Source organism: Rhipicephalus sanguineus, chromosome 1, assembly GCF_013339695.2.
Source record: "Rhipicephalus sanguineus isolate Rsan-2018 chromosome 1, BIME_Rsan_1.4, whole genome shotgun sequence".
In the NCBI taxonomy this organism is placed as follows: domain Eukaryota; kingdom Metazoa; phylum Arthropoda; class Arachnida; order Ixodida; family Ixodidae; genus Rhipicephalus; species Rhipicephalus sanguineus.
This window is the reverse complement of record NC_051176.1, coordinates 289,133,602-289,241,168: the sequence shown is the minus strand read 5'-3', so window position 1 is coordinate 289,241,168 and position 107,567 is coordinate 289,133,602. Positions and strand designations below refer to the sequence as shown.

Below are 107,567 nucleotides of genomic sequence, written 5' to 3'. Positions count from 1 at the left end.
GCGCGCTGGGAGGGTTTCTTAGAAATAAAATTTTCGGTTCCGTGCGCTTTGAATGTGGCCACATAACATATAAAAAACCCAGGCAAAACAAAAATATCGACCGGACAGGCATGTTCGATCTCTCGTGGAATCACCCTTCAGTATGTGTAGTATCACCCGCGAGACCCACTTTAAAGCAACGCTCCTACGTTTTCCTTCAGTTTGAAAGCTGCCCTTGACGCGCTCACTAAGTGGCCCCTTTCTGTACCCACTGACGATGTGGAATGCCGAGTAAACAATGCGTCGAACGCCACCGCACGGCAGGAGACGCGGAGGGGTCACTCCAAGCGCCACAGTTTTAAACAAACAAAAAAAAAGTCTAAGAACGTTTGGTTGTAGCACGCTGCTCAAACACGAAGTAACAATTAACCAGTCTTGGGCAGTAACTAGTTACTAGTAACGCGTTACCGGTAACTAGTTACTTTTTTCAGTAACTTGTAACTGTAACTATTTACTTTTAAGTTAGAGGAACTTGTAACTGTAACACTGTTACTTTTTTCGCAGTAACTGTAACGGAAAATATCGTTACAGTTACTTCTGTCTTTATGAAAAATTATCCAACAGCAACACTTTTTCGAACTTTCTTCTTTACCATATATCCTCTCCACCCCTCAACTTTCCAGAATAGGGCTCCCCTCGCAGTTTAGGAGAGGAGGTGACTAAGCGTATTATCTTCCCTGCAGAAGACTGAGGTTGGAGGTCTGTCATTAACGCAACATGTAAATCAATCGTGGTTCAACTGAACAGCCTGCTAAGTTCGCGTCCGTTTTTTTTTTTTTTCAGCATATATATCCTTTTCGTCACTTGAGCATCTAGCTATGTTCTTGGTGTACAGGTGGAGGAGCGTTAGGATGCCATGTTTGTAGTCATAGGCTCCGAGCTAATCGTGTTTGACAGGTGGCTAGAAAACAGCAGAACGTGAAACGGCTAAGGTCAGAAATTCCGTGAACTAGCGATGCGATATTTTAAAACTTTGTAATTGGTTGTAAAATGTTTACTGCGACTTAATGCAACAATTATTAACAATATGACAGACGTTTCACCCCCAATGCAGGTGGCATCCTAAAAAAGAAAAAAAAAATGAGCCGAGGTCAACCAGTCCACTAGTCACACATGTCCTTGTAAATGTCCAGTGGGGGGCCGCGGCTGTTTTTGCAAGCCGCGGCGAATGAACCACGATTCCAGGAGTTGCTTTCCCCCCACCTTCGTTCACAAACCGGCGTCGTCGCATTGTTTAGGTCAAAGCTATGACCTGTCATCCAGCAGTGCTCAACAAGCTCGGTCTTAGAACGCGTTGCATGGTTGCTTTAGCGACATTGCGCTTGAGTTCTTTAGGCCTCGTTGATCATTTCCTGCCCGTTTCGCCGATCCGCGCATCGCACATTTAGATACCGCCATGATAATCCGCAGGTGTGCAGTCTTAGGATTTCGTGAACACGCGTTGTCATGTTCCAAGGTATAATAACGGGACTTAAAAACGGTTTGTATGCCCAGCGGACCGGAAGCTCCCCGAACAGAGTCTGACACACCTTAAACATATGGAGCACACACAATGGACGTCGTAACCACTCGTGATGCACTCCCCGCTGCTCTTCGCATGCGCTGTATAGTTAATAAACGTCTTAGGATATACTGCCGTCGTTCCAGTACATCAACCACGTTTTCCACTTCAAGTGAGAGGCGTTCAAAGTGATTGCTGGTGTTGGGCCCCCTTTTATGTTTCCTTCGTCTAGGGTTTTACGACGTGCAACCCTTATTAAATAAATTCTATAATTTGAATTGTGATCTATTATTTTATACAGTAACGGAAAAGTAACGACGTTACTTTTGCACAGTAACTGTAACTGTAACAAGTTACTTTCGGAACCTCTGTAACTGTAACTGTAACAGAGTTACTTTTTTGGCTTCGGTAACTGTAACTGTAACACTGTTACTTTTTACTGGTAACGTGCCCATGACTGCAATTAACCGTAACAGTTGTTAGTTCGCGCTCGTCCTGTGCATACCTGTGCGTTCTTTTTGAATTTCCTTCCTTGTGCGTGAGCGGCGCGCTGAAAGTGTCGAGCTGTGACCGTTGTTAGTTCGCGGTCGTCCTATGTGTGTTCTTTTCGCCAGTCCTTCGCGCTTGAGCGGCGCGTTGCAAGTATCGAGCTGCTTGCCGTTCTTCGTGTGACGTTCTAATTTGTTGCTATCGCATTCATTGCTTCGCGGTTGCGGCGAAACTGTGACTTTTTAGACTACACGGACTAAAAAATAATAATAAAGGCCATAAGCGTAATGAATATAGTGTTTTTGCAGAGAAGTTCCTAGGCGCGAGGCGGACATACTTTTGCCAGAATAACGAGAGTTTCAGAAAACTAATAAGCAAAGATTAGTTAATTATTTTATCAAGCTCTGGAGCAGTTGTTAATACCCACCCGCCATTGGGTATTGTTCTATAGGCTTTAGAGTTATATTATTTTGGGATGTACTTCAATGAGCTATTCAGAAAGACTGATCTAAATCGTCACTCCAGGCGATGTATAGTGCGAACTAGTTGTGACGATGTTTTATTGTGATAGCTATTATATGGACACTCTCTACGCGTTTTTTGCCGTCACCGTCATTTTCTGTATGAAGTCCAAATTGATAACATCACTTCGCGCATCGTATGTTCTATCCGCGAGTAAAAGCCCGCGAGCGCTGGCGACGAACGCGGCTGAGGCGAAGTTGAAACGAGCCAGCCGTCTCCGTCGCACGGAAGGCGCATGCGAAACATTAACCTGCGTGCGAGGCTTGCCGTCGATTGCTCATCAAGCAGAGAGGAAACGCCCCGCCCGTCTTTCGTAAGAAGCATGAGGGGGCGCAAGGGAGGGGTGGGGGGGATGCGTCGCTCGAAGGGCGCGGTCGCTGGCGCGCGCGCTGTCTCGACAGGCACCAGGAGACGGCTCGTAAACTTGCTGTGCTCTCAACGCTTACTTCGCGTTTAGAGAACTGACAGCAAAAAAACCACTTCGGTCCCTGGAGCAGCTGTATTCCTTTAAACCAGCGTTTTGTTGAGTAAAGGGGTATTCAGACGGGGGAGGAATGCTCGGGGGAGACGGGGGGGTTGCGTATCACGTGACCGCGACTTCACGGATTAGCGAGTGGGCGTGACCCCCCCGCGCCTCCTCGGAGGAGACGGGGACGTTTTCCCCGAAAGGACAAACGATCCCCATGCGGTGGGGGATGTGGCGGAATTTCGGGCTCTTGTTTGGCCACATTGTTGCACTTGCTCCTGCAGAGAGCGGCAGTGGGTGTCCAGTCTGCAGCTGGATGGTCGTCTGCAGCTAGTCAAACGGGTGGTGGAAGCCACCAGAGTAGTCTAGTAACACTGGTCTCCCCCTCCGTTTGCCTCGTCCGTGTGAGTGGGGGGCATTTGTGGAGACTTCTCCTCGCGAGCTGACGTCACTAGGCTCCGCCTTTACCCCCCGAGCATTTCTCCCCCGTCTGAATACCCCTTTACGCGAGATCGGATCCAAAAGAGTTAGCTGCTAGCCCAACTTCGTATAACATTACAATTTGCTGCTATCACATTCATATTGCATCTCCCTAAAGCGAAACTGTGATTTTTTTTTTACTTGAATGCATAGCTGGTGGAAAGCACGGATGTTGGACCGAAACGCCGAACCTATAATTCGCTCAGCTACTAACTTCAGTCGAATTGTCCACCTGAAGGATGTATGCGATCAAATTGAATTAAGCCCGGTGCGGTGCTTTATATTCGTAAGGTATACCTATCCCTAAGGTAATGGCACGCAACGTATCGCGTTTTACTTGATTCTAATCTAACAATCTGCCGATTATAGCTGAAAATCGATTTACCGAAAGTGGCAGTAGGTGATGATAAGCACCAATAAATTGGCACATTGATAAATGCCACTTGCGTTAGTACTAGGCACTACAATAAAACCTCGTTAATACGTACTTGCTGGGAACGCTGTATAATTTCGCACTAGCCACCAAGTACACAAGGCTTTTTCTTTCTTTTTACCAAAGCGCAAAACAAAAAACGTCTCTATCGCACCAATGGCACCACCAAGTAGCATTTCGAAACTATGACACGGTACGTGGCGGCAGAACGGACAAGTCGTCCGGCTTTCCCCGATGCGAGTGGGCGCTTTTGTATGGTGATCTGCCCTACTGAGCGGAAACCGGCGCCACTTCAGTGAAACGCTGCACCTGCTGCCGCATGGAGCCGAAGGCCCTCATAACTATTGTGCAGCCCACAGCCTACAATTAACGGTCACGCCCTCACGCTGCCTCTACCGGGGTGCTTGCTCTACTGTAGTACATGCGCATTCGTTGTGGGAGTGTCTATGCATTGCGTATGGTTTCCTTGTGCTTGTGCAGCTTTTGACAGCGAACAGGCGCATCGATACCCTGGGCCAACGCAGCTACCGCAAGCTACTTAGTGCGGTCCCGCCCAAGTAGGCGGCAGCGAACGGCTGCGCGGTGCGCTGGGTTTGTCGTCTATCGTAAGAGGATTTTAATGCTTTGCGTATACCGGAATTAGACATGTGCGCCGGACCCAAAATCACCGGCGGCGGCGGCGCGCCGGTGTTTCCACCTCCGGCGGCGGCGCGGCGCGGCGCGGGGGCGAGGGGGGGGGGGGGGGGCGAAGCAGTGAATGCGATAAGTACACGCCGTAATGTTATGTGAACGAGGGCTAGCAGCTCTTTTTGATCCAATCTCACTTAACTCTACAAAATGCTGGTGTATGGCAATACGGCCGCTCCCGGGAGAGAAGCAGTTTTCGGTCAGTTTGTCGTATCAGTGGTCCGAGTGCGAAGCAGTGAGATCACAGCGCTCACAGCGCGTAGATAATATACGAGCCGTTCGCTGGGGGATGTCCGCCGAAATAGCGCGCGTGCCAGCGCTCTCGACCGCGCCCTTATAGTCAAAGTTCACATGCAGTTGCTGCTCTAGTTACGCAGTCCCTCACCCCAGACATCCCTTCCTGCTCGTTCGCCCAGCAAATGACGGGCGGGGGGTTTCCTTCTGCTTGAGGAGCAACCGACGGCAGGCCTAGCACGCGGGTTGATGTTATTCCGTGTGACGGAGATGGCCAGCTAGTTTCATCTCTGCTTTATCCATGTTCCTTGCCAACGCTCGCGAGCTTTTACTCGCGGGTAGAACATACATACAATGCGCGGAGCGACGTTATGAATTTAGAGTTTATACGGAACATGACAGCGACGGTGAAAACCTGTCCTGAGTGTCCATACAATTGCTAACGCAATAAAAATATACAAAAAACCGTCGAAGCGGGCTCGCCTTTTTCCTGGAAAGCTGCATCGTCTCCGCTGTAAAGAGTTCGTCCGTTGGAAGAATCATATATAATCCGGCGCCTTTTCCATTGGTTTCGTTCTCGCCTTCAATACCCTTCTTACAGGGGAAATCTCCTCGCCACTTATTTCTTCATAAAGCACGGGCACAATGTCAGCACTAAGCGTTGAACCTATTTCGCGCTTGTCGGCTATAATCTGTTATCTCTGCATGCGCGGTCGCAAACGCACAAAATGGAGCGAAATCAGTTAATCGCGCACGATAGTCTTGCGAGAGAAGCCGAGCGGGTGGAAGGCTGCATAGCAAAGCAGTGTGGGAGACAATTCACAACTGTTATTTCTCGTATATGGACCAGTCGAGAGTATGTACCCTGATTATGTCACGTGAATCACTGTTCTGGCATCACGAAGTGCACCAAAAGACAAGAAACGCTAAAACAGAATAACGTCCTCGTTTTTTTTTTGTATTTTGAGAGGCTGTTTAGGAGCCCTTTATAAAAACAGGGCGTGCAAACACGGACACAGGACAGTAGTCAAGACACCAGAAACGCCGCTAACAACTGAAAAATCACACAGCGGCGGAAACGAAGGTAGACACAAATATTTATCTGCGCATTCCCACGTAAGAGGCCATACCTATCAATCAAGTGCGAGTAGTGGTCCACGTGAGAGATAGCTGTTCACTCTCTCGATTTTTCTCTTATGTCCGTGTTTCCACGTCATGTCTTCTTAACATGAATACCTACCAACTAGCTCAGCTATATTCTAAGTTTGCCATTCTCTTTATTTCTGCATTTATTTATCGATTTCCTCGAGTAAGAATGAAAGGAAAAAAGTGTACTAACGCACCGACATATATATTACTTATCTATTTTATTTATTTATGCCCAGTGTACTAGGTCCAAGACTCCAAGAATATGCTATCCAGCGAGTTGGGTGGCCCCCCTTAAAGGCTGGAGGACGCGGCAGCGTTAAGGTCAGGCAATACTCGTGATATTTCTGGAGAAGAAAAGGATACTACAACTTCTGGGGAGATATTCTCGATGCGTTCATCCAAAGGAGGTGTCCACAGTCCATTTCGGCAGAGCGCATTCAGTGATTCGAAAAAAGCGGTGAGCCGTGATGTCACCTCGCTCTTGACCACGTCGCCGCACCGAACCCGCCAGCACATTCCTAGCGCAAGAAGAGAGTCGACGAAATGCACAGAAACAGGAACTTTTCAAGTCTCAATTTCCATATGAATGTGTCCCTGCAGATGTTTGAGAACGATGCAGGGAATGCGTACCGACCTTACAGGTGCGTTAGACGGGCGGCCGCATTAAACCTAAATTGATGGCTAACACGATCAAAAGACATGTGCACCGAAAATCGGATCTCCGAGGGCTGCGTTCGTTGCATTGAAGCGCATTCCGTCCCTATCATTTGTGTCGAGAGTGTTTGAAAGCTTCGTGATGTCATGACGGCGCTGCAGAACAAGAACCGGAAACAGGGGGCGCGCTTCTCGCCGCGCTCCCGCTATTCAGCTATGGTTCAGCGGCCGCTGAAATGGACAGTCCATTACATAGACACATCGAGAAGAGCTCCTCCGACGAAGTGCTGTATTTTATTTCCAGATTCCTCATTCGGATTAAAAGAAAAGACTAACGGCGGCGCGCCGCAATTATTGCGCGGCGGCGGCGGCGTGATCTTTCTTGGGACTTCGGCGGCGGCGCGAGCGGCGTGACCAAAAACAGGCGGCGGCGGCAGCGCGGCACGGCGGCGCACACCGGAATACCGGGTTCGTGAACTGCGCATGCGCACGAACCCGGTATTCCGCCATTTGCCAACCAAAACACTCCCGCTGCCGGTTCAGCGTGGTACAGTCGCACGGTGTTTGGCGCACGTTTTTTTTTTTTGTAGCGTTTTGTAGCGTTAGCTACACTGGCCTAGCCGAGCCAGTTTCGTGTGGCTCCTCAAGAGCCGTGCTGCGCATGCGCGAGGATCAGTGATGTTACACAGCTGGAGCATCGGAGCCGGCACCTACTCGCTGCCGCCGATTTGCGCTATCCAGAGGAGTGACGTCGTAGCCGAGGTAGACGTACTGGCGCCGGCGCGCGCGCAGCTATTCGCCTTCGCTGTGCAGTCGCCGTCTGACACTGCGCTGGAACCGCTTGATAGCGCCTCTGACTGGCGCCAGTGTGGTTTAGCCATGGATCGAGAAGGAGAGCGCAAATGCTGCTCAACGGCGCAGAAGAGCAGAGAAGCTTAACTCATCGGATCCCGAAGTAGTTGCCTGGCAAAATAAATATACATGTGTCACATAATATGTATACCATGTGTGTGTCATTGGAGCAGCAGTAAGCATGATAATCAAGCTAATCCTAGACAATCAGGAAAGCTAAGAACAATCAGCTGAACCTTTGCTAACGCTACGTTATACTGGCATAGCCGAGCTAAGCCGCTGCAACATTTTTTTTTTCTTTTGAACCTTTTTCCTTCATCTTTCGTTCCAAGATTATTTGTGGTATGTGTCAAAGAAGATATAAATGTGTCGTGGACTGCGTGACGAAAAATTTGCCACGCTGCTGGCTGTTTAACTTGGAGAAGTGAACCCAAGCGGTGGTCTGTGCGAGGAACAGCGGCATCGTCTTCGAAAATGTGCCGCGTTTACGGTGGCGTGTAGTGTGCGTTGAAAGGCAGCGACGATATCGGTTCACCTTTGCGGACGTTGAAACTGACAATATTGTGTGTGGTGTGTGCTGTGTGAATAACGATGCATCTTGTTTGCGAAAACATTAGCGCGCGTTGTGTCTAACACGGCCATTTGCAGTGACCGGTTGTCGACAGAACATCAGGATTGGACATTTTATTTGACGCGATGATCTGCGAGTGCGTACATCTCAGTATTTGTGTTGCGTGCACACACACACACACACACACACACACACAAAAAAAAAAAAACGTGGTGAGACTCGCATGAGCTACCAGCGTGTTTGCCGAACGTGCACGTACGGTTTACCACGGCGAATATACCCAGCTGGAACCATACACGTATCGCCTTTTAATGGAGATGTACGTCTGAATGGACGAAGTGGAGATTCTTGTTTGTCATATTCTAGTTATCTTTTACGGCTCGATATTTATGAAGTGACATTCCGAGTTTGTGTACCAAGTCTAAAGGAAAGGAGTAAGTATGGAAACACGCTGTAGGCATCAGATACAGCGAAGTAACCGCGCAAGAGATTATATAATTAAATTATTGTCGAAGACTTAGCGCACGAAAAACACGAGGACGCATGAAGCTGTACCAACTAGCCCACCAGTCTGTTTTACTAAATTACTGCGTTTAACATCTCAAAACTGCTCAGTGGACTATGAGGAACGCCGTAGGGGAAAAACTTCGCTTTAATTTTCACGGGGATTTGTCAACCTCAACCGAACGCACGCCAATGCGTGTTTCCTTCGTTTTTTTTTTTTTTTTTTCATTCATCTCCGATCAGAATTCTGCACCGTGAGAATCTAATCCGTGACCTCGCGCACAGTAGCCGCCAATGCTGTACATCGTTTAAAACTGCAGTGCAGATTTCGCGACGGAAATTGAGTACGTTCACATCCATGCCGTGCTAATATTTCTCCAAACACCAGTCGTCGTGAAAATGTACAACGTTCGCTTTTCGAAGAGCATAAGATCTTTTTACGGCTGTCATCCACGACGAGCAAATCATATGTTGACCTAACAGAATCGTTCATTATAGGCAGTGACTCTTCCTTTTAACAGCTGTGAGTTCAGAAAATAGCAATTTGCAAAAACCTCTGTCGAAGACACACGCAGCGCTGCTATGCAGAGAGATCTTCCTTGCCAACCAGCGCCTGCTCCGAAGGCGGGACACTGCCAATGACGTCACACTTGGCAAACAGGGAGATGCCCAAGGTAGTGACACGCAGTGCCCAGACTTTTGGTCGAGGCCTTGCCAACTAAGCCATCCTTGAAGCTTCCAGTGCGCTCATGGGGATAAAACAAGAAAGTCGCTTGCAGCATGCAATAATTACCAGTAGCTCTGTTTATACTTCAAGGATACAAATTTACCGCAGTAGATTCATAAGGCAATCTAGTCCAACAGTGAGGTCATTCTACGATAGCTAAGAAAGGTGTTGCACCCTCTCTCTAATCCTACATCCTTTAAGGTACTCTTACTATTAGAGGTGTGGATCAAAGGTTAAAACACATGCACACAAGTATAGGCTTTTTATTAAAACAGAGGCACCACATGTATAAATGCGAGTCATAACTTTCTGTTGAGTTCCCATGCTGAATGGCTTCAATGAAGGCACCAAAAGAGCAAACATGAGAATAAAACAGTTTATTCATCCCCATCACGATACTGCAACAACTCTGAGGTACAATAAGGTTTCCTACTTCCATACATTTTATTCGTATCACTAGCATTTTTTTGTTAATCGTGCTTACAGTGACACATTTAACAGAAAGAAAAGCAACAATGCTTGACAAGCCTTTTAATTAAAGCTTGTGCCGTGGATGTAGTTTACCACAACCACACCCCACATGCAACATTTTAAGTATGGCAATATTGAAGTGTGCAAAAGTCATTTGTGTTTACAGACAATATATGCAATATACATCTTAACGCCCACGCACAGTCCAATGCCCATGAAGCAATTTTTTTCGTTTTTTTTTGCAAGTGCTAATCAGAACAGCAATTGCTAACTGGGAAAACACAGCATGTTTAGAGTGAATGAAGGCTGATCAAAATCATATAAAAGAAATCAAGAGACCAGCATTTGTGGAAAAAAAAAAGCTCTCACTCTGACTTTCCAGACTTCCTAGCTTATCAGTATACAGTACAAGCCATTTATTCAGGGCCAACATATTCAGCTTTTCCTTCCCTGTAAGCCTAGAAATACCAGAGCTTCCAAGGAGGTTGTATGGACATGGCCAGCAATAAAAATCAAAAGCAGTAATGCCATGCATCATACTCGGTAAACTTGCGACGCAAGCGTATGAATAGCTGAATAGAATAGTGGTGACTCACTCGGTGAATCCCTTACTTGGCAAACATTTTGCAAAGTGAACACAGCTCTTCTGAGCAAGGTAACCAAGTCAGCATGCAGAAACACCCATGTTCTCCCTGTTCATAAACCACAAATTTTCCTTGTCATGCCAGGTCCTCCTGCCACTTTTGTTTTGTGTTCACAGATGTGTAGGTGACTTTGTATCAGTTTCTACAGACTGGGTTAAAAAAAATGCGATGACAGAGACATGTGGATGTTTTTACAGCAGTGCCTTCCACCTCATATAAGTGCGACTTATGTGGAGATGCTTGGTCAGTGTAAACGGTCACCTTTCCCCCACCTTGTCTTCATCCTTGGGAATGCACCGACAATATTTTAATTTGCTGTAACAACTTCGGGGTTTTTTGCACCATTAACCAAGCTCCGGGAACAAATGGGTTTTACACAGGAAACAATGAAAAGAACGTCTCCCGCAGAATGAACTTTTACCAGAGAACACTCCCCAACAGGAAAACTTAAGTTCGTTCTGCGAGGCACTACTGCATATTATATTTATATGAGGTGCCATGACTCATTCACACCTAGCAAAGCAGAAGCAGCATTGTTTAAACTTGATGTTTGTCACAAAAAATTCTAATTCTGGGACACGATTATATCAAATGATAAACTGCCACGTTCTCTGCACATTGTGCCATGCTACACATGCAGTAGAGTTGGTTCCAGGCAGCAAGTGCCACAAGCACGTGTCAGTTATGATACGAAATTTATCCTACATTTCTCAATTCTTGGGATGCTGTGCCAATGTCGTAAGGCTCCTTCAATACATGTTTAATATGTTTTGCATGTTTGCCATGGTAAAAAGCAGAATTAAAACAGAAGGTGATTGTAGTACGATTCAATTATATGTGCATCACATGTTAGTATATAGAAAATAAGAGAAACGGGTGGGTGAGGAAAATAAAGTGGCACAAAAAATAATGAGCATGATTTATAACCCTCCATCACTACAACACATCACGCTTTACTGGCATTACTGACCAAATATTAACTGAAAGTTTGCCAAACAATCGGTGCTACAAAAAAAAAGCAAATATTACTGCACAAATTATAGGCAAGAAAATGAGCTAGGAAGCAATAAAAATTTCTACCTCAAAACCTGTATGCTAAAGCAGAAGAGCAATAAACCCCACATGCTATGACAGGCCCGACAGCCACAAAAAGCCACAGATGGTTTGTAAGTGTACAAGCTGGTTAGCCGAGCACACACAAATATGAAATCCCGAGGATAAACCAAGACAAAATATTGCCTCCACAATAATCTTTCACCCTGGAAAAACTGCAACAGCACCACATTGCAAGAAATCATGGCAGCAAAATTAAGGCTAAAACATGACAAGGAATGATGTGCCAGAAAACTGCGGTATACTCCAAACTTTACCACTAAAGGAGAGTACACAAGAGCAAGCCATACCCCAGTGAAGTGAATGACTACAGTAACAAAGCTAAAAGATGCCGCCTTTTTGATGCAGTACTATATTACAGGGTAACAGCCAACATATACTACTGCCAAAGAAAAATCAAAAGAACATAGCAGCACAGGACATCGCAGTAACTTCCCCTGAAAACTTGTATAATGAAACAAACACCAACATGACTAGCACCTAACTTCCTATACAACTAGATTCCATTAACAACTAACATTCCATACAAAAGCAATGCCTCACAAAAATGGGGCCATAATAAGCAGCACACACTGTTGTAACTCATTTCAGAAATCAGAGATGAATCTCCACATCATGGATTGTACTGGTGGGTTTATGTTTTTGATTAAATAACTAGCCAAGATCATGCCAGGACTAAAACTTTAGGTACTCACTACTGTGAAGGGACCCACAACTACACTTTTGTAATAGGCAATGCGACCCATTAATTGATACAGAGCACATAATGTCGAAGCGACAGTCTTGCCATAGGTAGGCTCATGTCACTGCACCACACATAACGTATGATTTATCACATTAAAGTGCACCTTTTGTGCTCTCATTATTTTGCCAACGCCAGGGTGCTCACAGTAGTGGTTCTATTATGCATTTTAAGAGGGAATTACGGGGCTTTTGACCTAAAAGGTGGGAAGAGACAAAATTTTAATAACATTGCTTTCAAAGAAAAAATTTACTGAACACATGGTTAGAACAAGAACCTTTCACTTCTGAACATGATGGTTTGGCGCAACACTAAATGACACAAGCAACTGTTGACCCGTTGCTGTGGTGCAGTTGCTAAAAGTTACTGGACCCCCTCACTGTCCTTCCGAAACATGAAATCCATGGTGGAACAAGACGAGCTAGGCCACAACCAACACAATACATATTCCAAACATAATTGAAAATCTTAAGAAGGGGTCTGTCTGTTCTGGTTGATATGACTGAACTGAGTGGTAGGAGCAATTGATAAGCTTACTTACAATTTAACATTTTCTGCATTTGCACTAAAACTGCAATGTTCACTAATATAATCAACAGGCTATTGGCACTAGTTCAGGCTTATGGTTATGTTTCAGCATAGCCAATATGCTCTTATATGTTTAAACAGCATCGATGTAAGACATACTTATGTCCAATATACACAAGTCAATGATAAGAAAAAAAATATTTTCTGATTGCTGCCTGCAGAAACTGACAGCATACACCTATGCTGCTGCTCTTCAGAGAACAGGATTTCCAAATAAACAATGTATGAACAAAAGCTAATGAGACACAACACACTATCCTTAAACAAGCCCTATGATGAACTGAGTAGTTTGAAGACTTTTGTTCTACTATGCGATGGATCTAGTGCGCTTATATTCAAAACATTAAATACAGCGAACAGACTTCTTCAGTCCCTTCATGTTCGTTTTGCATCAACTACAGAGGAAGTAAAAGGTCCCTTAATCTTCTCGGGAAAAGTTTCAGCTAACGTTCTAGACCCATTCGGTCTCCCTCACTGTCCTTATCTCCTTAAGTTGGTTGGGGTAACTATCTACAAAATGGCAAGAAATATTTGTTCCCCACCGACAACTAATGCACAGTTTGTGTGTCATAGTGCCTTGCTAATTCTAGCTGACTTCCGTGGCTTGTAATGGCTATTCATGAACACATCTATATGAGCTTAAGTCAAATGCAGAACATGAAGTTTTCACAAAACAGCTTTTAGTACTGCAGGCATTTTAGATACCGTGGTACTGGTGCTGTTTATATGCAACTACACAATGAAAGGGGTGAAGAGAGAAAAACACAGTTTGGGGAAAACAAAGTAGAACAACCCCCTGCATGAAGCAAACCTTCAAGTGTGCGAAACATCTACAAAATGTGAAGGCTATACTCCTTTTCCATTAGTGGAACAACTGCTGCAATTGTAAAATTATTGCGCATTGCTAAGTTGAGGACAGCTTTCACAGAGGTGCCTCATCACCAAATGGCTATGGTTATGCGGCAGTATGTCTTGGCTGGTTCACAGGTCCATGACGAAGTCGCATCTTAACTAGATGAAAAAAAAAAAAAAAATTCTGCTGGCCCAGAAAGCTCAGCCACGAATATACTGCCTATTGGTAGTCTAAAATTCATTCCTGAACCAGCATATTAGTTCCTAAGGTATCACATCACGTCTAATTTAGTTCACAGGTCTACGCCGTCGAAGTCACATCATACCTAGATGAGAACCAGTCTTTTGCAGACCAAGAACCACAGCAAGAAGAAACTGTCTATGGTAGCTTAAATCTGGCTCCTGCACCAATGCTAAATGTTCATACAATATCACACTGTAACGACTAATTCAGTTTCTTCTCAGCAAAGCATACTTTCAAACAGCCAATGAAATCCACATGTACACTTTTCAAATCACACCGGCCTACTAATGTACATTACTGGCTAAAAAACACAAAACGAACTGCATTATTATAACAGCTGAGCCAGCCAAATCCACTGTGTGTTTCACAAAATTTTGGCTGTGCCCATGCCCTAACAGCAAGAATATTACTTGCAATTTCATACTGCTCAGCCCACCAGTGAAGATATGGATATCTCAAATTGACAAACTGCAAGCAGCACTGAATGAAGTGCACGCCACCGAGACGAGAGGCCAGCCTCTGATGGAGACGGCCTCCTCAAGCATAGGCACACTGAACTGATGAGTTCTGGCCACTCAGGTTTGGCTGTGGTGTCTTTGTGCTCTTGAGGTGCAAGTCCTTGGCTGCGCAGTGCAGCTTCTCAATGAAGTCTGGCACACCCGAGGCTGCCATCCAGCTGTAGATCGGCCCCGGAAACGAGGACCGTGGGTCATCGTAGTACGACAGCAAAAAGTCAAAACCATCCTGAAAAGCACAGAATTCACAGATAAGATTAGCAGAGCGCTGGAAGATCAAGTACCCTACATACTGCCCTACATGTCTAGAACATCCAGAAATTGAGACTTTGCATACCTGATGGTACACAATACAAAGTTTATTCAGTTCAAAGTTGAAGACAAAAGATATTATATATATATCCAAAATTGCTTACACAGCTCAAGTGCCATTTGAATAGCATGACAAGAGTCCACAGGAAGAAACAAGCGTCAATTCATTTCCTTCACAGTGAAATGTCTACGTGCACAGGAAGGACTTATTACAGTTTCTGCTATATTATGGCTCTGTCCATCATTTATTGTACTGTATTCAACAATGGACTGTGCATGCTGAGTAATGTTGACACACATTCTAAACTCTGGCCAGGACTTCAGTGATCTCTTGCTGACTGATCCTTTTTGACAGTACAGGGCCTGAGGGCATGCCTCTGTCCTGAAGGATGTGACATCAAGACAACACAATGGTGGCAGAAAGCAGAAAATAAACTGACACAATGAATCTTCCAAGGCCCGGCCACACATTAAAGTGCAATGGCATGCACCAGCAAATCATCTGACAAAGGTCGCATAGTAGTAGTAGTAGTAGTAGTAGTAGTAGTAGTAGTAGCGGCGGCGGCGGCGGCAGCAGCAGCAGCAGCAGCAGTGGTAGTGGTAGTGGTAGTAGTTTACAACATTCGACGACTGCATCCAGATCCAGTGGGTGGCTCCTTAAGTTTAGTGTCCCACTAGTGATCATGGCATGCCTGGCTTGGTCGAGAAGGGCCGAGTGGTCCTCCCGCACCACATTTGCGGGCCACATCTCCCACTGCCTACTACTGAGGTTTTGCACTGAAAGGGGGCATTCGATTTCCTGCAGCTGACTCTGACAAGACCGTATGATATGGTCAAAAGATGGCTGCCCCTCTTAACACAGGCAAGTGTTGAGGTACAGGGTGGGGTGTACTATGCGGTGCAGTGGTAGATGTGGGTATGCACGGGTTTGTAGTCTTGTAGTCAGCACCAGGTGTGCATTTGTGCCGAGTCCAAGAAAGGGTCTGGAAAGCTATGCCACCACCTTCCTTGTCTCTGCATCTCCATGATATCTTTTGGTGTGACCATGACAAAGAATGCTACGAGTACATGGCATCGCTTAGATGCTACGTTCTCCAGCGAGGAGATCTACTTCCTCATTCTTCCCCCACTCAAGCGTGTGCTGAACACTATGTAATAGTGCGGTGCTGTGAGATTTCTTCCTGGGATTTTCATGACAAGTTTGGGCAGGGTGCCTGTCATAACAAGGTGACCTGATGACTGTGAGTCTGTTAGTATTAAAGCCGAACGTCCTCTGCATTCAGTGTCCCATATGGCCAGAGCCACCACTGTAGCCTCTGCTGTTCCCACTGACAGTTTTGACTGTTATGGAAATAGTTTGTGTTTGCAGCTACCACAGTAAAAGTTTTATTACACTGTTTGGATCTATCCGTGAAACCTCCAGATTTCTACCAAATCTGCATTCGAATGTCCTGGCACATGCAAAATGCTGTTGCCTGTGGAATTTCTCACTCATGTTCTTCGAGACTGAGGACACACAGATCTCAACTTGTATATCCAGTGGGATGAGTTCCATTTTTTTCATTACAATGTGTCGCATGCTTTTGTTTACTTGTTCACACAGAGCAAAGCCCAGGCATTTTGCATATGGGTGTTGATGATGACAAATACACCATAATAGACTTTTTCCAGACGGCTTTCATGGCACAGTGCTCTAAAGCACTGCGCTCATGACTGCAAGGTTCCCTGTTAAAACAGTTCCTTTTTGAAATACTGCATTACAAAAACTCTGCCACTGTTTGCACCTATCAGGCCGAAAATTCGATTTTAGAGGCATAGCTGTTGGCGACGGGTCTGGCACAGGCAGCTGCCGAAATAGTTGAGTGCCAAAAGGTGCACTACGAAGTTGCAAGCCTTACATTACATGTGCACCACTGGAAAATAAAGCTACTTCGCCATTACCGGCCACTTCCTCGTAACAAGTACACTCAAATCTCAATATAACGAACACGGATATAACGAATTATCGGTTATAACAAAGTAAATGAAGAACAGTCTTGTAATAGGAACAGTGTTATGAATATATGTTTATAACAACTTTTTGGATATAACGAAGTTATTTTCGTGTCAGATGCGAATTTGTAAAAATGAGGTTTTAGTGTAAATGTAAATGACAATGCCTTCCTAATCCTTCCCATTTCTGCTAGCCTTCATATAATGCAAAGGTTTCAAAGCTGGGTGACAAAAGCTGCCACATCTGCAGCATACCTTTAGTTTGCTTTATGTGTTGAGTATCTGTACCCTTTAGAAAGTACTTAGATATAGTATTTATCTTCTTATATGTAGGCCTTGCCTGTACAAAGCATTGTTCATGTATACTCTGCTGTTTTCCATGCCAAGAAAATGAGGTAGAAGCCTTATCAAGCTTCTAGCGCAGCAGCCTTTTTGCTCTTAACCTAGCACATTCTGCCACTCCTATAAAGAAGCAAAAATGCTGAATAATAGAACTTAAATTAGAAATAATGGATTCTTGTCTTTAGCATTCTAATGAAACCACTGACAACCATTCTCTAGTGCAACTGGCTTGCGACATTTGTATAAAAAGAAATTTTAGACGACCTTAATGTTCACTTAAGGGGGGACATGGGTCCTGAAATTTTTTTTTTAATTCTTTGTCGATTGAGATGAAACTTGCAGAGTTTATGCATATTTGTGTGCAGATTTCAAATATGCAATTATTTTTCTAGTATAACATGTAGTTTTTAAAATATCAAACATTTCATATGCTTTTTGGGAGCCCCAGTTTGCCTAAGCTGAGAGAGTTACAAAGTAATTAAGCACATCAGAATGACCTGCAATGAGTACAGAGTGCAAGAAAACAAGAATGGATGTTCTAAACCCATTTGAACAAAAGTTATGGCACGATGAACATTCCAAATTAGTCTACTCCAAGCTGGGATTTCAGCCACAAATATTCAACATGCCACAACTTTTGTTCAAATGGGCTTAGAACATCCATTCTTGTTTTCTTGCACTCTGTACTCATTCCAGGTCATTCTAATGTGCCTAATTACTTTGTAACTCTCTCAGTTTAGGCAAACTGGGGCTCCCAAAATGGCACATGGAATTCAAAAACTACACATTGTACTAGTAAACAAATTGCATATTTGAAATCAGCACACAAATATACATAGACTCAGCGAGTTTGATTTAAATTGGTAAAGAATTGTAAAAAAAGTTTTCAGGCGCAGTGTCCCCCCTTAAGTGCCTTGAATGGCGCTGGCCCCTAGCGTGTGGTACGTGAAAGAGTGTGAGGAAGGCACGAAGCGAGCATTGTCACATGGAAGAGACTGGTGTGCCACCAAGCGAGCTATGCGCGTAGCACACATTACATATTGCCTGGTGCTGACATTACACCCTGCGTGGCAAAGCATAAAGATTGAGCGCGCAATGCAAGTGCAATAGAGGGAGGTGCACACTATGAGAGCGACATCAGCCCTTTCCTCACCATGTACACTATGAGTAAACTGCTGGAGACATGCCAACACACCCAAACGCCGCCCTACTAACTCTATTGGGAACCTAGCTATGGGCTTTGTGAAGTCTAATTAGGTCACAATAAATGTTAATTAACTATTCGACAGGTGTTGCTACATAGCCCTACGCTTAGGTACACAAATACCCACTGAACGTCAATATCCAATGTTCACCTAGGGCTAGCCAATGTGTTTGTTTCTGTAGTTTCAATGTGCACCTATCATCATTCAGTTAATTTTTATTAATTTCCTGGGTGGTTAATTGGCCCTCTTCTGTAGTAAGCTGATGCTCTCACATTGTACTACCGTATACGACCCCAAACACCTTGTTTTTTTATGTCATTTTATTTTTGTGTAGGGGTTTTATGGAATTTATGGACAACAGCACTTGGTGGTGAATCAGGGGTGCTCCAGAGGGAACTTAATGTTGCTAGGCGCTAGCACCATAGAAAGACTTGTGCACTCATTACTTAGTATGATGCCACTCGCGGTGCACATTGCCTAGCACACAGTATGCACCCTATTACACTGTATGAAAGAGTGTGGAGGGATTTCATCTGATTAGGCTAATGTCTTGTTCTGTAAAAAGCAATTCTGCAAGCAAGCAAACAATGAACCCAGTAGCCACCAACACTGCAGCGGGGATCAAATCGTGAAAATCGCCAAAAAAATCAATTTTTGGAAAACACTCGTTTTGGCATCTGTGGTCTCTTATTTACGCAGTATCTAAACGATTACGCTGCAAATGCACTCTAAGTGCCCGAAAAAAAAATTCTGTAAGTGAGGTCGGTGAAAAAGAAGCCCGAAATCGCGCTAAAACGGCGCAATTCACGACGTCGTATCTCGTCTTTTCTGCCCCCGAGCGCCGCCATTTTGGTGTTGTTTCAAAGCTCAAAGTTAAAGGGACACTAAAGGCAAATATTAAGTCGACATTGATTGTTGAAATAGCGGTCCAGAAACCTCGTAGTGCTGCTTTTGTGCCAAGGAAGTGCTTATTTTGAAATAAAATCACGTTTTTAGTGGTCCGCATCGCGTTAGCGCGCGTCAAATCTCCCGCCTGAAAATACGACTTTCGTACGTCACTGCTGCCGTGCCCAACGTTGCCCGCTTTTACTGCGCGGCCGCCGACACTAGTAGCAGCCGAGCGGAAGTAGCGGGACCCACAGTAGCAACAACCGCTCTGCGGCAAAGACTTGCTCGGATGGGCACATTCAAAGCCTTCACCAAGTTACTGTTGGTCTCGTAATCCTCAGTACGAAAGTGCAGCGAGCACACACGCAGAGGTTTCGACTGTTTAGCACACTGGCGCAATGGCATGACACTAAGCCACTTCGAGCGTAAGGGTTCCTTCCGCGGCACCCAGTGAAAAGACACACCGGTTTCCTTGCTGCAGCACTGGCGTTGTGCACCATTCGGGCATCCGGCAATATCACACGCATGCGGCATTTTGTCGAACTTTCTGTCAGAGCGACTTTCACGAGCGCGCAAAACACGCACGGCAGTACGTGATCCCGAAACTACCACTGAGACGGGTGAGGCGCAGTTCGGCGAAAACGGAACCTTTGAACCACGCGCGCCGTTCCCCATGGCAACGCCACGGAGGTTTTGTTTTCCATGAATCAAGCGGAAACGAACAAACAGCATTTTATTAAGTATTTGATGCTCGGAATGTTCTTTTTTTACTGCTGCTAGTTTGATTACTAGTGATTTATTGTAGGCCGACTTCCTTACGTCATCGGGATCACTTCGAAAATGTCCCACTCGTGGCGCTCATCATGTGATACATTTAGCTTAATTTCTCGGTAAGTAGGGCACTGCTGCTGATAATATTGCCGTTTTAGAAGTTGTCATACATTGGGCTTTCACTCTGACATAAATTGTTATTTGCCTTTAGTGTCCCTTTAAGCCTTTCCGTCTCCGCCTTCTCGCTTGCGATCATCGCATAGAAAATGCGCAAACAGAAAAATCGGAGGGCGTTCTTACGAACCTTGCAATGTATGCAGTGCTCGGACTGCCGAGAAGGCGTCGGCTCTGCGGCGCGGGTGCAGTTTATTGTGCAAGAAAATGAATTTTTAGGCGTTACTAGTTGATAGGGGTGATCGCAAAGCTTCATCAAACTAATACAGCACTATTTAGACCACCCGACGACACGTTCCACGGCTGCAAAAGTAGCGATACAGTCCAACATGCCCAACGTTTACATGCAGCCTTTTGCACTTGCGTTCCAGAGGGCTGCACAAAAGTGTCTGCGGTAAATGATGGAGGGTAATAAACTTCCTGAATCAGGCCAAATTAAGAAGTAGATGCCCAAAAGATTGTATCCTGGCAAAGACACCAATTATTACTGTCCTGGCACACTTCAGTATAGGGTCAACTGCAACCAAAACTTTGTTGTCCATTTTCTCAAAAGAGTGTTTTGTGCCTGCCACTTCGCTTGTGGAAAGGATTGCACGACTATGGCCTGGCCGATTTTTATGTTTGTTTTACTGTAATCCATAGACCGTGCTGTACTTCAACATAGTCTTGGAATTTCTGTTTAGACTTTCATTAATTTCTTGTTTTATAATTACTGCATGGCACGATTAGCTGAGACACAGGCATTTGCACGTAATGTTCAGCAGAAAATTATTAGGGCTGTAAAAAAAAAATCTAGAAGTGTCATTAAGTACAAACAGTGTGTGAGAAAAGATACAAAGTTGTTTCAGCCTCCTAGCATGTTTCATCACTGTGCCAGGCTTTCCACAAGAAAGGAACTTGTGAATTTTTATAAAATAAATTCTAGTAAAGATATCTTTATGAAAATTTAAATTTATCTTTTTAAGGTGATTTTTATTACAGGTACCAAATTGCATCAACCTAGGCCAAGAAGCTAAAAAGTTACAAACGATCCCGCGTCCCCCATAAAGGGCTCGTAAAGCACCCCCTGGGCTTGTTGAAAAAACACGTCCTGCAGAAAGCTGACACGGCTATGAACTGCTCAGCCAAATATTGCAGTTGTGCGCGCCGCGTAAAGGCTACAAGCAGAACGCGAAGTTGTTGCTTCTCGAGCGCTCTCTTTTCAAACAGAGGCCGGTTCTCACTCTCGTCGGTGGGCGGGGCGGGGCGTCGGCCGGTTGACGTCACTTATCTGCTTCACCGCGTCGCAAAAGACGTAGCATCCTCATTGGCCGATGGCCGACATAAATCGAGAGCGGCGTTCGGATCAGATGCGCTTCTTGCCATGGGGTGCAGCCACTTGTCCGCGCCGCACTCACGCATGCGAATCACAGCTGGAGAGCGATCACGTTTCATGACGCGCGCTGATGTAACTTCTTTCCCCCGTGCCATCCCTCCCCGTGTAGCTTCCAGTGCTCTCGTCGGCACGAGAAAAGAGAGAAAGCACTGAGAGCATGCGCCAAACCCCCCTATCTCCGCTCATTCTTGATGGATTCGAGAAATTTTTCCGGCAATCGATTCGGGAGGCAGTAAACTCCGATACTGAGGTCATTAGATCATTACTTGGAAAAGTGGTTTATGGCCCCTTTAAGGGGAGATGCGGGTCGAAAAACGAGAGTTTTTTCAAAAATTACCGATGTTTTGTTTTCACCTGCTTTGTTAAGATTAGTATCTCTACTGTTCAGAAAATAAAAATAGAAGTCGAGACTCAACTGGAAATGTGTTAAAGGAGTGGTGACAGAAAATTTGTGAACCTCTGTTTTTTGCTCTTAATCAATGGCTACTGACTCGATAATAGCGGCAACGAAACTCATTTGCCCCAGCGCGAGACGAACGTTTAATTATATGCTCGTATGTTACGACCGGAGGCAGTTTCGATTTCGAAGAGCACTTGGTAGCCCCGTGACGTAGATGGTCTACTTGGTAAACAAGACCGCAAGAACCAGTGACGTCACTGGCCAGCTTCTGCTATGTTGTCAGTGCTGCTGTTTCGTTTGCTGTGTTGAGCAGGTGTTGAGCGTTGCGAGTGCTTGTTTCCTCGATTGTCAAACTACGTTGCTTATCTAGTGCGGCGATGGACGAAAGAGCTGGCAGGAGTGTAAAAATCAGTAAGAAAAGCTCGATTCACTTTGCGAATCTCGCCAGTAGCCGCGATTTTGTTCTTGTCGTTGTCCAACTGAGGCGACGTTTTCCGCCAGGCTTGGAGTAGCCGAAGCATTAGACGTGCTGAAACATTTTCGCTCCGATCATTCGTAAAGTAGCAGGATGAGAAGTGACGAAGGAAGCATTGAAATCACGACATTGGCGCTCTGTAACTGTGTTTATGCGTAACATGCAAATGACGTGATGTACGCTTTACTGACTCGTATTTACATCGGGGAACGCCGCGTTCTCAAGGCATACCAATCCCACGTACGCACGTCGGAGGGTCGAAGCAGTTATCTGTCCACTACGCAATATGATCCCGGCAGCAGAGAGCTTTAGTTCGTCTGTAGACTTCCTATCGTTTGCGGGTACCTGGTTACCGGAGCTGTTGACGGCTGCAGCAGCAACTGCAACTGCGGAGCCCGTAGCGACATCTTGTGGCGTTTTGTCCAACTACAATAATTTTTTCTTTCGATGTTTTCCGTCGCGTTGTAGTTCTTGTCGGGAAAAAAAGCATTGAGAATACTGTGAGTTGCTAATTATCTCACTGCAAATGCTTTACATAGAATCAGTAAGCGGGTAAGTCGCTGCGATGTTATATTGTAGGTCTCTGGTTAGGCTACGCATCATCAGGTGTCGCTACCAGCTTTGTCGGTCTCGTACACGCCTCCGGTAACCCGGCCAGAACTCGTGACGTACGTGGTATCCACTCGGTGACCTCATCCTCTTTTGCTTATATTTCCGATCCGGCACTTTCACGAACTTCAAAACTCAATTAAAATACCTTTTAGGCTGTATATGTGGCTGATATTGTACAGATAGCACCTATATGCACCCATTAGTGTGATTCAACAGTCAAATTGTGTCCGAATTTTTGTGTCACCACTCCTTTAAAATAGTGTCTAATGAGCACAAGGTGGCCGTTAATTTTGACCGAAAGTGAGACGTCTTCTAGCGCCTCGTGGCCAATAACGCGCGGCTGCTCGCCATTGGGGATCGCATGAGGAGATCTCCAAATAACCACGGTTTCCCGTGCTGCAGAAGCGCAAGAAATAATAAAGAAAGCATGCTTTTGCCGCGCCTTTCGAGCGCTGCGACTGGCTTTCAAATCACGTGGACCGCCACGTGATTCGACGACCGCTATTGGCAGCTGCGCGCCTTGCGTGTTGCGAAGCCTGCTTGCAGGGTCAGTGTTTCATCGAGCTACGCAGCTGAACAATGTTTCTCTCGCGTATTTATTTTCATCATGCATGAACAGAACCGTAGCAAGCGCAGTCACCGGCCAGTGAAGTATCGCTCGGTGAACAAATTTCGAGGACGCCGGCGCAAATCGAAGCCAAACACTCGCTGAACGGCAAGGGCGTCTGCTGCCGCGAGGCCTAGCGACAGTGACGGCGATGCTTCCGACGAGTTTGTCGCGGCGTTCGAGTATGTCAGTGCCTCTCAAAGAGAAGATCGGACTCTTCGATGACGAAGAAAGATCACGGTAGAAAGGGTCTTCCTTGATCACTGACATAACAGCATTGAACATCCTCGTGATCGGTGCAGTTTGTCCAACGTGTCACCATTCGGGAATACGCGTCCGGGAACCAGCTTACAAACGCAAAGGCATCGTTTCTGGAACTACAATGCGAGAACAGCGAGTGTCCTGAAAGTATGCTTTCAATGACGTATATGTTGCGGCGAGTTGCTTCGAGCAAGGAGGCCAGCGTAGGAGCGGCGAGTGACTGACTGATCGCAAGCAGAACCTACGGCAGCGGGAGCTCGTGCAATAGCTACTCTGCTCGAAAGAGCTGTGAAGGAGAAACTTACGGCGCTGGCTCATTTTAGTGGCAGTGGCTACTAGAAGAACAATTTACCTCTTTTGTGTGCAATTTTGATCGGATTTCGTTACCTCTTTCATAAATAAACATCCAATTTTAACTTTAAACTTCGTTTTTTTTTTTTTCAAAACACACTTTTTGGCAACTTTTTCAGTATGCCTCTCTTGTTTTTGGTACTTCTGGTGCTCAGATCTGCATGAAATTTAGCCCAAATTTTCTCTAAGGTGTGAGGAGTGTAGTTATCTCCTCCAAATCTCAATATTATTCATGCATATAAGAAAATTTGCAAGTAAACTAGGGGTGTGCAGATATCAAATTTTTCGAATACAAATCGAATACGAATATCCACCTTCGAATATCGAATATCAAAGAAAAGATGCCTCCACAGTAACAATATTTTATTTAACGTGTAGCTATTTAAAAAAAACATTAACAGCCTGACTGGCAACACAACATACACTGCTATTTCCAGAACACAATGTCCAGGCTAGCACAATGCACATCACAACACAAGCAAATATCACGGCACAATGAAAGTAATGACTAGATGTTATCATGAAGAAATATGAGTTGCTCCACATGATCAGGCAGCAGGCGCTCCCTTCTAACAGAGACACCCCCCCCCCCTGCCACTGAAAAGGCACGCTCGCTTAGAACAGAAGTGGCTGGTATAGGGAGGTACATGGGGCAAAGCTTTGCCAGGCTGGGGTATCTGAAGGTGCCTACAGTCCGCCACCAGTCACATGGGTCACTGTCTTTCTTCAGAAGTGGTCCCGCATAGTGAACCAGTGGTAGTGCGGCACGTTACGGGCGCATAATATTGAAGATGTACGGTTACGTGATCGCCAACAGCGCTGCACGTCGGAGATGCACCAGCAATAAATCATACGTATTGGGGCACTCGTCGCAGGCAGATATCGTGCCTCCGTGTACTTATGATGTGTATCGCTCCTCTCGGCAACGTTTTTAGCTATACGAACGCAGCAGAAATGTGGAAGACGAGTTATTTTATGCATGATAATCGAATCGCATATTCGAATTTTTCGAATATTTGAAGTTATCGAATATTCGAAACTTTTCGAATACACGATTTTCGAATCGAATACGAATATTTTGAATGTAATATTCGACGAATATTCGAAACTTTCGAATAGTCGCACACCCCTAAAGTAAACATTTACTGGGGTCTGGGTAATACACTGAAACCTCGTTAATACGTACCTGCCGGGAACGCGGCAAAACTACGCACTAAACAGTAGTACGCATTAACCACCAAGTACAAATTTGCCTCTGCTGGCGTACGCCATTGCCGCCAGCAAAGAAATAAATAGAGTGCCACAGCAAATATTGACCCACCGCGAAGCCTTTTCTTTCTTTTTGTCAAAGTGGAAAAAAGATCCTGGCACTCTCGCACAACCGCCGGATAGCGTGCGGTGGCCACGCCAAAGAGCATTTCGAAACTTTTAATGGGTCCGGGATACGCAGTGACCGACATAGCGACAGGACGGACAGTCTGCATTCCGCGATATATATATGTATGCGTCTGTACCGCGATCTGCCACTAAACGAAAACCGACACGCGGTACGGCCGCGTGGAGCCGATCGTCTCCTGGGTAGTTGCGTGCAGCGCGTCGCCTACTCGGCTCACGCCGTCACTACCGGGCCGCTTGCTGTACCGCACGCGCGCATTTGTCGTGGGAGTGTTTTTCGTGCCCACTTCGTTCCAGACCACGCACAGATGCTGCGAGTAGCTTGTTCGGTTAACGCAGCGATGTCGAGGTTCATCCGCGACGCTGTAGCGGTCCTGGCAGCGGACGGAGGCGCGTTGGGTGGTCGCCTAATAAAAGCGTGCAATATGGTTACAACAGGGCTACGCTTGCTGTACCGTACGCGTGCGTTTAGCGTGATAGCGTCAATGCAGCGAGGTTTCGCGGCGTCCGCGACCCGCGACGCTGAACTCCGCAGTAGCGATCTGCTTTCGTTTCTACAATGCAGTGCGCGCTTGAACACGGCCCCGCACGAGGTGGCAGCGATCGGCGGCCCAGCGCGTTGAGATTGTTGCCAAGTAAAAGCGTGCAGTAGGCTTAAAGTAGCGCTGCGTTGCACGCGTGCCCGGGCAGGTAGCTGAAGATACTTATTGTGATAAGGTTGTCGGCGATAAGTCATGCTGGCGCGTTCGTCGGTGTACGCCGCCTCGCCTTCTTTCCTGATGCTTACCTGCAAAGGCGTCGCCGCAATCGCGCGGAAGTCGGAATCGGTGATCGAACGATCTCCGCATTTCTCGAAAAGACGGAAAACCTTTGGCGGCACATTCTGGCGTTGAAAATTTCAGCGGTGCAGTAAAATTTTATGGCTCAAAAAGTTATCGCGGTACGCGGGGTACGCACTAACCAGTAGGCATAGGGCGAACCACTACGGCTTAAGCGGTCAGCGAATGCATTGGGCTCTATGGGACTCGGTCGGGGATTCGTCGCAACTACGTTTTAACCGTTAGTACGTTTAAAGCGGGTACGTATTAACGAGGTTTGACTTAATGGATTTCCCATGTTTGAATTTTTCACGTCTAGTAAATATTTTCTATGCACTTTCTGGATAGTTTTTGGCACTCTACAGTTCAAACGGAACAATATGAGCTATTAATTGTCAAAATGTATAGAAGTTTAAGGATCGAAAAAGGGGGCTAAAAGGCCTCTGTTTTACACTTTTGTCATGATGCAGAACAAAAAGTCTGCAACTTGCAAGAAAACCAATTATATATTTGAAATCAGCATAAAAATCTCTACAAATAGCCTAAGTTTCATTGCTCTAGGATGATTAAAAAAAAAAAAAAAAGGTGTCTTCGAGTAGCATCTCCCCTTAAGCTCTCGTAGTGGTAGCAGTGATCGCTTTGTTTATTTTGTCTTGTGCATATGGCGACACCAATTCAGTCTAGACATTACGCAACTGCTATCTTAATTCTGGCAAAATCTCACTACACAACATAGTATCCAGCGTAAGAGTTACGAGACTCATTAGCACTGTAAAAAGCGCTACATAGCAAATTTTTCACTTATTGCTGTTTTCAACTGCAAGTAAGTTTTGATTGAGACAATGCACAACAGAGTGACGTCATTCTTTTGAAATATTTCAAAATATGTGCACTGTCTTTGTTCTCATTTTTATAAAGTACACTGCATGTCGCCATTCAGCTGATTCATGGTGACATTTATGCGGAGGCTGTGCATAAGTGTGTCTGTGGAAAGAGAGACAAGGTTTGCCAACAAGCTGGTGGGGTTCAACAGAGACAAGAAGGAAAAATACTGTTAAAGTTATTCCTAAGGCCAATATAAGTGCACTCACTTCATCTATGCTTCTGTGAGGCCTGATGACCATGTGTGACGTGTACTTGGTCACTCGGACGCACTCATTGATAGGGGGGCAAGCTGGGTGATCCGTTGACCGCGACATGAGCACCATAACGTTGCGCTGATCATCAACGAATGCTCTTCTTATGTACACGTAGTCCCGCTTGTACATGGGAAACTGAAAAGTAATGAAACCAGATGGATATAAAAGCCGAGACGAACAGGCAAATAACTTTTAAAGGAAGATAATAGTTGAAAAATGCAAGTTTCTTTTTCTAAAAAATTTCTAATTTTTAATTTTTGCTTATTTTAGTATCGCATATAGTAAAAAGGCATAATACATTAGAAATTCTCTGCCATCTGCCAAAATTAGCAGTTACCATCTGCTGCTCCTTCAGCTGAACACCTGACAAAGCAAGTAGACAGAAAATTTGCTTGATGAGAGGAACCACATGCAAATTCAATGCCTAGTTCATCTTTCAGAATTTTATTTCCAACACCCTTGCTGGGGGTCGCAAAGGCAAAAAGCTTGACTGGACCTGGGGGCCTACAGAGGGCAACATATGCAGTGGATTTTACACAGTTGTACTAACTGTAAAGCCTCACTGTAAAGTCATTGTAAAGTATCCTTATGAGTTGTACACATTGTAAAGTCAGTTTTCTCCGACTCCTCTGGCTAACTCCGTTGCACAATGAACAGACTACTATTCATGCTTCAAGCTTACAGAAGCCAAGATGCCAACTTTTAAGCTTCGGTTACGCACTATATGATCCAAGAGAAAAATGGAAGAAGTTGAGTTCATTCAATGCAATAGGATATTTGCAGTCTACATTTCTGAAATCGCAGGTGAATTGTACAGCAGTATGGGAACACTAGCTGATGTAAAAACGGAAATGCACCACCAGCAATGGCTTGCTTGCAACAGTAGTCTATCTCAAAAGCAGATCTCAAAGGCTCTTTTGTGGACTTCAAGCACTGGATGCAATTACAGGAGCCAGAAATGCATTGTGGTTTCCACATGTTTTGATTTTGCATAAGTGTCTCCGGTCAGCTCAGTCAGTTTTGTGTCATTTAGTATTACGAGAGTTCAATGGTGATGCCTTTAGTGCATAAATAGACACCACAGCATGTGGATAAGATGTCTCTGGACATCTTATTAGGTGCTTTTGGACTGTTTCAGAGTGAACAGAGCAGTGGCCTGCATTTCCTCACATTCAAGGAATTCGAAGAGCACACTCATTTACAGAAGTTTGAAGGGCTCTCGAAGACAAGTGCCAAGTTTCCCGAAAATGAACAGACTAGCACAACAATGAGTGAAAATGCACTCTCCACATGCATTGCAGTGCGTGTAAATGATATATGTAGCTACAGAAAAGGCTCTGTACAAAATTTTGTATGAATGAGTGCATCTTACACAATTTGCAAAAATTGATTTCTATGCTGAAGGTGGATAAAGAAGTGTCATTACAACTCAATGGAAACAACGCGGGACCCAGATTTTACCCTACCTGAACTTGCTCACTGCTTCGCACATGGTATATTGCAAGTGGCTGTAATTTTAAATGTTTTTTTTTTGTCTTTCAAAAGCAAAAAAAAAAAAAACCCATTGAGACAGCTCTCAACACTGCATGCAAATTTGGCACTAACACCTATCCTTACAACATAGCTGCGAAGCATATTAGGGGTGCTTTTTACGTTTTATTATTAATTTAAAATAAGTGCAGTTGTTATGTTTCAGAAAGCTGCAATAATTCTGTTAAAAAAAAAAAACTGGCCTCATGTAAAATTTTGTTGCAAGTTGGCTTTTAATAGAATGAAAGCAGCACGCTTTCTGTGTGCTTTGTAAAACTCTGCAATGCATGCTTCAATGCACAAATCCACCAAACTACTTTCTGGCTGATGCATCACCTGCTGAGCAAATTATAATTGAAATGGTTTGTCATGGAAAGTGATTTGTTTCCAAGAGATTGGCCTACATTATTTCATCCAGTTACCTTTAAAATTTGCAGATCTTGGTTCAAAGCAACAAGTCATGAAAAATCAATCTGACACGACAATATATCCACACATATGCTTACAAGGTGTAAATGAGCAAATGCCATAAACTTGGCACATCTTTTTATTCAATGTAATGCTTTTCAGAAATGCAAATTAGCACATTTTTTGATGCCAGCCATTATATTTACTGCAGTTTCAAGGTTTATGTCCAATAGAGTTCAAAATGGCTAAAGTCAGCGAATCTTGCCTTGGCAATGATGACATAAACTTCATGTTCAATAACTTCAAGCAACTTACAGGGTACTGCATGACCCAGTGAACTACTTCGCAACCACCTCTTGATTCTCGGTCGATGATGTCCAGCTTGATTACAAGTTTATCCCATCGCTTGCGGTACTCGGTGTCTGTCTACAAAGAAATGGATATATAATTAGATGTCAGTCACAAAATTACACACTGTCAAGCCAAAAAATATTATTTTTAAAAAGGGTGTTGTTATAAATGAGAAATTAAGGATAAAGCTGTATGCTCTGCTGCTTTGGGTGTTGAAACATACTGCGAGCTGTGTTAAAAAAGAAGCAGTACTATATGCGATAAAGTCGATGGTCAAATACACTACCACCTAAACTGCAAATTAGTTGCTAGTGTGGTTCTAAAGATCACCAATAACATGGCAGGAATCTATAAAAGCCTATTCGGCACGAGATCGGGCTACAGGTGGCAGCACCGTCCCGTGCTAGTGCGCTAGTGTTGGCGTGTATACAAACGCACTCAACAGCGCTTCGTTGTGAGCGATTTGACCCGATTTTCGGCAAACAAAATGCGTTGACAGTGCAGCTTTCTGCTAATGTGTGCGCTCTTCATTCCAGAATTAATGCACGAAGCGCGCCGAACGTTACTATTACTTCTGAGAGAAGCGCATTCTGCCAACGAACGGGTTGTTCGCCTTTGGCAACAGTCGGCTTTTTCGCAATGGATGACATTTTCTTGTTGTTTTATTTGTACATGTTTAACTTGTGTTCCACTTACTACGCACTGCTGTAGTGCGACTGATTATTTACTTCTTATTCATCTGGATAACCCCCAACAAAAAGAAAGCCCGTATTCCTGCACGATGAGCTCAAATAGCACGATGTGCACTGCGTGCTAAAATATTCATCCGAATTTCTTATTCAGTTCTCCATGAAATGTAGGACAGTTGATAGGTTTACTGAGGAAAGCTACGTGGCTGACAGCGCTTTAGCGCTACTGAGACGTTTAACACGCACACGCTTGTTTTTATTCCAGTAACAGTACACAAAGGTAACTGTACAGCACGATTTCTTCGATTGATTACTTGCACGACAGTAATGGAATAAAGGCACGGTTATTTCATGGGACCAAAGTACGTTTTTTCATGCGAATAATGCCCGCTGCCTTCCGTCAATCTACTATAACAACGCAACACAAACACTCAAGATAATGCAAAGAAAAAAAGATGTGGTTTCGCGTGAAATTACTATGACATAATTGTAAAGTACGCCGTTTGGGTTAATTTTGACCATCAGGGCTTTTTGATGCGTACCTTAATCTAAGTACACGGGTGTCTTTTTATACATTTCGCCACAAGTTTTAATAGCGCAAGGAAGCTCAGTTTTGCGATTTCCGTGTCGTTCCATTTTCTGTTCTGTTTAGGGGACAATTTAAGTACCGAAGTGTCAGACATGACAGAAATATTTCTCTGTAGTGAGACCAGGACCGTACACAGCTAAAGCTCGTCACGTAACCTATAAACGACAGTCCCGGAGTTTATATATATATATATATATATATATATATATATATATATATATATATATATATACACACACACACACACACACACGCACACACACACCTAACCACAACGCGCAAGTCCATGAGAGCCTTCTGTTTTTACCACCAAGCCGCTAAAAGGCTATATTCACATAAGACTTAATACTTCTCATCTTTAGGACAACGCCAAGTGCACTTTGCAATGCGCTTGAGCCACAGAGCGGCACCTACACTGATATGGCTCTCATTAACGGAGGGTATGACAACCACACACAGCACCCTCGACAAGTGCACTCACTGATCTTATAACAGTACATATACAGCCGATCAAGGCCAAATGCTTCTTTACATCGTGTTAGGCATACGTACGAGCGGTTAAAGTTGCACTAACGCGACGGAACAAACCGCCTTTTGAGGACCTGCATGACGTACGCGCACATGCAAACGCAACGAGGCTAGCAGACGACGCATGGAGCAATCCACACAAGGCGCGGTTCAGCCGGAAGCCGCCAGGCGGCGACTCCGCTCGATCTCGTGGCCAATACCAATTGTGGTGCAGCCAGTTTAGGATATTGAGTGACTTTTCCGTCTGAACAAAAAAAAATACCGTTTGGGATCACCTTTAGGTGTGTTAGCACACTTAAAGGTGCACTATATGGCGCAGATTCTTATTACTGTGAGAACAAGAAGCTGTTCTAATGTAAAGAAAGATGCAAAGCCAACAGTCAGACAACACTCAGCCGTCAATCAGGCTTTTCTTCAAATGTAACAATGCAACATGTTTGCTTCACTGCAACACACGTGATGTATAATGCGGTGAAGAATTTATCAGTGACAAGGACAAACACGACGTGTAAAATTTCTCTGAGTGGCAGGTGTCAAAATCTCATTCCAGCCAGAAAAATCACCCTGACCAGCTAGCCTCACCATACAAAAATTTTTTGCTAATGGGAACATTTTTTTCACAACTGCTTTTGTGCACAGGTGTACTGCACCCTACTATCGGCTTAATTCCCCATCATTTTCACTAATCATTAACTATTACTAAGTGTGAATAATTGTATAATGCATATATCACGTTTGGCAGCAAGTGTCCATGCTTAAATAATGAGTGCCTACCAGACCATGCATTACGTAATTGCAAGCTTTCAGTCTTTAGTGCTTAACTGTGTCGCTATTTGCTTGTATGGTTTTCGTTATAGGGGCCAATTAAGATGCTGTGGCGTGTTGTTATCCATTATTGTTGTGGGAGTGAAATGAGGTGTTCATAGGTGATGATGAGGTTTTCTTATGTTTTCCAAGTGATAAATAGGCATGGATTCTGAGAATAAACATAAGTTTGAAGTTATGGCTCGTCTCGTGTCCCTGTTCCTCGCTTGTGTCTTCGTTTTTTGCACTACCTGCTCAATATGTCCCTGCTAACGAGTAAGGCGTTGTTTTAATACCATATGTGTTGCAAACTTCTGCATTGGTCAAGTATACATATCATGTTAGGATCCTAATGTAGCTCCACCGCTTTTACCAAAATAGTGTTATAACGAAGCCAATTTCTTGTACAAATGACAGTGTTATGAGAGTTTAGTGCACATACATACATTACCGCAGTGACAGTTCCTTTGACAATGTGTAGTGTTTGAAGCTCAGTAGAAGCCAAATGCTCAGTTTCTAGCGGTAGAGTATGCATTTATAAAATAGGAGGCAAATTACGAATTTCCCAAGATATGCCCAGAGATTGGAGTGGTCAATGAAGTTAATAGACTTGCCATAATTGATGCAACAAAAATATAAAGGCCTTTGGTACCAAACTTTCGAAATATTAACTTTATGGTCATATTATAAACACACGACTTGTAAAGAACATTTGAAAACATCAATTGTTTTAATGCATTACTGTTTGCATGATGACGTCATACTCTGATTTTCCATGCAAGTAATGTCTGCAACTTTCGGTAAAATCCAGCTGATGAGACAAAATAGTCTTATATGCCACAGGTGATTTTTAAGAATGTTCCTACTGGATTACATGTTATATGCATGTAATCTAGTCTCAAGTCAAGTAATATAATAATAATGTCAAGGATTAATGTCTCCGCACGCGAGGTGAACTGGGCAGGACCACTGCGGTTGATCCTTTGTTTCAGGCGCTCCATAGCGAAAGGAAGGCGCACACATATGGATGACGTTGGGAGAACCACGGCACAAATAACGAAACGCAGCCTCTTAGGCGGGAGTGAAAAGTCGTATAGAGTCTGGCGCCAACATCGGCATATGTGATACACACGTGGTAAATAGAGGTTGATGCGAAAGAGCGATACATAAAGTTTCAAAGAGCTCTGCTTGGTTTAGTTTGTTGTGCTGAGAGAAGCGATGATGTTAGGGAACCATAACAATGTTCTGGCTAGTATACATGTGTGTGCATGTGGTGCCTCCTGAAGTTGTAATGCTGCTACTAAGTGTTATTGAAGGGACACTAAAGGCAAATATTAAGTCGACATTGATTGTTTAAATAGCGGTCCAGAAACCTCGTAGTGCTACTTTTATGCCAAGAAAGTGCTTATTTTGAAATAAAATCCCGTTTTAGTGGTCTGTATCACGTTAGCGCACTTCAAATCACCCGCCTGAAATCAGTCTTTCACACGTCACTGCTGCCGTGCCCAACGCTGCCTGCCTTTACTGCGCGGCAGCGTGCACCATTCGGGCATCCGGCAACATCACATGCATGCGGCATTTTGTCGAACTTTCTGTCAGAGCGACTTTCACGAGCGCGCAAAACACACGCGGCAGTACGTGATACCGAAACTACCACTGAGACGTGACCGCGTGAGCGAAGCCGGGCGAAGCGCAGTTCGGCGAAAACGGAACCTTTGAACCACGTGCGCCGTTCCCCATGGCAACGCCAAAGAGTTTCTTTTTCCATAAATCCAACAGAAACGAACAAGCAGCATTTTATTATGTCTCTTGATGCACGGAAGGTTCTTTTTTCATTGCTGCTATTTTGATTACTAGTGATTAATTGTAGGCAGACTCTCATACGTCATCGGGATCATTTTGAAAATGTGCCGCTCGTGGCACTCATGGTGTGATACATTTAGCTTAATTTCTCAGTAAGTAGGGCACTGCTGTTGATAATATTGCCGTTTTAGACGTTGTCATACACTGAGCTTTCACTCTGACATAAATTGTTATTTGCCTTTAGTGTCCCTTTAAGGCAAAAGCCTTAGATGCCTCATCAAACACGAAAATTGACCGTCGGCGTCTACACGAGTGATGCAAGAAAATCATCACGTGATGACGTCACCATATGATGTCATCATGACATCACAAATCGCCAAATTTGTGATGTCCCTATGACATCACATGAAATTGTCGCTTGATCGAAGGTGGGCTGATCACGGAAGCAGTGCAGAAAGCTTTCGAAGGGAGCAGAGGGGGGGTTCAGTACACCAACTGAGAAGAAAAAGAAGACGACTTTTGCCTTCGAGTCGTCTTAGGTGAATTCATATAGGGAACCCTCCAAGTTTTTTTTTTATGTTTCTGTTGAATTTGTTATAAGTTCTTCCCTGAGTGGAGAACACACGTGGTTTTATGAGCGCAAACAGTATATCAGCGGTAGACTCAATGGATGAGATTGCTGTAAGACGGCCCGGATTAGATGTCGAGTCAGCTAAAAGAAGCTGCAAGCCCAGCCTGGTGCACTGCATACCTTAAGACATACGATTCTTCCCTCAAAAGCACCATTTTATAAAACTGAAGAAGACATGTACGATATTGTGTGCGCCTTTGGAGTGCCCGGAGAAAGAAACATACTACACGTAAATCAAGAAAAACAAGGTGTTATTGTGCACTTTATTTGCAATCACGTGATATGGCGCACAGTTTCAACAATGCATCTTGACGTGCGTAGTAGTACAGAGAAAGAAGAAGGAATAATAACTGCTGGGGTTTAACGCCCCAAACCATGATACGATTATGCGAGACGCCGTAGTGGAGGGCTCCGGAAATTTTGGCCACCTGGGATTCTTTAACGTGCACATAAACCTAAGTACACGGGCCTCAAGCATTTTTGCCTCCATCGAAAATGCGGCCGGGAGTTTCGAGTCAAGCATGCAGCGTAACATGTTCAACTATACAAATGCTAAATGTAAAAGCTGAACGCACCTGAACACTGAAGAATGCCCGGGCCGGGATGTCATTGAACGTCCCAAACACTGCAAGGGGAAACGTGTAAGAAAAGCCAAATTGGGCGATGCATATAACAGACATCATATGCAGCACTGTTGTACCTTTATACTCATAGCCGGACGTTTCTGGCATCCAACGTCTCCAGAGGAACATCTTGCTATTTTCAACAACAGGTTCCCAGCCTTCTTCAGCCAAATGTGCTTTAAATATGTCCGGTTGCAAGCTTGGCTCGCTGCAGTTGCCATTTGTATTGCCACACTTCTGAGAAAGGATCTCAAACTCGTCTATGCACCTGGAAATATCAGGCCACAGGTCAGATGAGCGAGTCAGGTTAGCTACTCATATTATGCAACATACGAGTTCGATCGCCCTCCACACGTCACCTCAAAAACCTGTGTGTGTGTGTGTTTCTTTTCGGACATTGCCACCTGAAAAATAACATTCTCCTAAGTGCACGGACGGAAAATTGCTGTCTGTAACTCTGCTCTGCCGTCTAGGCATGCAGGTGGGATAGTCGTTCTTCTGCCGTCCACGATTCTAAAATCCTCGTCCATAGTTGATAGAATGCGAAACCAAAATGATGGCCCTCGCACTCGGTAAAGCATGTGAACGAGCATCACAACAACAGCAAACTACAGTTGTAACTTCGCCAGAAATGAGTTATAAAACTAAGCTTGCCAAGAAATTTTAGATAAGTATCTGCGCTTACCCCTTCACCTCGTTGTCTGTGATCCGCTCGTGTTCCCACTTGAACAAAGCTGCACTTAGAAGGAAGGCAATGGGCTTCTGCGACCTGCTTCGAAGCCTGTCGAGGAACTTGGATACTAGCGTTTTAATTGTCTTCTCCGTGTACAGCCGGCTGTATAGGTTCCATATCTGATTAGCTCGCCGCATGCGGTGAGCGACGTAGAAGTTGCACTGCTTCGCTAAAATTTCGCCAAGCAGCACAAGCCGTTCATTCACTTCAGCAGCTAAGCGCTTCCAGAACTCACCGACTATATTGCACTCAAACCTCTCACCAGCGAAATCGCGAACACAGAGTCTACTTTCTTTGAAAAGCTGACGGGTAGCGATGTTGGCGGCAAGGGTCTTCATCGTGACTATATCAGATCGCTTGCGATTGCTGGGCCTTAGTGGCCTTCTCAGCACGGACACTAGTTGATGTAGGATCATCCTGTCTAATAGGTGTTGCGTGCGGTAAGTAAAAGCATGCAACTGTTCTAAGCAGCGCAATAAATGCAATTTACCGCATCACATGTTCAGGTGCGTGCCTTTCTACAACGGAAAGCGCACTTAGAAACTCTCGAAGAAGTGCTCTCAAACAAAACCACGCCGGTAAACGGGGCATGTCCGCTAGAGCATGCTCTGGGATTCCGGCGCGAGCTCTCTGGGTGTGAGAATATGCATGCTAGCCAAGGCGCCAAGGCGAGCCATACATAGCCGTACCAGGTACGAAACGACATTTCCATTTCCTTGCTACAGTGGCTACAGCGCGAAGTTTTAAATAAGTGCGTGTTGAATTCAACCTGAACTTATTCACCTTATGCTGCATATAAAACAGTCTTAAGATTATGGAAGATCAGCTTAAAATGCTATCTAGAAACCGCGAATTTATGTCGCTGGTATTGAACTTGGCTGAGTCGGTAAGTTACCAATCACACATGTGATAAACACGTAACGCAACGGTCGTAATCGATGAACACATTACTCTGATTGCTGTCCCTAAACAGATCTGTGTACTTTCACTTTCTTTTTTGCAGGTTAACAAGCTGGCAGTAAGTGTAGACAGCACTGCGAAGCGCTGTAGTGAAGGAGTGGTAGACTCTATCCTTTCGATATTAGACACAGCTGATAAATACGGAGATGAAGCCGTAAGTATTCTCCTCCTTGATTCTTTTTTATTGTATTTTAAATGTACTCGACGTTGTTCTCCATAGCGAGAACACATAATTACGAGCGAGCGCTGCCGTGATGCACACTCACCGCTGTTTTTATTTCAGTTGCAGGCTAGCCTGGATCCATTGAAGCATAAGCTTAAAGTAGGAATCGCGGAACTAAGGACTTGCGCTCAGAAAAGACAGCACTTACCTTTTATAAGACAGTGTGCTGTGCCTCTGAGCCTTGAGGTAATCCTTCGGATATATGGAAGAACTAAGCGTTTCGTAACAGATCAGCTGTGTGCGCTAAGAAAAACGAAGAGACTGATAATTCTTTGTTTCCAGCTTCTTACGTCTCTGGAAGAATATGAGCTGGCAGCTCTGGAAAAGGCTCACGACACTGCCATCGAAAGTGTACAAGAGTTGGAATCATTGCATGGAAGTCAAGATGTGGATGTGTTTGCAAGGATCATAGTAAGTTATCTTTTATTTTGGATGATAAAATCAGGGTAATTTATAAACTCAGACAATCTTTGTAAAGGCCGGTAATATGAAGAAACAAAAAAAACAGCTGTTTGACTGAAGGAGTCAAATGCTGAAAGCGTCCTCCACCAAGGTGTACAGAATCCTGTCAGAAAAAAAAAAAAAAGAACAAAGTATCTATTGGGAACTGATTGCTGTTTTTGATCTCTTTGAATAGAGTTGTATGCTTCATCGGGCAGATAAATCTATTGTCCTTTTATTTAAAGAAAGTCATGAGTGGTATTTTATGCGAGAAGTTGCTTAAACTTTGCTGAGTTTTTCTCACATGAGACTGCCATGTATTCAAATTTCTTTAATTAAAGATTGTGGTCATTAAGAATAAAAGAGGTTGCAATACTTTGGCAGTCTTTTTTGTTTATTTCATTGCAGTCAGAAGAGAGATAAAGAGGACATAGTTAGAACAACACTTCTGAAAAGGAAAAAAGATAAGCTTCTTGTCAGTCAGCAGATGAATGCACAGATAGCCTTAGTTCAGGACAGCTCCGTCAATTTGCTTGATGTCACCTAGAATGTACGCTGCCAGGTTTTCTTTCTGCTGGAGTGTGGAAGCCATACTCAGCCATCCAGCATTAAGGGGTGGAGATAGGGTAGTGGCATGTGGTCACGTAGGAGGTAGATCATCGCATTCCACAGGATATGACATATGTTTGGGTAGTTGCTGCCGTTTATGCGAGACAGTAAATATGCAGTTAGTTGTTTCCTCGTTTCATTCCATGTCGCATGAAGGCCTTTGGTCAGCTGTGTGCAAATGGCACAGGCCAGGCTTTGATATTTTATTGAGAATTTGTGTTGCAATTGTTTCAGATTTTGTTTAAACTTTAGTTTTTCTAACTTACCATCTGGCCAGACCAGTGTTCGTCGAACCCTTGGCTGTTTTCGGAGCTGCGTCAATCCCTCCTTTTATTTCAGAAAGCCTTCAAAAATGTGTTGCTGTTCTTGAAAAAAGCCCAGAAGAGGGTCTCCTCGCTGCCTCAGCGATGTATCTTTGATGGCTTTGTGGACACCGCAGCAGTACAGAAGTTTTACCTATACTTTTTGGTGTCTGTTAGCCAGCTTCTCTCCAAGTATACAGGCAGCCGGCATGTAAAGGTACGATTTAAAAAAAGTATACTCCTCTTTCTTCTAAGTAATTTCATATGGCCTAGTGCACATTCAAGGAAAAAAAAGTACTATATAGTTGCACTAGAATCTAGGGATGTGTGAATATTCGAAATTTCGAATATTTTTCTAATAGTGTTTGCTATTCGATTCAATTCGCACTGGAATTTTACTATTCGAACTATTCGAACTTCCCCCCAAAAAATACAGTCAACGTCAGATTGAAAGTGACCCCTTCAGATTTCCAATGTGCTTCACATCATTACACTCTCGTATTGCGGCAAAGCTGCCTTTCAAGCTCCGTTACGGTTGAACTTTGCCAAGAGACAACGTCCGATTGGAAGTGATCCCTAGATTTTCAATATGCTTCACCTCATCACACCCTGGTATTGCGGCAAAGCTGCCTTTCAAGCTCCGTTACGGTCGAACTTTGCCAAGACACAGTCAACGTCCGATTGGAAGAGGTCCCTAGATTTTCAATATGCTTCACATCATCACACACCGGTATTGCGGCAAAATTGCCTTTCAAGCTCTGCTACGGTCACAAATGTACTAACTCGAGAAAACGCTGGTTCCAACATGGAGATGAAAGATGTGGCAGAAGTGGGGGCTCAATTAATGCTGTTTTGGACCTGAAATTTGAGCAGGAAGTCCGAAAAAACGGAAGCCGAAGCTTTTTAACATCCAAAATTTCAGATGTTCTTATATATCGACGTCTACGAGGCAGATTTGGAACTCCGGACTTGAAGGGAGCACACCCCTGTCCACCACATCAGTTGGGCTTCCACAGAAATTGAAAGAGGAGGAGAGGCTGAGGAAATATCATCTTTTCCTATCGCGTGTAAAGTGTTGTCAGCAACACTTCAGTTGCATCAAATCATGTACATAAATAGAATTCGGCCTCTACTTTGCTTCATTCTTGATAAGACAACTATGAAACACCACCCCGCCAGTGCTTCATATACCTAGCAAAAGAAACACTTTCATGTTGCTATCTCATAAGAATATGCTTAGGAATCCTCTCTAGCTGTAATTTCGCTTCGAAGTATTCGAAAAATATTCTACAAATATTCGAAAAATATTCCATTCGATTCGCACTCACACTTCAATATTCGAATTTGCTTCGCACCAAAAATTTTGCTATTCGCACAGCTCTACTAGAATCCAGTGCTTCCTTGACGAAAGGTGATGATTTTGGTATGAATTGGATGTACAGGTGGTGCTTTTGATTGGTGAGGCTTTCCTGAAGTGGAGGTCATATTAGTGTGTGTTGTGATTGTGCATTTCTCCCATTATTTGTTTGGGACTTCTTTACTGTTTTTAGTCCATAAAAGTTGTTTTGGATGATGCACATATCAATTTTTAAAGGAAACCGGCGTGGCCTGGTCACTAAGGTAATACTCTGTCTGATATGAAGTAGGTCTTGGGACCACATATTGTGCATTCATTCACTATTGCTGTGTTCGGTTTACTTCCATTTATTCAAGCCCATTCCTGACATGCACAACTAGGTTGAATGAAAATTAGTGAAAATTTGTGTTATCTAAAAATTAAAAACTATGTGCTTGAAAGTGCTTGTTGTACTGGATCTTAACATTTTTGCAAGCAGGTGCTATCCAAGACTGCTAGAATTTTGCAAGACTAATTACTCGCCTGAAATCCGGTCAGTGCTATAAGTGTGCCATTGCAAAGAACCGTTAAAGGGACACTAAAGGCAAATAACAATTTATGTCAGAATGAAAGCCCAATGTATGACAACTTTTAAAACGGCAATATTATCAACAGCAGTGCCCTACTTACCGAGAAATTAAGCTAAATGTATCACATGATGAGCGCCACGAGTGGGACATTTTCGAAGTGATCCCGATGACGTATGGAAGTCGGCCTACAATAAATCACTAGTAATCAAACTAGCAGCAGTAAAAAAGAACATTCCGAGCATCAAAAGACGCAATAAAATGCTGTTTGCTCGTTTCCGCTTGATTCATGGAAAACAAAACCTCCGTGGCGTTGCCATGGGGAACGGCGCGCGTGGTTCAAAGGTTCCGTTTTCGCCGAACTGCGCCTCGCCCGTCTCAGTGGTGGTTTTGGGATCGCGTACTGCCGTGCGTGTTTTGCGCGCTCGTGAAAGTCGCTCTGACAGAGAGTTCGACAACATGCCGCATGCGTGTGATATTGCCGGATGCCCGAATGGTGCACAACGCCAGTGCTGCAGCAAGGAAACCGGTGTGTCTTTTCACTGGGTGCCGCGGAATGAACCCTTACGCTCGAAGTGGCTTAGTGTCATGCCATTGCGCCAGTGTGCTAAACAGTCAAAACCTCTGCGTCTGTGCTCGCTGCACTTTCCTACTGAGGATTACGAGACCAACCGCAACGTGGTGAAGGCTTTGAATGTGCCCATCCGAGCAAGTCTTTGCCGCAGCGCCGTTGTTGCTACTGTGGGTCCCGCTACTTCCGCTCGGCTGCTACTAGTGTCGGCGGCCGCGCAGTAAAAGCGGGCAACGTTGGGCACGGCAGCAGTGACGTATCAAAGTCGTATTTTCAGGCGGGAGATTTGAAGCGCGCTAACGCGATGCGGACCACTAAAAACGTGATTTTATTTCAAAATAAGCACTTCCTTGGCACAAAAGCAGCACTACGAGGTTTCTGGACCGCTATTTCAACAATCAACGTCGACTTAATATTTGCCTTTAGTGTCCCTTTAATGCAGAGTGCTGTTTGTGTTTCAGTTATAGTATATTGTCACTGCTGTTGTCATCTGGAAGCATTTGTAACACTGGCATAATTTGTGCCATCTTCATTTTTTCTCTGTTTTCCACGCCTCTTTGTGATGGTATCGTTCACATATTTTCTTTTGAACATTGCTTAAAACCAATTTGATTTTTTGGCGTTGGCAACTCATCTTGGTCTTGAAGGATGGTACTGCTGCATGGTGATGTGAAACTGCAGTTCCTGGAAAGAGTTCATTATTTTGGAGGTTTGACAGCATCTTCACACTTGTTTGAAGGTGTTCAGTACTTTTAGTTCAACCATTTATGTTGTGATCTAACCATGCACCAACTAGGCCTTCAAGAAGTACTTTTAAGATATAACCATGCTTCACATTTTTGACAAAATCGCTTTTAAGGGATTGTGTGAGAACTGAGCATGCAGTTTTTATTAAGGCGAAAGCCTTAAATAACTCGTGAGAGGGGTCATGTGGCAAAAAGCCAGCGTATGATACAAAAAAGCACATGAATCACACACACACACAAAAAAAACAGCTGCACACCTCGTGGCTCCAGGTGCGCAAACTGCACGTTTGCTATGTCGTTGTGGTGTTTGCGTGATTAAAAAATGACAAAAACCGGCATTCATGTGACTCTCACTTTGTCTTTGCAAAAACGTGAAACCGAGGCGAAAAAGAAGAAGACAAAGAAGATGATCCCCTGGCACAGCAGATGTCATGAAAAGCCTGTGCGGAGCTTTGCCGGCAGTTTGGAGAGCATAAAAAAGGCAGCGTTCGCATGACTCTGCTTACTGATGTCTATTGGAGCAAAAGCCCTACAAAAGCGAGTGAAAGCGTGACTGCACATATATATATATATATATATATATATATATATATATATATATATGATGATAAAGCAAATTAAGTTAGTTGAAAGTTGAACATGAGAGCTACGAAAATAAAAAAAAATGAATCGCTGTAGTCTTTGCTGTCGTTGTGCAAGTTACTGCAGCAAGACTTAGGAGAAGTGCTTTCAAGAAAGGTCAGAGTTCTGTGGCCACGATACCATCTGCAAAAAGTAAACCACATCATAAACACACTGCTCGCTTTGAGCTTGCAATCCTGTGCAATGTAAAACACATGAAAATGCCACTTATTAGTTTGTTTCTACACTGACAGGTGGCACCACAATCAGTAGATCTCTGATTTTGATGAATGCTGTGTTTGGATTCAGATACATGTAGCTTGTGGGTAGTTGTGGAACTCGTGTATGATTGAAGAACTGTGGCTTGCGCATCTTTCCACATTGTTAAACAAGTGTGCTGAAGTTCTCACTTCATTCTTGCTTCATACTGTCTGAAGCTCTGTTTGATTCTATTCCATTTACGTACCAGCAAGTCCAATCAAGCACATTACTGAAGTTCTCCAGAATTCTCAAAAGGAAACAAGCATGCGAATACACAAATATTTTGGGACTATAGTATTTGATTTCTGTACAAAGGTAGTCTCTTACAAAAGCTGTGGCCACCGAGTGCCTCTGAAACAGTGGAAGTAGTCGAAGGTAGGTTTGCAGGTATATGGCATTGAAATATGTATTAATGCTTCATCGCTGATTGGCGTACTTTGAGCCACTAGCCCAGTTTCGTTATACCTTGTTCATTTGGACTGTCCTACTGGATCGTCAGCCATATGCTTTCTCTGGCGGTGCAACCCAAAGTACGTACTCTTGAATTATTAGCCGTCGATATGGCCACTGCTCCTGATGGAGGCATGAAAGTTTGTCACACACTTAACCAAAGCAAAGTTTAGCCATGAGGAGGCCATATGAAAGGTAAAGGTGAATTAAACATTGTCACACTAAATGGAATATGACTGTACTTGGAGGCTGGCAAACCATGATGTTGCATTTAAATGTTTTGGGGGATCAGTGATAGGTTGGTGCTGTTTGTTTATCAGTGGTTGGCCATGTCTGGGAACCATGGGCGTCCGGAGGGGGGTGCAAGGGGGAACAGCTGCCCCTCCCTGGAATTTCGGATAATATTTTTCTATGCGGTAGCAATGAGCTACACAGCTTGATTAGCACACTCAGATCCCGGCCTATCTCTATTTCCAACCAATTTCGCATGTTGCACAATATTGATTAATCTTGCAGGTCATGTCACGGCAGTGAAAAAAAAAAAAAAGCTGTCAATGCTATATCCCCCCCCCTTTTGCACCCCCCTGCAACACGTTCTACGGACGCCCTTGCTGGGAACTCATTGCTCCTAATGTTGTTTGCTAATGCTACAAATACTATATTTACAAAAGCAGCAGAACAGGGGTCAAAACTGGTTCCTAAGCACAACTCTTGTCTTTGATTGTACCATTCACATTAATTGCTGGCTTGGTGGGTCTTTGCTGACCAAGTATGAACATTTAAGGGGTGCACTTTCACTTGTTTGTGATTTAGCTGACATATTCAGTATTTCTGATGTCCTGTAAAATTGATGAACATTATCTTCTAGATACTTTGGTGCTTTGCTGTTCGTCAAGCAGGCCTGTGGCTGTCCAAGTTACGAGACTTCGCCTGCAGTGTTTCTTCCTATGACTTCTTAGATGGGTGGATGGGTGCCTTTGTTGGGAAGGTGGATGAGGTATGTACTGCATTGTTTAGAACAGCAAAATGTGCAGGGGATTAGGTTGTAATGGTAAAAAAAAGGCCTTACTCTTTGTCATGGAATTGTTAGTAGCCTTCATCCACTTTAGCTTCATTTGGTTACTGTGTATGTTGTCATTTGTTTGATATTGGCAAGGCTTATCTCATCATTGCACATATGCATCCATCTGCCTTGCCTATGCCGTGATGTCAGTAGTTCTTGGTGCTCTTGCCTCTGTACTTGGTTTCATGGCAGCATTGAGCAGGATGTAGGTGTCAGCTGTGCTGAAGTGTATTCTTTGCCAGAGTGCTAAAGTTGGGGGAGGGGAGGTGGAATTATTTAACCATACTCTTTAGACGAGATGTGAAACCTTCCAAGGTGGCTTTCCTGCACTGCTAAAATTCATGCATGATGGTGGTGCATTCCGTGCATGCTGCAATTCATGTTTAAGGTAGACACGACGTGCGCTCGCATTCACGCGAGCTCGTGTCACGTCTGCTCTCTAATTTAGCCATCGCCAAACGCGTGAAACTGTATGCTGTGCATAACAATTGTAGCGAGGACGGGATGCAGCACCATTGTGCATGAATTTTTGTAGTGCGGGAAAGCTGCCTTGTGGTTTTTGCAACTCATCCACTGTAGCGTCACTGTATACTTGATTCCCTACCACTTCATTTTTTTTTCTCTCGTTCTTGTGGCAAGTTTACCAGTGGTAATTTATTAAATTCACTCTTTCAGGCTCTGTACCACTTAGGTCACAAGTTGGGGGCTGAATTTTACTCTGCTGTGGATGCTGTGACTAGCCATGGGATGTCAGTATGCCACCTCTGCCCAGAAGCGGACCGTGACAAGCTGATCACTGCTTACAAGCAGGTGGTGTGCTGGGAACAGAGGCATTTTTTTATTATGGACATTTTGTAGGCCCTGTTTATCGAAAGCTTTCAATATTTGCACACAATAGTTGCATTTTTTTTTTTGGATATGTCATTCACAGCTTGCCAGAAAAACGAAAGAACATTAAGTGTCTGAGAAATTGTGTCAGGTAGATTCGGAGCACAACATCTCATGACATTACAACACCTATGGGTTAGTAATATTTGTAGTCGGATACAACTTTAGAAGGCAGCGGCATTTTCACCTCGAAGGTGGATGCACACAAGCCTGAACCATTAAGTGTGTGCTCCAGACTGATGCAATAAGTTGGACAGTGTGTGACCCTGCATTAGGAGAACATCGCCGAGTACATGAGCAGGACTATTTTTTTAGTCGCAGAGGCAATCGGTTGCCACGCTTCGGTTATCTCGGTGGTGCCCCTCCTGCCTTCTTAAATTGTATAAGACTATTAATAACGTTGCCTCATCATATGAAAAGGTAGCTTCCGACTGCTAATGATAATAATGCTTTGACGAAGACGAATGGGTATAGCTTCTCCTTTTGTTGGTTAGCATTTGGAATGTAAGAGGGAAAGAGATACTTTGGGGGGGGGGGGGGGGGGAGTGGAGATTGGGTTAGAATTTTGTATACAAATACTCTCAAAGGTGCTCTAGGAGGGACTCCAGGATTCTTGTGCTGTGGACTGGTGTTTCAACTTTCGTGAAGCGAAAGTACAAAAGGTCGCAATCATTCCCTGGTAAAGTGTGCTCCATAGTTTCAATGGAAAGGTTGACTAAGTGTAACAATCTACCAACCAGTGTCATGAATTCACAATATTATATACTATACGCAGTGTCATCATTTATGTACAGAAAAAAGAAAAACCAGTCTAGTTTAGTTCATATGTATCATCGCTTGCAGGCCATAAGTTGAGTGAGAAGTAAGCATGCATTGAGACAGTGAGCCTGGAGCAGACCATGTGCAACTTTATCCTCTTATGTTGATGTTGACCGATAAAGCAAGTGACACTTACTGGGAAAAAAAGCCGTTACAATATGTAACAGCAGGCAGTCATCATCCATGGAAAGCATTCTTTTGGTGAAGTTGGGGTCCATTAAGCCATTTTAAACTGTGAGCATCAGGACTGATAGTATGAAAAGTTGACACTTGTAAGAAATGTGTGCAAAGATGCAAACAGCCAAAAACAAAGAATGCAGTTTTCTCACGTGCAACATGCATTTCTTCTTAAATAAATGCAAGTCCTTCAATTTCCATTAACATTAGAGCTGGCAAAATTCAATTTATGTGTTTTGTTTAAGATAACCAAAGTGTTTAAGAAAAAAAAAACAGCATTCCATAATTTCATGTCAAGGCGTATAAATTTTTAGCATTGGTCGAAGAAAGTCTGTTGGCCCAATGCCACAATTTCATGCTACACTTATTTCGAAAGATACAGCAGAACAGCAAAGTTTTTCAGTTTGGGGCAAAGATCAGAGATACCATTAAGTTGTAAACTTCCTATGGATCTACAAGGTAAATTTGGCATAAGGGCATTAAGAATTGCAATATTATATGTTGTAGGTGAAAGTATCTGTACCATTGCTGTTAACACAGTGTACATGATGTCTACATGATAGTTTTTTTTCTGAGTGACAAGATTTATAGCATCAAAGCACAAAGCTTTTACGGTGTTAACACACTTTCTGTTTATTTTTTTTTTGTCCTCTGCAATTAGGTTCTAGAGTCCAAACTTGACTTGGAAAAAGCAACGAAGAGTGAGGCAGGGTATGTATATATTACAGTATTCTTAACCATGGCGAGTCAAACTCTATCAGTTGGCACGTTAAACCCCATCAGTTCATCCTCATGTTGGTCTTATGTTGCCATCACGTTTCAGAAACAGCATAGAGTCAAAATGCAAAAAAATGAAAGCCACGTTGGAGAACTTTGAAGAGCTTGTGAACATAGCTCTTGTGGAACTTATAGTCCATAACTACATGAAGCCGAGTTCTTCCTTTTTGAACCTCTTGCAAGTTGCTAAACAAGACCCACTGGTAAGAACCGTTGGTGTTTTTCTTACATATGCCGTTTTGGAATTGCCAGTACTACATTACCTCACTCTATGAAAGCAGTGAAAGCATGAAAAGATTAAAATATTTTGGGTAAAATAAGCTTTTTTCAGACATCTCGTAGCTCTGCCTTTTGTTATAACATTGATACGGCAAACTCGCGTCAAGCTGTCTATATTGAATTGAATTGAATCTTTATTTTCATGTTTCATACTACATGAAGGATGGCGGGAGTAAAAGCTGCACTAAAGCAGCTTGACTAGCTCCCGCTACCTAAAAATGAATGGGTCAGAAGCACTGGCATACAAATAAGGCTTCCTCATTCCCAAATTATGTATCTCTCTGCTACTACATGTAGGAACGACTCATTGTTATGTTACCGGGTTGTAGTTTGGTGTTGTGCTATAGTATATAGGGGTATCCAAAAGTGGCAGGAGTCAGTGAAAGATGGAAGCTTGCGATGAAAAATTCATAAACAGGGTGTGTGTGCTGGAGCCGACCTTTCGACAAGTGGACTTGTCTTCTTCAAGCTGATCTTTGAAGAAGACAAGTTCCAGCCTTAAAGTTGCAGCCTTGAAGAAGACAAGCCTGCTTGCCGAAACGTCGGCTCCAGCAAACACACCCTGTTTACAGTATACAATAGATTCTCATTAAACGAAACCTAAAGGGACCAGGAAAATATGTTCTGTTTAACAGGAATTACGCTTACTGGGAGATGAACACAGGTGCGGAATTAAGTTACGAAACCAGCCATATCAGAGGCAGTTCCGTTTAAGCAGCAATTGCATTTAAGAGATTTCCGATTACTGAGAGTCTGCTGTATAGGCATGTCATATTAATGGTACATAAGGGAAGTCCTTATTATTGGGGTGAAAATACAGGTTAGCCTCATGTAAAGTCATGAACATTAAGCAGTACTGAGATTATGAGAAGCAATTATAACTTGCCGTTACTGTTAGTGATTACAACTGATTTTGAGCTTTTGGATGTGACAGTAATGGTGCATGCCGGAAGGAGGAGCGGAGGGGCACTGGTAGTGCCACCGTTGTAGTAACAGCAGCTCTGTTAGCCTTCCCTTCCCCTTCACCTCAATATTTTTGTTCTTTCCATGCAGTGCAGTTATAACAATTACTGGTTATAGCAGTGGAATTTTGCGGCAAGTGGATATTATAAGTGGGTTAGACTACATTGAGTTCAGAAGGTCTAATTGCATCACATTTTGTTTACTTGAGAAAAAAAAATTCATACTAGTTTAGTTCCTTGTGTAAACTGCCCACCTTGATAATAATGTAAGTCGGGTGTCCTCTCGATAAGTGCTTAAATATGGGAGAATAATTTTATCCTCTTTCATTCCAGAAAAGAGAGTGCAGTGCAAACGGCCTCACTCATCTCCATGCCAATGCAGCCAACCTGTCTGACCTCTACAAAAGTAAAGCAGATGATTTTTGTGAATCTGTGGACACAACTTACAGCATAGCTCATTTAGCTGCTGGTTGCACGACAGATGTTAGATGTAAGTGCTAGTTTGTGCCAAGGCTCTTCAGCTGTCACTGTATATGCGCTTCTTGAGACTCTTTTGTGCTGTGTAATTTCATGGCTCAGACATCTAAGGTAGGTCGCCACCTTCGCGGAAAAATTTTACAGTTGCAGTCCAAAGGTTATAATTATGTTTTTGGCTTGTAGGGCTTAAGTAAATTTAAACTTTAGAATAATGAAACTGCTAAAAATGTAAAAAACAAAATTTATAAAAATCAAAACCTGCCAAAATATGCATGCTGTGCCAACAGCCATAACTACAAAATGGTTGGTGCGATTGAAACGAGACTTGGCAGGTACGTAGTGAAGACACTATCCTGTGTATCTAACCTCCACGATCACCCAATCTCTAATCTAAGGCGCGTTATCTTAAAAAGAATGAAAAAGTTTATATTTGACAGGTTTGTTGTGCACATAATTGGCAATAGCACAAAATGTTACAGCTCATTTTCAATAATTCTGCTTGAGTGCACAACTCAACCTATAAAGAAATAGTATGCAAAATTGTATGTAAAAATGTTTATCAGAAGGAAAGTTATCACTGTTCGCGTAAGTGTAGGATGCAAAAAATTTAGGGGTGTGCGAATATTCGAAATTTCGAATATTTTTCGAATAGTGTTTGCTATTCGATTCGATTCGCACTGTAATTTTACTATTCGAACTTCCCAAAAACAAATACAGTAAACGTCTGATTAATAGTGACCCCTTCAAGTTTTCAATATGCTTCACCACATTACACCCTCGTATTGCGGCAAAGCTGCCTTTCACGCTCCGTTATGGTCGAACTTAGCCAAGACGGTCAACGTCTGATTAGAAGTGGTCCCTGGATTTTTTTTAATATGCTTCACCTCATCACACCCTGGTACTGCGGCAAAGCTGCCTTTCAAGCTCCGTTACGGTCGAACTTAGCCAAGAGACGGTCAACGTCCGATTGGAAGTGGTTCCTAGATTTTCAATATTCTCCACCTCATCACACCTCAGTATTGTGGCAAAGCTGCCTTTCAAACTCCGCTACGGCCGCAAATGTATTAACTCAAGAAAATGCTGGTTCCAACATATAGATGAAAGATGTGGCAGAGGTGGGGGCTCAATTAATGCTGTTTTGAACCTGAAATTTGGGAAGGAAGTCCGAAAAATCGGACGCCGAAGCTTTCTAGCATCCAAAATTTCATTTTCTTATATAGTGACGTCTACGAGGCAGATTTGGAACTCCGGACTTGAAGGGAGCACACCCTTGTCTGCCACATCAGTTGGGCTTCCACAGAAGTTGAAAGAGAAGGAGAGGGTGAGGAAATGGCATCTTTGCCTATCACGTGTAAAGTGTTGTCGGCAACACTTTGGTTGCACCAAATCATGTACATAAATACGATTCGGCCTCTACATTGCCTCATTCTTGATAAGACAACTATAAAACACCACCCCGCCAGTCCTTCATCAACCTAGCAAAAAGAAACACTTTCATGTTGCTATCTCACAAGAACATGCTTAGGGATTCTCTGCAACTTTTTCTGTAATTTCACTTCGAATTATTCGAAAAATGTTTGAGAAATATTCGAAAATTATTCGATTCGATTCGCACTCAATCTTTATTATTCGAATTCGCTTCGCACCCAAAATTTTGCTATTCGCACAGCTCTAAAAAAATTATGTTTTGAGAAAAATGCCTTTAAAGATTTCAGTCGAATGTACATATAATAAAGAAACATTCAATATGCCTGAAATTCTCCAGGATCATAGCTTGAGACCTCCTCTGAAGCGGCGCATTCTCCTTTTAAGCGATCTGAAGCACATATACTTTTTCTAGCTCATTTTGCGTCTCCAGCTTACTCTCATCTATGTGCGCCACAGCGGGTCCACTCTTGGTATATTGATTCCATAACTTGCGTTGATGCTTCTTTTTTGTCCTATACTTTGCCATATTTCATGGAGTACTATAACTTTCTCCTTGAAAGGCCACAACTAAGTCCAAGAGCTCGAAGTGGTGTACGAAAAAGCACAGACAGCCGAGCGAAAATGCGCACAACTTAAACAACAGATTGCCGCAGCCGTGCAGTGGAAATTTTCCAATAATCGAAAACATCACGCCCCACAAGCTTTAGAATGTACTTAGACACTTAGCATTATGTAATATATGTATAAGGAAAAACATGACACGGCAGGTGTTGTGGAATCGGAAACCTTCAGCTTCGGTTTCGCATGCGTCTTAGAGGTGTTGGAAAAATAGTCATAACTTTCGAATGGCTCAAGATAACTACATAATCTTTTCCCTAAATATTCTTGAACAGACAAGGAGCCTCAAAATGCCAAAATTAAAAAAAATCATTTTTTTAAAAACAATTCGTTTTTGAAGGTGGTGACCTACCTTAATATTCTAAATGTGGCCTGCCAACAGTAAAGAACTCTTACATAATGGCTTAGCAGGTAAAGTTTTTTGCCTCTGAGCACAGTTCTGTAGGTTTTATTTCAGGACAGAGCGGCTGCATTTATGTTAAAGAAAATGTGTTGTTATGATAGTTTATTTTCATTGAAAGGATGAATGACGACTTTTGGAGGCTTAGCAATCGAGCCACTAAGAGTCAAGGATAACATTATTCTCTTTCATTCGTTGTCGAGTGCAACGTAGCACTTCCCTTGTTGCAAAGCATTTTCATGTGGCAAAACATTCTGAATTTCCAAGGTAGTAAAGTTTGAAACAAGTAACATGAATGACATTCTTCTGAGAGCCAGTGATGTGAGGCAGGGTATGTACACAGCTCAAACCGTAACCTAGGGGTAAAAGTCTTGTGTCAGTCCACTCTTCCTGTGCCATCCTGCTCCAAAATGCATTATTGCATGAAAACTGCTCCCATACAATGCCTTCACATGCTGCCAAGTTTCAAACAATGATGAGGTGTTCAGCAGGGCTGGGCAAAGATACCTTGAAGTTGTATTGCGATACAATACAAGATACTCGGGCAAGAAGTATTTGAGATACAGATGCAAGATACTTCCGGAATAATTGTATCCGATATGATACTTCCCAATTGTATCTTAAGATACTTCGATACATTTGCAAATTTGATATTATAGATCTATATAATGATGCAGCAAAGGCCTATGTACAAAAGTGTGTTCTTGAGAGTTTCTTAACTACGACCAACTTTGCTTAATTTTAATGAAATATCTGTTTTTATCCCGAAAGCTCTGTCTTTCTTGTTCAAAGCATGCTAGTTCCATTCCGAAACAACTTAATGTGATTTGTTTGGCTGCTTAACATGACAGCTCTTTCTACGCTGCACTGTCATTGGTTTTTGCTTGGCACTTTTATAACTATGTCGACCAGGTAGCAGGCTGCCATCTACTTGTAAGAACGTCATTAAGAAGCCTCCGCACGATGGCTCAAATACTACAGCTGTGCAGTCTTACCTTGTCCGTAAGTGTATTACTGTTTTGTTAATAATGCATTACCCGACAGGTGTAAAGCAGCAGCAATGCTGGTAGTGGTATTCTTTGTGACGTATCGTGGGAAGACGATAACACAGAATCAGCGTTCATTTTTATTGAGGACATCAAAAGCGTTCGTTAGCAACGTATTTACTAACGTGCAATCTTCTACCATTTCTTCTCCGAGAGAATTTGTGCCGCCCAGAAACGTTTTTTAAACGCCGGAAAAAATCACTACGCAGCATGTTCGCTTCACAAAAAAAACTAATTGGTCATTTTGGAATGCCCTCTGTAACGTAACGAAGCACACTTGTCCCTAAAGTGAACATCAGAAATGTTGCATAAACCATCTTAGTTAATTAACAAATTAAGCTCAATATAAAAATATCCTAACGAGGGCCACATGACGCGAAACCATGTAGTTGGCTTTATTTAGTGAGGTTAACCACTTCTTTGTAGACATTTGGTTCCAGTTACGTGAAACACCCTGTACCAACACGACACAGGCGTCCCGCCTCCTAAAAGCTATGACAATAGAGCATGATGAATTGTCAATTTAGATGTTAAGGTCAGACAATAGAAAACTCGTTGCCTATGGAAAATAGCGTAAAAGGGCTCGTGGGGACGCTCGTGAGAAAAGCGGAATACTTGGTATTATGTTTCACAAATCTCCTTCCTAACATCTTTTAAGACTTTTCCTTATAATTTTCATTATTATAATGCAAACTCAATTTTGTTATTTCACTAAATCGTAAGCAGAATTTTGTTACTGTATACTCTAGGCATGCCCAGATTATTTTACATTTGTCCTCAACGTCGCCTTGACGTAGCATTAAACTCAAATGGAATGTAGATATGTAAATAGGAGCAATGATGCAGACTGTTAAAAAATAAGATTAAAGCAGAGAACGTATTTCACGAGCAGGTTACAAAAACACGTAGGGTAGCTTCGCACTAGCGGTGCTAAGCCTGAAGGAGTAGCGGAGCTGGGCAGCCTTTGTTAGTAAAGTAGGCTTAACTCGACTTAACTAGGCATTTCTAGCTTTTCAAGGCTTATCTTGGCATTTTTCTGGCTTTTATATGATTTTGTAGGATTAACTTGACTTTTTAAGGATTTTCTAGGCTTTCACAAACTTAGCTTGGCAAACAAACACCACCACATGGCGAACGCAGATTGAGTTCTTTCATCTTTCTTTCTTTCTTCATCACTTTCTTTGTTGTCTTCCCTGCTCTTTTCACTCCCCCCTAACCCTCACATCACTCCTCCTCATGTCCTCGTTTCCCTCTACCTCCTCCTTCCCCTCTTCCTTACCCTCGCATAAGTCCTCCTCACCCTTACTTTCCTTTCCTATCCCCTTGCTAAACTGTACAAGGCTAGGCAATGCTTTACCCTCTCCCATCCTCCTTTCCTCCTCTTTACCCCACTTCCCTTTCCCACCCCCGATTAGGAATACTGTAAGCCAATAGACCTTAAGCAAAGTTGCTGCCATCTGTTGGAGGTTTGACGAAGCTACCGATTCGCTGCTATGTTGGAGGCTTGTGTCCGAATCGTATTGCTGTTGCTGCTATAACTTCTTGCTTGTACCTGCTTTGATAGTGGGCAATCCAAGGAGGTTAAAATAAAATTTGCTGGAGTGGAGGAGGTGCCCCTCAGGTGAAGCCGCGCGCCGCCATATTGCCATAGGCAGAAGGCTCGCCTTCCGCAACGCAGGCTGCAGCGGCCGCATAGATGCAATAGATGTTCCAGAGATGTTCTCTGGCGTTGTGGCATCCAGACGTTGTTGGGCACATCATGCGTTGCGTACGGCTATATAAATCGAGCGAAAAGGTACCCTGGGGTGAAGTTTCAGTTGTGAGCAGAACATTTCGAGCGTGATGAAAACTTCTCTATATGCCGGAACGCATGCTGACAGCTCACAATCTGTCTCTAATTTCACATCTCACTGTCATTCTTTTTCCCTAACTGGTTTCTTAAGGCGCGAAATGTTCGAAGTACGTCAGGGCAGGCTGTTTGAGAGGCACTTCTCGCCGAATTCTTTCGAGCGGACTAGGCTGCGACCCGGTAGTTGTCTGGCTTGACGCATTTGTAAAACACTTGCAAAACCTTGCAAAACCTAGTAATACACATTCTTGTGGTTGTTGATACCACTGGTGCGAAGCGCAAATGGGAAAAGGACGCACCGTTTGCTATTAGTTGAAATTATATAAATAGCTAGGCGACTCCCTAGATTTCGTTATCGGTTGCCCTGTTGTGTTATAAAAGGGTAGGTCGCAACTACGAGGTTAAGTAACGTTATTTGGGCTATACACAAGGACCTGTTTTTTTCTTACATTCGTGCCTTTTCTTTTGTTATTTGTATTTGTTTTATGCAGTGCAGCGAGTAAAACCAGTCGGTCTAAACTGTGCAATGTTCATTCCAGCTGCACAGCGACCTAACCGAGGCCCCGGGGTACTCCGGCCGTTATATGTGTTCAAATTGAAAAAGAAGTTTGTTGAAGGTGTGACAGTTGCATCACCTACATGGCAGCATTACAAAGAAACGCTTCATATGTTTCCTAAGGGGAGATAAACAGTTCAAGACGAAAATTCTGCAGCAGAAAAATTGCAGGCTGACCAAAAAGAGCGAGGTTCGATCCTCAAGCGATAATAACCGCAAGATCAAGGATCAAAAGCTCATATCTGAGTAGTGCACGGGGGTGTTCACTGTGGTCTTACCCCATACATACAGCAACCCCTCCACAGGGCACGAAAAGACCAGAAAGGCACGTATCCATCCAAGCTGCGAGGTTTAATCGAGCACTGTCAGCAGAGCGCACTATACGAGAACGGTATACAGAATTCCATCAAAGGAAATGCTGCCTTCACAGATGAGTCACTGTCTCGAAAAAACTAGCCCAACGCAGCACAAAAACTCTACTGTACTTTGATTGTTGATGATAAATGAGGGAACATGTTGGGATTGTGGGCGTCTAAGTGGTTAGATATGTGGACTTTGGGACTGGAATGCATGATGACAGACTGCATGTATATCTGCTCGCTGCCTTAAGCTTACGACAAAGGATGCCACTTGGACGTTTTTAATTGATTCATTGGCAGGATAAGAGAGAGCCGATCCAACGAAGTATTATCAGAAAGCTATATATCTATTGAAATAGTGTCGACTGCAAGCTGAATGCCCATATTTGAAGCACGTCCATGCAAAGCCAAAACTATTGGCTTTGGAGGTTATGAGCTTTTCTTGAGAAAAGAAATGGCTTTCAAGCCTTAACATATCCTTCCGATGAGCATATATATCCTTGAGTGTGGAGCTTTGGACACCCACACTTATATTCCGCTCAAAAAAAAAGTGGCCGAACTCCACATATGCGTAAGACTCCGTCACATGACGAATGAAATAAACAGGAAAATGAGTGCCGAGAAGTGAGGTATGTTCTTACGAAGATGATTGTTTTTAAAAACCAATGACGACCCTTCATCGGTGTGCATGCTTGCAAGGAAAACGCCAAAAGAATCGGAATAAAACTGACTGCATTCTTATCAGCCATTTGGCTTCTTATTCTTGACAACTTCTCCCTTAATGCTCGCCACAACCGTTAAAAACCACGACGGAGAGACGCGATCAGCGCGGCGGGCGCGCTTTGGCTCCCGTTTCTTGCCTATGGCAAGATGGCCGCCGCACGCGCGGCGCGGCTTCACTGCGGCCCATTGGCAAGTATAGGCAGCCTCCACTCCAGCAAGTTTTATTTAAACCTGCTTGGGGCAATCGGGGCATAAAAAATGTCAGATGAGTGTGTAAGGGCCTGTACAGGTTACCGGTATTTTTCAGCTATTACGTTGACAATTATTACGCGGAAAGAACTGCCTCACAACGAGAAGAAGGTACAAGTTTGTCGCCGAGTCACATGTGAGCCTGTCGTGTCGTTGAGAATGAAGCTTAGCGCTAGGTTATACATTTCGTCTGCTTTCAGTGTAGCGAGTAATGCGTTGTTAGCTATCTGAATATCATCCATGTAGTGTATGGTGGTTGGGAGGAAGCTTTAGCACGCAACACGGCTTGGCACAGCGATGACGGCAAGAAAGTGCTGTTGACCCATTTCAAAGCGCATTTTATAAGGAACAGCCAACGTCGACCAGATGTATTGTGCATTTAATTTTAAATAAAACGTTGTCGTCTTTCTTTATTTTTGAAGCAAAAATATTTCGCTGCTGTAGCCACCGACGTACGCACCATTAAAATGCAAAAAAGAATTCCTCTTCTCATGCACGTGAAAAGTGAACATGAAAAGTAGCTCCAAGAAGTAGATACCAGTTTGCTGGTATTTTATTGAACATCCTTCCGACATGTGCCCGTAAATAACACGACAGGCCCAGAATATTTGCATTCACATGCTTTCAGGGCCTACTGGCACCTTACAATTTCAACCCGTTTCCACAAGGTAGTTTTGCGTCGCCGACTTAACGCTTGCGAAACCACCTCAGCGCATAACCAACGGTAGCGCATCCACGGTAGAGTGTAACACATTTCCTGGAACAGCACTTTTTTTTCTGTTTCATAACGAAAAGTGCCACACACAAGCTTCTGTTAACATTTCATAGCACACAGGGGTGCATACAAGATTTTTCCGAAGGTGGATAAGCTTCTGGGAGAGCCTGATATGTGCTCTTCTTTGGATATAAAATTAATAAAAAAAAGTAGGGGGGGGGGGGTCAGGCCATCCAGGTCGCCCTCTGAATTTGGCAGTGATAGCACATAAAATGCTTGAAAAATACGCATAGTGAAGCAATACGCGCGCAAAGCATCCCACCAAGCGCTACCTTGTTAAAATCCACAATCGAAAACAAACTACAAACAACACGCTCCAGCACAATCGGTCCGTTCGTTGGGAATCGATGACACACCTGTCTAACATGTAATTGTTATCGCAATGTAATAAACAAAGTAATGTTGTCAACAGCAGTGCAGCCATGCGCGAGTAGCCACGAAGCAGCTTTGAAGCTCGTACACGAAGCCGGTTTGTCTGTGCCTGCAAGCACACAGTGCAAAAACTGTCTGGTTCCTGCATGACATGAAAGAGTGTCCTCTGATGAGTGCTGATGCTGTCACATAATGCGTCTATTAAGAACGGCGAACATAAACACGGCATTAGTCGTAAGCAGTAGCTGGAGCAGTGGAACGATCTGCTTCTCATCGGCCGCGAAGAAATCTAATAACGTGGAGGTTAGTTGCCTGTAAACCTTTTTTCAGCATCCCAGTTTCCTCAATCTGAGCAACACAGCGGGCGAAAATATGATGGCATTGCCGTTCCTATCAGCCGCCACACGCCGATACGTACGCTCCGTGTGTGCACATGCGGAGTGCACTTAGCCTTCAACATGGTGGGAATGCGCACGGCGGCCGCTAGATGGCAACAGATTTTGCGTAAGGTCTATTCTTTGGTCCAAGCAGGAGGGGCTTTACCTCAATGAAAAAAAAAAAAAGAAAAATACAAACATGCATAAACAATGTTATGCTATACTATGCATAGCTATGCTATGCTAGGAGCTGCATAGCACATAGCCGCTTTCTGTGGCCCCCTCCTTCTTTATTCCTCCTCACGCTCCGTTTCCCAGCTCCATGACTATGCTATGATAGGAGCTGCTTGGCACAGCCCGCTTTCTGTGGTGCATACCCGTTTTTCATTTTTTTTTTTCCAAGTCCACGGATCACACCATTTGGCCGGCTCAAACAACTCCGCTGTTAAAGTGCATATTACAGTAAATAGAAGGGCAAGAACTATACAGAGGCCTTGGTAATGTATGGGATGCAAACGGAGGACTGCAAAGAGAGCACTTGTGCTAACAATCAAATTATCATCAAAAGAACTTTTTGAACAGTTTACCAGACAGAACAAAGATATGTACAGTACGCCAAAATATGTTGCATTACGTAAATACTTGTTATATTGCATCTAGTATTGGCACCGGTGGTGCGACGGTTGTGAGATTCTCATATGCATACAAGTCAATCTCATCATATGCAAGTCAAGCTTACATCCATGAGATCTTTTAAATCTCTGGTGTGTGAAAGCTACGAGACGTGAAGCGACCCAGTTCTGGCACTCTTGAGACTTTGGAATGAAGCACCACACAAGACAAACTTCGATAACGACGCCATAGCGGCATCAGAATTTGAGTGGAAGTCTCCGCACGCATTGGAGTACGCAGCACAGTACAGTGGTTACGAACAAGTGCCATGGTACCGACACAACTAAAAAGAAAGAAAACATCGAGAAAACAAAAGGTCGGCTGCGTGTAGACGTCCGCGCGCTCGAGCACCATCACATGACTCAGCTCCACCAATAGGGGCACGTAGAACTAATTGCCTGTGCTCACTGGCGCACTCTGGTGGAAAGATAAAGGAATATCACTGTTGTTAGTTTTATTCAGGTGGCTTAGTGGCAGCAGTATCAGCTTGAGAAGCGGAGTTCAGCCGATGTTTATTGTTTCGCACGGTGGTGTTTCTATAGCAGTATCTTGTATCTTAAGATAAACGATACATTCTTGAATGTATCGGAAATACAGATACAGATATTCATTTTGTGAGACGTATCGCGATACAGATACAAGATACCCTAAGAGTATCTGAACACTGGTTCAGTGCCAGTCGCTTTGCACCGGGAGCAGAAGAGATGCATTTGTTTAGCTGTCATCCATGGGGTATTATAAAAAAAAATGATAAACCGAGTGATCACCGAAATACACTGGTGGCTGCGTGCACCTGACGCAACCGTGGCAATGTGAACCAGTAATGAGGTGAAACATGAGGTGTGAGTGCTTATTTGTGCGCCTGCATCTGAGCGCTCGCTGATGTGAAAGGAGTTGTGTAAATGCACATTGCCGTTTCTGTGCTTCTGTGTATCAAGTGTTCTTGTTCAAACGTATGTGTGACAGGCCAGGCTTGCTTTCTTTAGCCGATTGCAGTGGATGTTTTGTTGGAGAAGAAAACAGAAATTTGAAACATTAATGGTTCATATGACGAATGAGGTAACACGAAAACAGAACCATAAGTAAAAATTGTGTTCTAGCAGTATCCAAGTACTCGGCATTTTTCACCTCTAAGATCGACAAATCTTAAAAGTGACGCTGAGGTGTCGTTAACACCCGAATATCCTCCCGAAATGCAGCTTCATGGCACTGTGTGCTGCGCCGTGATACATGCATTGTTACGAGCCATCATTTCAATGTTTTCGGCTTATTGTCAAAACTCAACATAAGTTTTACTCTTCAAACCAACCCGCACCATTCTATCTCATCGCTTGTGCACTTGCTGTTTCAAAGCCACCTTATAATGCTGGAGAGATGATATAACAGCCGCCGTCCAGGCACAAGCGACAGGGAGCTTCTGGCTTTTAAAAACATATATCTATTTGCAAGTAATCAGCTCTGAAGATGGGGTCTGTTTTTTAGCAATGTTTTAACTTTTTTTTTGCTGCATCCCCCCCCTCATCCCGCCGCCCGTAAGCGTGTTGATTGTGCATGCGGTTAAAAAAAAAGTGCGAGAAACACTGGTATGCTTGCTGTCTGAATAAACATGTCGTAGTTGTGCTCTTTTTTTTAAATCAAGGTAACGTGCATTACGCGATCAGGGGCACGAGTACAGTGGACTCTCAGTAAACGGAAATCTGTTAAACGGAATTGCTGCTTAAATGGAACAACTGCCTTTAGTATTATTGGTTTCATACCTGAATGTTTCAACCCAGTTCATCTCTCAGTAAACGAAACTCTTGTTAAACGGAACATATTTTCCTGGTCCCTTCAGGTTCCATTTAATGAGAGTCTACTGTATTATGCTAGCTAGGATACTTTTCTTTTTCTGGTTTGTCTGTATGCAAGGCAGGTTATATACATGTAAATGCGGTGCCCTGTCACGGTGGTCTAGTGGTTATGGCGCTCGACTGCTGACCCGAAGGTCGCGGGATCGAATCCCGGCCGCGGCGGCTGCATTTTCGATGGAGGCGAAAATGTTTGAGGCCCGTGTACTTAGATTTAGGTGCACGTTAAAGAACCCCAGGTGGTCGAAATTTCCGGAGCCCTCCACTACGGCGTCTCTCATAATCATATCGTGGTTTTGGGACGTTAAACCCCAGATATTATTATGTAAATGCGGTGCTGTTCGATTATCAGTTCACATTCTCGCGGCTATGCTGGATTTCTGCTGTTTGCAAGTTGTCGCTCCATCACCTTAGCTTGTCTTGGAGTTCTCTGTGTAGTGTGATGCATAATACATGGGCCTTGCATGCTTAGCAGGTGTGCACTTAACGATGTTGAGCAGAACGTTCCAGAAACCTTCTACGTTAAGCATATTTATTCAGCTTAGTGCAGGTTTTCAGTTTACTACTTGAAATTTCTTCTTTTGCCGACTGCAGTTTTCATGGTCATTTTTTTTTCAGAGTGATGCGCCAAATTTCGCTGCAATCTGTCTCATGTCAGCTGTGGGGTTTTAATAGCATGAAAATTTATTTTCTATTTGTCTGAACTCTACTCAGGTATCGCTGTTCAAAGCATCGCTAATGTCTAGTTTTCTTTTAGTTCTTGCTCTGTCAGCTGTGGCCTTTTAATGATGGGAACTTTTTAAAAATTTGTCAAAGGTTTGGTCAGTTTGGTATTAAAATTTAAGTAAGAGTCAACTTTTCGTTTATCTCTAGTCTTCTCTGTGTTGTTGCTCATGTTAGCTGCTGTTATATTTACATGAACATTTATTTTTCATTTTTTTGAAGTCTAATCTTTCCGGGAATGGCGTAGAAATTTCAAATTGGCAGTGAAATTAGAAGGTGCGCTTGCTCCAGTGGGAGCACTTGCTCAAAATTTTACAGTAATTTAAGGAGGTGTTGTCGTTGCGTAGCCACTGTGCCAGCACCATAATAGCCTTCTGCTGTGTAGCCAACATGTCAAAACCAAGGAGTTAAGAGAAACAATAAATAAAATTGCATTATATTTATACACTCGAACCTCATTATAACAAAGTTGCATCTGCCACAAAAATAACTTCGTTATATCCGAAAATTCGTTATAAACGTTTATTTGTAACACTGTAGCTATGACAAGACTATTATTCATTTACTTCGTTATAACCGATAATTCGTTATATCCGTGTTCGTTATAACGAGGTTTGAGTGTAGTTCGGTTTCGAATGTAAGCGATGTACATTCTTATAACAATTATTTACAGAAAAAAGCTCATGTTATACTAATTGTATAGATACGATATGTTGATTATTTTTTTTACTCGGATGCACACTTGCCCTTAAGGCATAGCGTTTAGTGTCAGTATTTTTATCAGTTACAGGAAACAGACCAGAAACGAAAGTGGCAGTACTAACAGGTGATTGTTGTGAAGCATGTCTTTCGGAATCCCTTAAATGGTAAATTGACCACCACTTGATGTTTCAGCTGTCAGCAAACTCTGGGAACACCTGCGTCTGATGGAGTGGCTAGACCCCGAGCTGGTGGCAGCGGTCATGTCTCTGGTCAGTAGTAGCGACGAAGGCCTCTCAGATGTGCTGGATAGAATGCAGGTTGCATGGAACTTTCACATTCAAGGCCTCTTCAAGAGTCTGCTTTACCTCACTGAGCCAACTGCTTTTTTTGTCTGCCTTGGTGAGTGTGTGCTTTGGATAATTTGATGCCTCACGATGGCTGCGTGTTTTGCGGTAACATTGTATTTACTCTTCAGAATACTTTTATACCAAACGAGCCAGTTTTTTGCCATTATGTATACTAGCGATTTTGATGATATGATCATGTTGTTTGAGCCATTGGTCACCATTAACCCCAAATTATCTTTCAAGGCACTCTTTGGCCACACCTGGCCCTTGCACCATTAAAAAAAATATTGTCATCATCATGTTTGAACCCTGTGCTGGTGTGAACAAATTTCGACAAAGTCGTGGCTGGCCAGAATGTGGGCTTGTGTAAAGTGTGGTTCACCTTGGGATGACTCGTGCATATTCCCAAGCTGAATTTGATTGTATAAATTGCTCTGTTCACGTGTCTCACAGAAGGAAAAATGAACACAGTGAGCAGTTGTAAAGTTGGCCTACGAGACATTAGTCCACCGTGGTACTAGTCTGTACACGTGGGTGAGCTCCAGTGAGCTCTCCTTGACAACACTGGCAGGGTTCGTAGTGGTCCTTGAAGCCCTTGAAAGCCTTGGAATTTTCAAACACCACAACATGAACACCTCATGTGAGCAATGGGAGGCACTGCTGTCCAGCCCGGCCCTTGATGACTAGATCAGGCTCGTTCAGAGAGCAGAGCGGATGGCAAGAGCAAGCGGAGCCCTGGACTAAGGGCCCCGACCATCAACAAGGCCCCTACGGGGCAATCCACAGGAGCTTTGCCTGTACATAAATAAAGTTTGTCATCATCATCAAGGCCTTGAAAACCCTTAAATTTTTGTAGGTCCTTAAATGTCCCTGAATTTTGTCTATACAGTTTTGTTGAGCCAATTTTTAGTAGTTGCTTTTTGGATAGTTCTGTGCAAATAATTGAGCACATATTACATTTGTTAAATTCGCTATGACATTGATTTAAAATTTGAAAGTATTTAAAAAGAACGAATAGACCTATTCTACCACATGTAACCCGCCTTAAAGATGGTTTCACTGCATCACGACACTGCTGTGCTGTGAAACCAGCTTGTCAGGGGAAATCCGTACCAGCACGAAGCCACACTTCTGCACTTCAGTCTTTTTTTTTATTAGCGTCTTATATTGCTTAAGTATGGGAAATTTCAAAACTTAAGTATTTTTTCACATATAATTTGCATCCTACTGCTATTCAAATCCTGCTACTATTCGAATTCACTTCAGAATTCACTTCAGCCCACAGTAATTGCCATTCACTTTGAGCCTAGAAAGTTATATTCACATGAGCCTACTTTTGATCAGAGGGTTAACGAGGGTTTTATTTTGTGGCAGTGGGGGGAGGGAAGGGAAGGGTGCCCGACTTCTTTGTAAATGTGTGTGCATATATACTCATCAGGTGAACCTGTTCATGGCCTAGTTGGCACTTGCTATGTGACGTAATAGCTCCTAATATGACACAAAGTAAGTTGCAAGTGCTGCCTGTGTTGTCATGTTTGTGTTTCTTCCTTGCGTTTTTGTGTTCTATTAGTGGCAGTTCTGTCATCTGTATATGGGGGGGGGGGGGGGGGTGTATATGTGCACATACGCTCATGCAATACTACCATATTGTGAGGTGAATCATTTCAAGTTAAGCAAAATAGCAGAAGAATACTGAAACCTGCTGAAAACAGTGTAACACCATAAAACCTGCAGTGAACAAAATATGAGCAAAGAAAGGAACTGCGAAAACTGCTTTAGTTAGCTATTAATTGTGAAAAAGTGCCTGCTTTGGCTTGTGTGCAATGAAAGATGCGCTTCATGCTGTAAAAGCTGGTGTTTCCTTTTTCTACGATCTCAACAAGTGTTTCAAGTCCTTAAAAATTCTTCATTAGGTGCTTGAAAGTCCTTAAAAACCCTTGAACTTTTTTCTTCAAAGTTGCTATGAACCCTGACCGAGAAAAAAAATGGTTCATAAAACTACCAGCGGCTTCTTCAACTGACAGCAGTCACTATAAGGAAAAGTGCCTTACTTTCACTTCTATGGTGTGGCTATTGTTCGTTAAGGATATGATTATGTGAGTGCAATATTTAAAATGCCCAGAGAAATTTGTATAATCAAGATTAAACTCTACTTTAAAAATTTGTGCAAGAAACTCAAAACCCATTGTTTTATTCTTTTGGGAAAAATGTTATTTTGCCTTTTGGTGAGAATATATTGTTCTTGTCTTACTTAGTTAAATGCACTCACTAGCATAAAGGGTTTGTCCATAAAGTAATGAGGCTAGTTCTGGTAAAAAGATTTTATTGATTCTATTGGTACGTATTATTGAAATTATTTGAAATAGTCTCCTTGGGCATCGACACACACAGCTTGCAACGCGGTTACCATGCTGCAAAGGCTCCTGAAAGTCAGCTGCCGTGACCTATTTCGGAGACTCTGTGACGACCCATTGGATGATGCTAAAACTGTCAGAACGGTGACCTTCCAGGCTTCTCTTGAGAGACATAAACTTTATTTAAGTGTCCTTGCTGGGGTCAAAGGTGGCTCATGAGCTTTGGGAATAGGGAGAAGTCTGCCAGACTCACATCAGGGCTGATGCAGCCCTCGTATACCCATGATGTGAGCCCAGCAGATCAGTTATTCAGGCCTACAGTTAAACTACCTTTTTTCTTTACCTTGAATACCAAGGTTTTTAAAAAAAATTTGGTTGCGTAAAAATTTTTTTCCAGATAATCTGCCATTTTTTCATTGCATAAAAGTTTTTCTAACTTTTCTATAGTTTATTTGTACCTCCTAAATTTTGATGCGTTCTATGACCAGGTTAGGAGGCCACAGGAGGCTTATACAGTACTGAAGAACGGACACGTCCTATGCTATCGTGGCTTAGCTGACAGAAGAGAACTAGGAGTGGGGTTCCTTATTCATAAAAATATAGCTGGCAATATAGAGGAATACTACAGCATTAGTGAGAGGGTGTTATGTATCGTGATTAAGTTTAATAAGAGGTACAGGATGAAGGTGATACAGGCCTACGCGCCTACATCCAGCCATGATGATCAACTGGTTGAATGCTTCTACGAAGACGTAGAATTAGCAATGAGTAAGGTAAAGACACAGTATACTGTACTGATGGGCGACTTTAATGCAAAAGTAGGCAAGAAGCAGGCTGGAGATCATGCAGTTGGGGAATATGGCATCGGCTCTAGAAATGCCAGAGGGGAGTTACTAGTAGAGTTCGCAGAACGCAATAATTTACGGATCTTGAATACCTTCTACAGAAAACGGACTACTCGTTAGTGGACGTGGAGGAGTCCTAATGGCGAAACTAAAAATGAAATAGACTTCATAATGTGCGACCACCCGGGCATTATACAGGATGTGGAAGTAGTTAACAAGATCCGATGCAGTGACCATAGAATGGTAAGATCTAGAATTCAACTAGACGTGAGGAAAGAACGGCAGAAACTGATACGCAAGAAGCTGATTAATGAACTAGCTCTGCGAGGGAAAGTACAGGAATTCAGAGTTTCACTTCAGAATAGGTACGCGGCTTTAACCGAGGAAACCGACCTTAGCGTTGACGCAATGAATGATAATCTGACTAGTATCATTAAGGAGTGTGCAGTGGAAGTCGGGGGTACAGTCGTTAGACAGGACACTGGTAAGCTATCCCAAGAGACGAAAAACCTCATTAAGAAACGTCAAGATATGAAAGCCTCAAATGCAACAGACAAAATAGAGCTGGCGGAGCTTTCGAAGTTGATCAATAGGCGCAAAGTAGCCGACATAAGAAAGTATAATATGGAGAGAATTGAGTATGCTCTAAAGAAGGAAGAAGCCTCAAAGCTACGACGATGAAACTGTGCATAGGCAAAAATCAGATGTATGCATTAAGGGACAAGGATGGCAAGGTCACAAACAATATGGATAGAATAGTTGAGGTAGCGGAAGAGTTCTACAGAGATCTGTACAGCAGCCGAGACAGTCAGGATGATAACGTAAGAAGCTATAATATCCCAGAGGAATCTGACATCCCACCAGTATTAACAGGAGAAGTAAAGAAAGCCCTAAAGGGAATGCAAAGAGGCAAAGCCGCTGGTGAGGATCAGGTAACATCAGACCTGTTGAAAGACGGTGGAGAGATTATGTTAGAGAAACTGGCCACCCTGTATACGGAGTGTCTCTCGACAGGGAGGATACCAGAATCTTGGAAGAATGCCAACATCATCTTGATCCATAAGAAAGGGGACGTCAAGGACCTGAAAAATTACAGGCCCATCAGCTTACTGTCCATTGTCTACAAGCTATTCACAAAAGTAATTGCTAACAGAATTAATACGACATTAGAGTTTAATCAACCAAGAGACCAGGCAGGATTTCGTACAGGCTTCTCAACAATAGACCATATTCATACTATCAATCAGGTGATAGAGAAATGCGCGGAATACAACCAACCCCTATACATAGCCTTCATAGATTACGAGAAGGCATTTGATTCGGTGGAGACATCAGCAGTCATGCAGGCACTGCGGAATCAAGGCATCGACGAAGCCTATATAAACATAATGGGAGACATCTACAGCGCATCCACAGCCACTATAGTCCTTCATAAAGAAAGCGACAGAATCCCAATAAAGAAGGGCGTACGACAGGGAGACACGATCTCTCCAATGCTATTCACCGCGTGTTTACAGGAGGTTTTCAGGGCCCTAGATTGGGAAGAATTAGGGATAAGAGTTAATGGAGAGTATCTCAGTAACCTGCGATTCGCTGATGACATTGCATTGATGAGTAACGCGGGAGACGAATTACAGCTCATGATTACTGAACTGGATACGGAAAGTAGAAGAGTAGGTCTGAAAATTAATATGCATAAAACTAAAGTAATGTGGAACAATCTTGGCAGAGAACAGCGCTTTGCGATAGGTGGCGAGACGCTGGAAGTTGTAAAGGAGTACGTCTACTTAGGACAGGTAGTAACCGCGGAGCCGAACCATGAGAGTGAAATAACTAGAAGAATAAGGATGGGATGGGGCTCATTCGGCAAGCATTATGAAATCATGAATGGTAATCTACCACTATCCCTCAAGAGGAAGGTATATAACAGCTGCATCTTACCGGTACTTACCTACGGAGCAGAAACCTGGAGACTTACAAAGAGGGTTCAACTTAAATTAAGGACGACGCAGTGAGCGATGGAAAGGAAAATGATAGGTGTAACCTTAAGAGACAGGAAGAGAGCAGAGTGGGTCAGGGAACAAACGGGGGTTAAGGATATCATAGTTGAAATTAAGAAGAAATGGATATGGGCCGGCCACGTAGCACGTCGGCAGGATAACCGGTGGTCATTAAGGGTAACTGACTGGATTCCAAGAGAGGGCAAACGCGTGAGGGGAAGACAGAAAATTAGGTGGGTAGATGAGATTAAGAAGTTTGTAGGTATAACGTGGCAACAGAAAGCACAGGACCGGGTTGATTGGCGGAACATGGGAGAGGCCTTTGCCCTGCAGTGGGCGTAGACAGGCTGATGATGATGACCAAAAATAAAAATTTTAATGTAATTTTTGTAGTTTTACTCATTCTTTTCTGGGCCAAAACTGCTTGAAGTATTAAGATATTCAATAAATTTACTATTTTGACAGTCACACCACTTCACTGGCTTGCCATGCACATCATCAGGTTGACTAGGTCATGTAACATACCTTTAAAAAAAAATGTTGCTGGGTGCCTTGCAGCTCACTTCGACAAGAACAATAAGTTCTCACCAAAATGCAAGAATTTTAGCGAGAATAAAAAAGGGGAGAATTGCTTTTGAACTTGAACAGATGTGTAGAAATTTTTTCAGCTAGTACCATCCATAATGGTGAAGGAAATGCTGGCTTATGTAGTGTTGAATGAACGTATAGTCCAAGTGTATGCTTGCCGGGTGTGTAAATGTTTCTATTGCACTGTTGGGATCCACTCTTTATTGTATATGTTATGTGCGTTCCATTATTCCACTATTTTGTGCTTTCCTAAATTGTTAATATTCTGTTGTTTTATTAACCGCTTGAAGACCTTGCTTGAAGAGTCTTGCCTGAAGTTCTTTTCTATAGGGATTTTCCATTGTATTCTTTTTGTAGGTATCACAGTCTTTATTTCAGGAGTTAAAACTGAACATAGACTCAAAGGAGAGAACTTTGTTTGGCCGATCTAAGAAGAATCAAGAACATTTCCTAGGAACATAATGTTTCTCTAGCTGTGTGCCGGTCTAAAGAGTCCACCTAGTGCGAACGACTTGGTAGGCTATTCATTTGCTGTGTGGCTTACACGTTTCAGATGCGTCGCTGAAAAGGAGCATTGCTTCCTTGAATGACAGTTCATTGGATAACCAAGAATCAGCCAGCGTCATCAGTGCAATCTGCACAAGGATAAAAGCGGTGCCAGATCTGGCATCAGTGGCATTTGAAAGTAGCACAATGCCAGAAAAAGTTCAGGTTGCCTTGAGGAACTTAAAGAGCGGTATGTATTTTAAGTCTTATACATAGTTTTTTTCAGGCGCAGTGTACCACGCGCTGCACACCCTCTATGCTGCTGTTGGTATGTGTTTACTGTAGCTTTTAAGGGGGGATCTGGCAATCAAAACTATTTTTGTTATTTATGGGGATAAAGTGATGAAATTTGGCATGCAGATGTGATTTGTTATGCTGATATCATAACTGAAATCGGTTTAGAGCCATCTGTTGTAGTTTTTGAGTTGCAACATTTGATAAGCTCTCATCGTCATCCCAAAATTAATGAGTGAATTAGACATAAGTTCATCAAGATTTTTGCATAAGAATATTGACGAAGGCCCATTCTGTGCCGTAAAGCTATTGGTTTATTCTTTAAAGTATTAAAATTAGCTCACAAAACATTTTTTTAAATTGCCTGTACATATCGTCTTACTAACAACTTTTACAAGATATGGACGCCATCTGGCAATACGTCGGGAAACATGAGTGCTGTGGTGCGTGCTGGTAGTCCCGGCGCAGCAGCAGGCGAAGACCGGCGGTGACCAACGCGACCGGCGGGGACGCCAGCCAGCCCGAAAACGCGGTTAGGCGCGAAGCGCTGAAGCAGAGAAACGTCCGCACTCCGAGTACTCTCCACACACTCTTTTATTTACACGTCGCCTGGGTAAAACAGGAACGCCAGAGCGGCGCCCACAACCGGCAGCCTAAAGGCCGCCCACAACGCTGCTTTTTCATTTTAAAAATTTTTTTTTTCACCTTCTTGGCCTTCTCAAAACTAAAGTTTTTCAACACCAACCCATGGCATTCGTACAGTGCAATACAGAACCGAAACCGAAACACAACAATGAGCTCGTGCGAAGGGCACGGAGGAAGGCAAATTTCAGCGCAGTCGCATTTTCAGCTTTGTTGAAACAGCGCTCACTAGACGACGACGAAGTAAAAGAAGGCACACGACAGGCAGCGCCTGTCCTGTGCCTTCTTTTACTTCGTCGTCGTCTAGTGAGCGCTGTTTCAACAAAGATGAACGCATACCAACTCGCTAAATCTTCCATTCCTATGCATTTTCAGCGCAGCTTAAGAAACTAGGGTCCTTAAAATTACGTATGTATGCATTTTTTTATAAAGGAACACGCCACCTAATACTTACCTAGTGATGTTGCAACTCAGATATGCATGATATTTACTTTTTGATCGACAACGTTCACAAGTATGAACAGCCCTACCAGTTCAAGACGGCTGGCCCTTGGGCAAGTGGTTCAACTTTGGCCGAGTGGCTGAATCGAGGGACGTGCCGACAAACAGAAAGACAGACAGACAGAAAGACAGACCAAAATTTGGTTTTGGGACGTAAAGGACCATATATATTTAAAATTGCTAAACTATTGTTTCTGACCTGTTTATACGCGTTTGTATATTACAAGAGGAAAAATTTCTCCGCGAATAATAATAATAATAATAATAATATTTATTATTATTATTATTATTAAGACTCTAAAGCGTAACACATTCCTTAAGCCAGCGCCAATCCCGACGCAAAAGGCAAATTAAAGCTTTTAAGCACGTAAAACTAACCGCGAAAGCTTTATCATTTCATAGGAGACGATAGTGGCAATGGCTTCACTGTCTCCCACGCGTTCGCTCGCTCGGTCAAGACGCGTGACGTCACGGTGGCAGTGAGCAGGCCTGAATTTTTTTCTAGGTGACATTGGTCTAAGCCACAGAAGCAGAGGCGGTCATCGGCCGCACGTTGTCGCGTCAAGACGCCGGAGGCCTCGCTACTGCCTACTCGGCGCAGGAGAGAATGAGGCGCGCTAGAAAGGGGAGCAGCGTAGGAGAGGATGCGGCGTTGCGCAGAATAGAGTGAGGCGCGCGATAGAGGTGGGAGGGTAGGAGAGGAGAGAGAGGGAGAGGGGACGCACATATGCAGTGGGGGTGTGGACGCCGCGGGATGGACAAAGCCCCAGCCTCTCTCATCGTCATCCCAAAATTAATGAGTGAATTAGACATAAGTTCATCAAGATTTTTGCATAAGAATATTGACGAAGGCCCATTCTGTGCCGTAAAGCTATTGGTTTATTCTTTAAAGTATTAAAATTAGCTCACAAAACATTTTTTTAAATTGCCTGTACATATCGTCTTACTAACAACTTTTACAAATAGCCAATTATACAAATCTGTATGATGTGCAGACAAATATGGACAGCTTTACGGCACTCAACAATGTTTCAGGATCTAAGTGCAAAAAACGGAATAGTTATATCTTTATTTGTTATGAAATGGCATGGGGATGACTAGCAACTGCACAAAAAATGAAAGCTAAGGACACGGAACTCAGAGGGAAGCTGGTCTTATTTTTCATCGAAAAAATGCAGGTTTAGGCTATCTTGAACTCGGATCTCTCCTCTTTACAATGATGCCAAGATGGCGGCACTGTGCCAAGGGGTAGCTACAAGATTTTCATTTTCTGAAGCCCGGTTTTGTCATAGTTTTTGATGACAGCACAATAGTAAAATGCTTTTTTCTCAACTTCTACTGCTTATTTTGTCCTAATATAATTGAAAAATTGAACATTTTGACCAAACTTATCATTCCCATTGTCACGTCCATCCTTAAGAGAGTGCAGGCATTAATTTACTGGTTTCATGATGCCCTGTATACATGCTGCATGCAAACATTTTGTGGAACTCAATAGTGGATGTCACAACAGTGCGTTTTAGTATGCAGGAGTGCCCCTGTACGTAAACTACTAACCTTTTGCACCATTGATAACAGCAAAAGCACTTACTGTATGCACAGTGTAGTCAAGGCAAAGCCAAGCCCAATTATAAGCCACTTGAAATTAGAGCCCGCTCTTACTAGCACAAAGTAGAACTGCATGCTGCTAGATATGTTTGGTACTATCATTTTGTGAAAGCAAGGAGTTTACCTTGAACAAGATGAGAAGACCAGAATACTAATCAGGTCCTTTATGTAAGCTTGCAATAATCGCATATGAAAGTATAAATGCCAACTGTGTTTGCACATGAATTCCCATTCTTGTTGCATATGCTCTACACAAAACTTGGGGCCTGTATACATTGCTACGTGTGTAATGTACTCAATACTATATACGCAGTTACTTCCTGTTGAAGCTTTTGCATTGAAATGATAGAAATTTCATGGCTAATCAAGCTGGGAATGTAGATTTCCCATATAATGTGGCAACTATCTCCACTATTATTAGGCCTTCTCTACTGACCATACTAGCACGCAATGTCGCCGCATTGTTGAAGCAACTTTCTCAGTGTGGCGGCAACGTTGTGTCAACATTTGGTGTGTCTAGGGGAGTTGTGTCATATGGGAGCTACATGCCCAAGTGTGATGTAAACTTTGAATCTGACTTGTGCAATAGGCATGGCTGGCCGGGTGTTGATTGCACATTTTTAGAAGACTTGGGCATGTCATTGCACTCCCTGACTAGTCAGTGCTTGCCTTCTGTGCGCTTAATAGCAGCCACTTATGTGCACTTCCATACACTTCTGTGCAGCTAGTTTTATAACATCATTCTGCTGTTACTTGGTGGTTGTGTGCATAGGACTGCTGGTTGTCATATGCAGTGGCAAACAACAATCTCTAGGCTAATGAAATATTGCTGATGCTTTTCACAAAGCAATGTAAACTGTAAATGCCATGTGCTTTTTGTGCTTTATCTTAATAGTAAATTTTTCATGCAGTCTCTAGCCATGTCGAAATGCTCACTGAGCACTCCCCATGGCTATCGTTAACTTAATTTTTGGGACATAACAGCTTTATCATCAAACACAAAAAATCTAATTTCGCAGTTGTGTTGACCTTGCTCTAATGGTTTTTTTCTGTTTCATGCCAGTTTTCGAGTGCAGCTACTATGAGAAAACTGAAATTTTATAGATTCAATTTAGTTTAGGCCTTAATTGACCTTAACTGACTCGGGATTTTTTTTTCAAATCTTTTATCACTATGACGGATTTCCTGTGGAATTGATTTGATGACACTGTCAAGAAAGTGCCATGAACTTTGACCTATAAACTCGAGCACTGGTTCAAACCCACGAAACACGAAACCTCTATAAAACGTTTTATAGAGGTTTATGGAGGTTTTAAACATTTTAAAGACGTTTTATAGAGGTTTTGTGTTTCATGGGAATATAGAAGCTTGTGGGGACTTCGAAACCAGGGAAGACGTTTGTGGATCTGCAAAGGTGCCACCCTGAGTAGCGTCTCCTTTTTTCTTATCTACATGATCTTGTAATTAGTAATTGTATATTATTAATTGTAAATAGGGCGTGTAATTATAACCCTTACCTTCTTATGGTAACGCTACGTCCTGCATACATTACCCTTATTCCTGGAACTTCCGATACATTATTCAAATGGTTAGGTGTTCCATAACATGGTAATGTTATGGAACACATTATGTTAAGTGGTTTATAGCACCAAATTTAAAGGCAGGTTTCTTTGCTTTAGCTCGGCGATCATTGCAGCGAGCACCGCCAGAGAATAGAATCAAAGTTGCCAAGGTTGTTCGTGGCTGTGTGAATGCTGTTCACGAAGAAATTACTAGGAACTTGGATGTTGTGTCTCAGACACCATCACATATCCCAAGTGAGTGTTCCACAGTAGTGTCCAGCTTATTCAGCAATTATTTGTTGGATGCCATACTGAACAATCGTTAAAAAAATTCTCATAGGTTGTTTGCTGACTGGACTTACCACACCGATGGTTAGCCGATGTCCTGTGGCAGGCGAGAAGTCCCTAGACCTTGACATAACAGGTAAAAAACTCTTAAACAAGTATGAATTGTCTTTGGGAGCATATTTCTGAAGGGAAGTTGCTAAACATGCATGAGCTGTAAGAAAACATGACGCTGCTTTCTTTGTGAGCTTGTTAAATTTCTTAAATTGTCAATTAGGGTTCGTAGGATTTTGCAACTCAATTTCAGGTTGATTGTGAGAGATTTCAAAAATGTGTAGTAGTGACAATTACTTTAGAACTGTAATCTAGTTGCCTGGCGTATAATGACTTCTGAAGTTCTATGGATAGGTAGTAGGGGATTGTCTGAACGTTTGCAATAAAAAAATGAGATTATATTGTTTTGTTTTTCCTTGCAGCAATTTTGAAGGAAATGGAGTCGCAAGCATGTGAGAGCGACAAGTCACCTGCTACACAACCTGGGTGCGAGACTTTTGTATGACTGTTACAAATTTTGCATTATGTTTTGCAATAACAAAATAACTTTGAACATAATGCAAGTCTTAAAACTTCAAAACTTTCTTGCTAGTAAAAGTATAACTACAGTTGTTGGTACTTTCAGTTGTGGTAGGTGCATCATTAAGTTCATGTTTTCTGAGGAAAGAGTTGTAAAGTGCTAGTGTATTCGGGCAGACCTCTACAGATTGGATCAGTTCACGGTATTTCCACAAATGTGAAATGATCACAAATGTGATGCAAGTGGGGTTACCAACAGTCTCAGCTTTTGCACAGCAGTCCCGGCTTTGTAAGCAAATGCCCTGAGTCCAGACTTTTTGTCTGCTTAGACATACAACCCTGCTATTTTCTGCCCATCTATAATGGCTGGCTGCTTTTTGGTACATTATTGTCTTCTCTGTTAACTTGCCATGAATATCAGTCTCGTTTTTTTATAGTTGCTGTTCTGTGGTAGGCCCTAACTGTTCAGAATAAATCTGTGTGCACAGGATATGGAAGATCAGTTCTGCAAGCGTGCATTGTCAAGGTGGGTTAATTGTTAGCCACCTAACTGTAGCGTGAAACTAAGAAGAGCTGTAGCTTCATACTACTGTTTCTACGCATTGTCAGCACATGCTGCCATTTGAAAGAAAACCTTTCCCACATCTCATGCACGGGTCATTTCTGAAGGAGATTTGGCGCCAGGATTCCAAGACCATGTCGATACCAGTATCCACTATGTCTAAAACCTGGAGGCCGATTCTCAAATACGGAGTTGTTGTTTCACAATTATATGTATAAATACATGGTGACCGCAGGGAGTGCCTCACGAAAGCAATGCTTTAGACCTGTCATGCCTGTTGCTGATGAAGAAACTTATTAACACGTGTGGCAATATGAAACGAAGACAGTCAGGTGCGGGCTGCAGGCCGCAAGCGAGAGGTTCGCGGGCCGCGTGTTTGAGACCCCTGGTTTAGGGTATCACTTTTTGAAACTGTATCAACTATCATTGTTTATGGTGCATTTTTACAAGGCAAAAGATTGAAGTTGGTGTTGTGAAAGCCATAGGAAGCAAGTACATTGTTTTGATAAGCATTTGTAATAGGGGTCATCTTTTCTTTTTTCTTCTATGCAGTCCTCCAAAAGATAGCACTGGTGCTACATTTTCTGCTGAGGAACGTGGGCATACCATGTCATTGTAAGTTCATACATTTCTCTTAGCTGTGTGTGGAAAATGATCTTTTACATTCGTTACCTGTTTTCATTCAATATAGGCATTTTCCAGTTAAATTTCCTTGTCTGCATTTTGCTAAAAACTGACAAATTTTAAAGTAGATTGCTCGAATATGTTGGTCAGAAAAATTGTTCTTTGAGTAGTTTCAGAAACTATTAGGAATATCATACAATAAGAAAGCTGGAAAAGCTTTTTGCATTCTGTGTACTCCTGTCTTGTAAACTGCTGCAACTTAGAGTCACAGTGCAGAAGTGGAAAATGGTTTGGCAGTAGAAGTGTGTGTTTGTGTATGTATATATGGGGCATGCATGAGCATGGAGTTGGGGAATGTGTGATACAGGGATGCTCGACAGTCTCATGTCTCCTAAAATTGTTTGCCTCGCATAGATCTTGTGTCTCCTGTAATTTGGCTCCTCCCTATGTGAGTGCTGTGCTGAGGCCAGCGTAGTTATGTGGATGTGCAAGTGTTTGTGTGGTAGCGCCACGTGATGGAATTGGTTACTTGTGTGCAATAGGAACTTTATTCCTTTTTTTTTTTTTTTGGCTTGGGATCGACGTTAGATTGGGGTTTGCTTCATGCTAGATGGGGAGCTTCATGGGCCTATCTTGTGGAGGCCTTCCTGTTCCCTGAAATCTAACTCCGTTCACAAGACTTCACCCACTAAATACATAGGCGGCCTGGGATTTTGGTTGGGGTGAACATTAATGGCTCGTTATCCTGGCATGCCGAGTTGAACTTCCTCAATGCCACAATGTCTTCCATCAGCATGTTACAATAATTGTGTAATTTCATTATGCAAAGGGAGAGAATGTCAGCTTTGGCAGTGAAGCTCGCCTGCTGGAGTGCTGGAGACATTGTGGCGACACAGTGCGCACAAACCGGCGCAGCCTCCGCCTCGTCACTATCTAGGCGGGCGTGACACGGCTGCATGCTACACCATGCCTCAGATAAGGGACACCGTGACCGGAGGCTTACGTAACCGACGGTGGCTATAAAACCAAGCTGCCAAGCTCGGAAGAGATCATACCTTCGCTACCCGACTGAGCGCAGCGTCGGTATGCTCGCCCCGCTGCTGCTACTTCGCTAATAAACAGTTGTTACGTTTTATGTTGGGATGCGTCCTTCCATCGACACGGCATCCCACAACGTGATAATGGGACAGCTCCATTTCTTCTTAGTTGCCTGCTGATGAGCCACTTAAAACAATTATTTCAGTAAAATCCTTTGTAGATGGTGTCAAAGTTCTAGTGTGTGACAAAAATTTACATTGGGTCCTGGAGAGGAGACCTCTAACTAAATATTAGCAGTAGTTCTATTACAGAGAAGGTTCTAGTGTTTAAAAAATCAGCCTTTTACTGTTGGGCCTGCTTGTGCTTGCTTGCTGCATAGCTGATAACGACATTGCAAAGGCTAGAGCGAGCCATTTTGGTTATTTTGGTACAAGATTGCAAAATCCCTGCTGCGTGCAATGCATTGGTAAGCTTGCATGTTTGTATTAGCCTCGTCTACTAGTGGTTATGGTGCTTGACTGCTGACCCGAAGGTCGCGAGATCGAAGCGCGGCCGTGGCGGCCGCATTTTCGACAGAGGCGAAAATGCTTGAGGCCCGTTTACTTAGATTTAGATGCACGTTAGAGAACCCCAGATGGTTGAAATTTCCGGAGCCCTCCACTGTGGCGTCCCTTATAATCATGTCGTGGTTTTGGGATGTTAAACCCTAACAATTATTATTATTATTATTATTATTATTATTATTATTATTATTATTATTATTATTATTATTATTATTATTATTATTATTATTATTATTATTATCTTCTACAGGTCGGCAGCATTTTCTTAATTTGTTCAGAATAGTGTTTCAGGGCCTCTTTAAATAATAGATTTAATGAAGTGCACACAGATGATTATATTTTTCCTTATGTTCTTATTTTATGCACTGATATTTTGAGAATTTTATGAGCCGTAAAAACAATCCTTGTTCAATTCTTGTTCAATCCCTGTTCAACCTGTCTTAGTTGATAAAGCGTATCATTGATATTTGTGCCATGCTTGTTGAGCATAGTTGTAGGACTTTGCCAAGGCCTTCTTGCATTGCTTGCAGAACAAGTAGTGTTTCCTATTGTGCAAAATTGTGTACTCGCACATAAATGCAACAAGTTCACTGACCATTGATAATCAATGTTTTACTTAAGTATATAAATGTAGTATTTTTGCTAATACATTTTTGCATCTTACTGTGTTTCGTAATGAGGCTACTTTAGAGCTGATCTTGTTTTAATGAAAGGGTTGATTGGTAATTGGAATCTCAAAATATCCTACATGTGCAGATTGTTATGTCGATGCGGGAAATCCATAGTTGCTTGCACAGGGCACTCATAATGCATATTGAATTCGTTAGATATTGTAGTTCATTGTTTCTTGTAATATTATTGCCCTCGGACATCGGCAGTGTTTTATTTTGAACCAAACTTGTATGTTTAGATGTGTGCATTTTTTCTTTGGCCTTTTGCAGGCCTAAGCACGCAGTGAGGTCCCGAGTACCGAGGGCCCACGTGAACATAAGTCACCGGTCAAATACTATCACAAAAACTGGCTGGCGGGAGGCACTCAGTCGCTCCCTCTGGTACTCTGATGTAGGTCTACCTCTAAGCCCATGAATTCCTTAGTCGCATTGATGTTGTGTCTATTTTATCCATGTCTCTTGACCTGTTCCAGAGGAGCCTGTGTGTTGGAAATATAAGCTCCAAGAACTGGCTTCAGAATAACAGCACAACATATGCACTCATTCATGAAGTACAGCTTCTTGTCAAGGCCATCTTGGATGCTCAAGAAGAGGTTGGTGCCTACCATTAACATCTTTGCACTCATGAACTTAGCCAGAGACACCATAGAAGTACATTTGTTCACGCTGTGTTGGTACGCTTCTAAAAAACAACAACTCAACTTACATTTTCCTTGCGTTTCTTGTGCTGAGACATTGCACTGAGGCGGTAATTGCGTAAAATTCAACGTTCTTCGATAATTTCACACCCTTGGGGCTCCTTTTTCTTGTTGCAGCATCGTATAAAGAAAGCGTTCGACCAGAATTTTATCTAATGGTGCATTATTTATCTTCTTAATATCAAGTATTTATAGCTAGCTTTTGGTTGTCATTGCTAGCTCCTCTGATGTCACAGGGGCTGGTACACAAAGTTTCTGTCACTCTTCAGGCTTTACGTTGTGGGGTTTTGGCTTGCTGTGTCCCGTCCGTAGGGAATGCAGGACAGACGGAGGTCACAAGAAACAAAGACAAACAATTTATTTGTGAAACCTATGGAAAGAATAAAGAACAGCGCGAGGTGAGGCAGTGCTTTGTTGTACGAAGACGGGCAGCAACAAACACCATGGCGAATGGGAGTGTCCGCCCTCGTCTGCAGTCAAGGCAATAGTCCTCCAGGCAGCACACAGGCTGCCTCCTATAGAGTGCAAAAGTTGACTACATGCACCGCTACTACACAGTGCATGGCTCTATCTTGCGATAGCCAATGCGCATGGCTTTCATAGTGTTTGCATCGTTTTCAGTGTTACAAAATTTAAGCTTGTGGTCAAAAGTGTCCAGGTTTTCTCATACCTGTTTTTCACCTATGATAGCAAACCTAAAATTTTTCTGTAGGCTTGGTGAACCTTGGCAAACTGATTTCTGCTTCATAACAAGTTGTTCTTGCCAAGTATGCATTACACTATAAAGAGAAGCCTGAATTGCGCTTAAAGCATTTAAAGAAAAAGAAACTACTATTATGCAGTTATCTTTTTTGCTTGAAATCTTAACATTGTAGTGAGCAGGTGTTTGCTGAATCAAAATGATCTTGTTTACATGTGCTCTTGATTTTTGACTGCCTGCCTTGGCAAATGTGGCCTCCTGTGCGACGAAATTGAGATAAGCCCCAGTAATTCCATGATAAAAAGGCAATGCAGTTGTAGGTAGCTGTTGGTTCTTTCAATAGGAGCTTGCCAAAACCATAGCAGCTGTAGTTTGCTGGCGTAGTTCAAAGTGCTTATACGTTTGTTTGGCTACAATGGGCTGAGCTGATGCAGCAAGACTGATAAAAGTATCTCAACACACTATAATTTGGTCATCATCATCATCAGTGTACTTTTATGTTCACTGCAGACCGAAGGCCTCTCCCAATGATCTTCAATTTAGCCTCTCCTGTGCGAGCTGGTTCCATTTGGTACCTGCAGACTTCTTAATTTCGTCAACCCACTTAACTTTGACACCATTGGCTGCATTTCTCATCCCTTGGTACCTATACAGTCACTTTAACTGATCATCGGTTATCTGTCCTGCGCATTGTGTGACCTGCCGAGTGTAATGTTTTCTCTGAATGTCAGCTAGGATATTAGCTACCCTTGCCTATTCTTTAACTCACTCTGCCCTCATCCCGTCTCTGAATATTATGCGTATCATATTTCATTCCATTGCACAATGCTTGGTCCTTAACTTGTTGAGTTTCATTACTATCCTCCATGTTTATGCCCCATACGTTAGTAATTGTAAAACACAATCGTTGTACACTTTCCACTTTAGGGAATGCCTGCTGTAAGTGCTCCAGCCCATCCTTACTCTTTGGTAATTTTCCCTTGCATGAGAAGGCTGCCCTGTTAATAAGTGGCCTAGATATACATACTCTTGCGTGCATTCTAAGGCCTGGTTGCTGATCAGGAACGCTTGTTCTCTCACCAGGCTACCGAGCATTATCTTTGTGTTCTGCATATAAAAACATGCAAACATTTGAAATTTAGAACACCTTCGTGGTCATATCCGATTTGAGAATTAGCTATTCGAAGTTGAATAGTTATGTCTAGGGCTCCGTGTTTTTGGAGTTTATTTTTCTAGAAATTCGAAGGGTGTTTTTCAGAGTTTAATTTTTTAGCTGAGATTCGGCGTTTATCGGAGTTTATTTCTTCTAAATCACCAATTCTTCAAAATTCGGAGTTTAATTTTGCATTATTCTGAATACTCCAATATCTTAGATGAAATGATATCTACACGAAAACATCAGAACACATGAAGCGCATTTTAGTTGTCTGGAAGGTTCGAATGCAGAAACACATATATACACACACACAAATGCTTGCATACAAAACACCTACGTTTGTGTGTATTACTATAGGCGTGCGCACGAGGGCTGCCCCCTTTAATCACATAAGGTGGGAGGGGGTGTGATGTTGCATTCCGAGAACTGTTTACTTCCCACCTTTACTTCGAGAAAGCCAGGGACGAAAAGCAGGCCATTGCGAAAAGCACGCCATTGCTTCATTTTCATTTTTTTCATCCATTGTGAAACATGTCCTTTAGACTCAACCAACGAGGGGGTGGGGGCTGCAATGTAGCACCCCCCCCCCTTAATGGGGAACCCTGCGCTATTTAAATCATGTTGTTAGACGCAATCACACAGATGCAATCACATATCCGTGTATTCGATGGTGCCTGGCGCGCCCCAGTGCCACCAGGGGCCGTATATCAATATGTGGTCTCGCGCTCCCGGGGACGCTGCATACGTTGATGTCTCTCACTCCGTGCGTGACAAACCCTTTGTTAAATGTGTGACGGGTGTGGTCTACGAGATACTGTTTACATAAGGTAAAGTTAATTTCAGCCAAACCGGCAGATGTATCAATGACTGCTTAGAACATGTCCTTTAGATAAAGAACGGAGCAGAGTCACATTGGCCGTTAAAATCGGACTTTATTGGATAAATTCGAATTGCCAAAAATTTTACTGGCAAGTGTTTATCGGATTTTTTCGTATTTATCCGGAGCCCTAGTTATAGTATCTTTAAAATGTATAGGAGGTATTCACATGACGTCATCTGCAAGGGGCTCTGGCGTGGCACTTGCCATTCTCGTGGTCGCACACACGAACTCCATCGTCGGATTACAGCCAAAACTCTCGTCAGCACGTGTTGTTTTGATATTTTTACTAAAAAAATGGTGTTGTGAAGTGCAGTGCTGCCAAACATCAGACTGTCATATGCCGGATCGCTGAACGACCACGGCTATGGCAGCGCACTCGCTGGTGCCGCCTGGCGGGATGGCGGGAGAAGCACAGTGAATACCTCCTTTATGGAGTGAAGACAACTTATCACAGTCTTGAGGGAAGCGGAATGACAAATGTGAGGAACGACGAGCGTGTGATTCTGCTGCAGGATAGCTGCAGGCTGTTGTAGCGGAAGTGCTTCACATTCTGAGCAAACACATGGAGCAGGTAACTTCTGTTGAAGAATTTCTAGCATTTGAATGAGAACCACCCCTCTGGCTAGGTGAGAAAACACATCCTGGGGAAAGCAGACACTGCTACGAACAGCTCAGTTAAATCTAGCCGTCGTGCACAGCAAGGAGAGTTTAGAAGCGGAGCGCAAAGTTGCCATTTTATCAGGCACCCTCTTTTCATACAGAGACCTGTGCTCACTCTCTTCAGAGCTGCCGGTGCCATAAATCAAGAGTGGCGTTTGGATCAGATGCACTTCATGCCACGGGGTGTCGCCATGTGCAGGCACCGCTCTCCGTAGTCTGCTAGCACTACACAGTAGCTACACTTGTGCGTTTATAGGAATCGCAGTGGGAAAGGGGAAATCACGTTTGATCACATGCACTCAAGGTCATGACGTGCGCCAACGTAACTTCTTTCCCCCGTGCCATCCCTCCCTGTGTAGCTTCCAGTGCGCTCGTTGGTATGAGAGAAGAGAGAAAGTGCATGAAGCGTGCAGCAAATCCCTGTAACTTCACTCATTCTTGACAGATTCGAGAAACTTTGCAGCAATCGATTCGTGAGGCGATAAACTCCGATACTGATGTCATTCGATGATTATTTAGAAAAGTGGTTCAGGATCCCCTTCAATAGCCTATACGTATAAGAATTTGTTTAAAATGTTACATTATTGGTCTTCAGAGAAGTGTTTAAACCACTTTTCGTTGTAGGTGTGCAGTCCTGACTCTCTCGCACAACTGGCTGATCTTGGTCGCAAGTTGGCATCAGAAGTGGCTAGTGTGTGTTCTCATGTAAAGACTTCCATGAACAGAACCAGGTGTGTAAGCTTCTTGCTTGGATACCTCACAAGAAAACTATTTAAATAAAGATTGCTGTAAAACTTGCATCGGGATGCACAAAAAAGAAGAGGACATTATGGAGGAATGCAATTCGTAAGAAACTCCCTATAAAATGAAATGAGGCCAAGCTAAATTGAAAAGTTGCATTTCAAAAGTAATTAAAGGGAAAGATTATGCTCTTTCTTGAAGTGTACTATTTGTTCGTTTTAATGAGCCTTCACATTTGCAAACTGTCATTCACTGCATCTTGGTGTACTGCCATGTGATTTCATTGCCTTTTTAAAATCCTTTTTTATGCATTTTGCTTTAAAATTGATCTTCCTTTGAACAAGTAAGCTTCAGCCTTTTATTTTTATTTGTTTTGAGGGCTTCAGTTACTGCTGTAGCCCAAATCCTTCTGTCGCCCATCCTTTAATGACTAAGCTGCTGTGGTATTGGGTGCTTGCTCTTACAGGTTGCTTGTAGATGTGGAGAAAGCACAAAACGACATTGAGTTCACTGCTCGTCAGATGCAGCTGTTTGTGGACCTTGGAAAGGATAAACCTGTGGTGAGTGCTGAAGTAAAATTATATGTGGTACAAACTACCGCATTTGCATAGAGTCTGAAATCAATGACTCCATCACACAGTTTAAATGTCTTGTTGACTATGCCGTGTTAAAGTACAGCAAAGTTCTGTACCCATGCAGAACTTAACCACCAGCACATTCATTAAGTCAAACTTCTGTATGTTTCTTTTTACATTTAAGTAAACAAAGATTCCTGAGGCTCTCGTCACTCTTTATCTTGCCTGTGTGAATATTTATGCCTTGGCTCATGATGAGCAATCTAAAACTGTCTGTCTTTTACACCCCAACCTATTTGGTACTAGTGTTATGGTTTACCTTCAGTTTGTAAGAAGCAGTATGATATAGTAAAACTTCATTAAAATTAAAGCAGGTTAATGAAGTCGAAGTTTTGAAGGAAACCTGTGTGCTTGGGAAGCAACATCATAAAAAGTAAAAAAGGAACAGCGACCAGAAAAGAATAAGACGTCTCAGCTCCCCTGATGGCAGCCTTGCATGTAGTTGTTCCTCTTAGTTTTTATCGATGAAACAGGTTATAACACTTGGACAAATACAGTGAAGACACATAGCTCTCCTCAAAATTTTGAATATAAACACATAAAATTTCATTGTAATTAAGTGAAGTATTTTTTTATATAAATTATATATGACATATACTCCATATAATTGGGGCTGAAGCTATACATGGTATCAGCTAAAGTGGCATTGTGCATTTCAGGCCAACATGACTGTTGCACCATTTGCCCAGAATTTCCTGCTTTTAGCGTCTGAAATATCAAAGGCACTTCCGATACTATGTGGTCAGGTAAGTGCAGGATCTGCAATGTATGCTCTACATTAAAGGCTATGTACTATATATTGATCAGGACTGTATTTCCTGATGAAGATGTATGTGGTGCACTTCATAGTTGCAGCACAGGCATAAGATTTTTGTTACATAACTAGTGAGAGGAGAAATTTTGTTTGACTTACTGTGTACAGTACATGTCCATGCATTAATATTGCACTCTGTGTACATAGGTAAGATTTTTGTGGTTGTGTCCTTAATAGGGACATCCGATCAGTTAAGGTAAGATTTTTGTGGTTGTGTCCTTAATAGGGACATCCGATCAGTTAAGTAAAGTTTAGTTAGTGAACAAATCAGTGCAACACAATTAATATGAAAAATTTTTTGAGTGTTGCTGAGGCAAAATATTGTTATACAAAGGAATAACAGTATCTTGTTGGTTCATACGGAAAGCTTGTGTGAATCATGTCATATGCTTACACATTATGTGACAGAATGAGATAAATATTAGAGCTTTGCATATGTTTTAGAGTGCTGTGGGCCACAACACTGCATGCAGCACTTCAAACATCCCATACAAATGCCAGCTGCATGGCTGATCCTTAAAGTTTTAAGACGAAGCCACAGGCTGCACACATCTCACTCAGCCAATGGCTTACCACTTTTTTTTTTTTGCTCATAGTAATAGTTTACTTTGGGGCAATGTTTGTCTGTCTTCTTTGCTTTTCTGTTACACAGTTAATAGGTAACACCAGGCATTTGCTAGCCTTGTTTTTGATTTTGGGTCTGGTACAGCTGCCTTTGTTTGCAACAAATCCTGTTGCTTGTTCCCTAACATTGGTGGGATTCCATGGAGTTTTGGTGGCAAAAACATGAAAAGTGTGAATGAATTATGAGGACTGTGGAGGGGTCCATGTGAACTGGAGTTTCACTGGCCACATTTCACGATTGCAGCATACCTTGCTTTTTATCGCACATGAGTATACCTGCATTCTTAATGTGCAAATGTACCTTACAGTCTTGCAACGGCACTGCGATTGACTCACCTGTCACAGTCACCTTGCTGCGCACTCATGAAAACTTGTCTCCAGGTGCTGCAAGTATCGCAAGCAGCACTTCTGCGTGAATTTTGTGAATCTGACCTGTTGTTTTTAGCTGGTTTGTACTCCAGCGATCACAAAAGTGCCTGTGAATTATGAGCGGTGTTCTGTCATGCTGCTTGTTTTTCATTATATATATGTGCCTTAATACAGTGTCTTTATGTGTGCATAGCCTGGAATAATTCTTGGCTGCTGTACAGAAGACACCAGATGTGTCCTTTACGTGTATGTTGTGGTAAGCGTTAGTTCATGAGTGTTGTTAGCTGGAAGTAATGCATTGGATTGCGGTAATAGGCTATGTATTTAATTTTGCAGATTCTTTGCTTATTGCTTGTATAACTTGTGTTGTATGATAGTGCTCTGGATTCTATGTGAGCTTAAATTTCTTGGAATAATGGTTTGCTGAGCTAGGTTTCAATCCATTTTCTTGTGGCGAAAACTGCAGCACAAACTAAACACAGAAGGTGAAAGGAAGACAAACGGCATTCATACTAACAACTAAAATTTTTATTGGAATTGCTCACTTATATGTAAAGACAGTGAAAAATCACATGCATTTATGTTTAAATGATTGAAGAGGCTTTCTTGCCTAACCAGTCTGGTGAAGGGTGTGTTTCTTTACAATCTGTCGTGCTGCAGGCCACAGAGATGGGCTATAGAGACGTGCACCACTGAGGGATTATTGCATTTTACTTGGCTTTTAAAGTATAAATGTCATGCGACATTTCACTCTCTTTATGTTTGTGGAACTCCAACAAAAATTCCGTTAGTGTCAGTGCCATGTTCGTCTTCCTTTCACATTTTGTGTTTAGTTTATGTTGTGCTTTTCAGACCACAAGAAAGCTTACATTACTCTTGCTTTAATTCTGCACTATGGGTGCCCATGAGTTGCTGTGATTGCTGACTCGCGTGCAGTATAAGTCTTTTGAAGGTGTTGTCCTTTTAAATGACACTCTGTTGCTCCAGATTTACATTTTTTTAGAGAAATGACTTGCTCAATATTATGTTAGTGACCCAGTGATGTTGGGCCAATAAAAGGGCTAGGTGTCTGTGTTATCGTTATTGTTAACTTCCCTTTGAATGTTATAGCTTCAGCAGCAGTAGCTGTGCTCCATGAGGGCAGCAGAAGAATGTTTCTCTCCTTATTTAAAACCACATTCGGCCTTAACACTGCAAAAGACATTGAAAGCAAGACATATTTAGTCGAGCTGAAGTGATAGATTAGAGCTCAAAGGTGTCCATTCATCGTTTTTGTATTTGACATAATCGAAGTAATATAAGGCAGGATCGACATTGCATTAGTACTATGAAAACATGGTAACAGGACCAATGGCATGTTATGTTCTTTATAACTCACAAGCTGTAGTCAACCAGTTATACAAGAAAGCTAATTGCTTTAGATAATGAGAAAATAATGGCTTGTTTATTGCTTACAACAGGGTTTGTACAGGTCCTTCAAACCCTTGAATTTGAAAATACATTTTCAAGGCCCTTGAAGGTCCATGAATTGTATTCTGTTCTTGAAAACCTTTGAAATTCAGGACCAGTGCAGTCTAAAGTCCACATTGCAACCTGGTTTCTGTTGTAGGTAGCGTCGATGCAGCAAACTTTCCATTTGAGAAACAATACACCACGCGAGTTTGCATGTATTCTGTTTGTTCATGCCTTGTCCTATCGTTCATTTCACTCCTCACCGATCAGTGCATCTTGTCTCACTTTCTCTCTCTCTACTTATCTCCTTACGACTTCACTCTTGTCTCCTGCATTTATTCTTTTTTTTCCCTGTCAAGAGAGTGACGCATGTGGTTATTAGAGTGTAACGTTGTCAAGCCTTGCTAATACTAGAGAAGTCTCAGCACTTGTCCTGAACATTTGTTGTATGTTGGGAACTGCTTTAGATGGCATCAAGACTAAACTTTTCTACAGTATAATAATACACTTAAAACTCGATCTACCAAAACCCGATTTCACGTAGTTCCCAATCTAGGGAAGAAATTTACATGCCCGGCAGGTACTCATAAGGTTAAACATTGTTGTCAACCTGAACTAACAAAACTAACCTGAAACCAAAACCGATTTAAAGAAGTTTTTAAAAAAATAAATGAGTAAAAAGAAGCGCTAATTTTTTTCTACTTTTTACACAGATGGCTTTTTTCTTCAAGCATGGGAACTAACGCTATTGCGTTAAAACATGTGTCACCCATAGTCACGAGCCTGGTATTTTGACAAGGCTATGTGCCACCCACATGCACAGAACAGTGGACTGTTATGTACCACTGTTCTGTACCAGATGGTACTACGGGTGGCGGTGGTTTATTGTTCCTGTCAATGCTCCCAGAGGAACACTACTGTGTGCTGTCGTTATTTCATGATTTATGCAACAGATGACACTGATTGTCTCCTCGCAACTTTCTTGCTCGCCTTGCTCGCATAATCACTGCATTTGTTCTCCCCATCTTTGCAATTCGGCTGCATGTCATATTTCACATGACTGTCTACCTGGCCTGCATCGCCTGGACCTCAATGATCGGTACACCTGGAGGCTCAATGATCGGTACACCTGAACAGACTTTTCACATGAGCACACGTGGGTTAGCAGCAAAAATAATGCCGTGGTAGATTTTGGGTGTCTCTGTGTTACAATTTTAGGTTTCGAAGACTGAAAAACCCCTTTCTCAATTTTACAAACTTCCCGATTTAACAAAGTAACTTGAGCGTGGTGATCACCTTGTTAAATTGAACCTTCAACTGTATATATGTACAGTAAAACCTCATTAATTCGAACTCGGTTATTTTGAAATCCCACTTAGTTCAAAGGATTTCTGTGGTCCTGTATATTGAAATGTAAATATGAGTGGATAATTTGAAGTGGCGGTCAGTACCAGCCCGGTTAATTCGAAAACTTTGGGTGCCATCTGCCAATTCTCAATCCCGATTTCGCCACTAATCCGCGGAAACGACGGCCCTTGGAAGCCACAAGGCAATGCACCGTAGCGATACTAATGAGTGACAGGTGAAGCACCCCAGCCTCGCAGCTGCCAGCGAAAAAAAAACAAAAAACATAAAAAACGGTCTCGTGGTCAATTGAAATAAGCGCCTGTGGAAATGACGCGCTTCACTGCAACACAGCGGTGTCACGCGGGCAGCATGTCGCATGTTTCTCGCAATGTCAGCGCGTCATGATTTACCCATTCTTTCTGGGAAAATAAAGGAATTATTAAAGGACGGCCTGACGGAATTCGCGATGTATGCGAACCTCCGATTGGCGGTTGTTCCAGCAGTTAGCAGCTGTCACCTCACCTGCTCCTCGCTGCTGACGCTGCGAGGAACAAGTGACATGCTGCCCGCGTGTCACCACTGTGTTGCAGTGAAGCACGTCTTCTCTTCCGCAGGCGCGCATTTCAGTTGATCACGAGATTTTTTTTCTTTTTCCTTTTTTTTTTGCGCTGGCAGCCGAGAGGCTTGCTGTTTCGCCGGTTTAGCGGCAAAATTGCGACCGGGGATTGCTGGAGAACATAACCCTTGGAGCCACAAACTAGCAGGAACAGCAAACAACCACCTCTGATTACTTTCAGTAATTGTATGTATGTTTTTTGTATGTTTGGTTAATTCGAAAACCCGCTTAATTCGAAGATTTTTCACAGTCCCAGTGACTTTGAATGAACGAGGTTTTACTGTTTATGTACGATAAATTTAGTCAGAATTTGAAACATTGTTATCGTAAAAAAAAAACTCATTTGGATGCCGTTTTTTAATCCTTGAAAAACATGTGACAGTCCCTTGAAATTCCTTGAATATCCTTGAATTTTCTCCTTTGAAACCTGTACGAACCCTGCTTACAATCAATCGGGAACAGATGACGAAAAGGAAGGCATAAAAGGTATACCGTAAAATCTCGAACAAGCGCCCCATTCCCTTCCTCGGGAGATTTCAAATATGCGGCCTCTTCTTCCCTTCCACCATTTACTCACTGTTCTTATTCACCCGACGAAGGTGAATGAGAATAGTGAATGCATGCGTATCCAATAAAGCATTTCATTAGAAGCACAGGTGTGCATTCTTCATTCTTAGCGGCTCTTCCGCCGCCTTCTTGAATTTTGATCCGTGACTGAGCAAAGGTCCCCCCCCCCTCCAAATCTTGTCGAATTATCCTTCACTGTAGGGGTGGAGCTGCTTGTTCAGAATTTTACGGTATGCGAAATAGTAATCGCAGTGTATATCAGTAAGAAAATAAAATGGAGGACTTAGAGATGTTGCATCTTCACACGGCTCCTGTTTGTGCTGTTTATGAGATTGCGGTGCCACCTCTTTTGGGCCTCTGAGTTGATTTAGGCAGTAGCACCTGTTGGAGCATGAGGTCTTAGATTTTCTGGGTAGCTTAGGACATTTGGGTTCTGCTGAACCCGAAGGTCGTGGGATTGGATCCTGGCTGCCGCAGCCGCATTTCGATGGAGGTGAAATGCTAGAGGCCCATGTGCTTGGCTTTAGGTGTACGTTAAAGAATCCCGATGGTCAAAATTTCCGGAGCCCTCCAGCGTCCCTCGCCATCGTATCGTGGCTTTGGGACATAAAACCCCAACAATTATTAGAATATTTGGGTTTACACCATCTCATTTGTTGTTGGCAATTTGAATTTCGATTAAACTGTGTGGCCTCCTTTGTAGGGGATTTTTTTTTTCTGCAACTAGGTCATCTGCTGGCACGAATCAGTCATTGCAAAATTCTGAAAAAAAAAAGGTAATCGGTTGATCTGGACTGATTTAATTTTTACCATTGTTTGCCTTCATCCTCCTTCAAAGGATGATGTTATCACACTGGTGCAATGTTTGTGCTGTATGGTGTGGCTCAACTGTGACTTGTTGCTGAACATCGGGAAATATGAGCTAGGTTTTCATCCATACGTTGTGAGAGCTACGCAGCTATGAAAAGTGATGGGCTTTACAGTTTTAGTGGGTAGTTCGAAAACAAATGTCATTGTTATTTTTTACACTTTTATAAAAGTAGGTGACAGACATGCTTATATAGGGTCCTTTAGCTTGATCATAACCAATTTGTTTTCAGCTGCTTGACTAGTTACTAGCCTTCAGCCCAAGAAGGTAATTTGTGGCGTGAGTACACTTTTTACATAGCAAATCAAAATGGTACATAACATGTGATATTAAGTGACAATGTATAATTCACTCCAGTTTTACATCTTTTTCTTTTGCACTTGGTCCTCATACTGTCACTTATACCTTCACCACTGTCCCCAATTTCTATGCTTTTTTTACAGTTATTTCTTACGGGGGATAGTGACTTAATAATTTAATAGTAGTAATAATTTAGCAATTTCTTACATGCTTATCAAAAGTAAGTGGCTGCTCATTGTAATAGCTCTAAAGGTACAGTAAAGGACAACTCCAGTGAAGTATTTTAGTATTTTTCAGTACTTGATTTGTTTTTATTTGGTAAAAGAAGGTTGTTTAATAACAATTGAACCTCTTTACTTGAAAGTGCCTGGAAATTTAAAAACCTTGCAACCATGTGCTCGCATTCTGCTAGCACATGGTTGGAGCTCATGGTTGGTGCACTGCTAGCGATGGCTGCCCACTCAACGAGTTGAAGAGGAAAAGCAGTGCTAAGAAGGGAGGGTAACAGCCAGTTGCTCGTAGCTTCCTTGATACCAGGCACGTTGCCTAAAGAGGTATTGATACAAAATTCTGAAGGTGAGATAACTTGTGAGATTGATTTATGTGGATATACGCACATCATCTACAAAATATCAACAGAAAATATAGCCTGGAACTTATATAAAATCAGTTTTAAAGTTTAACAACATCTTAATTTTAGCGCTAAACAAGACGGACACCTGAGAGAGGACAGGACAAGCGCTTGTCCTGTCGTCTCTTATGTGTTAGTCTTTTTTAGCGCTAAAATAAAGATGTCGCCAAGCATTCACCAACTCGCCCAGCGACAAGTTCTTAGTAAGCAATTTTAAAGTGTATGCCGTGAAAGTGAGCACAAGATGCAGCACTTCACCACATGGACATCAACTTGGTTTTAATGTAAACAACCAACAACCACCTACATCACGAGTTTGTGGTGGCTGCCATTCTCCTGCTTACGCTCTCTGCCGCAGTTGTCAATGCGGCACTCACGTGCATGTCACTGTTTTGTGTGGTGTTGCGGCCAGCTGTGCTTGCAAAAAAATCCAACCTGGTCTTAGTGCTTTCTGAAATCGAAACTGTAACTGGGCACTATAAAAACACCTCCAAATAATTAACCATGACACGCTCGAGCAAATGAGGTATCCAGCTGTAATAAGTGGAGTATTAGCTACTTATCCCAACAAAAAGAAACAAGGTGCAAAATTTTTGTGTCACTACTTCTTTAATTTGTGGTGGCAATGATTTGATAATGCTGTAACCTAAATGCCAAAACAACATTTAAGAAACCGTTTCAGGGAACATTTAATAACAGTTTGTTTTATCGGGACTAGATATCGCAGTTGGTTTCGATTTATAATTTCACTGATAAGTAAAACAATAGCACAATTAAAATTGAACTGCTCACGTAAGGGGTATTTGTAGTTTGATGTGGCAAATAGAACACCACATTTAGAATTACCTTTTGTAACAAAACCTGCTATAAAACTTTATCTATTTGTTTTAAAAGACTGGGCCTACTGAGTGACCCATGCCCTACTGAGGGACCCTTGGTGTTTGTGTTACAAACACCAAGAATTTTTTTTTGATCCAGTTAGTCATTCTAGAAGGATATAATGGTGCTAATTTGTTCCAGTTGTGTCAGAAAAATTAATTGCTCCAGTCAAATATTGCAGTGTTTTTTTATTTGCCTATGTAGCTTTGTGTGTGTATATGGTGTACCGTGACTAGGCCTGTCCGTGACTAGGCCTGTTTGCTTGCTGCATGACAATCGATGAAAGCAGGTTATGGGACACTGTTGTTACGTGTGCAAATTTGTTGTTGTGTATCAATGGGAATCATATTATAAGTGGCGTGGGAGAGAGTGCTTTAATGGTGTTGAAAAGACTATGTGCCAATGCAGTCTTGTTTTTTGTGTACACCTGAAGCCCAGCATGTGCAAAGAGCCATTCTTATGCACTTATCTTCAGTAGAAAATTCCTGGTGTTAACGTTCCTTACTCACAAAATAGAATTGCCTCGACATAGCCTACTAACTGCGTCTTGAGAACATTAAACCTCACAATTTAATTTTTAAAGTACTGTGCATAGGTCCTATCTTTTGCAGATGTGTTGTCTGATTTGTGAGTTTTAAAATTTCTGCGTCAAAATGATTGTTGAGTACGCTGGTCAGCATTATTTGCAGCAACCATGTGTCACTTCTTGAATATGGAGCTATACTCTTTCCCATTTCCTATAGCTACAAAATTGTACCATTTTTCTGCAAAAGGCTGATGCTGTGTGCTTTATCTGGGAATGATTGAAACGCAGTAATGTCTTTCTTACTTGAACCAGAATGATTGAGCAAAGGACTCCTCATTAGCAGCTGCATAGTGTGTAGTATATGCATGCTTTTTTTTGTGTACCTTCTGCATGTACTCGTACACTCACTGATACTATTAATATTCTGCTTGTAGGGTGCACCTGCCTCTGAGAAATAAGAATGGATGTCAACTGCATTGCTCATATCTGTCCCTATTGCTCATGATCATAAATGTCGACAAAACGTCTAAGTGTTTTCTAATAAGTGTGCGGTGCAATCATGAAATGGGCAGATTGCTTGTTGTCCTACCCTGAACTATGCTATAAAAAAAAATTGGTTCAGATACAAAGGTATCTTTGTTGTATTCGGTTTTCATTATATGCATGTTTTACTTTAAATATTACAGCAGAGCTGTTATAGTAGAGGTTTGCCGTGTGTCATAGATAGAAAATTATCATCATCACAAACTGGCGCGCACTCTCATCATTCTCTTCTGCTTCGCTACCAGGACATGTGTACCGATTCTTCTGGCGTGGGACGCAATAACTCTAATGGGCAAGAGAACGAGTACAGAGAGAGAGGAAGAAAGAGAGAGAAATTCTTGGCAAAGCGGGGCTCAAACTCGCATTCCCACGATTTGAAGGCGAGTGTTGTAACCACTCGGCTATCCGGGCACACTAGCTGAGTGTAGCATAGCCTTGGAATCTCGTTCATACGATTCTGCATAATACGTTTTTTGGCCTAATACGTTTTTCATTTTAGTCCCGGCCAACGTCCCTTGGCATTTTCATGCGTTTAATACAATCACGTTTTGGCGCACAATTGGATAATATGACCACGAAAGTGGATCTTGACCTATGTATCTAGAAATCCTACGTTTATTCTTCGGTATACTAGCTCAAACCACGTTCCAACAAACCACGATCTGCACGTTGCAGAGGTGCTAAGGCCGCAGCAGCATGGGTTTTGCGGTGAAATGATCGCTGCCAGGCACAGCCGCCGCATCCAATGATGATGGTAATGCGCCCGGCCATGCGCCGCGCCATCTAGCGAAACGTAATCAGAATAATTTAACCGTAAGAATTTACTCCTAGACGTTGAAAAAAAGAAAGTGCTGTGCAAATTGACCAGCTACTTCAATGGTGCCCCATAAAAGTGAGTTGCTGACGGAGTATGCTATTTTTCTCTTTTTTTTTTAAACCTCTTCGGTTAATACGATTTTTGCGTGATACGTTTTATTTTTCGGTTTCCGTGAAAAACGTATCAACGAGATTCCGCTGTATTGTATAGCAAGGGTGTGGGAAAGGGAAGTGAGGGTGAGGATGACGAGATGTGAGATTGAGGAGGAGGGGAGAACGAGTACAGGGAGAGAGAGAAAAAAATAGATAGAAAGAAAGGGAAGAAAAAGTGAAAAAGAAGGCGAGAGAACGACTACAGAGAGAGAGAGTGAAAAAGTAGAAAGAGAGAAACAGATAGAAAGAAAGGGAAGGACAAAAAAAGATAGAAAGACAGAGAAACAAATAGATGGAGAGAAAGAGAAAGACGCAGCCAAAAAAAAAAGCAAGCGTAGCCGTGTATAGCATAGTATAGTATAGCAAGGGTTGGGAAAGAGGTGAAAGGGTAAAAGCCTAGCCAAGCCAGGACCAGTGCCCACCAGCTCTGCTGTGACCCAGCCTTGCACAACTTTGTGCTAGCTGCACTAATTTTTTTTTTATATTTACTTCATGATATCGAATAATTTTTTATATCTGTGTTTGCTGTTTGAGGTTAAGCTGTATTGGATATTATTTATTACAAATATTTGCATGGTTCCTTTAATTTCTGTTCACTAGATTTATATATATTTTGATACTTTCTGTCCAGTGCCTTAACTCGATGGTCTTTCTCCCACACAGTTATGTAAAGGAACACAAATAAACCATTACTTCTTAAGTGTTCACTTTTCTTTGTTGGGACAGAACGTCAGCTGTCTCCTGGCTCTTCCTTACAATTGTGACTAGACTGTTCAGGATGTGCACAAAGTGAATCTTGATGTCTCCTAAAAAAGGACACTTTTGGAAAAGTAAGTTCTTATTTTCAGAGTTGGTCCTTAACTCATTGACTATGGGGCAAACTAATCTGGACCATCAGGTTTACCATCTTGATCCAATTTCACTTCAATGTGAAGAGCATGGTTCATGGAGGCTGTGACAACAAAGGGTGTGTTGATGGTGAATGTTGCACATTAAATTGTTCTCTGCAAATAGCACATGCAAAGTGGCGAGTCTGAAGGGTTATTGCCTCACAGCTGCATTAAGCTATTGCTTTGTGACTTTTTACCCACTTGGTTTGGAGCTTGAAGAATGACCTGAATGCACATATTTCACAGACCTGGCACATTTTTCTGGATGGTGCATTGCAGACATACTTTTGCCTTTGAGCTTGTGATAGTAATCTTCCTGTGGTCAGGGAGTACTACAAAATTATATATGTAATGTCAAACTTGAGCTATTGGCTTGAGTATATTTGTAACATATTGACCCAATAGTTCAAGCCGATACTTAAATGTTGAAGTCCAGCACATTGACAGTAAGGCTACCACCTTATGGATATCTGCACTACTGTCATTAAGTAGTGCCAGTGGTTCAAGACAAATCAATAAAATTTTATTGCAGTTTTTCAACTCGGCTGAAGCTTATGCTTTTGACAAACTCGAATGCCATGGGTTCAGGTACATGTAGAGTGCAGAAATGTTTTTATGAAATAATCCCTTCATGGTAGCAGTAGCATAGCCAGAAATTTTATTTGGGGGCGGGGAGGGATGCGTTCAACCATACTTAATGTATGTTCGTGCATGCGTTTGTATGTGTGCATGTATATCATCATCATCATCATCAGCCTGTCTACGCCCACTGCAGGGCAAAGGCCTCTCCGTGTTCCGCCAATCAACCCGGTCCTGTGCTTTCTGCTGCCACGTTATACCCACAAACTTCTTGATCTCATCTACCCACCTAATTTTCTGTCGCGCCATCACGCGTTTGCCATCTCTTGGAATCCAGTCAGTTACCCTTAATGACCACCGGTTATCCTGCCGACGTGCTACGTGCCCGCGTGAGTAACGCGGGAGACGAATTGCAGCTCATGATTACTGAACTGGATACGGAAAGTAGTAGAGTAGGTCCGAAAATTAATATGCATAAAACTAAAGTAATGTGGAACAATCTTGGCAGAGAACAGCGCCTTGCGATAGGTGGCGAGGCACTGGAAGTTGTAAAGGAGTACGTCTACTTAGGACAGGTAGTAACCGCGGAGCCGAACCATGAGAGTGAAATAACTAGAAGAATAAGGATGGGATGGGGCTCATTCGGCAAGCATTATCAAATCATGAATGGTAGTCTAGGACTATCCCTCAAGAGGAAGGTATTGGCCGCGAGATCGAGCGGAGTCGCCGCCTGGCGGCTTCTGGCTGAACCGCGCCTAGTGTGGATTGCTCCATGCGTCGTCTGCTAGCCACGTTGTGTTCGTATGTGCGCGTACGTTATGCAGGTCCTCAAAAGGTGGTTTGTTCCGTTGCGTTAGTGCAACTTTAACCACTCGTACGCTTGCCTAACACGATGTAAAGAAGCATTTGGTCTTGGCCGGCTGTATATGCACTGTAATAAGATCAGCGAATGCACTTGTCGAGAGTGCTGTGTGTGGTCGTCGTACACTCCGTTCACGAGAGTCATATCATGATGGAGGCAAATAGCGCGAAGAAACGTAAGACAAGACGAAGAAGGCTACAGCACAAGCGCATACTAACAACTGAACTTTTATTAGAAGGACGAAAATATATAGGAAGCCCAAACCACATGTTCACCACGAACACAACCGAAAACCTTAGATGTGCGCATCCAGGTACGTTATCTCTGCCTTATTTAACGCAAGGGAAGGCTTTGCCACACAATCATTTCCAGCTTTCAAAATGAAAAAAAGCCTCAACAAGCTCACGTGCCGTCTGGTCCCTATGACGATCAAGCACTTTCGCATCAGACAAGCGAGGAGTACACCTACACTCACGGCAGTGCAGGGCCAAATTAGACGACGGCTGACCATTCAAAGGTCGACGGTGATCTTGCAAGCGCGCATTCAGACAGCGGCCTGTATCACAAGTAATAGTAACATTCGACGCGCTTCGTGCATTAATTCGGGAATGAAGAGCGCACATATTACCAGAAAGCTGCAGTCAATGCATTTCGTTTGCCGGAAATTGGGTTAAATCGCTCACAACGAAGCGCTGTTGTGTGCGCTTGTATACGCGCCGACAACCGCCTATCCACACTTGCGCGGCGACGGTGCTGCCACCTGTAGCCCGATCTCGCGGCGAATATAACAGCTGCATCTTACCGGTACTTACCTACGGAGCAGAAACCTGGAGACTTACAAAGAGGGTTCAACTTAAATTGAGGACGACGCAGCGAGCGATGGAAAGGAAAATGATAGGTGTAACCTTAAGAGACAGGAAGAGAGCAGAGTGGGTCAGGGAACAAACGGGGGTTAAGGATATCATAGTTGAAATCAAGAAGTAGAAATGGATATGGGCCGGGCACGTAGAATGTATATACACATGCAAAAATGAAAAATTTCAGGAGGGAAAATGTTGAAACACCCTACCCCTAGCTACGCTAGTGCCTGGTAGATTTGAATGCAGTTTGTTGATTTTGAGCGAGAAAGTTCTAGTGACTGTTGAAAACAAAGTTTCAGTTTAGGCCCGCAAATATTTTACGAAAATTGCCAAAAATCGGTTAGCTTAAAAGGACATTAAAAACAAAAAACAATTTTTTTTTACGTATTAGTAAATTACTCTTTCACCATACCAAAAACACCACGCTTGCTGCGAGAAGATGCACATAAAGCAAATGCCGGCGGCAATGTCACCTTGAAGTTTCTGCAACAGTAGCCGTGACTTCACAGATTTTGATGGCGTCTACAAGGGCCTACACAGTTCTTAATCGGTAAAAATGAAGTATATTACTTTCTGAGGGGTTCAGAGAATTAACTTACCAAGTTTCTGGAAACTTCGTTCAGCCAATGTGGCCAAAATACGAACACTTTGAAATCCGTGACGTCACCATCGGAGACTACGGCAGGAAATTCAAAAGTGAAACCTTTGGCATTGATTTTCTCGTCTACTGATACAGCTATGGCAGCGAGATTAACAACAGTGAAGTTTTCAGAGTGTAATTTATCAGTCTAAAATAATTTATTGTTTCACTTTTGTGTCCCTTCAAAAGAAATATAGATGCATTAAGCTGTGACTGCACCAAGAATAGACACCACATTTATGTAAACTGTCTCTGTTAGTGCATCTAAAGTGGGCACAACTGACAAATTTAAAATGTTAATTACTCGATTTGTTTCATTTATAAAGCTTTGTACCACTAATACTTGCAAATTGTAGTTGCACATTTTAGCATAATATATGCTACATAAATATTGTCCTTAAATTATTTGACTCCGTTGACAGTACTCTTATATCATTTTTTACTGCCAAGGTACAGAAGTAAACTGCATATGGTTTTGTTTTTGAGAATCTGCGCTTTTAAAGAATTTTTATTTAAAAAAAAACGTTTCAGCCTAAAAAAAAAAAAAAATCGGCGTCTCACAGTCACTACATTTTCAACTTTTTCTTTTGAGTGCAACAAACCCTGTCAAATTTGGTGCAGTGGTGCCTGAGAAAATAACGTCCTCTTGCACTACTTGAATATTATCTAACTTTGGCAAGAGCCACTGAGCTCACTAGGCTTCATTGCAAATTTTGGTTAATCACTGAAAGTTCTAAGGTACCCTCTGGCGAACATCTTACCGAAATAATCTTTCAGATCGGTCCATTATTAGACATGTAAAGAGAAATTGAACTGTCATGCATTTTTAGCGCAATTTTGTCGGCGCGCATCTCGAAATACGCGCCACTTTTGGATTTCATTCCAAGTGAATACGCCTTTTGAACTGGTATGCCTGTAACGTGTTCTGGCCTCCTGCATTGTGGTCCTTTCGTTATAGTAACTGTCTTTAATTAAATAAATAATAACTCGCCCAACATGTCTTCATGATATTTGATGCAAGGGCCAGGTCTGCCGAAAGAGCGCCAAGTAAATTTTATTTTTCTGGAAAGACATTTGTTTATTTTTTTAACACTCGTTATGTGAACGATGTCCTAGCCTTCACGCATCCGATTTTTTAGGAGGAGGGACGCCATCTCTGCTTATAAAACCAATTACATGTCGTTAGCAGAAGGCTTGTGTTTTTCCTAATAAATTAATTTGTGTTGTTTAATTAACTTTGTAAATACTGCAGTTCGGCAGATAGGTCAGTATTAGGTGTCACTCGCTATATTTTTCGCGGCTCTTTTTTTTTTTTTTCTGCGTGTTATTGAATACCTCCAAAACGTAAAAAAAAAAAGCATCAACACGTGCACCGCTACGACAGCGCTCTTTTGCGAGCTTAGTGGGTAAGTAAACGTTTCGCCTCTAGCGCGCCCGTGTGTCCCACTTTTTCCTCACTGTCCTCGCCTGGTTGTGTGCCTAAAGATTACTTTAAAGTGTATTTTGTTATCTTGGAAATATCTGAGAGAGCATTTTTCGCATGACCTAAATACATTTCACACTATATTGTACTCAGCATTTCAAATACTTGGAAGAGAAATGCAATCCTTCAGCAAGAGAGCACAAGACCAAAACAGGTGGTTGCTGGTAATCACACTGCCTTTGCTCAACGTCATCAGGCTGCAAAGTTGCGTGCATTCAAACTCGGTCACGTTTGAGCACACTAATTTAAAGCAAAGTCAAAGAAAAGGGTTGAACAAACTAAAAAAAAAAATAAAACCAGGAGCCCTTGCTCTATCGGGAAAACGGGGGCAAACGAAGTTTGGTGTGTGCGTGCCTGACGTACTTCTTTCTTTCTTTCTTTCTTTCTTTCTTTCTTTCTTTCTTTCTTTCTTTCTTTCTTTCTTTCTTTCTTTCTTTCTTTCTTTCCTTCTTTCTTTCCTTCCTTCCTTCTTTCCTTCTTTCTTTCCTTCTTCCTTTCTTTCTTTCTTTCTCTCTTTCTTTCTTTCTTTCTCGTTGCGCAGTGCTCTCCTAAGTGTTTCCTTCCTCAATGCCGGGGATGGGACCATCATCCACGTGCTTAGCAGCACAATTCTTCACTTGCTACGGGCAACAACTACGGACATGCATTCATATCCAGGCGGCGACGAAATGCGGAAACGTGAAATGACAAGTCGCCTCGATAAAAGATCAGATTGCCAATCAGAAACGGCTGATCTCTTGCTTGTCGGCGCAGCTGATTTCATTCGCTCAAACCACGGTTGAGAGCAGCACGATCGCGGCGCACGAATGCGCTAGTCACGTATTTTTTTTTTGTATTTCGCGGGCATTCTTTTCAGTTTGGAAAAAAAATGGTGCACGTGAGACTTTCTCTTTATCGCAAATAATGAACTGGGGGGTATTGTAGACGCTCTCGAACTTTGCAAATCCTATTTCTTGCCTAAAGTCAATATTTAGGAATTTGGTTAAATAATCCTAATTACAATATAATTGATTACAATGCAGAAAAAAATGTCTTTAGTGCGCAAGCTGGCTGTGAGCAATATGCAACTAATTTCACTCGCCCGCCTGTAATAGTGTATTTTTTAAACCTTGGCACATGTTAGCGGGGACACCCGGTACACACACACACACACACACACACACACACACACACACACACACACACACACACACACACACACACACACACACACACACACACAGAGATATATATATATATATATATATATATATATATATATATATATATATATATATATACTCACACACACACACACATGGCAAAACTAAAAAAATTCGGGGATCTGAACCACCCCAACCCCCGCCGCTGGCTACGCCAGTGTACTTAACATACGCTGACAAGTTTGCCGCATTGACACAAAATATACACAGCGAGACAACGATAGCAAAACACTCTGCAGCAGAGCAGGATGACTTTTTCTCTGTCATGGAGTCAGTGCATGTCGCAAATTAAATAGTTTCAGCTGCCTATAGTACAATTCGTGTATATTTGCGAAAACGAGACAAGGTGAGTCACAGTCGTTTTAACATACACTGCGCTTCATGAACATTTTCTGCGGAAGCTGTCCTTCCAGCGCATCCGCGGAGCACCTCTTTAAGCATTGGATGCCATGTGAAAAGCAAGCAGAGCTAAGCTCCATAATGAGCAGTTCGGGAAACAGCTCATCTTGCGAGCCAATCAAGCTTTTGACAGTCGGCCGTTTCATTATACATACGTCTTTTCAAATTTCACAGGAAAGCGTGTCTTAGGAGTATGTTCGAAGCAACGAAATACTTTTTCAGAGAATTTTGTACTCGCGACTCGGACACTTGTCTGAATTCGTGTTTTGTTCTCTACTAAAATACTCTTTTCGCGCAATACACCGTAACGTATCTTAAATACATTCTTGAAGCAGGCCCGTAGCCTGGGAGGGGGTGTCTTGGAAATGTCGAGTTCAAGTCTGATTACTACGTTGGAAAGAAGGCGGCTGGGAGGAGGGGCACCCGACAAACCACGAAAGCAATAATAATTGTTTGGGTTTAACGTCCCAAAACCACGATACGATTATGAGGGACGCCGTAGTTGAGGGCCCCGGAAATTTCGACCATCTAAGGGTTCTTTAACGTGCACCTAAATCTAAGTACACGGGCCACACGTGTTTTCGCCTCCATGGAAAATGCGGCCGCTGCGGCCGGGATTCGATCCCACGACCTTCGGGTCAGCAGTCGAGCACCATAACCTCTTTTATCTGAAGCGGGGGCTGGGCAGGCAGATGTCGTCGAGTGTCATATTGTGCTCTGTATGCCATGGCAAAAAAAAAATAATAAAACAATTTCGGGGGGGGGGGGGGGGGGGGGGGAGTGGCACGGGCCTGATGTGCCACCTCTTGGCTACGCCACTGCACCTTACCTGGTTTTGCACTGTCTCTGTGATCGGCCCATGCACTTCTGACCACGCGACGTCATGGTGACGTCACAAATTTTGGTTTTCTGTGACGTCATCACATGATGATTTTTCGCATCACTCATGTTGACGCCGGCGATGGTCAATTTTCGCGTTTAATGAGGCATCGAAGTCTTTCGCCTTAGATGTAAACCATCGTCGATGTGAATGTAGGAAGTCGGAAACGTGTGGCCGCATGTCTAAGGAGAACCGTTCTGGATCGCCCTACTCGAAGGAGACGAATCATACGCCGCGTGCGAACAGCAGAGAAAAAGATTGTTCGTATCCAGCGCACATGTTGGAATGTATGCGAAGCGAAGCTTTCGTGACACCGCTAATTAAATGTTATAGAATTAAGCGCGATGCTTACGATTTTCCTTCATTTTCATTCTATGCGACGTTTATTATGCATTGCAAATCTCACAAGCTTGATGAAATGTAAACGCCGGCCTGTTCATGCGGGTGCAGTGGCGTAGCCAGGGGGTGGCACACCGGGCCCGTGCCCCCCCCCCCCCCCCCGAAAACTTTGTTTGCCATGGCAGACTAGTAGACCGCGTAGCTACCGGAGGGCGCGCTGAGGTTTTGGAGAATCGGGACCCTCCCACCTTGTATAACGAGATCACCAAGCAATTTTACCTGGGGCGGAGACAGTACCCTCCACCACACAGAAAATTAAGCAGACCACAGGCTCTGACACTCAGGCTACTTCAGGTTGGGGCGTACCCTAACCCCGCGCTACTGCACAAGATTTATCCTGAAATACAGCCAACTAATGCATGTCAATTATGCGAAGATATCGCTAATCTCGAACATATGCTCTGGCGGTGCCCCGCGTTACACGGCGGCGAAGTCATCACGCCCTCAAAATGGGAAGATGCTATTACCAGCTCCGGACTCGAAGCACAACTATGGGCAGTCCAACGGGCCCGCGACGCAGCAGAGAGTCTTTCTGTTCCGATGTGGGAGCGGCCCGCAACGTGCTAGGGCGCGTTCCGAGGGACCGAAATAAAGTTTATTCATCCATCATCCATCCATGGCATAAAGAGCACAAAATGACACTCGGCCACATCTGCCTGCATGGCCCCCACTTCAGATCAAGGAGGTGCCCCCCCCTCCCCCGAAAAAAATTTCTGCCTACGCCCCTGTGAGGGTGCACACTTGAGGCATCACATTACATGTATGATCCTTAATCGTATACGCAGATAAGAAGGAAAGAAGTGAAAATTTTTAAGGGCTCGTTTTTCGTTGTTATACACAATATTAATGAGCACTGACAGACAATAATGCCAAGGAAAGTATAGGGGACGTTATTATTAGTAAATGTAATGTAAATGTGAAGAAGGAAAAGTGGACGAAAAGGTAGCTTGCCGCGGGCAGGGACCGAATCTGCGACCTTTGAAAATTTGGCAGGTCCCACGTACTGTGGGAGTCAATGCTATGCGAAGCTTGCGGCGGGAAGGTGACTGTGGCGTAACTTTTTTTTTTTACTGAGCGAAACGTTACAAAATGACGCCAAAGGTTTGTATAAATTTTATATGCACGCATATATTTTGAAGAGCCGCATATGTGTCATATAACCAGTTGTTTAGAGTTGGGTAACGCAGCCAACGGCAAAGTGGGTATTACCAACACCAGAAGCGGTAAGCTCTAGTGCTTATACTTGTCCCTTATGGTGGAGAACGCACGCACGTTCCCGTGTGCATGTGTGGGAGAGATTCTTGACAGGTCTTGAACAAGGTCATCATCATTGTAATCAGTGAGCACCAGCAGCGGGTCATGACTTGTTGTCGGATCTGGTCGTGATCGCGGTTACGAGGGGTCTATGTGTAGTGAAGTATGAGGTATAGTACAGTTGTTGGAAATCGTGCATGCGTCGGTCATTTCGTCGCTAAATTGTCTGTCCATAGAGCCAGTGACATGTCGTAACCTGAAGTCACCCTTCGCGTTGGTTAGGTATAGGCCGTCGAGGCTGGTAGGCCTGGCTAGTGCTACGTAGACCAACATCAGTGGATGGCCCTTGTCGTATTCGTAGACTACCTGGGCGTGTGTGGCCTACGTAGCCTAGTCAACAAAGAGGCTGTCAATCAATCTGTCATCATCCTCGGTCAGCCTGAGGCCATCGCACAGCCTCGTAAGGAATGAAGAGGACACTGCGTCGTTCTGGCGGACTAAGTGCATTTTACGGTGCGATGATGTGAATATCATACGTAACTTTCGTTAATATATTCCTCCGTAGTCGAGTAATGCTTCAATAGAGCTTGCTGAATCCTAGAAATAAAAATGTTATGTTTATTAGACTGCTATAAAAGCGGAGCCAACACTGTAACCACAGACGTTAATCTGATATGACGCCTGAATCGTAGGAGAGTGTGTGTGACGTTTTTTGCTTTCTTGTAAAATCAGCTCTAGCGTGGCTCTGTGGTAGAATACCTGATTGCCACGCGGACTGTTTAGGTTCGATTCCTGCTGGGGTCCTAATTTTCATTCTTTCCATTCGTCGGGTCAACGCTGCAGATGTCAGTTTTTCTTAACGCTCTCGCACTTAAGTTACCAATGTCTGTTCTCGCCGTTCCTGGGTAGATACAAACTTTTAATCACCTGTGGCGCATACCCGTAAACCTCGGCCCGTGGTAAACGGGTATGTGCCACACGTGTTTAGAGGAAATGGTTTGACGACGTACGCGACAGGACTTTCACGTTATGCATGTCATGACCCGACAGTCATATTCGTCAAATCATTTTACCCTCCCATGCCAATTTTGGTCCACACAAAGTTAAGGAGGCGATCATGAGAGCACGCAGAGGTAGGCGGCTAGATAGATAGATAGATAGATAGATAGATAGATAGATAGACAGACAGATAGATAGATAGATAGATAGATAGATAGATAGATAGATAGATAGATAGATAGATAGATAGATAGATAGATACGTAGATAGAAACGCTCCAAGTGCTAAAAGTTCGCTAAGAAATGCTTCGCATTTAATAACGTGTCCGATGCTCTACCAACGGAGCTACCGCGGCGGCCATCCCCCCGTCCACTTTATGGGGTATATATGTGTATTTAAAAGTGGGAGCGTCAGTCAGCGCCGTCAGTAGCCATTACGGCGAGTGGAGGCTCACAGATAAGAGTACGACACCTTTTGTCGTGAACACATAATCATATCGGGCTAATCAGTACAGCGGGTCGAAGCCCGCATGCTGGTTCATGAAAGAACGGCCGTCCTACCGACTGTCCCTCCGTCGCGTGTTACACTAAGCATATATGCATTACAAGCAACAGTATATATATATATAGTTTTTATTTTTATAGCTGTAAAATTAGCCTTTAGATGACCCTTATGATGCCGACTCTCGTCCTTTGGATGCTTATTTAGTTGCGCGATCGATGTAATATTTGTGCCTGCGTGTTTGCCCTGACTGCGCAGCATCTTCCATGCGTGCGCACAGAATATTGCCACGTTTTGTTTCACTTCATTTATTTTACACAAGAAAGAAAAAGAAAACGGTAGTTGGACACTGGTACACAAAGCCTTGCTCCCACGGAAGAATGGAGCAGTGATATGCTTGCGAATGTTCGACTAGGGCTGTGCGCGAAGCATGCGTTTGTCAAGCAATGTCCCAAGGTGAAATGTACGTTTCAGCTCTTTTGACTCGTGGACTTGTCAGCTTGCCCAGAAGCGGCAGGTCTTGGCTGGACTCATGCGTGTCCCCGGATGGCAGCCGAATGCTCTGCGGAAGGGCTCGTAGTTCTTCAGTGGAACGTTGACCAGTTGTGCGGGGCCGTGACACTGTGCTGCGGCGAAGTGTATAAAGAACATCTGCTCCATCGTAATGTTCTCGGCATGCTCGAGCCGGTACTCGTGGTTCTGCGCGCCTCCTTCGCGCAGACGGCTCGAGTAGACACTATGTGCCGGTGCTAACGCCGCCATGTGTTCTAGAAGAACGCCTCGTGTCGATTGTTCAGCGACGGCGCTTTGCGAGTCGACGCACTTGAGGAGCGGCTCCAACTTTCGTAAACTTCGCTCGCCCCACCAATGGGCTGCCTCCGCGGTCACCGCATGCATAAGACAAGCCGCCAGCTGTACACCTAGACGCGGCAACCTCGCCAGCACGAGTGGCGCCGACTGAACTTTGGTCAGGTTGGTAGCCAGCAGTGGGACGTATACAGTGCGCCTTGTGTCGTCGAAAGCACACTGTGAGCTGTCTGGTGGTAGGGGCCATGCTTTTCCATGTAGCCGGCGGCCGTGGGTGTGCTCCTTGAGTGCGATGTACGCCAGTGGCCCATTGTCCATGCTGGGATGCGGTAGGTGTGCGAACTCGGCGCGCACTCGCTCGGCGTCCGAGAACCAGCCAGGTACGAAAGCAAGCACACGCAGTTCGCGGAGCCGCTCAACAGCCTGTCGCCTCAAGGTAGCCTCCATCCACGAGGCAGAGTTAACGTAGAGGATCACATTGTTTCTGATGTTCTCAGTAACGTTGGCGGATTGCTTTAGTACCGAGCTCTTCGTACGATAGACGGCGTAAAGGAACAACTCTGGCAGTGCATCTTCTACAAGGCGCCAGCAGCCCACCTCGCCAGCACTGGCGTTGGGAAGAAGAGGCGACATTTTCTCGGCTGCCAGCAAACCTTGGTAGTTGAGCGCAATGTGAGGCTGTACGTCACTAACCTCCTGTTTCAATTGTGACGCCAGTTGCTTGGAATAAAGTACCTCTCGCTGGTCACTGTCCTCGCCAAGTCCGAGGAGAGAAATGAAGTGGCTGTAGGGACTGGCATTCGAAAGAGAGCGCTTCTTTGGCTGATCGTCGGGTAGGGAATCTAGCTTCCTGGCAAAGTTCTTCACTTCGGCGAAATGTTCCTCAATGTTGCCGCTGGCAGGATGAAGCGCTTCGACATACTTTGTGAAGTGAGCCTCCATCAGCTTGTCTTTGGACTTTGGCCAAGTTTTTGTCTTGGAGAGTACCACCACTTTAGAGCGTGGTTGCACGGACACGCTTAGAAGACTGCTCACTCCAATGCGTCGTTCTAGCGTTGCAGCAATTTCCCAGATTAGGTCGTGGCTAAGGTTTTGCGAGTTTTGGAAAGGCCAACGATCGAGTGAAAGAAGGGCGAGGGCAGCTTGCAGCTCATTCCAGTTGCGGCCCTCAACTTTCATGCAGCGATCGTGGAGCTGTTTGAGTGGCGTGATCTCCTCATTTGGTGACTTTCGTCGCAGCTCACTGGCTGCACTTCGTTCAAGCAACCGCAGAGGCGCTGGACCTGGTCTGTTGCAGACGAATGCGAAGAAGTCGGCGCACGGTTCGACCTCCCAGCTCAAGTGACTTGATAAATAGCGCCCCTCTCTCTGGCAATCGGTGTTTTTACAAACATCAAGTTTGGTCGGCACAGTGCGCCGGTTGCGACCTACGAAGAGGGAGCGAGTGCCATTAGGCAGTGGCACGGCAACAGGCGCGTTCTGCGTAACGCGCTCGGTAAGACTGCGCTCGTGCTTGCTGAACACTCCAATGGCTGCAAATATGCCGGCCAATGTGGCCATAGACACCAGGAAATAGACAAGGAAGTCTCTAGGTATTCCCATTTGTAGTTGAGGAAATACAGGGTAAAGCATGTGGCGGCGAATCTTCCGCGGTGGCATCTGGCGCCGCAGAGGTTCCAAGTTGTCGGGAAAGTCGATACGTTCCATGTAATGCTTAGTGATGGGCATCACTGGCACTAGGCGGGACATTGGTGCGCCTCGAGGCGCTTGGGCTCGAGGAGGTGTTCTCGTGTTTGGTGAGTTGCTGCTAAAGGCACGGTACGACATATGATCAGTGCAAAGTGGCGTCATATGGACGCGTCTGTCTGGCCTTTCTTCGAAGCTTGCCTCAAATTCTGCTTCTTCTGCAGCACGGACCTTGCGCTGCCGATTGGCCTCTATGTGACTGCTACAGCGTGGTGGGTCTGGTGCCTTGATAGTCTCAACGAGGCTGATGCTTTCGGTGCACACAATGGGCTTGCTCGGGCGTTCTTTCGGCACGGATGGGCCCGGCGCGATGCCTGAACGGCCGCGGCGCAGGCTGTTACCTGACAGAGTGATACGAATTCGCATAGGCTCTTCGTCCATGGCGGCTTTCTGACTGGCCATGGATTGGCCGACTTCGCTGCCACCTCCTGTTGAGTCGCTTCCCAAGTTTCCGAGCTGGTTTCGCAAGATCTGCTGCTGTTGGTTCCATTCGGCAAGGTTACTCAAGTAGCGCTGGTATTCACGAGAATATTGCTTCCATGCATGACGAGCTACTTCCTCCATGGGTGCTGAACGTGTGTCAATCGGTGGCACTTCCGGCGGTCTCAGTTTTGGGTCAAATGGCAACGGACTTTTAGCAGTCAGCTTTCGTTCGGAAGCCTTATGATCTTTTAGCTTGTCCAGCGTGGCTTTTTCACGTCGCGTCCTGTCGGGTGACGGGGAAGGCGGTGGCTCTGGCCGTTCCAGATTAATGTGCAACCCAGCAGGTCGTCGGCGGGACTGGATGTGGATGCTTGCCGGTTGGGGCTGATCCCAGAGGCGCTCGTAACTACGGGCGCGGTAGGCCGCCTCGCGCGAGTGCCCGCGGCTAAGGCGGCCCGGCTCGCGACCAGGACGCCGTGGTCCTCGCCTGTCATCATCACTAATGTTCTCTTCGTAGGGCACTAGAGCTCGAGAGTTATTTGACCACGTCTGATGAACGTGGTCATGCGACAGCTGCCGTCCCAGTTCACGACCGGA

General features: G+C 43.4%; 2 protein-coding genes across 2 annotated transcripts; one reads left to right on the top strand and one right to left on the bottom strand.

Moving 5' to 3' along the window:
• Window positions 1–9,670: 9,670 nt before the first annotated feature.
• Window positions 9,671–36,843, bottom strand: LOC119379222 (stAR-related lipid transfer protein 7, mitochondrial). Its single transcript, XM_037648453.1, has 6 exons — window positions 36,236–36,843; window positions 35,628–35,818; window positions 35,503–35,552; window positions 29,848–29,958; window positions 27,547–27,729; window positions 9,671–14,706 (listed from the first exon to the last, which is right to left on the bottom strand). Exons 1-6 carry the CDS (start codon window positions 36,697–36,699, stop codon window positions 14,500–14,502), a joined length of 1,206 nt encoding a protein of 401 aa, XP_037504381.1. The 5' UTR covers window positions 36,700–36,843; the 3' UTR covers window positions 9,671–14,499.
• Window positions 36,844–37,011: 168 nt separating this feature from the next.
• Window positions 37,012–94,329, top strand: LOC119379221 (uncharacterized). Its single transcript, XM_037648452.2, has 22 exons — window positions 37,012–37,169; window positions 37,287–37,397; window positions 37,527–37,652; window positions 37,749–37,877; window positions 38,856–39,035; window positions 44,259–44,387; window positions 45,129–45,263; window positions 46,999–47,048; window positions 47,161–47,317; window positions 48,689–48,845; window positions 61,721–61,927; window positions 68,216–68,398; window positions 72,873–73,010; window positions 73,096–73,179; window positions 73,517–73,580; window positions 74,728–74,790; window positions 77,342–77,462; window positions 77,545–77,664; window positions 81,790–81,896; window positions 82,373–82,466; window positions 83,201–83,287; window positions 84,288–94,329. Exons 1-22 carry the CDS (start codon window positions 37,098–37,100, stop codon window positions 84,393–84,395), a joined length of 2,622 nt encoding a protein of 873 aa, XP_037504380.1. The 5' UTR covers window positions 37,012–37,097; the 3' UTR covers window positions 84,396–94,329.
• Window positions 94,330–107,567: the final 13,238 nt, after the last annotated feature.

Excerpts from the sequence above, each read along its gene's own strand:
- LOC119379222 (XM_037648453.1), bottom strand. The coding sequence starts at position 36,699 with ATGATCCTACATCAACTAGTGTCCGTGCTGAGAAGGCCACTAAGGCCC. Across the intron at positions 27,730-29,847 it reads ACTGGGTCATGCAGTACCCT|TTTCCCATGTACAAGCGGGA; the intron begins GTAAGTTGCTTG and ends ATTACTTTTCAG. Across the intron at positions 14,707-27,546 it reads CTCACAGAAGCATAGATGAA|GATGGTTTTGACTTTTTGCT; the intron begins GTGAGTGCACTT and ends TGTGCTTTTCAG.
- LOC119379221 (XM_037648452.2), top strand. The coding sequence starts at position 37,098 with ATGGAAGATCAGCTTAAAATGCTATCTAGAAACCGCGAATTTATGTCG. Across the intron at positions 61,928-68,215 it reads TGCTTTTTTTGTCTGCCTTG|ATGCGTCGCTGAAAAGGAGC; the intron begins GTGAGTGTGTGC and ends TACACGTTTCAG. Across the intron at positions 73,581-74,727 it reads TCACCTGCTACACAACCTGG|TCCTCCAAAAGATAGCACTG; the intron begins GTGCGAGACTTT and ends TCTTCTATGCAG.